Source organism: Eubalaena glacialis, chromosome 13, assembly GCF_028564815.1.
Source record: "Eubalaena glacialis isolate mEubGla1 chromosome 13, mEubGla1.1.hap2.+ XY, whole genome shotgun sequence".
NCBI lineage: Eukaryota > Metazoa > Chordata > Mammalia > Artiodactyla > Balaenidae > Eubalaena > Eubalaena glacialis.
Window position 1 is genome coordinate 5,709,641 of NC_083728.1, and position 141,484 is coordinate 5,851,124.

Below are 141,484 nucleotides of genomic sequence, written 5' to 3' on the forward strand. Positions count from 1 at the left end.
CTCCCCCTGGCGGAGAACCCTGGCATCACCACCATCACTCCTTTCTCCAGCTCCTCCTCTCCCCCTTCCTCACTCCCGTCTCCCAGGGAGCCACGCCCCCTACACACACACACACACACGCGCGCGCACACACACACACACACAGCAGCTCAGGGCTCCCACCCTGAGCTGCAATTCTCTCCCAGGAAGGCAACAAGCTCTGTAGAGCCCACCTTGGGCCTCTGGCTCCAGTCCGCCCTCCTGGGGGGTCGAGAGGAATTTCTCCTCCTGTTTCACAGTCCCAGACCAACCCACAGCGTTGGATCCCAACACTGTGGGATCCAGCAGCGTTGGAAGAGCCCCACGCTGTGGCCTGGGGGTTGGCAAACAAAGCGGGCTCTCTGCGTTAACCGAGATGCCCTCGCAGAGTCTGGGATCAAGGGCAGATGGCCCTGTAACAAGACTCGCCCACCCTGGAACGTGAGGGCGTCCAACTTCTTCACTGGACGCATGGAGCCGCAGGAAGATGCATATCCACAAGGAACCCAGCCTGGACAGAGGACCAAGAAGAGCCCTGGTTTACACCCCCATCCTTCCATTCAGCTGAGAGGCGTGGAGTCTGAGTCCGTACCAGTGTCTGTAGGAGGCGCAGGGGATGCAAAATTAGTCACTTCTCCAAGGTAGGTATGCAAATAGCCAGTGAGCACATGAAAAGATGATCCATGTCATTAGTCATTAGGTTAATGCAAACCAAAACCACAGTGAGACACCACTTTACTCCCACTAGGATGGCTAGAATCAGATAAATGGACAAGAACAAATGTTGGTGAGGATGTGGAGAAATCAGAATTCATATGCTGCACTGGTGGGAATGTAAAATAATTCAACTGGTGTGAAAAACAGGGGTGGCAATTCCGCAAAAAGTGAAACATAGAATTACCACAGGATCCAGTAACTCCACTCCTAAGGGTATACCCAAAAGAACTGAAACAGGGACTCAAATATAATGTGTACAGACGTTCACAACCACATTAGTCACGAGAGCCAAAAGGTGGAAACAACCTAAATGTCCATCGGGAGATGAATAGATAAGCAAAACGTGGTGGATCTATACGGTGGAATATTATTCAGCCTCAAAAAGTTATAAAGTACCGACCCAGGCTGCAACGTGGAAGACCCTCAAACACATTATACCAAGACAAAGAAGCCAGCCACCAAAGACCACATATTGTACGATTCCACTGATGTGAAATGCCCAGAACTGGCAAATCCGTAGTGACAGAAAGTAGGTTGGTGGTCGTCAGGGGCTGGGGGAGGGGGGAGGGAGAAATGGGGAGTGAGTGTCTCATAGGCACGGCTTTCTTTTGGGGGTGATGAAAATGTTTTGGAACATGTTAGAGTTTGTGGTTGTACAACATTGTGAATGTATGAAACGCTGCCGAATTGTAGGATGAAAATGGTTAATTTTATATCATGTGAATTTTGCCTCTGTTTTTAAAAATCAATGAGATAATCCCTGTTCTGAGGAATCCCAGAGGAGGTCGAATATTTGGAAGGCAAGGACACATAAAAGCACATTGTTCTGATTATTTATTATTATTACATTATTCTGATTATGTATTATTATAATTTGAGTAAAAAATTACCCAAAATCCAGCGGCTTAAAACCATTTTACTTTGCTAACAATTTATGGGTCAGAAACTCGGACAGGACACAGCAGGGATTAGTTGTCTCTGCTCCACTATGTCCTGGGACTCAGCTGAGAAGACTCAAATAGCCAGAGCATCTTCTGGAGGCCTCTTTACTCACATGTCCAGGCTGGAGGAATTCGTAGCCTGGGCTCAGAGGGGAGCCAGAGCACCTTCACTGGACCTCTCCACGTGGCTTGGGCTTCCTCAGAGCATGGCAGCCTCAGAGCCCAGGCAAACCAGGCAGAAGCACTATGGACACTTCTAACCCACCATGTAGTCAGATAGCATCACTCCCGCCATACTCTATTGGTTGAGGCAGTCACAAGGCCACCCACCTTCAAGGGAGGGAACATAGACCTTACCTCTCAGTGGGAGGAATGTCAGAGCATTTAGTGATGTGTGTTGAAATCTCCATGCCCATCACTAGAGTGTTAGGTAACTTATGCCCATCTATATAATGGAATACTATGCGCCTGTCAGAAAGGATGAGGCAGCTGTATGATGTACTGATGAGGAAGATCATTCGAGGTGCAGAGTTAAGTGAAAATAAGGAAGGGGTAGAGCAGAGTACCAAGAAAAAAGGGATGTAGTTACAGTAACTGCTGCTACATGCACAGACTGTCTAGGAGGATGCATAGGAAATTAGTAATAGGCTTGCTTCTGGGGAAGGGAAATGGGGGCTAGGGACATTGTCAGGAGATGGAGAGACACATCATTTTCACTTTCTATCATTTTGCACAATTTCTTTTTACTATGTGTCTGTATCACAGGTTCAAGGGAAATATTTATAAAAATTAAAAATAAAGGAATAAGTTAGATAAGCAGTGCCGTGGAAACACGCCAAGACATTGTTTTCAAATTTACTTGTTTTGCTTAATATGCATAGTACAACCACTTTAATAGACAAAACAAAATGATACATATACACACACAATCACCCTCCTGAAGGTCAGGAAAGACACGCACCAAACTGTAAGGAGAGGTATAGGATTGGGTGGGGTAAGACTGCCTCATTTTACTCCTGATGCTTCTGGATTTTTTTTTTATCTTTTATAATAAGAATGTTTGCAAAATACTTATGAAGATGTTTTAGGGAAAGTTTATAACTTTAAACAACAGACATCACCATACAGGGATTTCCCTGGTAGCACAGTGGTTAAGACTGCGTGCTCCCAATGCAGGGGGCCTGGGTTCAGTCCCTGGTCAGGGAACTAGATCCCACATGCATGCCACAACTAAGAGTTCTCATGCTGCAACTAAGGAGCCCACGAGCCGTAGCTAAGGAGCCCACCTGCTGCAACTAAGACCTGGCACAACCAAATAAGTAAATAAATAAATAAGTATCAAAAAAAGAGAGAGAGAGAGAGACATCACCATACGGCATGATGTGTGCTAAAAGGGAACCTGGGGCAGCAGAAGGATAGAGGAGGGCAGCTAAATGGAGCTGGCAGTCAGGGAAGGCTTCCTGGGAAAGGAGGCATCTGAGTTCTCAGAGGCTGTTGTCTCTCCCTGAGTCAATGGAGGAATGGTCCTAGAGGGAGCCCCTCTGCTTGGTCTCACCTGCTTCTCATCCAAGAGGACTAAGTCCCAGTAGGACCTGCCTCTCCTTCCTCCGTCCAATGCCATTGGGATTTGCTGGGCCAAGACTGAATGCCTATAGACATGGGAGCCCCTGCTTCTCTTTCCCCTCTTTTCCCTCCTCTTTATAATAATAATAAACTCAGATTAATTAATAATCACCACTTTGTGCCAGTTGTTGCTGAAACACTTTATTTGTCTTAACTTAAAGAGGAGTACTATTATGATCAGTGTTCCAATTTTAAAGATAGGAAAATGGAGGCACAGAGAGGTTAAGTGACTTGCCAAGGTCACACAGCTGGAAAGTGGCAGAGCTGGGATTTTGAACCCTTGATGTCTGGCTCCTCAATCCAGACCCTTACCCTCTCACTGGGCTGCCTGGCCTTCCGGGTACTCACTCTGTCCCCCAGTGGTCCCCAAATCCCTCTTCCTCCCGTACGTTTCTCCCTCTCTCCTCTCCTCTCTTCCCACCTTTCCTCCCTCACGTCTGCTGCCAGGTTGGCCTTGAGGAAGGTCAGCTTCCTTCCACAGACACAGCGCATTTCAGCCAGCTTGGGTTCCTGAAGGCGACCCTCCTCCCAAACTCTTTAAAGTGTATTTATCTAATTAAAAATCTCTCAGCAGCCCAACGTGCTGGGAGATTTCATATTTAACCAACATACATGGTCAACTCAACCTGTCCGGGCAGGGCAGCCCCATCCCAGGAGCATCAGCCTGCCAGGCCTTGGGAGGCCGGGGATGCCCAGAGCAGCCATCCATCCCGCAGAGTCAGCGCCAGCCAGCTGCGTTTCTGGCCACTGAACCTGCCACTCAAAGCCCCCTTTTTAATTAACTCCAAATCTCAGGGGGCCGGAGCACGTGGGCAAACTTCTGTCTGACTTCACTGCAAAGCCCAAGCACATCCCAGTTTGCTTTCCAAGAATAGAAGTGGGAGATGGGGGAGGGAGGAGGCTGGGATCTAAAAATGAATTTGCAGCCCAGAGCAAAACAACCCAGCCGAGGAGAGGGGAGAGAAAGCAACACACATGCATGCAGCCCAGCCCAGTGGGAGCTGTCTGCTGCCATCCCGGGTGTGAATCGCGGACCTGGCAGTCTGCCCAACTGTCTGGCAGGGACGGTGAGGGGGGGTGGCGTGGCTCATGCCAGGAGCAGGCAGCTGGGGACGCCCATGGGAGTCTGGATGTTTTCTGGGCTCGTTGGTTTTCCCCAGTAGACAGAAGTGACTCACGGGCTTGCAGGCTGGGCTCGGGGGGTTCATGAGTGCCCCCGATGTCAGTCGCACGAGGTTTCAGGCATTCAGGAGCCAAATGCCTGAGGGGCAAGGGACAAGATTCCACCATCAGGGATACACTTACCCCCACCGGACCCCACTTAGGAATTGATAGGGGTGGCATACTTACCTGCAAATTATAACAAAATCAATAACAACAACAATAATAATAATAACAGCTTCTATTTATTGAGATTTCACTCTGCCCATCGCTGCTCCAAATACTTTGCCTGAAACATCTCATTTGAGCCTCATGACAACCATGTGGGGTATGAGCTATTCTTGCCCCCATTCTACTGATGAAGAAACTGAGGCCTGAGAGTTTGTCCCATGCCCAAGGTCACATGCTCAGGAAGGGATACCCTAGGATGGGAACCCAGGTGGGCCTCTTGCACGGCCCGGGCCCTTCACGTCTCAGCGGCAGCATCTCCCTGACAGCCCGCCTGCCTCTGGTCGCCCACGGCCTACGGCAGTGCTGCCTAGGCATGGCCTGCATCCCTCAGGAGGCTCTTAGGGGTCCTCAGACCCAGCATCAATGAACAAACTGCACAGAAAGGGCTCTTGCCTTTCCATTCTCTTTCATCTTTTCCAGTGAGATCTGTCACAGAGAAAGTCTCTGTGGGGTACTAACTTGTGGCTTGTCCTTAACACCCCCTAGCCCTTACTAGGCTCCCTTTGGGGCCAAGAGAGCAGGCTAGCACCACCTAGACGTTTATGACACTGATCTGTTCTCTTTGTGTTTATCTTTCCATCTTTATGGAGAGTGACCCAAATTTTCCTTTTAAGGTTGTGATACAAGAGTTCGCTTTTAAGATAAACTCAGTTTTAAAAGTCGAATGTTTTAGAGACAGGTACTGAAATATTTATGGATGAAATGACATGATGTCTAGGATTTGCTTCAAAATAATCTGGAGTGGGGGCAGACTCTGAGTCAAGGTATAGAAGAAACAAGATGGGCCATGAGCTGAAGTTTTTTGAAGCTAGCTAATGGGTAGTATATTGTAATAAGTATAATTCAAAATATGTTTATATATAATTTTATATAAAATTTATTTAAAATTTTAATATACCATCTAATATAGTATATTTATATCATATATATAAATTATATATAGTATATTTATATTATATAAATATACTATATTATATATTATATTATATATAATATTATATTATTATATATTATATTATATTATATATAGTATGTTTATATTTATAGTATATTTATATTATATATAAATTATATATATTAAAATATTATCAATTATATAATAATTATATAAATATATTCTATATTAATTATACATAATATATTATATTGCAATATAGTTTATATTTTATGTATTACATATTGTGGGTACCTTGTATTATTTTATTTAGGCTACTTTTGTATGTATTTAAAATTTTCCATAAATACAAGTGTTTTTCTAATTCTATATAAAAAATTCTATGAAAAAAAACTTTTAAGTAAGTTGTTTTAAAGAAAAAGGTGAAGTAACAGTGTAAGCGGTACCCAGAGACCACAAAAACTATGACCGGGAAGAGCAAACGAGCAAGGCGTGCAGAACACTGGCACGTGACTTATTTTCAACATTTACAAGTTTATTTTCCTTCCCAGGAAATGGGGAGGGGGGTGTACTCCTCCCCCTCCCCCAGGACTTTCCTCCTCTGGCTGCAGGACGTGGGCCCCTGGTGAGGCCAGTGGTCTGATGTCATCCTTGCAGAGCTTGGGAGAAAGGGCAGGAAGGAAAGCACTGCCTTTTTATCTTTCCCCTTCAACGATATAAAAGTGCAATACTGCTAAAATGATCCCATCTGGAAATCCAAATGCATTAGGAGCAAACAGGCCTGGCTCGTGGAGGGGGGAGTGTTGCAGGGCTCTGTGCTGAGGGCATCCGCAGGCCACACTGCAGGCTCCACCCAGAGGACCTCGGCTCGGAGCCTGGGGGAGACAGGCCATCTGGTCTACCCAGAGCCCCGCCCCACGGAGGCTGCAGCCCCTCGGTGGAGCCGAGCCAGAGCCTGAGCGGCTCTGGGCCCTGGGAGTCGGCCCAAAGGGACCTCACAGAGCAGAGACCATGAGCCCAACAGACAAAGGCAGGAGGGGCCTCAGAGTCCCCACCCAGAGTCCCAGATCTGCACCTTTTCCCCCTCGGGCCCCTCCCCCCAGCAGGGCTTCAACTGTAGCTTCAAACCCCAAACAACTACACAATGCCCCCCTTCTCATGGACATTCATGTATTCATGCATTAGTTTATTCAGTTATTTAACTAACACGTATTAAGCGCCTACCGTCCACGGGGCGGGGGGGCGTGTTCTAGAAGCCGAAAATGCAAGAGGGATATTGACACTTCCCAGGAGTCTTAACACCGCCAAGTCAGGAGAACACTTGCCACATCCATTCTCAGATGGGGCCTCCGGGGCCCACACACAAGGTGCCAGGGCTGCAGACAAGGAAACAAAGAGGTACGAGCAGCAGCCGTGGCTGACGTCCACTGAGCCCGCGCCGGGGCCGCTCCTCCCCACGCAGCGCCGGGAAGTGTGCGGTCAGCAGGTGCGCACCTCACACTGAGCGGAGGGGTGGGAATGAGGCTGGCCCGAGGTCCCCGGCTGCCACGGGGCCAGGCAGTGGTTCCATCGATGGCAGCGGTGGACCCCCGGCCACCGGGCCGCGTGCTCTGCATCGCCAACAGCCCCGCCAGACTCCTGTTGCGGTGACCACTCGGTGACCGAAGGTACCGACGCACAGGAAGAAATGAACCCTGGTCTGAAGTCGATGAGCGCTTGCCTTGTTCCAGGCGCCACGGGGGCCCCTTTGCCTGGATCGCGTGGTCCGATGCTACAAGCCGTGTGAGATTTGAAACGTGGCTGTCCAAAACGAGATGAACCGTCAGTGTAAAATACTTGCTGGGTTTCCACTGGTTGATATGAAAAAGAAGTATAAAATATCTCAATGATAATTCTTTTATTTGCTTACATGTCAGAATGATAAGATTTTGGATATATCAGGTTATACATAATTTTAAGTATATCGTTAAAATTAATGTCACCTGTTTCCTTTTACTTTCCTAATATGATTACTAGTAAATTTTAAATTACATATTTGTCTCAGGCCGTTTTATAGGTGGGGAGACTAAGGACACAGAGCGGGGAGCAGTCAGGGGAAAGAAATCCGCCCAGTCACACAGGCCCCCGGCTGGGAGAGGTTATTGCCACCTTGAAATTCTTAAGAACCTAGGAACGAGGGGTTGGGCGTTTGCATTTTGCACTCGTGCACACACAGAGGAAGGCCAGCTGCCCACACTGACCGCAACGCGAGTGTGCAGCAGAGCCAGCTTCTAATGCAGCGGCCCAGGTGCTAACCCTCAGCACTCCAGTGCCGCCGTCTGGGTTTGGTGGCTGAGTGCAGCCCAATGGATGCAGCTCCATAGTGCATCCATCCGAAAGGATGTGGCCTCTCGGACCCCAGAGCCCACACCCCCGCCCCCTTAACCATATTCTTGGTGTTTCCTTGACCAGATTCCTCTTCCTGAAAATCTCTCCCATGTCAGGTATGAATGTGCATGCATACCTCCCGGCCCTTGCTACTTATTTTTCCCAAATGGGCACACCTCCTCTCTGCCCCAGAAGGCTCCAGAAGGCTCCATCTAGCCCTCCAGCCAACTCCTCACTCATTCCTTGGGTAAAGAGAAGCAAAGAGACCTAATTGGGAGCAGTTTATGATAGGCGGGAATATTATCCAGGCACTTAAGAGGTTATTAACACCTTTTATGAACCTCATTGTTTAAAAGCCTGCCATGCTTAATCATTTTAGCACCATTAAATCAGTATTAACAACAACCCCACGACTTGTACTCCGAAATGTCACCATTTGATAGCACTCATGAAACGCAATGCCTTGGAAAATCTGAGCAGAACAGGTGAATGCTCAGCTTCCCTGCAAACGTGTCCTCAGCTTGGTAGGCCCCAAACTAAAAGGGGGGGGGGCTGCTACCTGGGGTCTCAGGATCTGTCCCCTACCCAGCTGCTTCCCAGTCATTCCTCCTTCACTAGAGCAGGCCTGGGATCCTTCCAGGAGACCTTCCGAAAAAAATCACCCATGAGCCCTACTCAGAAGAACACCCTGGGAGGTAGGAGAGGGCCTGAGATCAAAAGGGTACGTGACTGGAATTGTGTAAACCCTATCACGTTTTTATTTTTTTCATGCTTGCCCAACGATATACACTTTTGTAAAGTAAAAAGTGTTTGCCCTTCTCCCCCGCACTCGAATCCCAGCTCTGCTACTTGAGAGCTGTGTGACCTTGGCCAAGTGACTTCACCTCTCTGTGCCTTCATTTTCTCAACTGTACAAAGGGCATCAGGATAGCACCTACCTCCTGGTCATGTTGTAAAATTAAGTGAGAGACTCTGTGCCTTCAGCACAGTGCTTAGTACCTAGTTAACGCTCAGTAAAGTACACGACCTCTTAAATTCCAGAGGTAACATTGTCAGCAGATTGGGGTGTACCCTTTCAGACTTCTGTGCACCTATAAAGTACATCTGCATGCATATTTCTAGAATTTTTTTGTTTCATTGTTCTTTCACTGTTCTTTACAGAACTGAAATCCTCCTATTTATGCTGTGGTACATCTCCACCCCAATTTAGGTATTTTTCTCATGTGACAGTAAGTCCTGGAGAGCCTTCCACCCTGATGTTTATTGATGTAGCAGTTTTTCTGAAAATGGTCAAATAGTAAATACTGTAGGCTTTGCAGGCCATCTGGTCTCCATGGCAACTACTCAACTCTGCCATTATAGCTTGAAAGTAGCCATAGAAAATATGTAAATAAATGGTGTGTTCCAATAAAACTTTACTTACAAAAACAAGCAGCGCACCATCCCTAGCCCTCAGGCTTCAGTTTGCAGAGCCCGACTCCAGCCCCGCTCTCGTGGATACCTCCCCGGTATCCCCATGCAGTTGTACTGTTATGCACTCAGTTCCCTTTTGTAGGGCATTTAGGTCATTTCCAAGTTTGACTTTTCAAACGATGCTTCCAGGTCTCACACCCAGGTCCCTGGGCGTCTGTGGCAGGAGGATGCATGCCTCCCACTGGGATTGCTGGGTGATGCAGGAGGCGCCCCTTGAACGTTACCAAGGAGTATTTTAAATGCATGAAGCACACCCCTGGGCAAAGTGAAGGCTGAAAGCACATTGAGGGATCAATTGTTTCCACTCTTGTTTTCTGAACAAAAGCAGGGCTATTCTACAAACTTGACCTCTTCAAGGTCACCGACAAGGTGGTGGGGAGTAAGGCGATAGGGACCATATTTCATGAGTGGAAACTCAGCCTGGGCTGCAGGACACAGCCCCCTCCTGGAGCTCTCACTCAGATAACCATGACCGACCTGTAACAATCCTACAAGGTAGGGACCAGTGTCGTCTGCACTGTTAGCTTAGAGGGCAGAGGTTCAGAGAGGGGATGGCAGAATACACTTGGTCTTGCCCCCAAATATATTCGGATCTCTGTATAACTTATTTTAATTTTTTTTTAACTGGTTGCTAAAATGTACATATCAGGACATTTCCCATAAAAATAAGGATTTGGGCTTCTCTCGAGTATTCAGACAGGACTCGTTAAGGGCACAGACTCGGGCAGAGGACCATCTGTGTTGGAAGCCCAGCCCTGTGAACTTGGACAAGCCACTTATCTCCTTGTGCTTTGGTTTCCTCTGAGTTAAAACAGCGATGCGAAGAGCACGTGTTCCCTCCCTCCTCTTGCTCCAGAACATGCCTCTCTAGTTTCTCAAACTCACCAAGGTCTTGTCCTTAACGGGCCGGATTTTTCCTTGCACCCCAGCCTCTCTCCAAAAAGAGCTCCTTCACGTCTGGTCTTTCTGGCCTCAGCACAGAGGTCTCATCCCCAAGGAAGCCCTCCCAGACCTGCAAATCCAAAGCAGGTCGCTCCCCTCCTCCTGCTCCCTTCTCATCTCCCCAGGAGTGCCAGGATCTGCCATCACTTGGTGTCATTTGCTTGTTTGCTCCTTTGCTGTCTGTCTCCTCCCACCTCCATCACCCGCTCGATGAACGCTCATTCAGCCACTCAGCGCTCAGCGCCCGTAAAAAGGCAGAGTCGGAATTTGAACCCAGGCTCCTCTGACCACAGGGGTTCTTCCCTCTAACCCTCGCGTCCCCCTCCAGCATCGTGATAAGAGATCCTCCATGGTGGACATCGAGGCTCCAGAACCACGCCACTGCAGAGTCTGAGTCTCCCTCTCTGTCGTTCATCTTCCTCAGCTGTAAATGGGAACCGGTGCCCAGCTCCCGGGCTCGTCTGGGCATTAGATGTGTCTGTAAGGGTTAGAACAGTGCCCTGTGTGGGGTATACACACAGTGTGAGCCATCACTATGTCATCATGATTCTCCACTTCTCAGCAGGTACCGAGGTCCCCAGAATCCCTTCCCAATAGCAAATCCAAGCTGTCCTGGCTTCCCCGAGGGGCCAGCCAACAGCAGTCCTAAGCACTTTCCAACTCATGGACCCCTCCCAGCAGCTCCAGGAGGTGCATTCAGTTCTAATTCCCATTTTAGAGATGAAGAGACAGAGGCAACGAGAGGTTAAGGAACGTGTCCCAGATAAAATGGTTGGTGAAGGGAAGAGCCCAGATTCGCCCTCATGCCCTTGATTCCAGGACCCACTGTTATAATCGTATACACACGAGGCACCACCTCTTCGGAACACTCTTTCAGGCATCAATTCCACTGATGGGAATTTATCCCAAGGCAAAATCAGACAATTACACAGAGGATGATGTGCAGGGGTGCTCTCTGCAGCATCACGTACACTGTAATGCAAAACCAGAAACAACCTAAATGTCCATCCACTGGGGATTGCTCAAATCACAAATACTACACCCAAACCTGGATGCTCTGCCACCATGAAAGATGATGAGAAATCTATGTTCATTAGCATGGAAAGCTGTGACAGCTAAGTAGAAAAAAGCAAGCCACTCAACAGCACTCGTAGTGCAAGTCTATTTTTGTTTCAATATATATTTAAATATATATATTAAATACATATATATCCCCATGTGTGCAAATATGCATAGAAATGAGATTGGAAGAAAATGCATCAAAATGTTAGAAGTAGTGTTTGTTTCTGGGCAGTAAGATTCTGGATTCTTTCCACTTTCTTTCTCCTTATAATTTTCTGTTTTCTCTATTTTTTGCCATGAGCATGTATTGCTTTTATAATTGGGGGCGGGTGGAGATGCAAAAACCGATTTAGCTCTTTTCATTTTGAAAAATGTACAACTTGCTTTCTGTACTTCAAGATAAATCGTGGGCACCTCTCTAGACCTACAGATAGAAATCAAAGCCTTCTCTATGATTGCTGCCCTTGTTCTAGAGTATGGAGGGATCACACTTACTCAACCATTCCCCCAGTGACAGTCAAGGGTATGGGGTGTCACCCCTGTGATCACCTCACGGCACACGGCAAAGCTGATGGCGTGTCACTCCCACGCTTACATTATGCCGTAAGGACCGTCTTGCTGCCAGACTCCCTCTGGACGCTTGGCTTCCTCACTGTCTTTGAAGAAGCAAATGGCCGTTGAGTCCTACAGCCACAAGGGAATCAATTCCACCAATAGCCTGCGGGAGCGTGGAAGTTGATTCTTTTCCAGCCTCACACCCTGATTTCAGGTGAGACCACAGCCCCAGTTAGTACCTTGATCTCAGCCAGGGGAGATCCTGAAGCAGAGGCCAGCTAAGCCATGCCTGGTGTCCTGACCCACAGCAACTGTGAGATGATGAATGTGGATTGTTTTTTTAAGTATAGTTGATTTACAATATTATATTAGTTTCAGGTATACAGCATTGTGATTCAGTATTTTTACAGGTTATACTCCATTAAAAGTTATTACAAGCTAATGGCTGTCATTCCCTGTACTCTACAATATGTCCTTGTTAGTTATCTATTTTATACATAACAGAGTGAATGTGGATTGTTTTACACTGTGAAGTTTATGGTGATTTGTTATGCAGTAATAGAGAACTAAAACATACTCAGTAATTCATTCACCCAACTCAGCTTTGCTAGATAGGGGTGTCTGATTTAGGAAATAAAATACACGATGCCCAGTCAAGTTTGGATTTCAGTTGAACAATGAAGAATTTTGTAGTATAAGTATGTCCTCTGTAATATTTGGGGCATATTTATACTAATAAATTATTCACTGTTGAACGGAAATGCAAATTTACTGGATGTTCTTTCTTTTATTTGGTGCCCCTACCGCGGACGTCATTGGTAGAGAGCTGGGCATATACCCGTACCTTCTGCTGGGAAGGCCTGCACAGCACACCCAGGGACACCCTGCGAACAACCCTACAAGACCAGATAGGTGAAGGCAAGGACCTAACCCCAAGTTCCTCTTTCGTAACCCCAGATGTTCAGCACCATATCTCTGTCCCTAAATTGAAGCGCCCTGCCCTGCATTTCAGCTCTCCTGGGTCAGAACACACCCAGGACCCACCTCCAGGACTCCTGACCCCAACAGCAAGGGCTGGTCCCTTCACACGTGATGCTCTCCCGTCCAGTGGAGACAGCCCACCCTCCACATAGCGTGGCCCAGGGCCTGCAACTCTTGGCACCAAGCTACAAAGGTAAGTAAGATATAGTCTCATCCTTCATGTGGGTCATGGCCTAAGAGGCAGAGAGAAAGAGAGGAAAAAAAGGAGGGAGGGAGGAGGAAGGGAAGGAGAGAGGGAGGGAGGGAGAGAGGGAGGGAGGGAGGGAGGAAAGAGATTCATACGTGCAAAACTGTCCGTAGATGCGTTATTCATTATGGCCAAATACTGGAAACTGCTCCCGCGTGCCTCCACAGGAGAAGGGATAAACACACATCAGAGGGCTACTCAGCAACAGAAGAACAAACTGCTGACACAAGACAAGGACGACGTTTCAATCATAATGTCGAGTGAAGAAGCCAGATACACAGAAAAGAACATCTTGTATGATCCATTCACATGAAGCTCCAGAACCATCAGCTTAATCTATGTGTTAGAAACAGGCTGGGGGCCCCCTTTGATGGGAGGCTGGGACTCGAACGGGCACGGGGTTTCCGAGCTGCTGCTCTTGTCCTGCTTCTCCATCTGGATGCTAGTTGCAAGGGCATGTCCACCATGAAAATTCACCCATCTGGTCACACAGGGTTTGTGCACTTTTCTGTATGTATATTATATGTCAGTAAATAATCTCATTGTAAAAAAGAGGTAGGTTGATCAGCAGGTGAACGGAGCTGGGGTCCATCCACACGATGGAATACTACGCAAAGATAAAAAGCAATGAACTATTGCTACACACTGCGACATGCCCAAATCTCAGGCTAATTATGTTGAGTGAAAAAAGCCAGACCCAAAAAAGCACATACTGTATGATTCCATTTATATAAAACTCAAAGTAAAAATGCAAAGTAATCTATGGTGATAGAAGCAGATCAGTGGCTGCTTTGTGGGAGGGGGCGAGAGAGATGGCCAGGGGGCACAGGGAAACTTCTGGGAAGTGACAGAGATGTTCGGTATCATGATGGCGAGGATGGTTTCGTGGGTGTGTCCCTAGGTCAAGACTGGTCAACTCGCACATTCCAAATACGTGTAGTTTATTGTTTGTCAACAATGCCTCAATAAAGCTATTGTTTAAAATAGAGGTAAAACCCCAGGATCTGCCAACAGATGGGACATGGGGGGCAAGGGGCAGAAGGGAGGTGCCAGAGGGATCCCAGACTCATGGATCAAGGAATGGGGGAGAGGTGGAGTGCCCCCCAGGACAGAGAGTTTTCTGGCCCCAAAAATGTCAATAGCGACAACACTGAGAAATCCCAGTCTAGAGGTAGACCTCCAGGGGTTGAAATTCTGGATCTGCCACTGTGGGGTGAGAAGAGGCAGCAGAGGGAGACCTAGGCCAGCTCACGCCTCCCTTGGGAAGCTCACAAACGAGGAACAGAGAGCACCAGCCCCCCTCACCCCAAAAGAACAGGCACATTGTCACATGCCCTGAACGCGTGTGTCTGATGGTCGAGTTTGTCAGGAGGGTGTGTAAAATGATACACAGGGGTCTAAAAATAAATAAATAACTGGAGAGGCCCGAATTAGCCGTCTGATGGTTTTAGCATGGAGATTTGGTACAGCTTGCTCCAAGCATCCTGGTTTCCCTGGATACGTTGGCCACGCATTAGCTGTCTCAGGCCAAAAATAAAAGAATTGCAAGAAAGAAGCCACGGGACATTGTTGCTGCCACCGCTGCTGTCAGGATCGCTCGTCATTTTAAAAACCAGACACCCCAGGCTCCTGGGACAGACGAGTGCCGCACTCTCTCTTCATCCTGACGGCAGGACAGTGCAGTGCCTGACGAGGCGGACCCTGGAGCCAGACTGGTCTGAATTCAAATCCTGACCCTAGGACAGCTTGTAAACGTATCATTTGACCTCCCCCAGCCTCTGAGAAGTTGCCTTCTCTGTTCAGCAAAAGGGAAGATGTTCCCACCTCATAAGGCGGTCCGGGGTGTTGGCACAGAGTGAGGCCCTAAATCGAGAAGCCACTTTCATCACTTCCAGAATAGCCGGCACAGGCGGCCAGCATGCAGCACACGGAGAGGGGGCACCATTAGACGTGCTCTTGGCCAGCCAAGGAGACGCATCCCTGAACCGGCATCCCCCCCATGTCCACCCTGGCTGGAGCCCAGGGAGATGGCCCTCAGACAGGCCTGCCCTGCCCCCTGCCCCAGGGCTCAGTCTCTCCCTGGGGAGCTGGCCCTGGTCTTGAGTCGTAATTAACGGCCAGCACCTAAAGCAGTGCTCTCGGCCCTGGCTGCCCATCAGAACCTTCTGGGAGCTCTTAAACATCCCTATGCCCAGGCCACTCCCTGGACCAGTCGGGATCTGAGGCTGGGCCCTGGGCCTCAGCGTTATTAAAGTTGCCCCAGTGTTCAGTGGAAGTTGAGACCCAATGTCTAGACCAGGGGTTGGCAAACTTTTTTCTTAAAGGGCCAGAGAGTAAATGTATTCAGTCGTGCAGGCCCTGAGGTTTGTCGCGACTACTTACTTACCCCTGTCCTTGTAGCAGGAAAGCTGCCACGGATGACTCGTAAACGATGGGCATGTCTGGGTTCCAATAAAACTTTATCGATGGACGCAGAGGCTTGAATTTCATTTTCATGTGTCATAGAATATTTCTCTTTTTGTCTTTTAACCTTTTAAAAATGTAAATGCCACTCTCAGCTCAAATACAGGCGGCAGGCTGGATTTGGCCACGGGCTGTGTAGTTTGCCGCCCCTGGTCTAGAGGAACCACAGTGAATTTTTAACTTATTTCATTGAGCATCTACGCTGCGCCAGGCACTGAGCCAGACTCGGGATACAGCGGGTAACACAACAAAGTCTCTTATTTACAAATCAGGGGCACAGAGGGGACCACATTTTCACCTCTTAACACCCCCAGGAGGGGAGGCCCCGCAGCTGCCAATCGAAGCCTGAGTCTAGACCAGAACTCGGATTCTGTGAATTGACACCAGAAGCTGCCCTCCTCCTCCTCAGTGAGGGGCTCGTGTGCCCCCTGACCCCTGTGCAGGGTGCCAGGAAGGGCCACACAGGAAATGCGGTCCACTCCTTCCCTCCAGGGCAGGGGAACCAGCACTGAATCTCAGCCTCACACCTCTATATCCCAGGGAATCATTTTTATTTTCCCACCCATTTTACAGATGAGCTAACTGAGCCCAGAGAGGTGAAGCAATTTGCCCCAGGACCTTAGCCGGGCGGGTCCAGCTCTCAGGAAACCAGCCCCACAGAGGGGGTTGAGATAAGTGAAGCTGTATCAGATAAGTGAAGTTTCAGATAAGTGAAGCTGTGATGAGACCCAGGCACCCAGCAAGCTGCCCCCACCCTGGGGTTGGACTGACCACTTCAAACCGCACCCCCCCCATGGCTTCCCCAAGCCTGGCATTTCCCCAGAACCCACCATGGTGCTCTAAATAAGAATAAATATTCTTATTTATTTCCAGCACGGGGACATTTCACCCAGTTGTGCACGTGTATCGATATTTTCTTAAGGGTTTTTGTTTGCTTTTTTTTAAAACTGGAAATGTAAGCTCTCTTCTTCCACATTTATCCCCACAGTCTCCACCCCACAGGCGCTCCTTTAGGACAAACATACTTGCTTCTCCCCTCCCTCTGAGTTCCTCTTTGCTGGGTCAATTTCAGCATCTCTAAACCTACCCTCAGGCACTTGGATCCTGAAATTGCACTAGCGTGAAGCCAGGAAATGGGATTTTTCCAAGCTCACCTCATCCCAGCTTCTCCATAACTTGCCAGGGTGGGTCCTTGCAATATCCCGTGTTCCTGATGAGGCCAAGAAAGGTGGGAAAGGTGTTTCTGGGCTAATGGGTGGCAGAGCCGTGTGGGTCCACCCTGACCTGGGTACTTGGGTGGGGTGACCTGGAGAGGTGGGCTCCCCCATGGGCAGAACTCACGGGCTAGTATACTTTTTTAAAGGGCATGTGAGGAGACCACCATAGGTTAGTAAATTTTATTGTTTATTTATTTATTTGGGTGCAGGATCTTAGTTCCCCGACCAGGGATCAAACCCATACCCCTGCAATGGTAGTGCAGAGTCTTAACCATTGGACCGCCAGGGAAGTCCCTGGTTAGTAATTTTTAAATTGCCAACAAAGAACATTTTGCAAGTTACTTTCTGCGATCAACATCATCTCACTGGAGGAAGAACTCATTAATATAAACAAAATGGAAAGCAGACTTATCTCTGCAAAAAGTTCACACATCTCCCTGTTGGTCTCATTTCACAGTGGCCTGATGGAAATGTCATCCCGGACCAGAAGCAGTCCCTAGCCCTGAGAGGGACAGTCACGGGACAAATTCATTTCTCTGAGCCTCAGTTCTCTTGTCTGCAAAATGGAGATAAAAATAACCGCCCAGGGCTGTTCAGCAAACTGGCAGACTTATCTCTAACAGCACCCTGCACCTTGCGCTGTGCTGCCCGCGGGAAACTGCTGGAAGGCTGTAGAAAGGAGCTGCAGGCGGCTCTTCACACAGGGCTCGGCTCAGAGCCAGGCTCGTCAGTGGCCGCTACCCTGGCTGGGGCTGCAGCATCGTGGGTGTCACTATTACTGCTGGAGTTGTTGTTGCTGCCTTCATCAGCCTCCCCCCGAGCCCGGTCTTATCTTCTAATTCCAAATCTGAGTCCTGCCATTAATCAGATCCCGTGTCTGTAAAATGGGGAGCCTACGGAGGCCCACGTCGCAGGATTCTTGTAAGGATCTTGTGAAATAATGCAGGTAGAGACCTGAGAACGGTGCTTAGCACGTCGCAGGAACTCAGACTGAATTCACTATCATTATTGCTGTGGCTGTAAGCCAGCCCGCCCAACTGCAGGCCCCATGCTCTTTCCACGACGCCATCTGCCCTTCTCTCTCCCTCCCTCCCGAGTCCATTTGACTAAAGATGTCAGGACCCACAGGCCAGAGTGCCAGGCTGTCCTTGGCCATGAACCCGGGAGCACTGAGGGGCCCTGCAGGCAGACGCAGTGTGGCTTCTACACTGACCAACTGAGACCTTCCCCAGAAGGAACCAGACCCTCCAGGAAAAGGAAGTCTGGGCCACCTGTCCTTGCAGAACCCAAAAAAGTCCCCCAAATGTCAAACCAAGAAAGCAGTTTGGCTGTTGGTTGGCTCCTGAACTAACAGTTGAGGCTGGTCCCTGCCGGAGGGGCCCATGTGGCCCTGCTGACCTCAGATAGGTGTTTCCCATCCCCCAATCAGGCTGCCTTGGTCGCTTTGAACCCTGATACCTCACAAAAGCAGCCAAAGCAAATGGCACCCTAAACGGGGCACCTGATGACCCACCCCACATGAGAACGCAGCAGGCTCGGACATCTCCAAGGCCAGTTTGCCTCCTGGGGAGAAGGCCCGAGTTCATCTAACACACGTTCATTCAGCAGCTCTGCTGAGCTTTCTCTGTGCCAGGCAGGAAGCTGGGGTCATGCAGCAAACAAGCCAGACAGGCCCCTGTCTTCGCAGCGCTTATAGTTTGTGAGGCAACGACATGAACAGCAAACAAATACACACATTCGTACTCAGGGGTTCTTGCTAGGGGCCCAAGGGAAAGAAACAGGGCGATGGGGTAGGACACAGCAGGAGGCCGGGGGGAGGCTTCCAAGAGGAGGTGACACTTGAGCTGAGCCCTGAACGACAAGATGGAACTGGCCGTGAGAAGACCATTCTCAGCAGAGGGAACAGCAAGAGCAAAGGCCCTGCGCTGGGGTGGGTGGGGAGGTGTCATGTCCAAGGTCATGCAGCTTTGGATACGAGCAAGAAGCAGTGGGAGGAAACCAGGCAGGGCAGGTCACGGGGCAGGTCACGGGCAGCTTGAGTGCCACATGCAGGGATGTGAAAATACAAGAGGACGCGTCCAAAGATTGCAGCTGCCCCTGGCAGGTGGCTCTCCTCAGCCAGAGCTCCTGAAGGCGCTGGCTGACAGGAGGCCTCATCTGTCTCAGAGATTCAACCTGAGGCGGGAGAAATGTGATCTTCTCATCCAGGGGCAACACGTTTGGAATTGGATTGCTCTGTCAGGCTTTGGGTGAGGAGGAAAGGGGTAAGAGTTGAAATCTGGTCCAGAATGGGCATTTGTGGTTTTGCCTGTTTCCCTGACAACATCTGCTCTCAGAGGCATGAGCAGAGTCAGGGCACTCAGGTGTCCTTTCTGATCGCTGGACCACAGGCTGCATGAGGTCAGAGACTGCGCCTGTTCTGCTCCGAACCAAATCAGCAGAGGCCCGGACATGGATGAACAAATGAGAGGAAGGAACAGGGAAATTCTGGTAGCTGTTTTGGCTGCACCTGAGTTCTTCGAAGCAAACTTACAGAGGCTTTCCTAGAGAGCAATCAGCACGCCGTGGATTCGAGAACACCTTTTCCAGGAAAGGGAGCCCTGAATGAAACATGCCTATCCACTGCAACTTATGTTCCGTTTCAGAAACCGAGGACTGGACCTCCTGGAGAACAGGGTGGCACCAGGTTGAATGGCAGCCCCAAAATTCGTGTTCACCTGGAGTCTCAGAATGTGACCATATTTAGAAATAAGGCTGTTTCAGATCTCATTAGCTAAGATGAGGTCCTACTAGATTAGGGTGGGCCCTAAATCCAATGACTGGTGTCCTTATAAGAAGGACAGAAGAGATTGGCGTGGCATCTATAAACCAAGGATGCCAAGGGTTGCCGGCAGCCACCGGAAGCTGGAAGAGAGGCCCCTCAGAGCCCCTAGAAGGAACCAACACTACTGACACCCTGATTTTGGACTTCTGGCCTCCAAAACCATGAGAAGATAAATTTCGGTTGTTTGCAGCCCCCAAAAGACAAGGACCCTTTTGCATCTCCCTTACCGTTGCCCACAGCGGCTGATGACTGGGGAGCCGTGTGGTCCAGACATTGGAAAAACAGCATTCCAGACCTTCCACATTCAGTTCCTGGGGCTGCCCAAACAAATTATCACAAACTTGGTAGCTTCAAACAACAGAAATTCTCACTCTCACAGTTCTGGAGACCAGAAGTCTGCAATCAGTATCACAGGGCCGAAATCAAAGTGTCTCAGGGCCACGCCCCCTCCAGAGCCTCCGGGTGAATGCATTCCTGCCTCTCCCGGCTTCTGGTGGCTGTCGCTGTGCCATGGCTTGTGTCCGAATCACTCCGATCTCTGCCTCTGAGGTCACATGCCTTCTCTGTGTGTATCAACTCTCCCTCTGCCTCTTGTGATACCTGTGATTGCCTTGGGCCCACCTGAATAACCCTGGCTAACTGCCCCATCTCAAGATCCTTAATTTTATCACATCTGCAAAGAGTGGATGGTCAAGTGACATGATTTTCAACAAGGTGCATGGCTGGCTTTCCTAATCAAATGACCGTCCTGGAATCCCCCCCAGTCACATTCTAGAACAGATCTGTGAGAGGCCCTGCCTCAAAGGCCCAGAAAAGAAAGTGATTCCCAGGAGATGGCAAAGGTCCACTCGGAATAAAGGTCACTTCCATTTTCCATCAGTAGACCCGACAGGCAGGCTGTGGTGATGCTCTCAGGCCAGGATGGGAAAGTGGGGAGTGGGGAAAATGAGGCAAGCTAGGCCTGAGGTCCTCACCCCCAGGACACAGCACCTACTCAGCTCTCACCCCGTATGGTCTGATCTTTTGATTTATCAGGAACAGCCAGAAATGCAGATTTGTTAAGGTGAAATTTCCTCATTAAGTAAGCAACTAATTGTAAAAATTTAAAGTGCTCTGTGGATCAAGCAAGACACATCCAGTGGGTGGCCAGTTCCCAATGTCTGCTGTTGACTGGGGTCTATCAGAACCCAGCCAGCGTTTAGGAAGGTCTTCTCTGGAGCAGTATGGGAGGAGGGTCCACAGCTGAGGCTCTGGGGACAGATGGACTCGGGTTCAAATCCATCCTTCACCAGTTGTGGAACCTCAGGCAAGCTACAACTTCCAAGCCTCAGTTTTCCTATCCGTAAAATGGGGTGATAAAATCAACCTGCCCGGGATTGGGATTGACATATACACACTACTATATATAAAATAGATAACTAATAAGGACCTACTGTATAGCACAGGAAACTCTACTCAATACTCTGTAATGGCCTATATGGGGAAAGAATCTAAAAAAAGAGTTGATATATGTTTATGTACAACTGATTCACTTTGCTGTACAGCAGAAACTAACACAACATTGTAAATCAACTATACTCCAATAAAAATTTTTTTAATTTAAAAAATTAAAATTAAAAAAAATAAAATCAACCTCCCTGGGAAGTTCACATTGAGATACTCCAAGCCCCCAGCATAGGGCCTCCCATAGTGAATGTGCTATAAGGGCTGGGCGTTATTATTATTGTTGTGTTTCTGAGATGCATTCTTTTGTGTATTTTAATCATTCATACATTTGGCTGCAACCTACAATCACTGTGTACATTTAACATCTGTTCTGCCCCCTCTTCTCCCTTCCAAAGATGTTCTTAAATAGATTGTGTGACTTTAAAAAGATCGGATACCTTCCTGCTCAAGGTGTGGAAACGAAGTGCACGATGATCACGTCGGAAGAGATCAGTCAAAGACTCGAGACCCAGCTGGGGAGGGAAGTGTCCAGGAGGAAGCCGGGGCTCTGCCTGCACTGCGGTCTGTCCTGTTCAGAGTTTCATCAGTCACTTAGATGAAGTCCATGCTTGTGAAATTTGCAAGTGACCCCAAGGCGGAGGGGGAGCTCCAGGGCTGGTGTGTGAAAGTCCAGGGTACAAGGTCTCGGCAGCGGTCAGGAAGGAACAGCAAGTGTGAGTCGCGGCACTCGGCTTCCTTAGGTCAGTTCCAAAAGTCAAGCGTGACATCACCAGAATAGCTGCAATTAAAACAGTGGCAATGTTGAGTGTCGGTGAGGCTGTGAAAGACCAGCAAGGCTCACGTGACTACTGGCAGGAGTGCACACTGGTACCACCACCTCTGGAGACTTCGGCAATATCCACTAAAGCCAAACACAGGCCGACCTCTGACCCAAAGCCCCACTCCCGGCAGTGACCCCAGGATAATGAGTGCACATGCACGGTGAGCATGCCGAGACAGTTCCAGAATGCCCGCCGCAGCCCTGCCTGCAACGGCCAACAGCTGGAAACAACCAAAATGAACAGGAGGATCCACAGGAGAATCATGGTGCGTCACGACTGCTACAGAGCAACGAAAAGGAACAAACCACGATTATAGTGACGAGGATGAGCTCCCAGAGTTAACAGTGAGTGAAAAGGTCAGACACAAAACAGCACGTACTGTAGGATCCTGTTTATATAATGTTCAAGAACAGGAGAAGCAAATCCGCGGTGAAAGAAGGTAGAATGACGGCTACCTGCAACTGGGTGTGGTGGGTAGTAACCGGGAAGGGGCTGGAGGGAACTTTCTAGACTGGTGGGTGGTGGTTACATAGGTGTATACAACATAAAGCGTCATCCAGCTATAGATTTTGGATCTGTGCACTTTACTCTAGATATATGTTCACAATGACAGACAAAAAGTCGAGTGCGGAGAGCGCCAGCGGCTGTAGGGCAGGCGGCAGGGTAGGATCTGTGAACCAGGACTCCCGAGGAGGTGTAGACCATGCCAGCAGGTGCCTTTCCCTGGGCCCAGCTGGAAACCTCCTCACTCCGTCCTGGTCCAGGCAGACCTCTTCCAGCAACATACGGATCTGGAGGACATTACAGGGCCAAAGACCACCCATGGGAGCAGGGCCCATCCATGGGGTGTGACATGGGCAGTCACATGGGACTCTGCCCTCAGAAGGGGCTCTGAACTCTGCTGTCACCACCTTGACATTCTTACTAATTTTTGAACCAGGAGCCCTACATTTTTAGTTTGCACTGGGCTCCACAAATTATGCAGCCGGTCTTGAATGGGAAGCCGTGATGTGTAGCTGGGTCCTCAATTTCTGAAGGGCTATTCTATGGAAACAGAAGCACATTTTTGGTGGCAAGAGCATGAAGTTATGGAAGTCATAGAGCAACTGGACCTCAGCTTGATGTAAGGAAGAACTTCCTGCCTGTGACAGTGCCTCCCAAAGAAAGACCAGCAGCCCGTTTGATGAGTGCCTGCTGTGTGCCAAGCATCTTCCCTGCATCATCTGACTCTTCGCAATAACCCTGAGAGGAGGGACTATTGTTATCCCCATTCTGCAGAGGAGGAAATGGAAGCAAGTTTTTATGGTCGAGCATCACTCAGCTGGTTAGCAGTGAAGCTGGGATTTGAATCCAGGTTTAAATGAGTCAGAGTTGGCATCCACCACCAGAGTTTTCAGATATTCCAGCGAGGGCTGCACAACATCAGGGGCCAGTGGAGGGGCTTTCAGCTTTGGGAGGTGCAGGACTTCAGGGCTCAAGGTGGAGATTCTGGGATTTTAAACGCAGACAGGAGGCAAGGTAAAGAATGCCAGAGCACTCACCTGGCTGCCAGCCCTGAGGAGGCTGGTCTTCAGGTGCCTGGCCCCACCTGGGGGCTTCCTTCATGGTTAAACTAGGGGACAGAGACACTCAGGTGCTGGCAGGGACACTTGAGTAAAGGTAGGCATGTGTGATACAACAGGGAGGGGGTGGGGACTGTGGCGACTTATGCTAAAAAGTTTAGAAAAATTGTAAACATTAGGCAGGCAAAACCTAAAACACTTCCGCAGGCTGCCCACAGGTCACCAGTTAGTGGTTGCTGGTTTAGGCTGCCAGCCCCATGAGGGCAGGGATGGATCTGTCATGCCCATCAGTGTACCCCTGGCCCAGCCCAGCACAGGGCCTGGCACGCCCCAGTGGCAGCCTCTCTGTTCACCCCTCTTTGACCTCTGCTACCCAGCAGAGCTGGGCAATGTGGTGGGTGGCAGGACCCCAGCTCACCTGGCTGTGCCACACTCACCTGATTCCTCCCTTTTCTCTGGATTCCCAGGAGCACAGGGCTGATTTATGAGAATTTTCTCAGAAAAGAAAAACAAGTACTGGATAAATATTGGGATAAGGCAGTGGTTAAGACCAAGGCCTCTTGAATCTAACCCCACCACCTCCTAGCTACAGGATCTTGTAAAAGTTACCTGGCCTCCCTCCGCCTCGGTTTCCACATCTGTGAAATGGGAATAATAATGGTACTTAACCTGCTTGTTGTAACTCTTAAATTAGGGAAGACTTGAATCTTGTGACTATTAAGTTCGATATGTCATCTTGTGACTATTAAATGAGGTAATACATGGCAAGTGCCCAGAACGCCTTGCACACAATAGGGCGTTTAATCAATACTAGCTATTGTTCTTTATTGCACAAACAGCTACCATTTATCAAACCTACTACCTGGCAAGCCCTTCGCTAAAAATCGGTCTTTGAAATAATTACCTCACAAGTACATGTTCAACACGAACTATGGGGCAGACCCTTCACAAGGCACACGGTATCCCCGTCATTTACTCCCCTGGGAAGCTCACATCTTGGGAGAGGAGCAGAGTTAGTGCTAGAGAGCAGAGTAGGGTGGAGGTAACGGTAAGACACTTGCTGGTCGTTACACACGAGCGTGGATTCTCAGGGTGCCTCTCGTGGGTTCTACCTTATCCCACCAGGCCCTGCTTGGCACACAGTAGAGGCTAGCAAACATCAGTCCGATGAACGAATGCCACTGGATACTCACAACACCCTATACGGTACCTGCTGATACAAACAGGTGCGGTGAGGCTGAGCACCTGCTCCAGGACGCAGGAGGCGTGGAGGATGGCACCCTCGCACACCCTCCAAAGCAGAGGACTCTCTCCCCAAAGGCGCAGCCGCCGCCGCCGCCCCGCCCTTCCGCCACCATGTGGATTTAAAACGCACGCTGCCGCCGGGCTCCTGCCCCTCTTCTGCCATTGGGCGAAGCCGCCCTCACTTGTGTCCAATCGAATGGCTGCTCCCATAATGCAAACTTGGGATTGGCTCATCCGCTGTGTCATTTTGGGCTGCTTCTGACGTCAGTGGTGTCTGGCACCCCCGCCTCTTCCGCGTCTTGACTGGAGTTAAAGGAGCCGCAGGGGGGAAGGCGCGCGAGTTGCTTCAGAGACACCTTTAAGTAGCCTTTCATTTTTGTTTTTTTTTTAATTAACGTTCATTGTAAAAGCTACAACAAACAGTATAAGAGAAATATAAGTTTCATTTAATCCATTACACAAAACTAACCACTGTTAACATTTTGGCAGTTATCATTTCATTTTTTTTCTAATAATATAATTTTATTTGTACAAAATTCGGATCAGTTCTGAAGCCTATTTTAAAATTTACTTCATGAAGGACTTCTCTCTGTATCGTCAAATAATCTTTGAAAACATGTTTTTAAATAGTTGCATCATCTTTGACCTTCTTTATTCAACCAATCCCCTATATTTTTCTTAGTTTCATTGAATTTTGCTTTTCCAAATGAAAATAAATATTCTTGTTCTTAAAAATCAGTTCTCTGATTATTTCCTTAAAATATGTTGTAGAAATGGAACCAGAGGGTGAGGACACTCATCCTTTAAGGCAAATTGCAAAATTGTCTTGCATTCATTCATTCAGCAGGTACATACCGAGCAATTATACCTGCCAGTCGCTGCTAGGAGCTGTGGATACAGCAAAGAATGAGACATGTGTAGCCCCCGCCTCTTTCAGAAATACTGCTCCAGTTTCATCACCTCTGAAGCCAGCTCTGTGTTCCCAAACCCCTTATCTGAGCCCAGGGCTCTCTGTGCAGAGAGGAGGAGGTTGTATCTCCAGCTGCGGCACAGGGAATGCAGACAGAAGGCATAGAGCATATGCTGGGTGCCACACCCCTGGGGGGGACTGTTGGGGTACCATGATGCCCCATTCCTCTGGATTCCAACAGTTCCTGTCTGGCATTCTGGAGGCCCTGGGGACATCTGAGCATCTGTTCCTGGGACCAAACACTGGGGACATGCAGGGCACAGTCCAGCAAGAGACACTGAACAAAGCAACTCACGAATTTATTTAGAAATTACAATTTGGGCTAACTTCTCCAAAGGGAAGGAGGGGATTTCTAGGGTTCACTTGTGTTTTGTATGGAACACGGAGCTCCTGCAGCATAGAACATGCAGTAATAACAATAATGAACTTTTTTCAAGAGCTTCTTCCTAGCCAGCCCCTATGCTACCTGCCTTACAGGAGTTTTCTTATTTAATCCTCCCAATAGCACTCTAAGTTCCTTGATGATCTCCATTTTAAAGATGATGAAACTGAGGCCTGGAGTCATTAAGTAAGTTTCCCAATCAAGGCCATGCAGTTAGAAGTGGTGGCCTATACTTGTGTGAGGTTTTGGCGTGCAGAATTCAGCGTTTGGGAAATGAATCACTGAATGATTGAGCCCCCAGAGGGTAAACTTTACAAAGGCAGAGGCTGGCTTGCCATGGCTGCAGTGTGGAACAGTCTGTGTGTGCCAGGTATGGTGCCCGTCGCTGGCCCAGCCCAGCCAGGTGGACGCAGCCCTCCCTGCACCCTCTGCAACTAGCCTGGCCTGTACCCTCATAGCCACCTCCTTCTCCACCAGCCCCCCTAATCCCAGCAGCAGAGTGCCACTGCCCAGCCTGGCACAAGTGCCTTTTATGCCACCAAGTATCACAGTTTTACATTATTACTCATTCCTGACAACAGTAAAATGTATCGTTCATGAGAACAGAGACACAGAACATTTCTGCCCCAGTATCTCTGGTCCATGAAATCAGCTTGAATGACAAACAGTTCTTTCTGGAAGTGTTTCAGACATGAGCTGAACATCTGGAATCTTCCAAACCCCTCTCAGGCTCAGCCTGTGGCAGGAAAGTCTGTATCCTAAGCTACTTAAGGTAACCAAAGACCCTGCAGGGCCTGCGCCGGGAGTCAGGAGCAGGATGCTGGCTCAGCTTGGCCTTTCTCCAGCAGCTTGACCTTGGCCAAGTCATGTCCCTGCCTGGGCCTCAGTTTACCCATCTGTCAGAAGACAGGATTTAGCTGAAATGCTTCCTTCCGTCCTTTCCTTCGGTCCACCCCTCATCTCCCTGCCTTGGTCTCAAAACCCTGTCTTCTCTGTAGAAACCACTTCCCTGATGGAAATGAGAAGCTACACAGGAGAGAAGGAGGTGACTCCCTGGTGGCATCTGTGACCAGTTTAGCAGGGCTCCTTTGCTTGTTGCTGGAGAGCTCAACCATGTGACATGTGTCCAGGAGCTAAGCTCCTGCGTCAGCACCTAAACACACACAACACAACCAGCAAAACACACAACACACACCCCCCACACCCCCCCACAGCACGAGTGTGTCTCAGGATACAGCCCACACACGTGCAACACATATATGCGCACACACACACACACACACACACACACACACACTCCTCGCATCTTTATGGTTACGACTTCTGGATCTGGTTCTGGTACGAGGCAAGCACTTGTTCTTGGCAGGCACTGCCCAGGTCTCTGGCTTCTGGATGCTTAGAAGCTTGTCATTAGGTGGGCACAAGGAGACCGGAAGTGGAGCAAGTGAGCCAGCCAGGAAGGCAGAACCATCAGCCAGTCAGGAAGGTGGCCCCAAGTGTGACTTATCTGTTTACGTGTGCAAGTGCCACTCATTTACTCCACGGAGGTTTGCCAAGTGCCCGCTGCACGCCAGGCCCTGCTCAGTGCACTCACCAGGGACGCATGGGGGACAAGCCAGACTGTCCTGCCCCGGTGGGGTTACCACTCAAGTGGAGACAGACGGTGAACATGCAAACACGTGTCTGATGCTGCTGGTCACTGTGTCGCGGCCTTGAAACGCTCTCCCCACCCCACCCGATGAAATCCTGTTCCTGCCCCGCTGAGGGGTAGAGGACATGTGGCTTCCGCGAGGTGATGCCGCCTGCCAAGGTCATCTACGGGCAGCAGGCGCCCAGAGGTGCCTCTCCGAGTTTGGGCCTCACCCTCTCCCCTCCCTGCACAGTCTTAGTCTTCGAAGGTGAGGTTTTACAGACAGAAATCACCAAGCAGTGGGGCAAATGGTGGAGCTGGGGAAGCCTCTATGGAGCCGAGGACCAGCGGGAAAGGCAAGGCGGACCCAGGCAGAGGTAGTGAGGATGGTGCAGGGGAGCAGAAACACCATTTGCTGAGGTCAGCCCACGGGCTCGGGGGCTCTGCATTCACATCCTGCACCACCTCGTTCATGGGTTCCGGAGCCTCAGTGTCCCCATCTGTCCAATGGAAACGCTATTAGCTTGTACCTCACAGGGCTGTCGTGGGGATCCAATGAGCTGAGCCCTGGCTCCCTATAGGATCCCAATGCATATTTGTTGAATGATTAAATGTACAAATATGAAGTGGCTAGAACAGGGCCTGGCACACAGGCAGTGTCCAATAAACATTAGCTCTTACTAGTGTTTAAAAAGCAAAACAAGACAAAAATAATAATAAAAACACAAAGTCCAAAGATGCTAACTTGGGAAGATCAACAGGCCCATTAAACCACCAGTAGCACTGCGGGGTGGAGGAGCTGGGGGAAAAAGTGACTCAGCGGAAGGGGTTTCCAAAAGTGGTGAGTCGGGAGAAGAAGTGGTTAAACCACTTCAGGCCACCAGAGACTGTTTCTGAAAAGGCAGCTCTGTCCCGCAGGCCTGGGGATGGCATGAGGTGAGGGGGCAGGGCTGGACCTCAGAGGCCGGGGTCTGCTTTGTCCCCACTGGCCGCTGTCAAAGCAGGCCCCAGCGAGCACAGTCAGGACACGGCCAGCCACCCTCGACCACAACCAAAACCCACGCTGTTTTCCCTGGTCCCTGACTGGCTGCCGACGAGGGCCTGGAACCTGAGCGGGACCATCTGCAGGATTTGCAGGGCCCATTGTTCAAAAATTATTAATTATGAAGAATTTCAAGATGGTGACAATAGAACATCAAACCAAGGAAGGGGCCCTTCGGAGCCTGGGGCCCTGGCGTCTGCCTGGGCTGCACACCCGTGAAGCCGGCCGGCAGTGCAGCCCAGACGGCAGGCCCTGGCAGGAGCAAGGCCTCCTTACAGGGCTGGACCGCAACGTTTCTATCTAAAGATCCCCCTGTGGCAGATCCAACCCCTGCTCAGGGCAGATAGCAGCATGTGCTGTCTGGAGGCCCAGAAAGGCCTGTGCCAGCGGTCGTCTGGGGACACACACCCATTTCACAATCCCACGACCTGTAACCGGGTTGGGAAATGTATTCCAAGTCCCAGATTTCCTTTAGTTCCTCTTCCACCAAGGGCTCTGGCCTGGGCATGTGCTGCCCCCAGCCTGGGGCTCCCTCCCTGCTGTCCCACCTCCCCAGAGAGGCCACCTGACCCCTTGGGCTCCAGCTGCATCCAGGCCGGGTCCCTTTGTTTCTTTCCAACTCTTGTCCCTCTGAAACCATCGCTTGGACTTACATGTTTACACATCTGTTGTCTGTCTCACCCGCAAGAATCCGAGCCCCAGGAGGGCCCTAGGAAGATGCTCAGTAAATATGAGTTGAATGAAACACCACCTCCTCGGAGTGGGCTGCCCTGATCAGCAACCCAACCTCTAGCTCATCATTACCGTGTCTGAAGTAACCCGTAGTTTAGCTACGGGTTTTCGGGCCTGTCTCTAGTCTCTCCTGACCCCCACGATGTCACAGGAGGGTGGGGAGTTTATTTTGGTTGCTGCCCTGTGTCTAGTACCCAGCACAGAGCCTGGCACTGAATAGAGGCACAACATTTACTGAGCAAAGGAAGGAAATGTCTTTCCCTGACTTTCAGTCTCCTTCCCACGGACTCAGGCTGGCCCAGCAGAGGTGGGCCACCTCCCAGTACCCGCGCTGCCAACAGAGTGAACTCTCCCATCTCAGCCCACATCACCTCTTCCCGTGCTCAGCCTGACCACGTGCTCTGTCCCCCCATCACTGCGTTCCCAGCACCACATAGGGTCATGCCTGGCACACAGAGGGCTGCCAGATTTAGCAAATAAAAACACAAGACATCAAGTTAAAATTAAATTTCAGGTAAGCAACACATAAATTTCCAGTATAAGTATGTCTCAAATACTGCACAAGATACACTTATACTAAAAATTGTTCATGGTTTATCTGACATTCACATTTATCTGGCAGCCCTAGGCACACGTGAAGCCTCCCATGAGTGTGGGTAGTCAAGTGTATGCTTCTTTCAAAGCATCTTTGTCCTTTCCTGCTACCCACTCAGCCAGGGGCCCTGTCATTGCGGGAAGGCTTTCCAGTTGTCAATATCCTCGTCTGCAAAAGAGAAAACAACATAACGCCAGAGCCTCCCCGGCCGGGGTTCCATGAGGATTAAATAGCATAACTGCTAATATATATTCAGCCCTCTTCTTATGCACTTCCAAGGCACTGCCCCCCTCACCCCCTCACAATCACCCCAGGCAAAGTCACCTTTAGCATCCCCACTTTGAAGAGGAGGAAACTGAGGTCAGAGAGGTGAAGATACTCAACAAGGTCACATGATTGTGTCCCACTCGTCTTTGGAGGTGCAGTTGCCACCACCATACTGAGACCCTGCATTAGGCCTCCAGGCAGAACTAACTTTGGAGCCAGGACGGAGACCACTAACTAGTCCCAGGTGTTACCATCAAAACAGTGGGGTCACATTGTAGGTGCTCATTAAATGTGACCAGTGCTGTCCTTCCAGACGGATGAACCAGAGGTCAATGTAGTGGGTTTGTTTTTTAATCCACTGAATTAACTGGTTATTTTTGCCTGCTGGCAGTTTAACCTGAATTGTGTAAAATGTTGCCTCGTTTCCAAAACAATCAGCGGTGTGTGATTCTTGCTGCCAGACAGGCCAGATCAGCTGCAAGAGAATTCAGGAGCGCAGGGGCTGCTCCTGGCCTCACTGAATTCCTGGCACTCAGGGCTAGCTAGAGCTCAGTGAAAGTCTGTTGCTTGAATGAATGAAGGAATGGCTGAAATGAGGGGCAAGGCTGGTGGTCTCCTTTGGGACATGAGTGGGATTCAAGGTCATCCCCAGGCCCTGATAACAATTTCAGGGACCCCCAAGGCATGTTCATGACTCTCCAGCTTTTCCTCCAAGCTGCTGAGGTCAAATTGCAGCCAGACCTCCCCTGTTCCTTCCTTGGACCTGCTGGTGAGATCGACCCCTCCTTAAGGTAGGGGCTGAGACTGTCCAGCCCATGGCAGGGGCGCCCTCCACCGTAGGCCCTGAGCGCTTCCCCCCTTCCTGGCCCCTGGGCTTGGCTCCCTCACCAGTCAATCACTCCTGAGCTTGAACCCTCTAGAAAAACTTTCTGGGCCTGCCCTCCTAAGAAAGCAAGAGGCATCACTGTGCCCCGTTGGGGAAGAGACCTCACCGCTTCTTGGGCTGGCTTTCAGTGAGTTCTGCAAGATACAGCTCTGGTTCCAGTCTATAAAAAGGAAATGCCAATAACTTTTAAAACCTACCCCTCCCCAAGGCAAAAGTAGTCTCTGCTCATTAGGAAAACTCCAGGCATTACAAGGATATGTGGATATTTAAAGAACTAAAAATATTTGGGCGGGGGACGGGGTGGGGAGCTGACCTGGGTTCAGCTTAGACTCCTCCATTGTGTGACCCTAAGCAAGTGACCCCTCCCCCGCCATTTTCCGTGTCTGTAAAATGGGGATAATAATATTCCTGCCCCTCAGAGTAGGTGTCAGATTGCGTTCATGTTGGTAAGTTTCTGGCGCACGGTAAATAAGTACTTGTTAAATAAATGGAGATTTCGGGCAGGGTCTAGGAGAGGACACACCGAATTGCTGAGAGGATGTGGAGATGGGCCAGGGAGGGGGCCTCTTACGTAATATTTTAATATCTTTTTAATTCCAGGAGAATGTGTTCTTGCAGCACTTCTGTAATTAAAACTTGAAATAAAAGTACACCCCCGCACTTCCTCCCCCGTCTTTAGAACTCCCGAGCCGTGCCCTTCCCCGCCCCCCCCCCCCCGCCAAGCCGGTGGCCCCTCGGGCAGCAGACGTTGGGTGTGGATTGCCCCGGGCCCCGCCGGCTGGGAAGTTACGAGTCCCGGACACGTATTTACATGACAAGGGCTCCCGGGCGTTTCTCGGAGCTGTCCGGAGCGTGCCTACGCGAGTACCAGTTTTCTCCAGTCTACCTCCTCTCGGTCGGGTTAAAGTGCGCGGGGGGCGCAGTGGGCTTGGGGCCTCCTGGGGCTGCAGATCTGGAGTCGGGGAGCTTACTGCGAAATCAGGTAATGGGTAACCTGGAGGGCTGCCCCCTTCCCTTAATTTCCCCTGCCCCGAGCCCCAGGGACATCGTGCTTCTCTGGGGGGGTGGGGGGCAAGCTTACCCCCCACCAAAGCCTCGGTCGAGGACCCCGGGGGCCGGGTTGGGAGGAACGCACCCGCAATGGCTGGGACCCAATCCCGCTGACCAGGGCCTGGTCTGCGCCGGGCAGACCTTCCTAACTGACCCCCGTAGGGGAGGGGACGCTGCGCCCTTCCTCCGCCGCGCGGGTCCCGGGTCTACGCGGGCCGCCTTGCTCTGGCCCTTTAAGAGCCCGCCCCCTTCCCCGTCACCCCGCCCCGCGGCCCGGGGAAGGGGTGCGGGGGAACCTCGGCGGGGATTGGCGCAGCGCGCGCCCCCTCCCCGGCCCCCGCGCGGTGGGAACCGGCAGCCCCGTCTAGCGCTGACGTCAGACCGTCTGCCTGCCTCCGACCGCGGTCTCGGAGCGAAACCCGATCTCCTTGGACTTGAATGAGGAGGAGGCGGCGGCGGCGGCGGCGGAGGCGCTCGGCTGGGGGAAGCCAGCAGCGGAGGCTCAGCCCCGGCGGCAGCGCGCGCCCCGGCTGCCAGCCCATTTCCCGGACGCCACCCGCGGGCACTGCCGACGCCCCCGGGGCTGCGGAGGGGCAGCCGGGGGGCGCAGGGGAGCGCGGCCCCGAGCACTGAGTCCCGCGGCGCCCCGGGAACTTGGCGGCGCCCCGAGCCCGGCGAGCCGGGGCGCGCCTTCCCCGCCGCGCGCCTCCTGCATGCGGGGCCCGAGCGCCGGGCGCCGGCCGGAGCCCCCCCCGGCCGCCCCCGAGCCCTCTGCGCCCCGCGCCGCGCCGCCGCGCCGTCCATGCACCGCTTGATGGGGGTCAACAGCACCGCCGCCGCCGCCGCCGCCGGGCAGCCCAATGTCTCCTGCACGTGCAACTGCAAACGCTCTTTGTTCCAGAGCATGGAGATCAGTGAGTGACCCCGCGCCCCCCTCCCCGGAGGCCCCGTCAGGCTCGGACTCCGAGTCGAGGCGCAAATGCGGGCGGGGGCCTGGGCCGTGCGCGCCCCCTCGGGCCGTGCGCCCCGCGCCCCGGCTGCGCCCGCCGCGCCCGGGGCGCGCCCTCCCGGCTCGCGGCAGCTGGCGGCCGGCCCGGCTTTGTCCCGCGGCGCTGCGAGCCTGGCACGGCCCCCGCTGCCCGCGCCCCGCCCGCCAGGACTCGGACCCCGGGCCGAGCTGCTCAGAGGGCGGCGGGGCGCCCGGCGCGGGAGGGCTGGGGCGGGTGGATCCGTGAAGTTTCCATTTTATTTCCCTACAGGGCAGTCGCGATGGAGCAATTAGGCCGGCTCTTTATCAACTTTGGCTTGGGGGCAGGGGGGTGTCAGGCGTGTGAGACACTGTCTGGCCTGCGCGGTGCCTGGGGCTCCGGGTGTGTGTCTGGAGTGTGCGTGGCTCTGTGGCTCTCGGTCTGTGTGAGTGGGTTTCCGTACGTCTGTGGAGTGTGCGTGTCTGTGTGTCTCGGTCTAGGTCTCGGCGTCCCTCTCTGTATGTCTGTGTGTCTGGCTCGCGGGCTGCCCCAGGAGTGTGTGCGCCCGAGTCTTCTTGGGTCTCTGGGTCTCTCTGGGTGCCTCTCTTGAGTGTGTGCATCTCTCTGGGGGTCTGGGGACCATGTGTGTCCAGGTGTCTGAATCCAGGGCTCAGCGCTGGCGGGTCTGGCGAACGTGGATCCTGAGTGTGTGTCATTGTGTGATTGTCTGTGTCCCCGACGCACCTATAAATAGCCTCTGTCTGGACAGCTTGGCTCAGTCTGGCTGGGACGGTGGTTACAAATGAGTCAAAGTTTGGGGCTGTCTGTATTTGGGACTGCCTTGCTCTGAAAGGGGGAGGTGGACCAAGGGTGGGGAGGGGAGTGTTTGAAGCTTGGCGCTGACTCGCCCTGTGCTCGGAGAAGTTGAGACAAATAAGCCTGGACGTCCGTCACACGTAGCCCACCCAGGTGGACATTGGGGTGGATGGGCATTTGACTGGCACCCCCCAGGGGACTGCCTTCCAGCCTATACCCCCTCCCCCCGCCCACCCTTTGGAGACCCCTTGTCTCTCTGAGCTTCAGTGTCCCCATGGTCTCCCCTAATCTCCCCAGGCGAGGGTGGCACACAGCCCTTCCCTGCTGGGGCCAGCCTTCTTCCATCTGGGACCAGGAGTCCAGAGGCAGCCGCCACCGAACGAGGGCAGTCACTGGGTGACTCATAAGCCAGTTTCCGCAGGCGGCTGCCACAGTTTTCGACCCCTGAGCCTGTACAGTGAGGCGCAAGAGGTAAAAATAACCCATGACCGGCCCTGCTGGGGCAGGCTGGCTGGCGTTGGTGGTGGGTCCTTCCATCTGCCGGTCCCCACTCCCTCCAGTCCTGGAATTGAAAGCCTTGCTCTCCCTCACCACCCCACCCCCCCGCCCCCAGCTGCCTCTTGCCAGGCCAGCGAGATGCCAGGAGAACCTGCCCAGAGCCAGCGTTTGCGGAATTGAGTTGCATTAAACCAGATTGCTTCCCAAAGGCCCTTTGTGAACTCCGGAGGCTAATGAAATGCAGGAGGATATTATTAAAATATGTTCGCACATGTTTGGAGAGTCTCGCTGGTGCTAAGTGAATTGGTGCTCAAGTACTCTCGGTGCCTTATTCTCCCCCTCCTGTAAAACTGCCTTAGGGAACTCCCCGCACCCCACCCCGGTCCACATTGTCAGGTTGAACTTATCCATTATGAGGGCTGGGCATGGCCGGACATTCTGCTCTTCTTCCTTTGTGTTCAGGACTTTTTAAAAAATTCATTTTTATTTCTGTGCCTTCTTGGGCTAATCAGCCCTGACAATATTTTGACCGACACCAAGAGGCTGTTAAGTCCGATGCCTGTTTTGACCGGTGTGCTTCGGCATCTGAGTGGGACCCTTGAGGTTATTAGTGCCTGGAACCCTGGCCTGCTCCAGCTGGCCCTGAGGTGGCCCATTAGTCATCATGCTCAGTGTATTTTTTACATACGGCCCTCTACTCCCTGGAAGAAAGCCCAGGGCAGGGAGGGAAGCGGTCTTTAAAGCACAGGTATAATATAACAGTTTGTTGCGAGTGCTAATCAGATTTCCCGGAAACAGTCTGATGAGGACGCTTTAAAGGCCGTGAGTTTCTTTATACAAAAATAAGGACGGAAGGAGGGAAGGGAAAATTGAAGGAGGAAAAGAAATGGACAGTGGTCGCTGTGCATTTCTCATGATCTGAGCTGGGGGTTCAAGTAGAACGTTAAAGTTGGATTTGGAGTTGGGCTGCAGGGCAGTGTCCAGGTGGCTCCTCTTTTAGAAAAGAAGAGATTGCCCTTGGTAGGTCCGTTAAGCCCCCTGGGCCTCAATTTCCTCATCTGAAAAACGAGACCATGATGGTTGAAATAAAAAACTCTACCGTCTTTCAAGATGAGACCTCCGCTCTCCAAAGTCTGGCTGGAGGCATCAGTGCCGGAACTGGCTCCCTGCCCCTCGAATAGTGCTGGGTCCTTGGTGTGGTCTTCAGTGGCCCCAAATATCAGACCTGGGTGGACCCTTGGCAACTCGGGGTTCATACCCTCGATTTATAGATGAGGGGAAGTGGCAATGGAAAGCTTTGTCCCAGGTCCCCAAGCAATGCTAGACTCAGACCCAGGGTTATTTCTCATGGAACGCACACACCATCTTGAAAATGGACCAGGGGCCCCAGAGTAGGTCCACCTTGAACTTAGGGGCTGGAGGAAATCAGCAGCATCTCCTTTGCACCCGGAAGAATGGGAACTGGGTTGGCCCTGAGGAAGCCAGATATCTGGAATGGTCTTGACTTTGACGAGACACTGCCAAGACTCTCCAGGGGCTCCCATCTCTCCTGAGGGTCGAGGGGTGTGGGCTGCTGTCTGATGGGACTTTGCTGTCCTCAGAACTCACCCCACGGAAAAATACACCATTCTGGAAAAGAGCCAGAGTTCTTGGAATGGAAAACAACCACTTCAAGTGACAGCCCACCGGAGATGACAGCCAGGGAGTTCGATGTGGCAACTTTTGAGGAAAGGATTCCTCTTGGCACACACATTTGCATTTTTCTTGGCATTCTGTGACCTCTTTTCAGTTCTGCTGCATCTCTTAGAAATTACCCCCTGTCTTTCTCCTCCAGCTTCTGCTTGAGACTTTTGGGGGCAGACAGATGCTAACTGTCTTTTCTGGACAGACCGAATTGTAGGGCCAGACAGCTGTTGGCCCTCGTGGCAGCATTTCTGGAGGGTCCTGGGAGGTGCCCCTGCCCTGGCTGCGCCCTGCACCTCTGCAGACAGTGTCTATGGTGGTGGTGGCTTTGTTTTTTAACACAACCGGAGCCACTGAGCCTCGGATTCCTCTTCTCCGACCTCTCCTCCGATTCCAAACAAATATCCCCAAGCACTAGAGACTCAGAAACTCATAGGAACCCAATTTTCTGGTGGTTTGTCTGGCACATGTGCTGTGCATGTGTAACACTGGAATCCAGGGTATGTCACCCTTGGCGCTAGGACGCCTGGGCCAGATAAGTCCCTGTTGGGAGGGAAGGGAAGGTTGTCTTGTGTGTTGGCTATTTAGCAGCATCCCCGCCTCTACCCTCTAGGTGTCAGGAATAGGGTTGTACTCCCCCCAGCAAGTTGCAGCAACCAAAAATGTCTCCAGACTTTGCCAGATGCCCTCTGAGGGGCACATTGTCCCTGGCTGAGAACCACCGTTTTAATCAGTTACTGGTTTTTCCAAGGGGGCTGGAGGGGGCGGGAGGGCAGATCTCAGCGGAGAGAAGATGATCCTCTGTTCCTTTCCAAAATCAGTCCCTGTAAACGCCCAAGGTGGCACCTGCCACTCATCCACTTAGCCTTTATTGAGCGCCTCTTGTGTGCCACGCGCAGGGAGGATTGGGGCTCCTCCTTGATGAAATTTCCGGTTTTCGCCTTGGATTTGCATTTATTAGGAGGAAAGACTCGGGCACCCTTGAAAGCTGATATTTCAGGTTTCCGGTTAAACTATGGACGTCCAGCCGGCACCAGCTTTTACCCCCGTGGACCCTCTCAGCTGGGACTTTTAACCCACATGTTTTGTGACTGTCCGGGTTTTAGGTTGAGGTGCCGTAGGAGGCTGAGTTTTGACTGGATCTCAGGTCAGGCCGTTGGCCACAGCTTCCCAGGAAGTCTGGGTTAAGCCAGCTACACCGCCCAGCACGTCCTGGGGTCAGGGGTGAGCTTAGTGTTTGTCAAGACACGGAATAACTAATGGCTTTTGTGCACACACGCATACACAGGCACACACATGCGTGTGCACACACACCCATGCCAACACACACGCACACATATGGGCTCACACACTCAGCTGCTACCCCTTTCTGCCTTTCCGGCCAGCTTCTCTCGAGGTTGGGAATGGTTACAGCTTCTTCTGGGCATGTGAGACAAATACAAAGGAAAAAAGTGCACACACACATACTTTCTCCCTTATAAGTTGTGCAAATGTATGCACTCTCCCTTTGAAAGAGAGGAAGGGAGATGGAGCTCTGTGTGAGGCTGCCTGGGAGAGGAGGCCGGCGGGGCGGGATGGCGGGGGCTGCTTACCTTCGGGACAGTGAGATGCACTTGAGCCCCAGTAACCCCAGAGCGGCCAGCTCAGCTGTGCCCAGGTGCCACCTCCACGTACCTTCCCCACCTCGTCTCAGGGTTTTTAAACGTCCATGGTTTGGTCAATTGTTAAAACATAAGAAAGTGTTGGAGAGGAGGGTACGGGTGGGGGGCCCCAAGCCAGAGGGCCCGCGTGGCCTTGTCTCCAGGTGTCATCACCCAGAGAGAAGTTGGCAGGCCGCTTGGCACCTGGGGTCCCGCGCGAAGAGAAAGAGCTCTGACACACTGAGTTTTGGAGACTGTACTCCTGCCAGCCTTGGGCTCTTGTGTGGCGCACGTGCTGAGGAGATCAAGGCCGAGGACACATTCTGTGCTTTTTAAAAGGTGCCGCGTGAATGCCTGCGTGTGTGCGTGTGAGGATGCTTGGTTAGGGGTGGGGCTGGGTGCCGTGAGTGCCACCTGCCCCCTCCTCTCTGTGTGCCTGAGTAGCAGAGAGGATGTACCTCACTGCTCCAGGCCTTCAGAGGCCTGCAGAGCACGGTTCAGGGTGGCAAACTCAGTGTCCTCTGTTTTGGAGGGGGGAGCTGCAGAGAACGGTGGACGGAAGTCCTGCCTAAAGGGACCACTGCCACTGGGCTCACCATTGTCACGTGGGCCCTGTGAGGCCAGATCTCTCAGTTTCAGGGACCTGGACAGCTAGATTTTGTTGTAAAACTCCTGGGTTTTAAGTACTGACGATTCCTTCTTTTCTCACCTGCTCGCAGACCCTCTCTCCCGAGGGCTGAAGTGGGTTGAGAGCGTGACCCAGGGCCAGAGGGATGGAAGCTCTGCCCCGCTCCCAGACTTGCTGGCTGTGTCACCTTTCACTGTCACTTGGCCCATCTGTAGGTCTAGGTGACAGCAGCTCCGGTGTGCTGGGGTGTCGGGAGGATTCAAAGATGATTCTCGAGGAGTGGGGTCATGGGAGCTGGCGGTGACAGTGGGGTGAACTAGGCCCAATAACCCGCTTGTCCTGTCCCCTAGCGGTCACACTCTGGCACTCTGCCTGTTGAGAAGGGCTTCAGAAGAGGGTTCCTCCACCCTGGGGCTGGGGTGCCGGCACTGGTTGCGGATGTTGGAACGAACAGGCCCATGTGGGTACCATGACCTTGAAAGTGGAGGTAATTGAATATTTGTGTGAGTTTCCTTGTCCCTGGCTGGCAAACCTCCAGCATGTCCACCCTTGGCCCAGGAAGGCCCAGACATCTCTTAGGGTCCCCCGCTGGGTCACTGGACTCCAGAGCCTGCTTTGAGGCAGAGACTGGGCTCTGGGGGTGGAGGGTATGCGGCCATGAAGAAGTCAGCACCACCCTGACACCAGATACCCCACTGGGTCCATTCCTAAGACGGTTGGGAGCACACAGCCCAGAAACTCCGAATGGTTTGAGGCTCTCACTTTGAAAATTCATTTCCATTTTTAACAAGTGAGGGTACAGGGGTGGAGAGTGAGCCATCAAAAACAGACCCTGATCTTTTTTTCCCCGGTGGGTTTCACTTCTCCACCTCTGAGCACCTGCGTCTTCGCTCCTGCCCTTCCACCTCCCCAGGTGGGCTGTACCCTCCATGAAGTCACGTCGACTTCACTTTCCTTTGGGTGGCACCACAAAACCAAACCCTGACATTGCGGGGTCTTGCCAGGGCCTTGTCAGGCACTGGTAGAGGTGTCTGTCACCAGGCTGGGAAAGGTCCCAGAATGGCTTGCCGAGAGGAGCAGGGGCTTCAGCACCCTGGGATGGGCTGAGAAAGGTTTAGGGCATCCCCAGGCTTTCCAAGAGCCACAGAACAGCTTCTGTCTTCTGTTTCCAGGGTGACTGATGGGTTTTTGTTTCCACTCCCTTTCCTAGTTGGATATGAAGAGCTTATTATGTGCCAGGTACTAGTGACGCATTTTTCTCAATCTTCAAAACAACTCTGTGAGAGAGCTGTTGCTATCACCAATTTGCAGATGCAAAAACGGGATCAGAGAGGGTAAGACACTTGCTCCGGGTCACACAGCCAGGAACTGATGCTCTGTTGGGATTCAAACCTCAGCTCCCTGACCCCACAGCCCATGCTCCCGTGATTTCTTCCCCACGACACCACACCGACTCCCATTCATCAGGGAAAAGCACTAACACATCTCAGAGCACGCAGTCGGACAGCACACTGGCTGACTTTCATTGGAAAGGTCTCCCCCAAACATGTGTCCCGCATCAGGCTGTCTCTGTCTCCTGCTCCTTCCCGCACCCCCAGACCACCACCATCCGATCTTGTGGCAGGGGCTTGCTAAGTGGCCCAGGGCTGTTCCTGGAAGGACCATAGCTTAGCTTTCCTAGGATTTCCAGGCCGTCCGGGGTCTGAGCACTGCCAAACTTCTGGCCAGGGTGAGATGATGAAGATCTAGACTTTATGGGGGACCTACGTGGGGCAGAGCATCCCATAGGTGCTGAGTAATTCACTTCATCCTGCACCGAGGGTGCTGTTCCAAGTGCTGTTCTGGGCACCGCAGAACATCAGGGGACAACTACACAGATAAACCTACCCTCCGAGGGCCGCCGTTCTAGTCAGGACAGGGACAAGAAAATGAGTTCATTTCGGGGAGGAGGGCTGAGAGGAAACCGAAACAGGGGCAACCTCAAAGCCTCTTTCGGGGAGGGCCCCCGGGCTCCCTGACTGGTCATTGTGTTTGGGCTCCAAGAGCACCCCGTGGGTCTCCTTCCAGACCTGTCACGTGGTATTGAATATTGTGTAATGAGTTGTGTCATCTCTCTTCCTTCTGGTCGCTGAGAGGTTGGGGTCCATTTTGTTCATTATATCCCCGAGCCTGGTTGGTACCTTGTGTATGAGGGGGGAAGGGAGGGGGCAGGGCGGGCCGGCAGGCTCCTAGAAGATTCCAGGCAGGACAGGAGGTGGTCAGGATATAGACTTGGAAAACCATCCTTTTGGGGATCCCTCTTAAGCTTCCCCGCTTGCTCCTCTGCAAAACAGAAGGGAGATTAACACCTGCTTCATAGCTTGTCAAGACAATTGCCCAGCTATGAAAAGCACCTCGGCACAAAACATTTTGAATGCTCCAGTGACGTTTCCACTGTTTGGGGTAGGAAGCTGTGCCTCAGCCTCCTCCCCACCACCTCTCCCTCGGGGGCAGGTACCGAAACCCACACAGAAAGGCCCCTGCCGCTGCCCCCGGAGGTCGGGGTCTCTCAGTGTCACTTTAGTGCCACTAAGAGCTTAGAAATGACAAAGATGCATTGCCGGGCCTGCCCCATGCCCCCGAAAGGGGGATTTCTAGGGCGATTCTTTTCTGCACACAGTTGTTTCAGACTTGGAGTGTTTTTTGATTGCTCTATCCATTTGCTACCCCAGTGGAGCTGGCGTCTGCTTGGATGTGACAGTGAGACCCACAGGTTGCAAGGAGTTAGGCAGCTACTGTGACTCACCTTCCGAGGTAACCAGGTGGTGATCGGATCTTCCTGATGTTCCCGCAAAGTCTGATATGTATTTGTTTTTCACTGGAGTGGGAGGGGGGAGGAAGGGGGTGGTCACTTGGCTTAGAATCGGTGCCTCTGCAATGCACTTGTAGGATGTTGAAAGCATTGGGAAATGTGGAGTCTGATCTTCCTTACCTTCAGATGTATTTTAATTATAGTCATTTAGTATTGTATCCGGTGGGTTTGGGAAGTGGTTCTCCTGGCAGAAAAGAGAGTTTTAATTATTTGGTAACAAGTGTAAAATCCCAGGGGCTCTGGGATCTGAATGTTGGGTAAAGTTTACTTCTGGCCTCCTTGAGCCAGCTCTTAAAGTTACACTGTCCTCTGGAAACGTCTCCTGGTGCCCCATGCGTGGCACCAGCGCTGGGCTCCGCGGGGCTGGACAGATACAACTTAAACCACTGAACAGTCATATGAGTTCAGGACACCAACTTGCCTTTGATGTTTGGAGAAACGGTCCCATATCTTCTATCCCTAATATGGACTTCGGTGGTGATGGGGATGGGGGCAGCTGTGCCAGTTTCTACTTAGGACGCATACAACTTTTGCATGATCTTGGCACAGAGCAGATGTTCAGTAAACAATGAAGCAGTGAGTGAAAGAGTGGATTTATGGTGTTCCTTCATCACCCCCGTGGCTGCTGGGAGCATGCACTGAGGTTTCGTAACTGCTGGCATTTGATCTGTCACCTTCTATCATCGCTGTCACGCTTCAGGGATAGGAGAGTCTCTGTAGGTCCTTAAGGTCTGCAGGAGCTGATGTTTCCATCCCTGGCTTTGCGGTTGCGGGCAAAAGTGACAGATCCAGCTGTGGATCTGTGTGGGTGTCAGTGGTTAAGAATACAGAAATATGTGCTTTAATATATTAAAACCACATATCATTGGGTATAAAAAATACATACATATATAGACTTATATTTATAATATAAAATATGCAGAATATTTTAAGACGTGTGCATTCCACCCAAGGCTAGGAGACTTCTCTGAGGTTCCCCCGTCTGGAGGCCACAGCGGGAACCATATCCCCACCCCCCACCCCCGCAGGTGTGTTTTGCCCTGGGCTCCCCCAGGGAGGTGAAGTCAGGGTTCCCAGGCTCTGTCCTCAGAAGCAATGGAAACGAGCAGCTGAGTCAGTTTTCCTGCACATTTTGGGCAAAGCAAACTGCCCTTTCCCAAAAGAGGTTTTTTCAGCCCCCCTGGTCTTGGGTACCTAGTTGCTGACTGCTCATCTGGAGTAGATTCCGCAAGACGGCCCCGCCACCCCCCTTGCCTTGCTTTGCCCGAGAGGGTCCAGGCGGCTGCTGGTAAGTGGGGCTGCTGCCCGAGAGCATCAGCCAGGCGTGAGCTCAGTTGTGTTCTCGCTTATGTCACTTTGCCCACCAGGGTCAGACATTCCTGACGGGGATGCTTTCAGACTGTGCTAAAGCTGCCCTATAATGTTCAAATGCCTGGCCAACAAGCGTCAACCCAAGCCCTGTGGGGTGATTCGTCCCAGAGGCCACATTTCCACTGGGGAGGCTCAGAATTTGCACGTGGCCATAGCAAGCGCTATTTCTTCATCTGCCTAAGCTTTATAGCAGGTAGAGTAGCTTTGCTCTGATATCCCTCCAGTGGACGTCAGTTGAGAGATGGTGGAAGAGTCTGGCGGTTGTAGGTAATGTATTTCAAAATCCCGATCACAGAAGGGAGAATCTGTATGGTCTATTATGGTTGCTGCACTTCAGGAATAAAAAATAAAAAGTCAAGACCAAGACGTTTAGCAAAACTAAGTGCATACATGCTTACTTCCTTTACATAGCTCATGTGGCTACACAGAAAGACTTCATCAAGGTCTTAAATAACCCTCCAAAAGAAAGTAGAAAGTGAAGGAGGCAAGGAGGGTCCATTCAGCCTGGGGAGCCCTGCAGGAATTTGGTATCTGCCCCTGGCCCACTTTGCAAATTCCCAAGTCTGAGAATTCAGGCTGAGGTGCTGTAGCTGGTCACGGGTCTAATTGCCTTCCTGAAAATAATTTAGTCGGTAATAATTCTGTAAACCTATGAATCAACTTTGCGCAAACACCCTGAGTAATTTCTTTGTTCTTTTCTTTCTACTTTGTAAATTGGTGTCTGTAAAAGCCAAAGGTTTGGTCTTGTGGAAGGCATGATTCATTTATTGGTGTCTGTGCTGCCCCGTTGCTGTCCAGTCATTTCAGAACCCAGTCGCGGTGAGCCAGGAATGATTCATACGGGGCTGAGTTGAGCAGCCGATGGGGGTCACAGCCACAGGGGAAACAATTTTTTCTAGTCTGTTTATGGTATGGGAGAAAGAGGTGGCTGTATCGAGATGATGGAAAGGGTGTCAGTTACATCGTTGAGTATAACCGATGAAATGACACCAGCCAGCCCTTTGAACACCCCTCCATTTGCTGCTGTTGATCGTCCTGATGGACCACAGCTAAATGCACTCCTATCTCGGGTGTATCTCTCCCGTGTTTGTGGATCCCAATCTCTGAGCAGGCTGACATGTAGGGACACCCCCAATCAAACCTAGAGCCAGAGTTTCAACCCCAAAGCCACAAATGCAGAGAACGTTGCCTTTTTAAAAAGTCTATCCACTAGGTTCACCGCGGGATAGTTCAAATATCCAGGCTTAAGGGTCAGGGGCCACTCCCGTCCCCTCTCATTTCTCTAACAAGGACAGTTATTAGATGTTTGCAGTTGTCAAGTCTCTGCATTAATCTGTAGTGTGTGGGGACTTACACGTGGAGCTGCTAATTTTGTCTAATTTTATTAGTTACTTTTGGCCCTAAATAAAATTGTCACCGTCCTCCCATCTAGAGGGTAATTAGAGTCGCCTGCTACATGGCACAGAGGTGTAATTATGAGTCCAACTTCCAATCATCCACATAAGTCTAGGCCCTGCCTGCAAGTACATAATCCAGAAGTTGCTTATGTTTAGTTAAGGAATATTTCTTCCTGTGGCCATTTCTCTTCTGAAGTCTCCTTGTCTGGTTGATTCTCCATCTGTGTGACTTGCTCCACTGTATCCTGTCCTCTGCATCACTGAATAAGGTCCTGGCTCGGGTATCTGTGGATCCCCAGCTCCTATAACTCTTTAGTTAGAGGAGAATTTAGCCGGTACTTATGGAGCCACTTTGTGACTTTCAAAGTGTGAATCAGGGATGAGTGCATGGCATTTGAGCCAGCACTCCCCTTGCTGCCCGTGACAGACATTGCTAATCGATCCCAGCATGGGAGAGTGGCAAGGGCTGCAGAACTCCTGGAAGGGGAGGGACTGCTCCTGCATGCAGCCACCGGGACTCCCCATCTGCTCGTCCTGTCACGTGGAGGCCCTTGGGCTACCTGACAAGTCGGGGACAGTCCCTACTATGAGTTCTAAGGCTGTGCCACCACTTTGATATGAACCAGGCCCCGGCTTCAGCTGTCAGGCCTGGGTCCCTCCCAATCCTCTGGGCTCATTCATGGTGATCTGGAGTAAGCCCCCTACCCATGTTACTCTCAGCCCCCCAATATTACTTCATTTGTCTTTCTTTAAAATCGGGGTCACCAACTCAAATGTCACAGAAGCCTCCATTTTTACCTGGGATGCACGTTGCGGCGTTCTTTTGCATTCTAGTGAGAATGAGCTCTGAACCCTCTCCTGGAATAGACCCAAGTGAGTGGGGGTGGGCTTCAGGAAGAAGAGGAAGAAAGGAGAGAAGCTGGGCAGTCAGTATTCGGGCAGTGAGCCCCCAGTGTCCAGCAAGTTTGTCTGTTTCCTTGATGATTGCCTTAGTCGCATTGTGGCTTTTCGAACCCCAGCCATTCCTGAGCCCCAGCCATTCCTGCCGACAGTCACAGATGCTCACCAAGCACCGTGTACGCCCTCGGGGCAACCCCATTGGCACAGGAGGAAGTGGAGCTAAGGCACATGCCAGGGTGCGGAGATCACCAGCCAGGAGCAGAGCAGGATTTGAACTTGGGCTGCGGGACTCCAAAGTCTGTGCTTTGCCCGCTGTCCCCCCAGCTTCAGAACCGCCTGTCACCCGTGTAAGGCTGTGGCCGACTCCAGGCCTCTCCGCCTTTGCCCTCGGGCTTTTGCAGCTGGGCCTGCGTCCTGTTCATCCCTCCTCCACACGCTCCCCTTCTTGGAATGGTCACCGGCGACAATCCCGGGGCTCCGTGCCAGCGAGAGCAGGAATCTGTCCCGTGTCGGGTTGCAGCTGACGGGAGAAAAGGGTCATGGTGACCTATGGGGCGCTGGGCAGGGCCTGGGCTCCCCAAGAGGGGTGCCTCGGGAGAGGGAGCGAGGAGAGGGTCCAGAGAGCATTAGGACTGAGGTCCCTTTCCAGCCTCCTTCTCAACAGCCTCTCTCCATCCTGCCGGACATGGAAGCCCCGGGGGGTCTGCAACCCTGACCCTCAGGCGCACCCCAAGGCAGGAGTGGAGCTTCTTAAAGCTCCCCGGCTAATTCCAGGGTGTCGCTGGGGTTAAGCCGCGTGGGGCTGGCCCCCACCCCGTGCTTACAGATGGAGAAACTGAGATTCAGTCGAGGGAAGGGAGGAAATCCGGGCCAGCTTTCAGCCTGAAGCCTTTCTGTGGCTAATCAGAGCGCTGCCACCAATAACGTCGTCATCGTAAGGCCAGCAGGCCGGCGGGACTCCGTGCGAGCCAGGCCGGAGCTCACACTTGCACGCGTCGCTGTGCGTTGGGCAGCAGGACCGCGGGGCCCGTGAGCCCTGGCGTCGGCCTCATCTTCCAGCTCCCGTCCTGTCCAGGGCAGGTGCTCGAGCAGCCAAGCGACCCCTGAGGCCTCTGCCAGCTGCAGTGCAGGGGGATGGCCTGGGGTCTGGTGGGTGGAGTGGCGGCCCCGGGGCCTGGAAGTTACCGTCTAGTTCAGGGAATGGTAGGGGCACCCGGTTTCACCAGGATCAGGCTGGGCACCCAGCGCCCTGGCTTCCTCTTCTCCCTGTGGCTGCCGGACACGCCTTAAACCCACCCTTCAGCTTGAGCTGCCCCTGCCTTTGCCTTCTGGGTTCTTGCCTACCAACGTGTGGCTTTCTGCTTCACCAGGGGTGGCACGTCTCTTCTTGCAGGTTATCTTTCCCAGGGGGTGGAAGGGAGAATCACACAGAGGCAGGAACAGGGCACTGGTGGGCTTGCAGTTGAAGGCGGAATGTTCTAGACACAAGATTTTCTCATCACTGAAGCCCCCCGGTGAGCCCTGCTCATACCTCTCCCCCTACCATTTCTTTCCTTCCCCTCCCTTCTTAATTTTGTTCTCTGTAAAACGGGCTTAATTGAACCCTGAGGCTCTTGTGAGAAGGAAGGCACTGCAGAGACCCAGTCAGACCTCACCAGCTGTCCCTTCCCTTCCCTTCAGTTGTTAAACTTCCTCTTGGAACCTGCACTTCCCCTGCTGTGACGTGTCTGTTGAGGTATAATTCATAGACAGAAAGTGCAAGACGTAAGTGTGCACTGTGTTGAGTTTTGGCAAGTGTCTGTGCATGTTAACCAGTGTCCAGATGGAGACGAGGGACCTTCCGTCTCAGCACCAGGCCCCCTGCCCCTCCCAGTCTGTACCTGCCCCACCCTGCCCCTCACCGAGGCAGCCACTGCAGATTCAATCACAGAATCTCGGAGATTTAAATTTAATCTCAGAGATTAAATTTTCTGAGTGGAGAACTTTGCATAAATGCAGTCACACTGTATGTTCACTCTTTTTGTTTGGCTTCTTTCACTCAGCCTCCTGACTTTGAGATCCATCCATGTTGTATGTCTCAGTAGTGATTCCTTTTGATTTCTGAGCAACATTCAATTGTGTGGATGAACCACAGGGCTGCCATTCAAACAGGGAAAAGCCCCGTAAAAGGGGCATGTGGACCCAGAGGAATGACTGACTATCTAAGGGTGGAATTCCAGGCACCTTCGTGGGGAAGAAGTTTTTTTTTTTTTTTTTAAGATTTATTTTATTTATTTATTTATTTATTTATTTTATTGGCTGCGTTGGGTCTTCCTTTGCTGTGCGCTGGCTTTCTCTAGTTGCAGCGAGCGGGGACTACTCTTCGTTGTGGTGCGAGGACTTTTCATTGCAGTGGCTTCTCTTGTTGTGGAGCACAGGCTCTAGGCACGCAGGCTTCAGTAGTTGTGGCACACGGGCTTCAGTAGTTGTGGCTCATGGGCTCAAGAGCGCAGGCTCAGTAGTTGTGGCACACGGGCTTAGTTGCTCTGCGGCATGTGGGATCTTCCCGGACCAGGGCTCGAACCCGTGTCCCCTGCATTGGCAGGTGGATTCTTAACCACTGCGCCACCAGGGAAGCTCGGGAAGAGGTTTTATAACCTGAATCTGAGCCCCATAAACGGGCACTTGGGGCCTGGGCATCTGTCCAGCCCTAGCCAGGGAGACTCAGGGTGGTGGCAGAGGCTTTGGAAACTCAGCAGGCTACACCTCTGCCGCCACCTGGCACGGCCCCGCCAGCCACTGATGCCAGCCCGCCAGCCCGCCTCACCTGGCCCGCATTCCTTTGCAGGGAATGAGGATGTGGGTGACCCCAGACAGGTATGAATCATGTCTGGGGGAGGTGGTTACTCAAGCAGAGAGCACCCAGGCTGAGTTCCTGCCGGCTGACGGACGGCTTGGACCTCGGGATGGAGCTGTATGTCCTGGGGGTTGGGGCATGCCTCACTGGAGAGTGTGGGGCTGGCCGACGGGGTCCCCGACACTGGGACTCGAGCATTCCCTGAAGAAGAAAAGGACACCCGCAGAGTGGCTTCAGAGGCAGAGTGCCAGTTTAGAATCATGGCTACGTCACTTACCAGCTTTGTGGCCCCCAGGCCTCAGTTCTTCGTCTGTAAAATGGGGATGTTAGTAAGTGTTCTGACTTTTTGGGGCTGTATGTGACAACACATAGCTCACTACAGGTATTTAGTGAATGCCAGGCACCATGCTACATGCAGTTTTGCAGGAGCCGCCGTTACTAGATCTGTTTTTCAGACGGGCAGACTGAGGCTCAGAGGACAGAAATCACTTGCCCAAGGGCACACGAAGATAATTGGCCGAGCTGGATCTGGAACCCCTTGACACCACTTGGGTCATAACCACCTGACCTTGTAAGTTCAAAGAAATCGACAGACCCAAAGCAAACTGGCAGCCCATGAGAAAATTTTAGATGGCATGTGGACGGGTATTTCATATTTAATGGTTATATTCTTAGGTTAATGTATGTTAAATGTAAATAAGGAAGAACGGAACAAGCAAAAAAAGCACATCATTGGTTTCATGAGTATTGTTCAAAACAAGGCTAAGTAGTAAAAGTGAGTCGATTGCATATTTATTTTTTTAAAGTATCAAGGAATTTAAATTCCTTTAACGGGGTATTTGGAAATGGCAAAGGTCAGGAAGGCTGGTTTACGTGATGTTTAAGATGCGCGCCCCAAGGAGTCCTCGGGGGTCTTTAATAAGCAATTACAGACTCACGGCACCTCCTGCAGAGTAGAAGCACTTTGCTCTTTGCCCCTCTAAGGTCACCCGGCCGTTTGAAGGTCGGGGTCAACTCAGTTCTAATGAGATCTAGGTCACGGGGTCGCGTCATGGGCGGGAACCCGAGGGGAAGGTTCATGGGTAGAGAGTTATGGATGGAGGGGAAACTCTCATCCTTCCCCCAGACAGACAGCTCTGAGCAGCTTCCGGCAGGTGACGGGCCCCAGCTTTATCCTCAGGAAGGTTCTAGTGGGGAGAAGCAAACCCATTGCCCCACCAGATCTCAGGGCCGCCACGTGGTTTGCAAAGGAGTGCCCTGGGACCGGGGTGTCCGCGACCTGCCCCGCACAGCTGTGTGTCATCCGGATCTCGGTGTGTGTTTGAATCAAGATTTCTATGTTCTTTCTTTGTAATGGGAAAAATCTCCTTAACTTAATTGCCCTACGGTGCCTGAAATGATTTGATGTTTTGCAGAATAGATCTGTGATTTATTACGTAGCCTCCTAATGCACCTTTTTGGCTCTGGGGAGAGTGAGACACAGTGGGAAGAAAGGGAATCACAGGGCCCGGTGGGTTCAGCTCCGGCCGGGGCCTCGCAGGGGGTGTGGGCTCCTGATGGGCACCTGCCATCTGCTGGACACTGCCCTCTGGCTGAGATGCCCCCAACATCACCTGGTCACTGCTGGGACATGTCCCATCGTTGGGGGAAGTTCTGCCACCTGTCTGGCTTGGGGTTTGGCAGAGATGTGCTTATTTCTACTATTTTCCAAACAGTTTGCATGTGGAAATCCCCTAGCAGTCCAGTGGTTAAGACTCCGCGCTTCCACTGCAGGAGGCGTGGGTTCCATCCCTGGTTGGGGAACTAAGATCCCGCCTTGCCACGTGTTGCGGCCAAAAAAATAGAAAAAAATCAATCAATCAATCAGTGTTAAAAATAGAAAAAAAACAGTTTGCATGTGACAGACGGTGGCGGGAGCTGTTTGAAGACCCCACGTGAGACTAGAATTGAGCCTCTTAGTGGTGTCAAGGCTCCCTGGGGGCCCGACCCCGTGAGGTTGCTCTAGCTGGCGTGTGAGCTAGGCTTCTTCCCAAAGAGCCCCTGACTCAGAGACCTTCCCGCACCCGGACCCCAGGTCTCAGATCCTGGGCCTGGGTCTGGTCCTAAAGAACTGAGAGGAAAGGGCAAAGAGGTGGCTCCTTGAACCCACTGACCTTACTCGTGGGGCAGAGGAGAGCACACGGCCCTGGTCCCGGCCCTCCCTGCTCATCTGGGGCCCGCCTCATCCCTGACTACCTGTCTAGGAATTTTTATTGCAGCCCACAGAGGCATTGCAGCTTGGCTGGAATGTGAAAGATCCTGGCGTGCGGCGGGCATCCGTAGGTCCTGGCCCCTGGGCGGGAATGCAGGGGCGGAGGCACCCGGCCTGCTCACAGGTGAGCATGGCCGACGTGGTACCGCTGCTTTGGGCCCCGTCTGGCCTTGTGCTGCCTCTTTGGGCCCTGATTCCCCTCTGGGTAGATTTTGCTTTGACCATTTCCCCTGAGACCTCAAACCACAGCAAGGACTAAATCAACAGTTGATTATGACCAAGCGTGAAAGCTGGGAAACTAGTCCTAAGGGTTACAGCACTTAGGCAGCCCCGCTGTGTCCCCAGGAACGCGGCCCGGGACTCTCCCTGTGATATGGGATCCTCCCGGCGCCCCTGGCAGGCAGGACGACGATCAGTAGTCCCCGTGTACAGACGCACACGTGCTGAGGTTGAGAGGGCGCGGGGCTTCGGGCTTGTGGCTGCTGAGGGGCAGGGCCGGGACCTGAACCCCAGCAGCCGGGCTTCAGCTCCACTTATTTATGTGTGTGGGCTACGGGCTCGGCCAAGGGACAGTTATGGCCCCTTGTGGATCTCATCAGCGTTGCCGGTCAGCACTAGGAAGGAGGGATGGTGGCCTGGGGTTCCCAGAGCTCTGCCTTTTCCCTCCACCCTGGAGAGTGTCCAGGTGAGGCGGCAGTGGACAGAGGGGCCCCAGACTCCAGGCTTCCGCAGGCCACCCTGCCAGTGGGTGCCGAGCTAGCGGTGCCAGCCGGCGTGGGAGCGCCGTCCTGCCTCTTCTCCATCTGGCAGCCTCAGCCCTCGAGGAATTCCTCCTGCGGCCAGGAGTGGCCGTGTCATCCCCTGCCGGCCACAGGACAGGTGGAGACCGGGCTTCTCTGAAGGAGCAGAGGAGGGGGCTTCTGGGGGGCAGGACCAGGCCCTTTCTCCTGGCTGCCCTGTGGTTATCCGCCCCGCCCCCATGATTCCACAGGCACATCTGCCCTGTCCTTGGTGAGGCCAGGCCCAGCGTGCAGGGAGTGAGTGGTCACTGAGGACCCAGACCCCAGGAGCAGCAGGCATGGGTCTGACCGCCGCAGCTTAGGAGAGGGTCCTGGGGGCTGCTCCCGCTCTCGGAGCTTCTGTTTCCTCCTCTGCACAATGGGGGTGGTGAGAGTCACCCACGTTATGGGGTCGTAGTGAGGATTACAGGAGAGAAGACATGCTTAGCTGAGCGATGGGCGCCTCGTAGATGCTTCGGAAATGCAGCCTCTTCTGTGGTTTAAGACGTGGCCAGTATTGAGGGAGAGATGGCTACGCCATCCCCAGGACCTGCCTGTGAGAAGGGAGGGGAGAGTGACGTGGAAGCCCTTGGCTCAGGTGGGTAAAGTTAGACAGAACCTTGAGGCATGAGTAGGAGTTCTACCCAGGGAGAGGTTTCTCCCGTGAGATTACAGGTACCAGCCCCTCCCAGGCACACTCAGGGTTGTGTTCACCCCATTCGCCAGAGGAAGTAGAGGCACAGGTGTCCACGGCCGTGCAGTCGGGGCGGCATTAGAACTGAGGCTGTGGGCACCAGCGAGGTGAGTCTGGGCCCCTGTGTTGTATGTGTGTCAGGGACAAAATCTAGACCAGGAGACGTGGACCTGGCCCCAGCTTGCTCTGCAGCCTCGGGCCGGTTTCTTCCCTGCTCTGGGAGGGTGGAGGGTGTGGGCATCTACCCGTCTCCACTCTGACCTTTTTTTAAAATTTATTTATTTATTTATTTTTGGATGTGTTGGGTCTTAGTTTCTGTGCAAGGGCTTTCTCCAGTTGCGGCGAGCGGGGGCCACTCTTCATCGCGGTGCGGGGGCCTCTCACTGTCGCGGCCTCTCCCGTTGCGGAGCACAGGCTCCAGACGCACAGGCTCAGTAGTTGTGGCTCACGGGCCTAGCCGCTCCGCGGCATGTGGGATCCTCCCGGACCGGGGCACGAACCTGTGTCCCCTGCATTGGCAGGCGGATTTCTAACCACTGCGCCACCAGGGAAGCCCCACTCTGACCTTTTAGTTTTCCACAGCAGAGGAGTGATTTCTTTGTGGGGAAAGTTCGCCCTTCCCCCACCCATGAGGGACCAGGAGAGGAGTTCTGGGGAATGGGAGGAGATGCTGCCTCAAGGGGGCCTCTCCAGACCCTGCCCGTGGGCCTGCCAGCCTGGGCTCCCCCAGCACCTCCTTCGCCTTCGCCTCTACCGACCCAGAGACCCTTGATGACTCAGCCCTGCGGCACCGCTGCAGACCTTGACCCTCCTGAATCCGCCCCTTCCCCTTCAGAGCCTGCCCAGGGCTCCCGACCAGCGCCCCACTCAAGGCATCTGTGGGGCATCCATCTGTGGATGCAAGAGCCCTTGGCCCATCCTAGGGGTGCTGGAAGGCTGGATGGGGTGGGTGTGTCATCTGTAATTTTGTGCTCATTTAGGAACCTTACTGACGGGTCGTTTGCCTGAATATTTCATTCCTTCATTCGTGAATTCATTTGCCACATTTACTGAGCACGTACTATGTGTTGGGCCTAAGGCTCTGGAAGTTCACAGCCATGAAAAAGGCAGACTCACTTGAGCAGGGCAGACAGGAAGTAAGGAAACCAATGCAAGTGTAACAGCTTTTCCAAAGTCTCCCAGGAAAAGGGAGAGGCGGGCCGGGGGGCCGGGACCGTCTTTCTCTGTTTCCTCTGCTTTTCCATCAGCCTTGTAAACTGGGGTTATCCCGTGGGACCAGTACAGCCCGTTTTATCACATGCATTTGTTCCTAACTCAGATATGGAGCTGAAAAATAGGAACTTTGTGACTTTCCCTCTGGGGCACTGATCCAGAAACCTGGGGTGGGCCAGGAATCAGCATTTTTATAAGTTTTCTTGCAGGAGATACAGATTCAAGAACGCAGAGTCCTGGATTCTGATCAGCTGGGGCCCCAGCAATGCTGGCGTCCAGGGCCTATCCCCAGGGGTTCTAGTGGCTCAGGGCTGGCCTTGAAGCCTTTGTCCCCTCTCTGAGGTTTCCTAGAACAGATAGATGCCAGGCAGTGGAGTCACAGGGCTAACCTGTGTGCTTGTTTTTCAAGCTTCTGCTCGTGTTTCCAAAAGGACCCCTCGGAACGCCCAGAGCAATGTGTACCAGCCCTAAAGAGATAATGCTGATTTCACAGTGAAAATAGCCTGGTTCTTCTGATAGGAAAAAGTGATGTGTGCTCCTTATTTAAGAAAAATTCGAAGAATTTGATAAATGACAAAGACAAAAGTCTAAATGCCCGCAGCCCCATCACGTGGAGATGAGTTTACTCTGAAGGTCTGTTTCGAGGCATCTGCACTGCAGGCTGATGAAGGGCAGGTAGCAGTGGTTGGAGGGTTGGGTGCAGCCCCCTCCCCTGCAGCGGTTTTTGCGAGGGGGAGGAAGATGTCCCCTCCAGCTTGCCTATGCCTCGTCTCCTCCCTGAGACATGGGGTCTGAGGCCCGCCTGGGGACCTCCTGCTGATGCTGGCTGCCTGGACAGCAGCCTGCGCCTTCATCTCTGTAAAATGGGCTGATGCCCATTGGAGAGGCCGGGCCAGCGCCCGGTGGACCCCAGCTGCTATGGGAGATGCAGCCTCTCACCTCTGGGGCTCACATCAGCCGAGCAGTGCTGCTTCTGTATCCATTTGATATCGCAAAGCTCCTGAGTCGGACTTTCATTGAATTGAAGGTCCTTGCTGGTAAAACATGGTCTGAAAAACCACAGCTCTTATTCGAGCCTCTTTTTACAGACAGTGTGTCTCAGAGGCCCAGAGAGGGTGAGTAGGAACCTGGAGTCACACAGCCAGTGTTCACCACCCAGGTGTCCAGGAACACGTCCCCTCCCCTACTCGGAGCGAGGCCTTCCAGATGCCGGAAGATGCCAGGGTCCCTGCTGGGGACTCTCCACCCTGGTCCCCTCAGCCCAGAATACACGCGAAGCGTCTAAACTGATCATGATAAACAGCTGACATTTATGGACACGCCTGTATTTAGGCACTGCTCCGAGGCCTTCCTGTGAATTAGCTCCTTGAGTGAATTAATTTTTTAGTGACGGGCTAAGGAATTCCCTGCATTTCGTTTGGAGATGGCGTGTCCAGCCTTGGCAGCCACCCAGGCTGGATCCTCGGGGCTGGGCTCTGGCCACATCTCCGTCCCAGGAGGGACAGGCAGCGAGCGTAGGGGACCCAAGAGGTGTCGGGCCTTCACCACGCCCCTCCCGCCCCCCCCCCCCCCACGCCCCAACCTTTCCGCCTGGGAGGCCAGGCCTCCGTCCTGGTCATACAATGCCCCCTTCTCACATTCAGACTGGCGGTCTAGACGCTCACACTCCCTTTTGTTCTGGAGGGTCAGGGGTTGGGGAGAGGCCCCAGAGAGTGGGATTTGGGCCGAGGCAGGAAGAAATCTTCCCCGAAAGAAGAAGGGGGTGGGGGTGGGTGAAGAGACACCCATTTCAAAGGAGACAGCCCATTGTCTCCCCTGCTCGGCCAGTGACCAGCCTCCCAGCAAAACATGCACCGATTTATAATGATGGGGGCAGCTCCCGGCAGAGACGCGCCGTGAAACCCGATGGAGCTACGCCCACTTGGGCCTGTGCTCCCGGAGCTGCCCAGCGGACGCTGCCTAAATAAAGCCCTGCGGCCCATGCCAGGAGATCTGGGCCAGGCTGCCAGCCAGATTCCAAGGGCAGTGCTTGGCCCGGCCCGAGCCCAAGAAACCCCGTGGGAAGAGACACAGCCATACCACGTTCCCCGGCCTCCAGCCGCCACCTTCTCGGGGTGCTCCCGATGTCTGGGTGCTTCGTCAAGGGTGGGGCCGACCAAAACATCACTAAGATGCGAGCCCAAAGCCACCTTGTCCTGTGGCCTTTGGTGACAGGAAGCTCATTGCCTGGGAGCTGGCACTGCCTGAGGAGAGATGCAGAACCTCCAGTTTGAAGCTCAGGTTCCAGGCCTGGTTCTTGGCTAGCAAAGTCTGTAACCACTTAGAGCCTCGGTCGCCTCATCTGTAAGATGGGGACACACACAAGATTGTCCACATTCCCTGCCTGGCGCCAAGTGAGTGCCATCCCTCTTGCTGTTGGTGATTGTGACATTGTTCAGTCTTGGGATGAGCCCCCTCCCCTGGGGAATTCAGAGGCAGTAGGCAGCCTGGGCAGAGGCCATCGCAGTTAGGAAGAGAAGCATCTTCGAGTGGAGGATGGCACTGGGAGGTAGGGGCAGCCGTGGAGGCCTGGGGCTGGGGTCGGGGGGGACATGCCCAGGATGGGAGTCAGGCCAGTGGTGCTCGGCTCGGCCCAGGGCTTGGTGCTGTGTGATGTAGCCAGTCGCTTGCCCTTTCTGAATGGCGTGTTCTCACCAGGAGGCCCCTCCCAGCTCTGCTGTGCTGGGGAGAAGCCCCCAGGATCGGGGTGCCACGTGGCGCTCATCACCCACTCAGGCCACAGTACCTGTTGGCCCAGCCTTGGGGAAGGAGAAGCAGGATTTCATCTCAGGGATGAAGATTTCCTGCTGAAGCCAGAAAAAGTGCAGTGCCTTTGGGACCTTCAAAGCCACCATGGTGGCTGGAGCTGATGGGTGAAGAGGGGGCCATTAGAGCTGGGAGGATGGGGTCTGATCTCGCCTGGTTTCAGGGGAGTTTGGGTACTGGGGAGCCCTGTAAGGGTTTAGAGCAGGGGAGGGGGGGCGGGTAACAGGGTCCAGTGGACGCCCATCTCCAGCTGCAGAGTGGAGAACGGGCTGGAGGCAGTGGGGGCAGCGAGGGGCGGTCCTGCCGAGGTCCATGATACCAGGGATGACGGTCAGACCGGGTGTAAGGGGAGGGAGGATGGGCTCAAGGTTATGGTGAAGACAGAGGTTACAGAAGGACCTGGACCACTAGGCCGACCTCAAGGTGCTCAGAGCTGAGGGCAAGACAGAGGGACACAGGACCCGGGATGGTCAGGGACAGAGGCTGTCCCTGAGCCTGGTGAGGAAAACTTGGTCTCCGCCCCTGGGCACTTTCCTCCACTGGTGGAGAGAGCTGGTCCAGCCTCTCAGGAGCCTTCTGGGAGGCCCTGGGGGTCTGAGATGAGTTTGGGAAAGCAGGACAGGGTGGAGAGAGGCAGGCAGAGTAGGAGCCCGTGTGGGCAAAGGTGTGGAGAGAGGCTGGACATTTCTGTGGGTGTTTGTGATGACCCCTGGGGCCCAGCCCATCAGTGGTCCTCCCAGCTGCCCTGGACCTTGTCCTGCAGGACTTCCCCTAGTTCCTCCCCGTATTGTATCAGTTCCTTTCAGGTCAAAGATTCGCCACGACTATGTTTGGAAAAGAGTTGGCAGAAAACATTTCACTTACTTCCTGGGACACTGGGGACAGGAGGCTCCCTGAGGCCTGCGCTGGGCTCAGGGAATGTGCAGTCATTGATTAGTAACGTCTGCTGTGGTTGCCAGATGAGAGTGGCAGCAGGTGTGTGTAGGAGGGACTCACCAGTGCAGGAAGTATCTGGGTTCTTTCTAGTCCTGGCTGGGTCACCTGGGCAAGTTGCATCCCCAGTGGCCCTGGCCTTGGGGTCCAGCTGTTAAATGGCAGTGCTGACCCAGCTGGCCTCTGCCATCTTTCCAGAGCTTCAGCCCTGTCCCAGGCACAAGAGACCACGGGCTCCCGTTTCCCGTTGCCTCAGTTGAACCCCTTGACCGAAGACAACACCTTTCTTTTTTTTTTTTTTTAATTTTTATTTATTTATTTATTTATTTTTGGCTGTGTTGGGTCTTCGTTTCTGTGCGAGGGCTTTCTCTAGTTGCGGCAAGTGGGGGCCACTCTTCATCGCGGTGCGCGGGCCTCTCACTGTCGCGGCCTCTCTTGTTGCGGAGCACAGGCTCCAGACGCGCAGGCTCAGTAGTTGTGGCTCACGGGCCCAGTTGCTCCGCGGCATGTGGGATCTTCCCAGACCAGGGCTCGAACCCGCGTCCCCTGCACTGGCAGGCAGATTCTCAACCACTGCGCCACCAGGGAAGCCCGACAACACCTTTCTAAACCCCGGCGTCATATCCCCCGCGGCAGTGGATGCCTTGCAGAACCTCCACATCCGTGTGTCTGGGTGAAACCAGAGGTTCTGCCCACGGACGGCGGAGCCTGTGGGCTGTTCACTGTGGGAGAAGCAGCCTCTGGAAAAGCAGTTATTAAAAATGAGTCTGGAAACCAAAACCAAAAAAGGGAGGAAACACTCCATTCATTAGTCCTCTGACATATAGCCCACAATCAGTCCCCCCTTGATTTGAGTGGATCGGGGTCCCTGCAAGGACCAGCGTGGGAGGCTGCTGAGGCTTTATGTCATCGGCACGCTGACCTCCCCGGTGGACAGTGTAGACAGCTTTCACTGGTGAGCCTCCCAATCCTGGCAGTGTTTTGTTTACGGACCGTGTGCCTTGTGTCCTCACTTTCTCCTCCTCCCGGCGTGTGAAGGAGGCCGGTACCCACTTCACAGATGAGGGCAGCAAGGCCCGGACCTGGGACTGGGCCTGCAGGATGCTGGGCCAGTGGCGGGGGCATTGAATCCTCACGACAGCCCTTCAGGGCAGGTGGCCAGGACCCCGCTGCACAGGTGGGGAAACAGAAGCTCAGAGGGGCAACCTGCTTTGGGCCACGTAGCCTGAAAGCGGTGGAGCTGGGGTTTGCTCTGTGTCCGTCTGGCTCCAGGGTCTGGACTCTGCACGTTTGAGAGAGAAGGGAGGACAGAAACCCAGCACCCTGGCAGAGAAGGCAGTGAGGGTTGATGGAAAGAATGACCCCGCGTTGGGCACCCAGTGGGCACCAGGCCTTCCTCTAGAAGTTGGCAAATCTGAATTGAAGAGACCGGAGACCCCACGTCGGGGACCCGCCCCGTCTGGCCGCCCCAGGTCCTGCACACTCCCTGGGCTGGGGCCCACGAGCTTGGGTGCGGTTTCTCCTCCCTCTGACCTGACCTGGCCGAGTAGAGGCACATCCCTCTGGTTTTGGGGGCGTTTGGGGTACACTGAACGTGTCCAAAGGATGCACCCCTGAGGCCGGCCCACCCCCGACACCGTCCTTGCCTGGGAAGGGAGGACATTTTGCCTGTTTTGCTGCGACTCTACAACAGGGGCAAGGGCCGCTCCTGCAAAACGCACAGTTGGAGGTGACACCGAATTCCTCCTCCCCATTTATTCTCGGTGTTCCCCCCACCAGAGGCAGGTGGAGACAAGTTCTCATCCCACCCACAGCCCCCGCCCATGCTTTTTAATGTAACCCTGCCCAGCCTGGATGTTAGCAACATTTCAGCAGCCGGCTTCTTAGAACAAGAAGAGCGAGAATTATGTGCCGGTGGGCCACGTACAGTCCTCTTCTCCAGGCAACCTGGAGGGCGGCCCAATCAGAGATGATGTGTTTTCTATTTCTCCGGGGGCGGCCCAGGCCCCTCCCCGCCCCGTCCACCCACAGACCCCAAAGCAGACCGTTAACTTAGCATTTTCATTGAAGTCCATCTGACAAATGGTTTCGACGGAGAAAGCAATACTGCATCTTTAAATGGCGACTTTGTCAGCGCGTCTCTGGGCGCCGTAAAAAGTCCTTTGTTATCTGTGTCTAGACAGCACGCCAGCGGGATATTTGGTCTGCGTGAGGGAGAGAGATCTGACAAGGTTGAATTCATTTACCGGCTTATTTAAAGCAGAATTTCCAAACACTTGCTCATAAACTGTTTTCGGCCCAGACTCCCCCGGCCTCCCCCTCGCCCACGCTGGCTTTTCTTGTTTTTATAATTTTTCGCCTGTTTGGGCGGTGAGCGGGTTGCAGCCGGGTGCCCTGGCGAGGAGGAGGTGAGGGGTGACCGGGGGCTTGCGGCTTTTTTCTTTCTTTAATTGTCCTCTTTATGACTGTCTAGACGCCCTGCAGATGTACGTTCGCAGGGAAATGGCTTTTCCCTCTGGCTACGGGACACTGAGTAGGAAGGTTGCAGAGCTCCCCGCCCCCCACCATCTGACTGGCCTCCCCCTGCCCAGAACCTTCTCCCGCCATCTTCCCTCCCTTAACTTAAGGCACTTCGCCTTCTGGCAGCGTCTTTGTGTTTATAACACATTTACTTGACTGTGCTAATTTTATACCATCACCAAAAAAAAAAGAGAGAAAGTGACATCCAGGTTTTCTCCTCTCTGAAGGGTGGGCCGAGACCCCTCCCATCCCTTCCCCCAACTTCCCCCTCTTCTTATCACTCTTTGGCATTCCTTCCTCCCGCCCCTGGGGCATAGACTAATAAAACGAAACATATAGGCGTAGACTAATAAAACGAAACACCAGAAGTTAGCTTTTTAAGGATGAAAATATCAGGGCAACTTGAATGGGGTCCTAGGTTTTAGTTACTCGAAATAGATGCATTCATTAACCTCGTTGCCATAGCGACTAGGTGATTGTTGCCTCAGTGAAGAGGGAGCAGCCTGTGTGGCTGGAGGGTCTCCGGCCCCCAGACACCCATCGCCAGCCCTGCAGGACCTGAACCTGCAAACAGGCGTTGTCCTGCCAGGACGGGAGAGTGGGTGCTCTGGGCAGTTTCCTGACCCTGCAGTGCAAGTTGGGCGTGGAGGCGGGGCGGGGGGGGGGGTCCTTCTCAAACTCCCCTCCCCTTGGGGGCAGCCGCAAGGCCCTGGCGTTAGGAAATCAAGTTGCGTTGCAGTCCAGCTATACGTTAGGCCGGGAGGGAAGCAGACACCAGACCTCCCGTCTGGAGTGAGGGAATGTAGGACGGAGACAGGGCCGCGCTGCCTCCCTGCCTGCTCCCCCAGCTAAACGCCACAACTTGCCCCCCAAAAAACTATTGTCATCGCTGTTGACCTGGCTGCAAAGCCATAAATTTCCACCCTCCGCCCCGCGGTCATCAATCGACCCTCTGGGTTTTACATGGTAGGGGGCACAAAAGGTGGGGAGGGGGTTGGAGGCGTCTGGCTGACCAGATGTCTCCTGGGATCCCTGAACTGCATCTCATTTCTGCCAGGCCAAGCAAATCCAGCATATCAATCTACTTCCTTGAGTGGTGGGGGGATTGGACATTTCATCTGCAGGAGATGGGAGATAAAGTACTCAAAACACTCTGGGCTTCTCGGCCCGATCCTTTCATTTCTTCCCCCAAACAGACAAAACCCACAGGCAGAGGGACCTGTGACACTGCTACTCCCATTGTTCCCCGGCCCTGGTTTATTACCGGCTTTGTGCGGGCAGCTAAACGACGGCCGAAGGAGAACTGGGGCGCTCCAAGCCTGTCCTGGTCATCGTCTTAGCCTGAAAATCTGTAAGTCCAGATCTATCAGTTCTGATTTGTGACTGAATTGTAATATTTTGAGTTCCACAGTCATTGGGGTCTCTCTCCGCTCCCACATTACTATAACGTACGTCTTGATGGAGAAAAATCCAAAATGAAGATCAGGGACCTTTTTTAAAACTAAAAGAGAGAGCCCAAAACAGCATCACCAGGTTTGTACTGCGTGCAGACGCACCGCTGACCCTGCTCCCTCCTCCAAGCTCCCGAGCAGGAATGGTCCTTAAGAAGGATGGGCTATTAAATACCAGATCCTCGGGCTGGCAGACGTGTCTGTGCTGTAATTGGGTCTGTCTTGGAGTAATTAAAGGAAAATGATTATATTAACCCAGTCACCAAGCCATCGTGGCATAGAGAAACGAGTGCCACCAGTATTGATGTTCACTCCAAAAATTGGCCTTTTTCAGCACATCAAAAATGCACTCTTGGCTTGAGTTTGGGGGGACCTGTTTTTTTTTTTGCATTTTTTTTATACTTGATCATATGTCTCCTGGTCTTCTTTTTCCTTTTAAACAGCAGCGGGATCCCCATTCCCTCTAATACAAGCAGCTTCAGTTCACACAGGGAGATGTGAGCTTTGAAAGCCGAGCTTAAGGATGTGCGTGGCACAGATGCCCCAAGAGCCTGCAGCTTGAGAGATGAGATTGAAAAAAGTCTCGTGTCTAAGTCTCAAATCTGGGAGGCCTGGCCTTTTTTTTTTCTTCTTGGGGAAGCTGCAGTTTCAAGACGGCCTTGGTGTGCTGCCTTATTTAGGAGGCGAATTGCTGCTCATTTGTCAGGCAAAACAGATGTGGTAGGGAGACAACATCTATTTTCATAATTCGAAACAAATCTGGTGGCCGCCTTCCTTTTCAGTGGGGCCTGCTCATCTAGAGAGCCCAACTCCCCGGCAGCATTTAGCAGAAATATTTATAGCTCATCAATTGAACCTTTCTTCTTCCAGGAGAAGTTGGTTTCTGCTGGCGACTGGGAACACTGACTCTTGCAGGCAGTGGGTGCTTGGCAGGGATTTGTTTTAATGGAGGATCGTGGGTGCCAGCCAGCCAGAGCAGCTGTGCTTCACCCCATCAGCGGGTCTTCTCAGAGTGGGCTGTTCGCTAAGGAGCCCTGCTTTCCCGTCACTGTTTGCACCTCTTTGTCAGGAGGGGCAGTTGGAGGCTGGTCTTGGGGGACCCCTCTGGGCAGGCAGCTGGCACCCCCGACACTCCAGGAAGACCCAGGACCTGGCCTCTATCAGTGGGGAGTTTGTGCTTAGGTTTGCAGGGTAACTTGGGTGTCATTTCCCCATTTTATCGATGAGAACACTGAGGCTCACAAGAGAGAAACAGCTCGCCCAGGATCATGTGATGCGTTGTTGGTGGAGCTGGTCTCCTGGCTCAGGGGCAGGGTATAGAAATGACCCGGTTTGTTCAGATTCTGCTCAAGCATTCATTCCCAACTGCAGCCTTCCGGATACCATAACCCCCAGCTAAACATAGCCCGGTATCTGCATACATGCAGTTTATGGAGGGAAAGAGGGTGGCCCCAGGGTTTGGGGAATTGGCCGTTGTGTGTTCATCAGCCAGATGGTTGAGCTCCTACTGTGTGCCACTGAGGCAGCTGGTGATGGACAGTGGTGACCGAAAAGGGTCTGTGCCAGTCCTCGCGGAGCTCAGGCGCTCACGGGGAGCAGACAGTACTTTCAGGCGCTGGTAATGCCAGGGTCACGTGACCGTGCCTGGGGGCGTGTGCTGGGCGGGAGCTGAGAGGCCTCTCAGAGGGGCTGACACACATGCTGACATTTGAGGGATGAGACCCAGCCAGCAATGGGAAGATGTGGGGCAGAGAACCTCAGGGAGAGGGGAGATGGTGAGGGCGTGGGGTCTGCTGGCCGTGGCACCTGGTGGAGGGAGAGATGGGGTTCAGTCCCCTCGCCTGAAAAACGAGGGTTGACCAAAAAGTAGGGGAGTTTCTGATTCACCTGGGAGAGCCACAAATGATGCAGTTCTGCAGGATGGTAGCCACTGGGGACACCTGGACGAAGGGTGTAGGGAGATCTCTCTATAGTATGTGAATCTATAGTTATCTCAGAATAAAAATTGTGTTCCAAAAAGCGGAAGATCTGACAGGACCCCTTCCCTTCTCGTTGCTGGGACCACCCTGGTGCGGGTCCCTTAGTATCCTTATCATTGTAGCCCAGGAAGAGAAAACGTGGATAGCTTCTCTCTCGTGTTCACCTGCAAACTGTCGGGTGGAGGACTGGGGGCTCTGGGCAGCTTGCACACTGCCCCTTGTTGCCCTGGCAGGAAGGAGGCCCATGCAAGGGTCAGGGTGACTTCTGGGCCTCACACAGGCAGCTGGTTTGGAGGGCATGGTGGAACCGAGTTTCTCGTAACCACCAGAAGTTGGAAACACACACATCTCTTGTCTGTCCTGCCGGCACCTGGGGCAGACATCACTAATCACTCACAGCACCCTTTGCTGTGGGCCTGGACACAGCCTTACCCCTGTCGGTGGTAGAACCTGGGGTGGATGAATAGGGTCTCGAGGCCCAGGAGGACTGGTCGTGAAGATGGCCATGCAGAGGGCCATCTTCCCAGCCAGTCAGAGGGCCCCGCTTTGCATCTGGAGGCTACCGCCCAGGCCACCCGGGACATTGCAGCTGCCTGTAAAGACTGAATGAAGACACTGTGTTTCTTTGAGGTCCCTGAGCTTATGGTCTTTGTGTTTGGGCAAAAGGTCTCTCAGATAGTGACTGCTGTTTGCACAAAACACAGAAGCCAGAAGTTGTCATAGACCCCAGTTTTCCTGCAGATTGACACCCCGTTCCAGAAATCCCCTTTATCACTGATCTGGGCCCCGCCCATGGTTGGTTCCTTCTCCTTCCTGCAGAGAAGGGCCTGTAAACAACGCTGGGGCTGCTTTCCCTCATTTTCACCTATTTACTCCTTTCACAAGCATTTATGAAGCACCTACTGTGCGCCTGGGACAGGAGATGCATCTGTGATCAGGGAGCTGCTGCAGCTCCAACCTTCAGAAATTTACAATCCAAGTGTTCAGTGAACAAGTGCTTTTCCCTCATTTGTCTGCGTTCACATCAGATGTTTAGACTGGGCTGCTGATACTCTTTAAACCAGCCGTGTGTAGCTTAAGTCCTTGCCGCTGTCTCCGTCCTGAGCCTAATGAGGACTCTCGTGTTGCCTGACTACTGTTTAGGGAGCAGGTTTTATGTACCAGGCACTGTGCTTGAGATATTACCTATCGTCCAGAGTTTCTCGACCGCGGTGCTAGTGGCACTGGAGCAGGATAATCGCTTTCTGTGGGTGCTGTCCTGTGTGCTGTAGGATGTTTAGCAGCATCCCTGGTCCCTTTACCCACTAGATGCTAGCAGGACCCCCTTCCACGTGGGACGACCACAATGTCTGCAGGCATTGCCAGATGTCCCCCGGTGGACAAAATCGTCCCCAGGGAGAACCCGCTACCTATGCCCTCAGGGCCTGCCCTTGAGGTGGCTGTGTGAGTGCGGGCAGGCTGGCAGTCTGTCTCTTCATCTGTCAGATTAGGCGCTGACAGGACATCCTGTCAGTGGCTGGTTGGGAGCCTTGAACGATAGAATGCACTTAAAGCTTGTAGCACAGCCCAGCCAAGCCATCGTAACTGGTGTGTCTGATGGGCAGAAGTCATGCCTCCCGTTCACTCATCCAACCAGACTCCCTGGGGCTTTCGGTGACCCTGAGGCAGTCTCCACGCCACCTGGAAAAGACAGGCAGGGTCATGGTACGTCGTGCTGACCCCCACCAGGTAATGCCGGTGTGGGCGGCTGGTATCCAAGGGACTGGGAGGCTGGCGCCGGCCCCTCCGGCCTTGCCCAGGTAGCTCTGTGACTCTGAGCAACTCTCTTCCCCTCTCTGGTCCATCCTTTTTGTTTCTGACCCATGTTGGGGGTTTCCAAGCTGCTGCCTTCCCCAGAGGCCCAGCATCTCACAGGCTTGTTTTCTGCCCAGCCTCGTTCCTGACCCCAGTCACTTCAGGGTTCTCTGAACCACTCAAGGTCCCAGGTGTCCACTCCTTCCTCTCCCTTTCACCTTAATTAGTTTAAATATTAGGCTCCGGCATTTGCTTTTACATCCGGGACTTGAGTGTAAGAGTTTATTTGAACAAGCGGATCCTCCACTAAAGGAGTGAAAAGCCTGATAGAAATCGACTAATCCACAGCAGGGTGATTGTAAAACACACCAAATCCTGCAGGTCCCTGAACGCAGCACCGGGAGATGTCGACTCAGTCGTGGACGTGGGGGCCGTGTGCTGCGTTTAAGGAGCTTCCACGGCGATTCTGATGTGTGGCCGTGTTCGGAAAATCACGCTGGAAAGTGGATCGTTTCGAAACTCACACTTTCTGTGCTGCTTCTGCTTGCACGCACACACCCAGGCACCCCAGGGAGTCTCGTGTACTTTGCCAGGCCCCAGAGCAGCTCACTCCACTTCATGCCCTCACTCCGTGGCCCAGAGGCATCAGTCTTCTTTCTTCCCCTTGAATGTGGCAGACGTTCCTGCCTCAGGGCATTTGCACTGGACATTCATTCAGCCAGGAGTGTTCTTCCCCCAGCTCTCCTCATCTTTCAGGTCTTGGCTTGAAGGCCACCTCCTCAGAGATGGGTCCCTGACTCCCCATCCAAGGAGCCCCCCCTCCCGGGCGCTCCCCCCATCACCGTCTTGTGTTGTCTTCCTAAACACCCTTAGCTGTTGGTGCTTATTTGCATATCTATAGCTCAGCTTTGGCCCCTCCCCAGTTGACTTGAGCCCCGTGGGAGCAGGCGTGGGAGCAGGCGTTGCTTCTCCTGAGCTAGCACAGGGCTGGCCTGGACCCCCAGATGCGGAGGGACCAGCGCTCATCACAGGTCAATTCCGGTTCCGGTCAGGTTTCCTGAGTAGACAGGTGAGCAGTATTTGAGAGGACACTCAGGTGTCTCCCAAGACGCCCATGTTGTTTGAAGATCCCTGCAGCTCCTGACTCTTCTGTGCCCGAGATGGCGACTGGCAGCAGTTTGCAGTCACTTCGTCATCGGCGACACGTTGATACTTAACAATGATGCTTTACCCTGGGGATACCTGATGCTTTGACCTGTCGTATTGGGGTTATTGGGTTGTATTGGGGATGTGGTGGTACTTTGGGGAACCCAAGCTGCTCTCTCTCCCTTTGGGACAGAAGTGGGAGGTGCTTTGCTCTCTGCTGGGGAGTGGGGGGAGACAATGCTTAGAGGTTAGTTAAAATCGTCTTTCTTCATTTCTAAATTTTAAACGGCATGTTTAGAATTTAATCTTCAAACCTGGGAGCCAGACCTGCAAGTTGAGAGATGACAGCCGAGAGATGGTTTCGTTTGGCTGGCTGCAGCAGCCAGATGGCAGATGCTGTGAGCGGGAGACGGAGTGAGGCCGGGGCAGGGGGGCGGGGGGGCTTCTGTTTCAGCTCTTACCCTCCCCCCGAAGTAAGCCATCCTCCCAGCACCAGACCTGGGCCGTGCGTGCCCCAGGGATCGCTTGAAGCAGCTGGCATTGCCCTCTGCCAGGGTGATGTAGGGCCCCAAGAGACAGGGCCCCCCATACTCCTCACTTTTCTTTTTAAACTTTTTATTTTGAGATAATCGTAGATTCGCATGCAGTTGTAAGAAATGATACAGGGAGAGCTCTTATACACGTCCCCCGGCTTCCCCCAGTGCTAACATCTTCTATGGAGATGGCCCAGTATCCCATCCAGGAATCGGCATTCAGTGCCATCCATTGACCTTGCTCGCATTTTCCGCATTCTCATGCACTCATTTGAGTGTGTTTGTGTGCACCTGTGTGCATGCTTAGTTCTACGCAATTTTATCAGATGAACCGCTGGCAACCAGTAATCTGTTCATCTCTATAATTTTGTCATTTTGAGACTGTAATATAAATGGAATCATACAGTATGTAACCTTTTGAGATTGGCTTTTTTTCACTTGGCATGACTCTGAAGAGCCACCCAGGTCATTTTGTGTATCAGTAGTTCATTCCTTTCCATTGTTTCCGTGCCACGGGGGTACCCCGGTTAGTTTGACCACTCACCTGCTGAAGAGCATCTGGGCTGCTTCCAGTTTGGGGCTGTTACGAATAAAGCCCCTGTGAACATTCACGCACAGGTTTTTGTGTGAACATAAGTTTTCGTTTCTCTGGGCTAAAAGCCCAGGAGCGTAATTGCTGGGTCGTATGGTAGTTGCGTATTTCGTTTTGTGAAAGACCCTCCACTTTTCAGCAACACGCATCCATCCTCTGGCCTCTGGGGAGAGATGTGAGTCCCAGCGAGTGGACCTTGGACATGAATTCCTTCCTCCTTCAAATATTAATTGAGGGCAGCGTATGGTGCCAAGCATGCTGTTACCCTCCAGGGATTCAGTGAGAGCAAGGTAAAGAAGGGCCTTTGCGTGGAGCTTTCTTGCTGCTGAGGTGAAATCTGCAATAAACAGCTATCAAATCAATAAAGAAGATAGTTACTCTTACACGGTGCTATGCTATATGCCAGGCACTCTCCAGGTACATTACAATCCTCAAGCAGGCCAGTGAGCGGGGGCTATCCTTTGCAACGCCCCTCACTGCAGATGCAGATAAAGAAGCAGAGCCACAGAGAGCCATGGGACAGAGCGGGTAATCCAGGCTCCTAACTGTGCACTATGTTGCCCCTCATGGCCAAGACAGGCCATCAGGAGATGCAGAGTGTGGTGGGAGGTGAGTGCATTTGGGATAGGATGACCGGGAGGCCTCCCTGAGGTGGGAACATGAAACATCCCAGGACAGAATTGCACGTGCAAAGGTCCTGAGGTGAGAACAGGAAAAAGGCCAGCATGGCTGGAGTGCGGTGAGCACGGGAAGGAGACCAGAGGTACAGAAATGAGGTTGAGTGGGCGTTGCAGGGCTTTAATCTGAGCTTGAGTCAGGGATTCAATTGGTGTTTTTTAAAGATTGCTCTGGCTGCTGGGCACAGAGTAGACTAGGGAGGGGTGTCAGCGTGCAGTGGAGGAAGCAGGGAGATGAGAGAGAACACGTAGGCAAACCTTTTGCTTTTGAGGGAGGACCCCTAAGTCTCCTCCAACCTCAGCCTGGGAAGACCCCCGCAGGCTCCCCGTGAGGGTGGTGGGCTCCCTCTGGAGCACAGCATAGGGCAGAGTCTCCCCATGGCTGGATCTGCATCTGATGAGCCGTGAGGGCAGGAAGAGGACCCCCGCCGGCCACCCCCTCGAGCATCTGGACCTGGACCTTGGACTCCCCTGTGGGTCTGTCTCCTGGTGACTTTCCTGGTTTCTCTGTCCCTCTTGCCCTTTTCTCTCCTCTCTCTGTCCACGCCAGTTGTTATCCCACAAATTGAACTTGCCTGCTCAGCATCAGTCACTCCGGATCGCTGACGAACATGTGCGGACGCTCTCGTGTCCCTCACACCTGGTCAGGTGGGGCTGCCTGCTTTTTAATCTAATGACGGCCACCATTTATTATGCACTTGCTGTGTACCAGTTAGTGTTGGGAGAGCTAGTACACGTCTACTAGCTCAGTTAATCCTCAGCAATCCTGGGAGGTGATACTGTTACTGATCCATGCTTTACGATGGGGAAACAGAGCAAAGGGGGCCAAGTAGCCGCCCAGGGTCACACATACAGGAAGTGGTAGCTCCTGGACTCAAATCCAGAGCTGGGCCGCTTGTCTCCCACGGCTTTGCTGCGTCCCCATCTCAGTCCCCATCATGAGCTCTGCTTCCCTCAGAGAACAGTTGTTCGGAACCTTGGTCTTTCCATTGTTTGGGATTTTCTGCTGCTGGAAGATGTTCAAAAGGAAATGATACCAAGTGCTGGAATAGCCTCGCCCGTGGGGTGGGGACCGGGAGAGGCAGCTGGCGTCTGGGAGGCTTGTAACTGCCCTCTGGGAATTTGTTTTGCTTGTCGCCTGAAAAGGAGAGAGGAAGGGACTCATAAGAGTCGCAGGGAAAGACTGGACAGATTTAGACCCCAGACAGTCACACACACACACACACACACACACACACACACACACACGGGAGACACCCAGAAAGACAAACAGCCCGAGAGAAGGCCATACTAACGCAGACAGTCAACGATGCGAGACAGACACACAGACGCCCTCAGACAGACCCAGACTCGCAGGCCCTCGGAGAGAGGCAGAGACAGACGCTGGGGCTCCCACCTGCTGGGGGAAGGGCGGTCCTGCCGTGGTGACGTCACGTCCCCCACCCGAGCTCTTCCTGGCCGTGGGCCCTGCCCAGCCAGGGAATCCGTGCAGTGGCCGACTGTCAGTGTGTCCAGCCTTGTTTCCTAGAGCCCACGCCCCCGCCCCCTGAAACCTGTAAATAAACTCCTGGGCCAGGGCTCTTCCTCGGGACCCGAGGCCCACATCGAGCTGATGCACCACCTGTGTCCCCAGGCCAGCACGTTGGCACGCGTGTCACCTTGCAGCCCAGTCTGGCTCCTGACGGACTCGGCCTTTGCCGGCTGCCGCTCTTTCTACGAGACGAGAGGAGGTGAGAGAGAGTGAGGGACCACTTCAGCCTGGGGCTGCCGGGAGGCGGCGGTTTGTGGTGTGGCTTTGAGTTTCTTGTCGGGAGAGGGTGGCGGTTAGGACACCCGGCCCCGCATGGAAACCTGTGTGAGTGTGGGCGTGTCCCTCCCTGAGCCTCAGGGGGCCCATAAGACTAAGCCCCCCGCCCAGCCCTGGAGCTGCTGGGAAAGCTCCATGAGAGGAAAACTCGGACCCGGGAAGCACGGGGAGTGGGGGCCACAGCTGTTGTATGCGTGTGTTGTTAGAACGGCCTTGGGAGAGTCCAGACCATTGATTGTCTGTCCCAGAAATAAATCCACCCAGGTTTCTGAGGGCACGGGTTCGAATCCTTTCGCCACAGAGAGCAGGATTTATTTACCGCCCTGGAAATCCTCAGCTCCCGGGGCCTGGCTCTGAATCCCCGGGGCCTGGCTCATAGTAGGTGCACAGTGAACGCGCGCCCCTGGAATGAACGAGTGGGACTGAAAAGTCCCTGAGGTTGGATGTAGATGACAGAAGAGAACGTTCCTCCTGGAAAATAAAATCACATGCGCCCTGGGAGATTGCGGGCAGGCTGCTGGCTGTGTTTCTGTCCCCGTGGGTGCACTTGTGTCTCCATAGGCCCATCCCCACCTCCCCACCCAGGGCAGGTTTCCTGCCTCCATGGCTTGTAGTTGATTTCCCTACATCAGCTCCTACTATTCAAGGTGCCAGTAAATTGGGTTCTGGTGAGGGCTTCCTTCCTTGCTGGTAGACGGGCCACCTTCTTGCTGTGTCCTCACATGGCCTTTCCTTGGTGTGTGTGTGCGGAGAGAGAAGGTGAGCTCTCTGGTGTCTCTTTTTTTTTGGCCACACCGCACGGCTTGCAGGATCCTAGTTCCCCGGCCAGGGATTGAACCCGGGCCCCGGCAGTGAAAGCTCCGAGTCCTAACCACTGGACCACCAGGGAATCCCCACTGGTGTGTCTTATAAGAACACTAATCCTATAGGACCAGGGCCCCACCCTTATGACCCCATTTATCCTTAATTGCTTTCTCGGAGGCCCCATCCCCAAATATAGCCACACTTGGGGGGTTAGGACTTCAACATACTATTTTTGGGGGAACACACGTTCAGTCCATAACACAAGGTACCCTTCTACTCCAAGCAGAGGATTTGGGAAGGCAGGTGAGAACTGCCACTCCTTGTAAGTTGATCTATTAGCACCAGCCCCCATAGTAGCTATCACTTTAGGGTTTGCTATGAGCCTGGCACATCCAGGTCTACACCTCAAGCCTCTGCACTGCTCTGGAGGTTCCAGGCTCCTTGCTTTTTGGCTGACTGTGTATTGACCAATACAAGTTTCTTTGCTGCCTGAGCACCGTGGTGGACCAGACACCAGCGAGAGACCAGAAAAGGGGATTCCCTCTTCATTGGAGCTGGGAATCCCACATGGCAATGGCCTGGGCTTGGCACCATAATAGGATGTAAAAGTTGCTCTGGGACAACCACAGGTGGGCTTTGAGGGTTGAAGAGGAGTGCGCCCTCCCCAAAGACTGGGCAGAAAGGCTCCTGCTTGCCAGTCTTATGCTGGCTGTGAGGAAGCTGCAGGACAAGGAGACAGCATCCTGATGGTGTGGACAGACTGACAGTGGCAATAAGACACAGACCAAGGGAAGCCTAAGTCATGACACATACATTTTCTTGGCAGTCATAGCAGATATCCTGGTTGGTATTTACAAAATTAACCACCAGTGATATGGGAGAGCTTAAAACTGCCAGAGAAAGCCAGAGAAGGAAGTGACCGCGGGGGCTGGGGCAGTGGGAACTGGGGTCAGAAGCCAGAACAGGAGGAGGAGGAGGAGAGGGGGCATCCCAGGAAGGTGGACCACCCTGGGCAAAGGCCCAGCAGAAGGGAAGAGGAGATTCTGCTCATAGGGCAGCAGGGATGCTGTTGGCTGAGAGGATCGTGTAGCAATCAGGAGGCAATTAGCAATGAAAGTAGGAGACCGGGGGCTCTGAGCCGAACAAGTAGCCCTCGTGAACGGCAGCTGATGTTTATGGGCCACTTAACGTGCTCCGGGCACTTGATACGGATTCAGCCACCCCATTCATCTGCATGACTTAAGCTGGCTGCTCCTGGTGCCCCGCTCCTCCAGATGAGGAAACTGAGGCGCAGAAGATGAAATAACGTCCTCAGGTCACATGTTTGGCCATAGGTAGAGCTGGGGTTTGGATCTAGACAGGCCAGCTCCAGGGCTCCAGCTGACGCCGCTCTAGGTGTTTGCTGAATCAAATTCAGTTCCTGGGAGCCCGAGGGTGCAGGGGAGCCTGTTCTGCTCTTATAGCTTCTCCAGCCTCTCCTGACGTCTGACCTTGGCCATCACTGCATCTCCTGCCGCTGCCCTGGGTGAGACCCAGAATGGCTGGGCCCTTCATGGTCCTAAAGGAAGGGGCACCTGCGGCCAGCGCTGAGATCCCTCCTGACGGAGCGGGTCTCGCCGACCCCGAAGCCTCCAGCACGCGGCCGGGTTGATGGAGGAGCTATTGAGAAGCGTCTCAATACCGGCCGCATTGTGGGCCAATTCAGAGCTGAGCTCTTTGTCCGAGAGGCTTGGAAACGGAGCTGCATTCACTTCCCCTCTCCTGGCGCTGCCCTCCAAGCCCCTCGGAGCTCATGTTGGGAAACACCAGGCTCTTGAAAATTGGTAATTGAGAGAAACATCTGCTGGTTTCCAAGGAGCACACGGTGACTCCTGAGTGGTGAGGGCAAGCGTGAGTCGCGTTGTCACCGCGTGCTGAAACTCACACACACACACACACACACACACACACACACACACACAGGCACACATGCGCCTGAGTCTCTTTGGTATGTTAATTAAGATGGATTAAATTAAAGTTGTCAATGCTTGTTATAAAGATACAAGCAATATAGGCATACAAAAAGTAAAAAGGATAGACTCCCTCTTTCAGAAGTAGCCATCACCAACAATTTGATTTTCATCCTCATTTTTGCTATAAAAATGGGTCCATATTATATATACTGTTCCAGTTTCATTATTTCTGCTCAGCAGTAATTGCAAACAGCCAGCCATCATCCGACCTATAGATCAGCCGTTCTCAGCCAGGGGTGATTCTGCCCCCCAGGGGACATTGGGTGATGTCTGCAGACGTTTTTGGTTGTCACAACTTGGCAGTTTTGGTGCTACTGGTATCTAGTGGGTAGAGGCCAGGGGTGTGGCTAAATATCCTACAATGCACAGACCACACCACAGAGAATTATCCAGCTCAAAACGTCAGTAGTATCAAGGTTGGGAAACCCCACTATAGATTTATGTATCTTTCCAGTGGCCCCATTGTATTCGATAGTGAGATATATATCTATATCTATATCTATATATCTATATATATCTATCTATCTATATATACACCAGGGTTTGTCTAGTGGGATTTGGATGGTCTCTGGTTGTTCACGTTTACCAAAAACCCTGCAGAGGTGTCCTTATACGTATATGCTCTCAGGTCCTTCTGCGAATTTTTCTGTTGGATACAATCCTGGAAGTTAACATTGCTGGGTGGAAAGGTAGTGTGCATTTCAGATTTTGGTAGGTACTGCCATGGTGTCCTCCGAAGTGATTATGGCCATTGACACTGCCACCTCACTCACCCATGCCTCCTCTCCTCAATTAACGAAACGCATTTCATTTATTTTAAATAACTTTCCATTGCACCTCCTTGTCCATTGACAGAAACGGCTCTCTCACCGCAAATTCACTCCATCTTGCCAATAACTCTCGAACGGTGATTGCTATTTTGCTGACAGTGGGTGTTTAAAGACGCTCGATATCAGTGACAATAGAAAAAAGAAAGTCCCATTAGTTCTTTCCATTTGGATAATAGCAAGAAAGATAAAAGGCACCGCTTTGTCTTTTCTTATTGAAGGAGCATTTAATCGTGAGGTTCTAAAATGATTATACAGACCTTCTGCTCTCCCTGGAGTTGATTTCACCACCCCGTTCCCACACGCACTTTGAGACCCGGGGCTCACCCATCGCCCAGCTGCAGCCCCTTCCCAGGCCACCTCCCAAAAGGTGACTTCGGGATGTGTGGGGTGAAGCCCCAGAAATGAGTGAGGCTCCGCACACTTCCGCCACTGGGGTACAAGAAGGCAGTTCGCCTGTAACCAGGACAAGGTATCTTACTAGTTAAAAGGAGACGCACACATAAGCAGGATATGTGGGGCTAATGATTTACCATCAACACCCTTTAAACCTGGCCCTGTATTTATTGTCTAATTAATGAACCTTGACTGTAGGGTCCCCTGGGCTTCCGGATGCTTCCACCACCACTGGGACAGACTAGAGTGGACCTTCTCTGTTAGGCTGCAGCTGTGGGGGGCTGTAGAGCTGCGTCCGGTGCTCCCATCCCGTGATGCTCTAGACTAGAGTAGATGAGTATAAGAGTTAAGAGACTGATGCCTACATGCTTGGGAGCTCGGGGGGGCGTGGGGAGCAAGCCCAGCAGGGAAGTGCGTGCGCGTGTGTGTGTGTGCGTGTTCATGCATGCACGTGTGCGCGGGTGCAATCCAGGGGGGGAGAGGGGGTCAGCCGGGCAAGGAAAGGCTGGAAGTGGTCGGGCAGAGGGTGTGGCTCAGGTGTGAGCGTGGACCGTCCCCTGTTGTCCCATTCGCTCTACAGCACCACACACTTTCATCCCTGGAGAGGCCGTCAGTCCAGCCAGTGTTGGGGAGAGACAGGGAGCCACAGTCTCACAGGGCAAGCTGCGCATTCATCCACACACATCTCCCCTCTCCAGGCGAGGGGAGGCCAGGCCCGGGGACTAGATGACCACCTGACACCTGGGTATCACCTTGGGCTCCTCAGCCGGGGCCACCTGGAGGGGCCATCAGGCCCTTCCCTGCCCCACCAAGGGCAATCTCAGTGCAGCACCTAATCTCCCAGGGCCAGTCAGAGGCTACCCGATGCCTGGGCTCCAGTGCCCTCAATCTCAGGCTGAGAGGCTTGACCCAGACCTGCTGCCAGACCCAGGATGACAGCACCTCTGCCAGGAGACACCTGGGAAGCCCCATTACGGGGAGCGGCTGCCTGTTTGGATACTGACAGATGCTTCTTACATCTTTGTTTTTCTCTTTTATTATGAACGTAATTACACATGCTGAGCATGCAGGAGTGTGTGTTACAAGGAAGGGGCCGTCCCCTCTTGGCACCCACCAGGGTAACCACACCTGTCCCCTGGTCTGTGTAGACGCATGTAGTCACGGGCATATGTATTTGTCGCAAGATTCGCTTTTGTTTTAAAATACACACGTCTGTGCTTTTCTAAACAAAGATGGGCTCGTCCTATCTGGTGGCTTCTCCTCTTTCTCATGGGGCATCTTTTCGTGTCAGTGCCCACAGATCTGCTGGCCGTGCCTTCCTGGTTGCGTCGGCCCCTTGGAGGGACGTTTAAGTGGTTCCCAGTGATTCTCCCTTTTCGTGCAAACCTGCAGCGGGCCTTCCTGACCCTCCTCTGTTTACCTGAGAGCACTGCGATCCTTTATTCCACACATTCATTGTGCGTTTGCTTTGGGAAAGGTGCTGTGGACACAGAATGCTCACAGAGTCACTGGACGCTGGCATTCGAGGAGGGAGAGGCAGGAAATAAGCGGTTAGACAGGCCGCATGTGGCCTCTGATTAGAGCTGCAGAGGAGAGTGAAGCCGGCACGGGACACGGGGTCCTGGGGACTGGGGCAGACACTGGTTCAGACAGGATGCTCAGGGATGCTTCCTGAGGAAGTGACATTGGAACAGAGACCAGAAGGTAAGGAGGGAGCAAGCACATGGATGTGGGGAAAGATCATTCCAGGCAGAGGGAGAGGCACATGCAAAGGCCCTGAGGTGGGCTGTGTTGGGACCTTTTAGAGAACACAGAACAGAACTCTTATTAGAGCAGTGAGAGCTAAAGGGAGAGAGTCCCAGGAGAAATGCACGTGGAGATAAATACCCAGGAAGAGATTTGCCTGGTCAAAGGTTCTCTCTTGGAAGTTCTGAGAGATTGTTATTTTGCTCTGCGGAGATGCCCCCAGCTTGCACCGTCCATCAGCTACCGCACTGGCAGAGGGGCCCGCTTTGATGGGCCTTCTCCAGCTACTGTGGATTCCACAGCTCAGGTCTGCGTAGGGGCAGGGGATAGGTGTGGCCCAGGGCCTGGAGTTCTTGGTTCCCCGTAATGAGGCTTCCCAGGTGGTCTCCCGGCAGAGGTGCTGTCATCCTGTGTCTGTGGCTCCAATGAACTCATGTAGTTCTCACCACAGCCATGTGAAGTGGGGACTGGGTGATCCCTCTTTCTTTCCCCCCCCAGATGAGGACACTAGTGATATACTGAAGGTCACAGTTTAAGTGGTAAAGTTGGGATGCGAACCCAGGAATCTTGGGGGCAGACCTCGTGTTCTGAGTCTGTACCCTAAATTCTTCCATGAGCAGCAATGCGGGAAGCCCCAGGCGCCTGTGCAAGGCCGGGTCCCCCCGCCCCAGCCAGCCTAGAACTTGTTTGCCCCTAACCCCCAACACCAGACAACAGTGGATAGTATCTCACGGTTATGTGTTCCGGTATCAGGTGCCCGGAGCCCAGCCGTGTGCTTGGCACAGAGTAGGTGCTGGGTAAGCGGTGCGGTCTGTCTTTAAAAAAGAGAAAACTGGCCTAGATTTGCTGCCCACCTCCCAAACCTTAAGAGAAAGATCCATTTTTTACTTACAAATGGTCTTACCCTAAGAAATAAATGTGCGTCAGGGGTGTTTGAAATGGCACCAGGAGCGATCAGAAAGTTATTCCTTTGACGTCTGGTTCAATTTTATTTGAAATTCCAGGGGGGGAAGGAGCTGGGTTCTTATTCAAATGCAGTGGTGGAGGAGGGGCAGCAAATGAAGTGGCAGGAACCCCAGGCAGGCTAGGGCTCCACTGAATGACAATGAGGCCTGCCCCGGCCCGTCGCATCCAGGCAGGCCTAACGAGATTAGATTTTCATAAATTTCAGACAGTGCCAATTCCTAATTCCTCGGTGTACGGCCGGGAGGCCAGACAGGGCTGCCTGCACGGGCTGCTTGTTAACCAGGAAGCACGCTGGCTGCCCCGCCGCCCGGAGCAGACGCGATGGGGGCAGGCGGCGGGGGAGGGGGGAGAGTCGTCTGGTCTGGAGACCTCCCGTGGGCTGGCAGGAGCTGGGTGGACTCTGGCCCAGCTCTCCAGCCAAGGAAGGAGAAAAGAGCTCCAGCACCGGGCTGCCACTCCGATTATTAACTGAGAACCCAGTGACAGTCGTGCCCACACATCGCATGGTGAATTCTACACCAGCCCCATTTACAGCTGGGAAGTGGCCGGACAGGGGTTTGAACCAAGGCTCCTGCATTTGGTTCAGGTCGTGGCTCCATCACCAAGAACAGGGGACCATAAGCTTGGATGCAAAAGAATTGCATCTTTACCTTAACCAGCCCGAACAGGAACATGGACACCAAACCACAGGGCATCACAGCACCTGCGATGTGGTCGCCAGCGGAAACCACAGGCTGCCTATCGCATCGAAACCTGCCGGGTTATATTTAATGTGATAGTATCCCCGGGTCACACGTGTGATCCTGTATATTCTTCCTATGTCGCAAGTCTGGTTGAGAGTTTGAGAACTATTTTGATACAGTTGGCTTCCTTTCAAAGCCTGACTTGAATTTTTATTCAGTTTAATTTTAGTTTAAAAAATCTCATTGTGAGAGCACGTCCTGGCTCCCCCAGGTGCCGGAGGAGGAAGCCTCGGAGTCAGGACTGTTCTCTGACTCCTGGTCTGACGGACGATGCTGCCCCTCGGGGGTTTGTGGGAATTAAGAGGGAAGGTCCTGCTCTAGGCGGGTGCTTGGCACTCAGGTAGCAGCAGAGGAGAACGCAGCTGTGAGTATCTTCATACAGTTTCGTGGGAGGTGCCCAGAGCTGCCCTGAGTGCCTGGCACGAGGTCCTTCTCCCCATCCTGTGACTTTCCTCCATGCTGGTGGGGAGGCGGTGACTGACTGCTGGCCACGATACTGGCTTCGAGGACCACATGACAAGTGATGCTGCAGCCAGTCCTGATGCGGCCTGGCGACCAGCCCCACTCCACACAAGTGCCTGGCTTGAACCCACACCGTTCCTGACATTCTGGGGCCACAGCACTCAGGACCGTTGGGTGTGGGGCATCAGCCTAACCTGGCACTGAAAGTATGGGCTTGGGGGTCTGGGCTCTCTTGGGCTGTGTGGCCTTTGGCCAGTCACCTCCCCTCTCCCAGCCTCAGTTTCCCCATCTGTAAAGTTGGCGGTGGGGGTCATGTTAGTATCTACTTCACAGAACGCTGGTGAGGGTTCAATAAGATGATGCCCGTAGGGATTCGGGCTGTGCCTGGCCTTGAGGGAGGGGGCTCTCGGCGACGCTGCCTCTCTCACTAGTGTCAGAGGGGCTGGGAGAGGATCAGAGATGCCCGTGCACACGTCTCGATGTGACTGCGTCTGTCTCTGGAGGAGAAGACAAAAGGAGGGTCAGGCCGCTCCAATGAGGCGGACGAACCTGTTAATTTGAAATTATTCACGAGGAAAGAAGACACTCAAATTAGAATGACCTTACTTTGCATGTGGAAGATGGGCTTGGCCACCCCCAAGAGCCTGCCGCATCCATCACCCACCCCAAGGGGGAGATTATGAAGAAAAATGGCAGGATGTCTCCCCCACCCCCACCCCCCAACAGCGAGCGGACTTGACGCCCAAAACACAATGAGGGAAATGTGATGTTTCCTCCCCAAAGGCTCCTGTCCTCGGCACAGGTCCTTGGCGCAGAGACCAGTGCCCAGAAGTCCAGCCGCCACCCTGGGTGACCTTTCTGGACTGACCCTGGGGCAGAGGCCCGTGAGGCATGCTCAGCGTTTCCAGGGCATCGGCCTGGGTGAGGGGTGCCTGTTGTCCCCAAAGGCATGTTGGGAATTGTGACAGGATCACGTGCTGTTTCCTGCCCCGTCCTGAGCTCTTGACGTCTATTATTTCATCCCCCCGGGAGCTCACAGGGGTGCATACACCCAGGGTCACACAGCTAGTAGCTGACAGATGCAGGAAGACAGGACTGGGCATCCTCAGAGGTATTCCCAGCCTGGGAAGGGGAAACTAACAGGTACTTTGGGAACGCTGGGAGAATTGAGCAGAGTTTCCCCTTCTCGCTCCCTGAGGGAGGCTCTGGGTTCGGGACCGGCCCCGCCCTTTGATCTAGAGCCATTTCTCCCTATGCCTCGGTTTGCCCATCTGCACAATGGCAGTGGTGATGGCTGGCACCTCACAGACTTGGGGGAGGCGGGCTCAAAGCAGGGCCGTGCGTGTGTCGTACATGTTAGCATGCTGACTGTTGTCCCAGTGAGTGGTCACCACGACAACGTGGAGCTTGGGCTGTGGACCAGCCCGCCATCTCCTCTTGCTCTAGTCTCCCTTTGTCTGTGACCAGGCTTTGCTGTGAGTCCCATGGTCACAGGACACTTGAGCTGAGTGGGGAGCAGTGGTTGGACCCACGCCTTCCACCTCTGTGCTGGGTGCTTGGCCCCATGTCCAGCAGGATCAATGTGGCTCCACATCTTGGGGGCTCCTCCCTTGGCTGGAACTCCCGAAGCCACCCGTCCTGTAGGCTTTGGCCTGCTCGGTGCTTTCAAAACTCTTGAATGTGTTGCCGGCGTTAAGGGCCAGGCAGTTTCTAGGTTCTGGGGAGATGGGGAGGTGTGGCCACACTGGGCCAGCCTGCCTGGGGGCTGTCCTGTTTGGCCCGCTGGGCTTTCAACTAGCAGTGCCTGTCCAGAGTGCCCTGTGGACCTGGTGAGGAGGAGCTCCTGCTCGATTAGTGATGCCTACTGTGGGAGCAGGATTGAGGAGTTGGGCATGAATGCTGAAACCCAGGCTGCCCACAGGGGCCAGGCAGATGATGTCAAGCAGAATGGGGGCCCAGGTGGAGCTTGGGGCCAAGTGGACAGCACAGCCTGTGTAGTGAGGGTGGCTGCCTGCAGCTCTGTTCCTTTGAGTGGGGGCAGGGGACTGTGCATGCAAGTGCCCTCAGGTCCCCAGTTTGCCACCGTTCCCAGCAGTTCCTTTCCGATGCACTTCCCGGAGAGGTGGGTTTCTGTCGCCCGAGGCAGTGTCTCCTGGAAGGAGCACCCTGAGAGTGAAAGTTCACTGTGGTGCTGTCGGCGGAACCAGAGCCCCCTCACCCTGTGGCCAAGGTCAAAACACCCAGCCCAGGGTGTTCTCTGCCTCATGGGTTGGGGTGAATCACCTGCCGGCCAGGGGGGCCTCTCCTGCACCCCTCAGTGCCCCACCCCGCCCAGCCCGTGTCTCTGCACGGCCCGGAATACCCAGCTCGGTCCTTCCCGACCCTGTCTATTCAGGCTCATGGGTTCGGGCCATCCTTGCTTTGCCGTGGCTGGAGTGCTGCAGAGCCCCCCACTAACCGTGCTCGCCTTGAGGGGGTGCTCCCCGCGTGCTGGGCACGTCACCCTCGCACCACCTCCTCCTTCCACACAGGGAAGCTGGGATGGATTCAGCGAGTCAGGGTCCCAGAGCCAGCCTGGGGGTCCCCTTGGGGACCTGCCGAAGGGTCTCGGGAACCCGCAGGAGTCTCCCTCCTCCTCTGGCCAAGACCCCAGGCCTTTGGCTTCCAGAATAGAGCCTAGAGATGATTTGTGGTTTCTCTTTTTCTGAGCGTTTTCCCCTCTCTTCTCCCACGTGGATGTGCACAGGGCTGTGGCCCAGGGACCAGGGTGGTCACATTGGCGCTTTCGGCACCCGTGGCTCCTTTCTGGGGGTGACGCTTCACTCTGGGCCCCGGCCCCCAGAAATCAGGTCCTCCTGCTCTTTTGGGGTCGGGAGAGCTGTGGGGTTTGTTCACACCCACTCAGCCTGCTGGGGCCTCATCCACTGCTCTCTTTCAGGCCCTACCAGCCCTGTTGCCTCAGCCGCTGGACGACACCGGGAGGAGGGCAGAGGCCTGGCCAGGGGCCCGCAGGCCGCCGGGGCCGGGGACAGAGACAGAGGCAGCGCACACCTCCTTTCCTGCAGGCCCGGGCGGGCAGGGCGCCTGGAGATGGCAGGGGGAGGGGCAGAGAGGTGCCCACCCCCAGGTCCCCGGCGGGGTGAAGAGTGCACGGCCTGGGGGGAGCGGGCGCAGGCCTCTCCGAGGCGGGCCGTGGGTGTTGCACAAAGCCAGCCTCTGTGTCTCCTGAATGGGCAGCTTTATCCCGGGCCCTAGCGGACAGGCCCTGGACCAGCCTGTCTGGGGAGGCGAGAGGTGTGGCCGCGGTGAATGGGGCTGAGGCCAGAGACCTGGCCTTTGCCCAACCCAGGCCCTGCCGTCCTCCTGGCGGGAAAGCGAAGGAGCCCCTCAGAGGGTTTGGGGCTTGTCCGATTCCTCGCTAGGCGGGGCACGGCCTTCTGGGGCTCGGGGAGGTCTCACCAAAGTCCCTGGCTACTTCCTCCTCCTTCCTGGGCCCCCCAAGGCGAGGGAGGGATGCAGCTCCGCACAGGCCGGAGCCAGGGCCCAGGCTCCAGATAGAATTCCCGGGTGCAGAGGCGGACGTCCAGTGGGTGGTCGAGCAGGGAGAGCCACCAGCGCTGGGCCCTGGGGCTACACGAGTCTGTCACTAGGCCTGAACCTGGGGCTCCTCACCTGTGAGACGGGATGATAAAAAGTACCCGTGTGTACGCTCAGCCCTGAACGGAGGTCCTCAGCCCCAGCACACTCTTTGTCGCGGGGTGCCCTGTGCCCTGTAGGATATTAAGCAGCACCCTGGCCCCGCCCTCTAGGTTCCAGGAGCGCCCCCAGTTGTGACAAGCCACTAGTGTCCCCAGACATTGCCACGTGTCCCCTGGGGGTTAGACTAACCCGACTCACTGACGGCCCCAGGCAGACATTGGCACAGCTGGACAAAGGCTTGACGTGGTGGAGGAAGGTGGGCGTCCTGCAGAGCCCGGGGTGGGGCGGAAGAAGGGGTGGCCGGGGCTTCGGAGAGGACGTGCGGGCGGGCTGCGTGTGGAGGAGCTTCCGCGGCTGTACCAGCAGGGACGGCCACCGGGACGCATCGATCTCCCCCGGGACACCGAGGCTGGCGGCAGGAGGGCTTGTCCTCGCCGGGTTTGGCGGGGCCCCGCTTGAGCGACTCGGCCCGCCGCGCTCCGCCCGCTTTCCAGGCCCCACCTGCGGCCTTCCCCCGCTCCCCCAGCTTCCTTGCGTCTCTCTGGGGGGAGGAAAAGCTGAGTCAGTGGCCCTGAGCTTGAACCTGTGCCCCTGGGGAGCCCTCCGCTAATTGCTTGTTAGCGGGGGAGGGGGGCCTTCCTGCCTGCCCTCTGGGATGGTCCGTGGGCGGCCTCAGGCTGGGGGAGGCCGGCTGCGCCCCCTCTGCCGTCCTGTCCCTGCCCAGGTCCCCGGCGTCTCGCCCGCCGCTGCTGGGGACTCTGCTGGCACCGGGCACGGCCAGCTGCCGCGCCGCCCGACACGGACCCGCTCGAGTCAGCAGAAACCGCCCCGACTCCGGCAGGATCAAAATAACCTCCTTCCTTTTCCAGCACTTGAGGGTTTTTCCGCCTTCTGGGGGAAAAACAAAACAAACCCGAAAAAAAGAAATGAGACTTGCAGTGTTTGCAGCCGCCCGGAATGTGGTTTTTCTGAGGCCTCTTCCCAGCGGTGGCCTGCACACACTCTGTCCCGTGGAGGGTGGTGTGTCTTCGTGCGTCTCGTGTGTGTGACAGATGTGTCTGGACATGGGTGTGTCATCTGTGTTCATTTGTGTTGGTGTGTGTGGGGGTGTGTAGGGGTGCTGGGCTTTTTGTGTATTAGGTGGGCATGTGTGTTGGGATGTGTGGATGCTCAGATGCCCTGAGCCTCCGCCTGCACCGGGGTGCCCGAGGTCTCACGTGTCCCCTTGGTCTTGCAGCGGAGCTGGAGTTCGTTGAGATCACCATCATCGTGGTGGTGGTTATGGTGATGGTGGTGGTGATCACGTGTCTGCTGAGCCATTACAAACTGTCCGCTCGCTCCTTCATTGGCCGGCACAGCCAGGGCAGGAGGAGGGAAGACGCCCTGTCCTCGGTGAGTGCCTGCCCTCCCTGAGCTTCCAGGGGGCCTGTGGACGCCCCTGATCAAGTGCCCACGGTGTCAGGGTCGGGTGCTCACAGGAACTGACAGCAGGGAGACAGTCTGGGGTGGGAGGGTGTGAAGGGGAGGACTTCTAGGTATAGGCAGTGACCCAGATGGAAGGGAGTCCGTGGACCAGTCCATTACGTGGGGCTTCGGTCCCCAGACCCATCCATCCATCCATCCACTGGACAGACATCTACTGGGCACCCTCTGTGTGTCTAGAACCCTCCCAGGCATTGGGGGGAGATAGCTTCGAGCAAGTCGCAGGGGGTTGCTACCTGATGGGCTGGATGTAGACAGACAGGAGCACCGGATGCTCTGAAGGAAGCTGAAAGGAATCACCGGGAATCCCAGAGTGGCTGCTTTACCCGGGACAGTCGAGGTGAGCCCCTGAGGCCGAGCTCTGAAGGAAGAAACAAGGGTGGGGTGCAGAGGGGGTGAGTGCAGGAAGGGTGAGAAGGACAAATGCGGCACGGTCCTTGCTGTCCCTACAAAACTGCAGTTTGATACGTTACTAGAATTGTGTGCCCTGTTGGGCATTCTGGAAACCCAGGAATATCCCCACAGAACTCCACAAACTGGGGCAGATGCAGCAGCTCCCAGCGGTTTGGGAACTCGCCCTCCTCCGGATCTGAGCACCCACGCTCCCCTCATTCACCTGCACCTTCGGTGCCACCCCTGCCCGCTGCTCCGTGTTCCTCAGCAGATGGACCAGGGGGCGGTGCAGAGTCCATCACTAAACAGTTTCCATCTCCACGCCTGTGAGGTGTAATTTAACAACCTGGACAGGAGTAGCTGTCTGAGGGACGGGCTGCAGATCACAGGGAGAAGGGGGCCCGGGGGCGGCCCTGGGGCTGTGCAGGGAGCACATATCTGAGCCCGTGTTCACCGGGCGCTGGGGGGAAGCGGCAGCGGGCATGGCCTCCCGGCTCTGGGGGATGCCTGGGGCCGGTGCTGGTGCTCAGAGTCTGTGGGACTGAGCCGAGTCAGGCTGGCAGGCCTGTCCCCAGCAAATTTGGGCATCTCAGCTTGCGTCAGGCCTCAGTATGTCACCAGCTTGCCAGGGCAAGGAGCATCCGCTCTGGTCCCTCTGACGGGAACACTGGGTGCCCCAAACCCAAGGCCTGGTGTGTCCGGAGGGCACTTGGCAGCTTCCTGCAGGGCTTACCTGCGTGTTTATTTGCTGTCGCTGTTGCCTGAGTGACGGTGCCACCAGCTGCACTGCCACGTCCGCGCTCAGTAATCCCTCCCACATTTTACAGAGGAGAAACTGGGGCTCAGAGAGGTGGGAACATTTGCCTAGGGCCGCACAGCTTCTAAGCGACAGCTTGAAGAGCCCATGACCCGTTTTGTCCCACCTCGGATGCTGGGGCAAGCTTTGGACAAATAAGAAGACATCAGCCTGGTAGCCGTGCTCCAGGGTGGGGCATCCTACCCCCTCTGAGCCTCAGTGTGTGCGTCTGTAAAATGGGTGGAGCGAGCCTTTCTCCTTCCTACCCTGCATGGTCACAGGGAGGGTGAAGTTAGCCGAGGGAGCTGGGGAGATGGCAGAGGTTCTGGCGTGAAGGACCCTTGCCACCGTAGGGGGGACAGCCCTGTGGGCAGCATTGGGACTTCGTGCCCAGATGGAGGTCAGGATTCGGTTTCTGGTTCCTGAACATCTGAGGTTAAAAGAAAGTCCCCCCTGCCCCCCCTGCCCCCCCTGCCCCCGCCCCCGGCCGACTTCTAGCAGCCACCTGCACGGGCCCCCAGGGATGCCCAGCTGGGTAAACATGGAGGCTTGTTAGACCTGAAGTACGTGTGGCGACTCCCCTGGGGCCCCTGCCAGACAGGGCGCGTCTGAGGAGTCTAGGGGGCCCATGACCTCCCAGAGAGACCCAAACGCAGCCACCGTGTGCTTGGGGCTGGGCCCACCCCTGGCCATGGCTGTGCTGCCGTGGCCCCTTTTCAGGGTGAACCTCTGGGAGTTCATGTCCTCATCTGTCAGAAGGTGGGGATCAGGTGCAGGTAAAGCCCTGTGGCCCTGGGACCTCACTTCCCTGCCTGATGCTGCTCCCAGAGAAGCTAGAAAATACTGCAGGGGTACAGACTGTGGCTCGGCGTCTGCAGCTGAAGGCAGGTCGGGAGTCATCCAGGTCTAGATAGACCAGGGCCGGGTGCCCACTTTGTGAATCAGGTTTTCTGGGCTCATTCCCATGGTCTCTTCTGTGGCTGCAGTTGCCCTGCAGCAGCCTTCTTGGTGGTGTGACAGACCGTCTGGCCCTTTATGGAGCCAGTTTGCGGACCCCTGGTCTAGATGGGGAAGCCATGGGCAGCTGGACGAACTCTCCTAGGAAGCTTTTAGAAAGAGAAGGAGGTGTTGGGGAGTGGAGTGGGGGTGAGAGAAGGAGCTGCCAGGAACAGCCCTGTGGGCACTGGCACCTGGAAAGGCGTCAGGGCCATTCACTGAATTAGAGAACAAGGTGAGTTAAGACACGGCCTGTGGGCAGGTGCAGTGCAGCCAGCTGGATTCCGGGTTCCTCACAGCAGGGCCAGGCTGATCCAGGAGCTGAGATGCTGTGGGAGCCTGGGGAGGGGCATCTGGCAGGTGGGAGGTTCCTGGAGGCCTCCCTGGAGGAGGAGGTGACCTCCAGGTGCACAAGTTGGGAGTAGTCAGGTGACAAGGATGGCAGTGATTCTGGGGTCTACGGTGGGGCCTCCCAAGCAGTGACTGGTATTTTCCTAAGCACTGTGGGTGGAGACTCCCCGGGCTAGGGCTTGACGGCGGGCTGGGGGTGGGCAGTGGTGGGAAGACATTGTGGGGACCTCGAACAGAGGGCCTCCTATGGGACTTTTAGGCAGGGGCCCGTCTGGGTCACATTTATCCAAGCTGACCTTGGCTGCTTGCACCCCTCCCCAGGACTCCCGACTTGAATGGGGAGCGGGTGGATGTCCCCCCATCTACTTCCTGGTGCTCATATGGACTGTGCCAGGGGCCCGACTGGGGGCCACAGAGCCTGCCGGGGTCGGCTTGAGCCCGAATGATTCTGGAGACGGTGGGCGAGGTTTGGATCCCAGCACCGCCCCCTACCAGCTGGACCAGCTTGGCTTAGCCACCTGACCTCAGCCTTGCAGGTTTTGTCGGGAGTTGAGTTAGTGCTTTAAAGAGCGTAGCACAGTGCCTGGCACCAAGGCATTCCTAATATCAGGAACAGAATGGCCCTTGATGACCATATTAACAGTAATAGTGTATGTCTGCCCTCTGTATCCCCACGCCTGGAATAAACTGGACCCCAGTGAGTCTTTGTGGGGTAAGTGCTTTCCTGATGGAACAGTTTTGAGAGACACAGAGCTCCCCTAGTGGCCATATAGGAAATTGCAGCCCTCCAGGCAATTCCTCCCCAGACTGCAGGTGAGAATCGTCTTACAAGGGAACCCTCAAGAAAACATGTCCCCAAAAAAACTTTGGGGTGATAGATATGTTCATTATCTTGATTGTGGTGATGGGCTCCTGGTATATACCTATGCCAGAACTTAACCAAATTGTATGCTTTGAATATGTGCAGTTGGTTATATGTCAGTTACATCTCAATAAAACTATAAAGTTAAAGGAAGAAAGGCATCCCTCCGCATAGGCCCGGGCCTATCCATGCGTATCACCGGAACAGAAGTGTTGCTGCATGATTGCATGATTAACTCTCCTGTATTTCTTCATCTATAAACTGGGCTCACAATAACAAGGGGCAAGACAGACTATAGTAAGTGCTAAATAAATACACGGACAAGGTGATTACAGATATGACAGATGCTTTGAAGGAAATAAGCAGATGACGGGAAGTTTAATGGGAGAAGGCCCTTTAGATAATGGTGCTAGAGAAAGCCTGCAGTGGGCACTGGAATTGAAAGGCGAGAAGGAGCCAGCTGTGCAGTGGGGCAGCCAGTGCAAAGGCCCTGTGGTGCACACTTAGCACTTCCATGCACTAAATAGCGTGTCAGCGTGACAGGAGGGAGAGTGGTGGTGGCAGCCAGCACTGTCATAGGCTCACTGAGGGTCGCGTGCACCCCAGGGGCTTTGCATGTTCGCCTCCTTCAGTTCTTCGACAGATACTGCAGTTATGCACGTTTTCAGATGCAGTAACTTGCCCGAGGTCGCACAGCAAGTACCTAGGCTTTCTTAGGAGCCGGTTCACCAGTTCATTTGGATGTGTTCTAAGGCCCACGGAAGCTGCTGGAGGGTTTTGAGAAGGAGGGACCCACGAATCAGATGTATGTTTTGGAAAGTGTGAGTTCGGAGGATGCATTTTCGGGGGGCAGCCTTGGGAGCCGGGAGATCAGTGACAAGGCGATTGTGTCATGTCCGAGAGAAACGTCCAGGCCCGGGCTGGGGTCACTGCAGTGGGGCTGGAGAGGGAGATGGGTGCAGCATCCCATGCCGAGTGGAGGCTCTCAGAGTCCACGCCAGGCCGCCCCTTTGCTCTCCCAGCTCTCCCCGTCCCGCTGACCCTGTCCTCTTCCTCCCCATACAGGAAGGATGCCTCTGGCCCTCGGAGAGCACGGTGTCAGGCAGTGGAATCCCGGAGGTGAGACCCAGCGCCGCCTCCCCTCCACCACTACCCCCCCCCACGCCCACCCGCCCCCCCCCCCAAGGCTGCTGTAGTGGACGCCGAAGGCCCCCTGCCCAGTAGCTCCCCTAATCCGGACTGGAGGCACCTCCCCTGCTAGTAGAGTGGCTACAGGAGGCCCACACCTGCCCTTCTCTGAAGAATCCCCTTTGGCTGCTGGGATCGTCCCTACTGGGACATCATACGCTCCCCACCCCCAGGGAGCAGCCCTCAGTATCTGCGACACCGAAGGACAAAGGCTGCCCTCTTCCAACTGTGTGACGATGCTCACACCCCAGGGCTCGCCAGTCATCAGGGGGCTGGACCCGGGGCTTGGCTCCTTCCCCCCGCCACCCGGCGGCCATCTCTCCCTTTCCCCAGAGAGCGGAGTCACAGGGGCCCTGCTGCTGGGGGACCCTCACTCTGCTCTTCCCCTCCAGCCGCAGGTCTACGCCGCGCCCCGGCCCACCGACCGCCTGGCCGTGCCCGCCTTCGCCCAGCGGGACCGCTTCCACCGCTTCCAGCCCACCTACCCGTACCTGCAGCACGAGATCGACCTGCCGCCCACCATCTCGCTGTCGGACGGGGAGGAGCCCCCGCCCTACCAGGGCCCCTGCACGCTCCAGCTGCGGGACCCCGAGCAGCAACTGGAACTGAACCGGGAGTCGGTGCGCGCGCCCCCAAACAGAACCATCTTCCACAGCGACCTGATGGGCAGCGCCGCGCTGGGCGGCCCCTGCCCTCCCAGCAGTAACTCGGGCATCAGCGCCACGTGCTACGGGGGCGGCGGGCGCATGGAGGGGCCGCCCCCCACCTACAGCGAGGTCATCGGCCACTACCCCGGGGCCTCCACCTTCCAGCACCAGCAGAGCAGCGGGCCGGCCTCCTTGCTGGAGGGGACCCGGCTGCACCCCGCACACATCGCCCCCCTGGAGAGCACAGCGGCCTGGAGCAAAGAGAAGGATAAACAGAAGGGACACCCCCTCTAGGAGTCCCGGGGGGGCCAGGGCCGGGGCCGCAGTAGGTAAAACAGCAAAACACTCCGCACTTCTTGAAAGAAAAGAGAGAGGAGGACGGGGCGACACACAGGAGACGGCGCCGCATGAGCATCCTCTCCCCACCTCTCTGTGTATAAATATTTACATGTTCTGTCTGGTCTGAATGCACAAGCTAAGAAAGCTTGCAAAAAAAAAAAAAAACCATGTTTCTTTGTTGAGCTGTGTCTTGAAGGCAAAAGAGGAAAAAAAAATTCTACACTAGTCTTTTCTGTTTCTAGTTGAGCTGCGTGCGTGAATGCTTACTTTCTTTTGTTTGTTTATGATGATTTCACTTAACTTTAAAGACATATTTGCACAAAACCTTTGTTTAAAGATCTGCAATATTATATAAATATAAATATATATAAAATAAGAGAAACTGTATGTGCGAGGGCAGGAGTATTTTTGTATTAGAAGAGAGGCCTATTACAAAAAAAAAAAAGTTGTTTTCTGAACTAGAAGAGAAAAAAAAAAAATGGCCATTTTTGAGTGCCAACTCAGAAAGTGTGTATTACCTTGTAAAGAAAAAAAACTACAAAGCAGGGGTTTAGAGTTATTTATATAAATGTTGAGCTTTTGCACTATTTTTTAATATAAATATGTCAGTGCTTGTTTGATGGAAACTTCTATCAACGTCTGTCGAGACTTTTAAGGGAGAAATGTTGGAATTTCACGGTGGATGTCAGGCAGAGGGTGGGCTCCACGCTGAGTCTGGAGAGAGGCTCCCAGAGGGGCTGATTTCCTGCAGAGTGGAAGCTTCTGTCTAGTGATAGGTTATTACCTCGTTATACATTCCCTCCCGAAGGAGACGCATTTTTTCCCCTCTGGGCCAGGACAGCCTTTGGATCGCAAAGAAAATAGGAAAGTTACTCGAGGCCCCAACTTCCAGGAGGTGGGCTTTGCTCTTCCCAAAATGAAGATAAACTGTTACTGAAGGAATCTTAGTTTTTTCTCCTCTTTTCTGAACCACAAAGGTCCCTGTAGGAAGGGGCTCGCTAAGGTGCTCCCTGCCCCCTGCCTGCCTTGCCAGGGCCACGCCAGAGGCGGTTAGGTGGCTCGTGCGTGCAGGATGCTTTGGAGATTCAGCTGGCTCCAGATTTTACCGGCTGAGGTGGGTGCAGCCCACTGGCGTATAGGAAAGGCCCAAAGGACTAGCAATGTGACCTCATCCCTGTTTTTATGTATTGATTCTCACGTAACAGGCCCATAACCAGAAGACCAGAGATGAAAAAGTGACATGCCCAGGTTTCTCCCAGGACACTGCAAAAGGGTTAAAACGAGAAAGACAGTCAAACCAACGCAAACTCACTCGAGCTTTAGGATGTAGAAGCAGAATTCTTTCCCTTCTCCTCTCTTTCGCATTTCATTCCCTTCCCCGTGGAAACCATCGTTTTTGATGTGTTTATGTATCTGTGTTTTCATAAGCGTCTTCATCAGACACAACTCTTGTTTACCAGGGTTTTACGGAGTAGATGTCGGCGGGACCCCCTTGCTGGTGGCGTGCGTGTGTGCAAGTAGAGAAGGCGGGGAGAGAGTGGAGTCGGGGTCCTCCCTCCCACCAAGGGTGGGCTAATACTCCATGGGGTGACGCCCTTAGCAGAAGAGCAGGCCACCCTGCCCCCTGCCCCCTGCATCCCACGGAGGTGTCTTTTCATCTTCGGCAGAATGCCAACTGGCTGGTTAACATAAGAGAAAGGTCTAAGAGGCAATAAGCATCGATTTTAAACAACTTTTTTATTACTTGAAAAACAAAAACTCGAGAACAGTTTCGAAGTTCTGACCATTTGAACTCTATTTCTATACGTACCTTTTAAGACCATGGTGACCAATAATAGATGACCGAGGTGTCTGAGTGCCCGCTCACCAGCCTGGCAGAAAGTTCTGGTACCTTGACAATAAAACCTGCTTCTCCGTGGGGTCTTCAGCCTAACCTTTGCCTAACCTTTGCTTCTCTCTCGAAGATTCTTTGAAAAGGTCATTCATGCAGAGACATCCATAGAGTTTGTCCTGAAAGGTACAGGGACACATTTATAGATAAAGTTTTTTTAAAAAAAAACAAACGTATCGTTCCTTTATGTGAAGCGTCTCCCTAGTGCCTTACTGAGAAAGCGGTTGACCCCTTTTGTCCCCCGGCAGCGGCGTTCCTGGACAGCGCCCTGCTCACCCGGGCCCGGCCTTCCCGCTCGTGGTGGACAGAGGGCTACTGCTTCTTTAAAAACATCCCCATGGCCTTGTGCTGTGTCCCGCCCACCCGCCCTCCACCCTGGATGTGCCTCCCTTGGGTCAGGCCACCCCCCCTGCCCCTCCAGCCTCTCGTCAGTACTCGTTTAACTCCCACCCGGGTCAAAAACCTAGACGTGGACCTTGTTTGTGTGAGTAGCGTAGCAGCAGACGAAAGCCAGGCCGAAGTGTTCCCGAGGTCCTCGAACCAAACCTTGAATCTCGTTGCTGGGTGGTGCGGTCTGCCATTGCCGTATGAGCAGCGAGGTAGAAGAAGGAAGCAGGGGAGGGGGTTACTGACCTCAGCTGGCTTGAGGGCAGAGCACCCTCCCCACGTCCCCGTTACGCCCCAGGATGGCAGTCCAGGCCTCAAGGCCGCCGCATTGTCCCTGGGCTCTGTGCCTAGCGGGTGACAGTTGGAGAAGTTCATGGTGGAGCAGCTTGTCAAGGCCAGGGCACCTCCCAGGAAAGCCACGGGGTGTGTTTCTGCAAAGCTCTTGGTTCCTCTGCTGGACCCAGAGCCCTGAGGGTACACTCCTTCCTCTAGGTGTTGGCTGTCGTGTCCTTACCTTCGAAAAGCCTTTGAGCATCCCTCGGGAGGCCCCCTTTTTTCAGTAGAAAGTTGGTGGGGGAGCAGCCCTTGGCAGTGGCTGGTTGCAGGGGGACCAGGCTGGGCTCAGAGAAGGTGGCAGAGCTTGGCTTTCTCTAAGTCTCTCATTGTTTCCCTGCTTGTCAATCATCACATTTCCTCCGGAGGAAAACTCTTTCCCCCGCCAAGCCCAGGTCTACACGGACGGACTTAGCAAAGTGCCCTAAGAGCCGTCCACGTCCCCGTGTTTTTGCCGGGAGCTGGGAGCGACACCTCCCCACGGCTAGCAAACCCCGGGCCAGGGCAAGGACCGAACCATCCCCAGTCCTTGGCTGTCTGCTCTGTGAATTGTATTTTTCAGAGAATTTTCTTTTCTACATGCAACACCAAGCTTCCAGATCCATAAAACATCCTGATGACAAAGGAGAGGAAATGTTTCGTTTTGTTTGGTTTTCCGGAAACTGCGCTTCAAATTCCGCTGTACTATAGAGCTCAGAAGGACCTGCTGCGTTCTCGTTTGCCTGCCTGTTTCCATGGTGGTTGTGCTGATGGTGACGCTTTCACGTTGCTCCCTTGGCGTTGGAACCGCTCTCTTTCGCAGCCCTGTTTCCCAAGTTTTGTTCAAGTTACACGTATGTAAACTCTCCGTGGCACGCTGGGTGCGGCGCCCGCGTTGCTGCTGCGTAAGACTCTGTATTTGGATGCCAATCCACAGGCCTGATGAAATCGCTTGTTGTGTATCAATAATCATTAGTGGCAATGATGACATTCTGAAAAGCTGCAATACTTATACAATAAATTTTACAATTCTTTGGAACGAGGCTCCTTCGCTTTCCTGGGCTGCATTGCTTTCCCCCTACCACCACATCTCCCTCAGCACCAGCACTTGGATGGTTAGTGGGAAGGAAGCAAATCCCTCGGAGCTGCTTTGTGGCCTTGAGCAATTCCATCAACCTCTCTGTTTAAATTCAGGCAGCATTCAGGGAGCCCAGTGAAAACACTTGCACAGGCAGGGGGTGCATTGGGTGACATTGGGGTAAGAGAGTTTGCAAAATGCTGCGTACTTTTCCCCCCTCTTGGGATATCATCCACCGTGGCATGATGAAAGCTCTGGTAAGGGCTGCAAGAAAGAAACTGTCTTCAATGGGGCTCTTCCAGAGACGTGGACTTGTGTGAAGGGATGTATCAAAGTTCTGCTCCCAGGGGAGACAGTGAAGGGAGCTGGGAAAAGGACAGAGGGAGGAGAAGTGCGAGGGGGGACTGTTTTAGGCCAAGTCCCAGCCTCAGGCTGACCCGCAGGGAGTCTGTGGGAAGCTCTGGGATGCAGATTGCACCCAGGAGAGGCAGGCTCTCAGATGCTCCTGGCTCTTCCTGCCTGAGAGTGGGGCAGAGAGGGGTTCCCCCAGGCCCCAGGGTGGCCCTCTGAAAACATCCCCAGATGCCATCCCTTAGCAGCGACCCACATGGAAGCAGAGAACGGGATCCCGAGGGTCTGGGTGGGACACTCACAGTGCCCACTACAGAAATTCTTGTTTATTTCTCTAAATTGAACCATTTTTCATGTCTGGTCAAGGATTTTTTTTTTTTTTTTTTTTTTTTCAGATCAGCCAAAACAGAGCTGATCCCCAGGGATCAACACTGTTTGGCCTCATTCCCGGGTCTTGTAAGCTTCTGGGCCGTAGAGCCCTGTGATCGGGGCAGAACCCGACACACGTCTGCCTTACCTGTTCCCCCCTCTGGTGAAAAGATTACAGAGAATTGGGGAGACACCAAAAGAGCTCATTGCTCTTGGGTGGTGAGAGTAGGGACCGTGGTGCTCTGCCCTGGCCTGGCTCCAGAACCCGAGTGCCTCTTACTGGCGGTCACTCCCCTTGCTGACCCTCAGTCACCTGGTCTGTAGAATGGGTTGACAGCAGTGCCTGTGAGGTGGTGTCTGATTCAATAATGCCAAAGGGTGCCTGGCAGACACAAATATTAGCCACTCTCATTAATAACAGGCTCCCTGGGACAGTTTCCATATAATTGAATGTCCCTCGAAGATTCTGGATGAGTTTGCAGGTCTTGGGCTGAGCACACAGACAACACCACCTCCCCAGGTGGTGGGGTCGGTCGGAACAGAGCTTTTCCCCGCTGGAGAGGGGAGTCGTGGGTTCTAACCAAAAAGATGACACCCCTGCCCCACTTTGAGTTTAGCTCAAGCAGATATCGCCATATGGGTCCAGAATAACAACTGAAATCGCTACAGCTGATACTTATTGAGCATCTACTAGGTTCCAAGCACAATGCTAAGTTCTGAGTGAAGGTGGCAGCTCCTTTCGGGAAGCCTCGCTTTGCACTCACTCACCCCACGTTTTCTGAGCCCTGCTGGGGGATGCTGGTGCATCAGACCCAACCCTGACCTCAAAGAACTCACCTTCTGGTTCTAGAGACAGACTTGCAGCCTGGGACCACAGCCCAGTATGGTGAGGGCAAGGAGAGTGTGCTGTCAGAAGCTAGGAGAGGTTTGTGAAGGCTGGATTTGGAGCTCAAGGATGTGAGGAAGGAAGACGAGGACAGCAGAGACCGAACCAGGCGCTTGAGTGAGCAGAGGCCGCGAGGGCACTCGGCAGTGCACCTGCGCAGCCTGGCAAAGCCATGCCCTGGAGGGGAGGCTGAGCCCCTGGCAGGGTGGGAGTGGAGACACAGAGAAGCCCAGCGCGGTTAGGAACACCAGGAAGATAATCATGTGACCAAGAGAAGGGCGTAAGTTTCCTTTAGAGCCGATCTGATAAGCGGGTATTTCACATCCTCTGTACGCCCGTGCCAGGGACACAGGATGACAGGAAAGACCCCGTCCTCCCTCCGCAGCCTCCAGGCTGGTGTGTGCTGCAGGTGATGGGAAGAGCCCCTAACTGGCCTCCGGCAGGTCTGACGTTGAGATGGAGTAGTGGGGGACAGCCTTAGGTAGCTCTTTGTGAGCCCAGGGCCTCAGCAGTTACCTAAAAATCAACAGGCCAACTGGTCTCCCCCATCACCCACCATCCCCATCACCCAGAGCCAGTGCCTTCTCTACTCTCCTATGACCCATGGACCAAATCCCCAGCTGTCTGGTTTTGTAAATAAAGTTTTATTGGCACAGAGCCCCACCAGCTTAGTTACACATCATCTATGGCTGCTTTTGTGCAATAACGATAAAGTTGAGCAGTTGCGACAGAGACCAAATGGTCCACAAAGCCTAAAATATTTGCTATTTGGCCCATTACAGAAAAGTTTTCTGATCTCTGCTTTAGAACCCCATGTGGCTGCAAGATGGCTGCTGCAGCTCCAGGCATCACACTCAAAGATAAAAAAGAATCCCATTCTTTGTATCTTTTTTTAAAAAAAATAAACCTTAAAAAATAAGCTTTATTTTTAGAGCACTTTTATGTTTTCGGAAAAATTGAGAAAATAGTGGGCTTTCCATACACCCAGTTTCACCCATTATTAACATCTTATACCAGTGTGGTATATTTGTTACAATTAATTAATCAATGTTGATATATTATCATTCACTAAAGTCTAAACTTTATTCAGATTTCCTTAGCTTTTCCCTAACATCCTTTTCCTGGTCCAGGACCCCACCCAGGACACCACATGACATTTAGTCATCACAACTCCTGAGGCTTCTCTGGGCTCTGACAGTTCCTCAGACTTTCCTTGTTTTTGATGACCTTGACAGTTGGGAGTCCTGGTCAGGTATTTATTTTGTAGGATGTCCCTGTATTGGAATTTGTCTGAGGTTTTTCTCATAGTTTAGACTGGGGTGATGGGTTTTGGGGAGGAAGAACCCAGAGGTAAAGTGTCCTTCTCGTCACATCATATCAAGGGTCATACATTTCCAAAGATACTTAGGTCAGCACCCTTTCCCCCAACCCCTTTCCCTGAGGCGGTGACACACGTTTGTAAGACAGTTACAGTGTCTTGTCACGTTCTGCCTTCCATCCTGGGATCCTCTGACCTCCTAAATGTTTTTTAATTTACATACACCAAGGTTCATCCTTTGTGTTGTAAAGTTTTGACAAATGCATAGTGTCGTGTATCCACCATTACTGTATCATACACAAGAGATTCACTGTCCTGAAAAACTCCCCTGGGCTTCACCTGTTCCACCTCCCCTCCCTCCAAGGTCCTGCAAACATGGATTATTTTACCAACCTGAGTCCTGGTTTCTTCCGGGAAACAGGCCTGGGAGGTGAGTCCTGCCCCATGGTTCTTGCTGAGAGCCCCACTGAGATCCGCAGGACGCTGTCCCTTATAGTCTGTAACAGGCAAGGATGTGGTTGTTTTTTCATTGTTTTTTTTATTGTGTATATTTTACATTCTTATCAAAGTAAAACAGCAGGTCCAAACAAACAGCCCCCTGCCCCATCTTTTCCAAACCCACAACCCAGTCCTTGGAGGCAACAACGGTTCTTATACCTCTTCCTTCTGAGAATGACCACTTCATCTCCAAAACAATAATCTTCTACCTCTAGCCTGCGGTTTCCCAAAGTCGAGACGTTACCTACTGACTTCCTGCTTTGACAGACAAGGATTTAGCACATTGACACGCCTCCCTACTTCCCAATAAAGAAATGTTCTTACTTGGGTTCCTTTTATGATTGTCTTTATGACTTCAAGTACTGTTATCTACACCTCTGTTTTGTGTTCCCTCAATGGGGACAGTGTTTCTGGACTCCCCACCTGGCAAGTTGAGGAGACTGTACCGCTGGCCTGGCTGGTCTTCAGCTCACCCCGTCTTCCCAACCTCCTTTCACTTCCTTTCTACCTGTGTTCTCTCCATTTTTACTTCCAACTTATCAAGATGAGTGACATTTCTATTCTGCCTGTAGCATAAGTCAGTCCTCTGTGCTTTATCTGAGAGTTGATCCTAAAACTGAAATTCAGTAAATGCTGTTTACATTGTTGTGACTATGTGGATATTGTTCATTGCATGCAAAGTCCCATTCAATATAAAGAACTGAGTTTTGTTATTATTTTTTATTACACTGTGCTATGGACTGAATTGTGTCCCCCAAATTCATATGTTGAATCTCTAACCCCCAATGTGTTGGTATTTGGAGATGGGGCCTTTGAGAGGTAATTAGGTTTAGGTGAGATCATGAGAGTGGGGCCCCCATGATGGGATTAGTGCCCTTAGAAGAAGAGATACCAGAGAACTCTCTCAACCCCCCACCCCATGCTCTCTCTCCCTCTTTCTCTCTCTCTCTCTCTCAACCATCAGACGACACAGTTGGAAATCAGCCATGTGTAAGTCAAGAAGAGAGTTCCCACCAGAACCCAACCAGGTTGGTATACTGATCTCAGACCTCCAGCCTCCAGAACTGTGACAAAATTAGTTTCTGTTCTTTAAGCCCCCAGCCCCCTGTCTTCTGTGGTATTTTTTTTATGGCAGCCCCAGCAGACAAGATACACAGGTAATCCACATTTATTGTAGAAAATTATAGAATACAAATTATACAAATTATATGGTAGAAAATATAGAATACAAATTATACAAATTATATTGTAGAAAATATAGAATACAAATCACCTATGTATTGCTAAGAGATAATCCATACTCTCTCTAGGCATTTTTCTATGTTATAGGTAATCACATATGTTTAAAAATGGAATCATCCTCTAGCTTTATAAACATCTTTCCTTAATACACTATAAACACTTTTCTTTATCCATAAATACAGTTCTATATGGCATTTTTTTCATAGCTTCAGAGAATTCTATTGTACAGATTTCCTAATTTACTTAACTGGTCCCCTTTGGTTGGACATCTAGGTTGTTTATAATTCCTTCACCTTTATAAACTATCTTGTGATGAACAGCTCAGGCATACGTCTCAGTACACAGGTGATATTATTTCATCAGGATAAAAGAAAGAAACTCCTAATATTAATGTTTTTACAGAACACAGTGGTTCAAACTGAGGGTGAAAAAGCCGAGCCACATGCCAAGCACATGGCAAAAGGAATCTCTCCCTCTCTATCCTCCCTCAAAAATGCTTTCCATTCCTAGATGTCCACCAAGTAGCCTTGAATCAGTTCATCCAGTATTTTAGTCTTCTGTCTGATAAAAGTGTATGTTCTTGTTAATTCTTTATATAATAAATGACCCAAACCAACTGAGACTGGCTTCAGCAGAAGAGGGAATCATTGACTCTTGTAACTGGTTGGGAGCTGGGCTAGATCACATGCCCTCCAGGTCCAGGTGTGCACACCATGATGTTAGGAAGGTGTCTGTCTCCATCAAACTGCTCATCTCTACTGACTTCCCTTTCAAGCAGATTCTCCTCTCCCGCCACCTTTTCTCCAGGTTCATTTCCTGACAGCTCTAAGTCAAGTGGGAAGAAATTAGCTCTCAATCTTCTATCACAAGTCCCAGAATAGAATCCCATTGGCTGGCTCAGGTCATGTGCCCATCCCTGAGCCAATCACTACAGCCAAAAGAAGAGAGTGCTCTGAGTGGCCTGGTTTGAGTCTCATGCCCTGCTCTGGACCTAGAGGTGGGGTCAGCTTCCTCCCATCCATGTGGATTGAGAAGGGGGTGAGGTGGCTCACCAAAGGAAAACTGGAGTGATAGTGCCAGAAGAAGGTGGCTGGGTGCTGGACAGCCAAAACCAGCGGTGCCATTACACTGGACTAGTAAAGGCATTAATAATGAAAACAGAAAGCTTTTTATAAACACGGCAACACTTTTGCCATGTGTAGTCCGCGCTGCCTCCTTTGCACCGAGCTGGGGAAGGCCGCAGTGCCTGAACCAGCCCTGCCATTTTGACTACTTCAAGTTGGTTTAAAGTTGATATTTGTTGAAATTATTTCAGCATGTGTGTCTGGCTTCCTGTCTCAGTCGCGGGCATAGATGGAACGTTCAGAGTGAGGAAGGATGTGTGAGCCAAACGGGGGAGACAGAACACACAGGAAGTCTGTGCCAAATCAGCATCGCATTTTCTTTAACACGTTGTACAGTTGTCTCGAAGTAAAAGAACTGTTTCCAAAAATAAAACAAAATATTATAAAAGCTTCACAATCAAACGATTTGGAACAAATGATGGGTTTAAATGTGCAAATAAAAGTTTAAAATAAATATCCACCCGTGCATGTGTGTGTGTGAGTATGTGTGTGTTCACGCCCGTGTGTGTGGGCTGGCATGATTTGCCCCTCCCCCTGCCCCACGTTTCCCCCCCCCCCACTCTTCCCTCCCCTTTGTGGCCCCTCCTTGCCATGACTGATAACCCTGAAAGCAAAACACTGAAACCATGATGTTCAGCTTATTAAAAGGCTTTTATTGAGCTCAAAATAATTAAATTTGCCTTTAAAAGCATCTAACTTGATTGAGTGAGCAAATGTAAAAATGAATTTTTAAAATTCATGGAGTTAGACTCCTGCCTGCTCTTTACAGGTGTGGGCAAGTGCAGGGGAAGCTGCAAAGGATGGACTCAGGGCCCGGCTCTGTGATCATTTGATCTGGATTCAAATCCACCCCTTGTGCCTCTCCAGCTAGTTAACCCCTGGGGCCTCAGTCCCAAGAAGAGTTACTTGTGCAAAGAACTGTAGCAAATGCCATCGGTATCCCCATCATATCTCCTTGGCCTTTTCCATTTCTTTCATGTGGGTCCAACTGCACACCATGCTGCAGGCCAGACAGGCTGGGGGATTGACACGGTCGGGAGCAGCCTCCTTCAGTGATGGGAGAGGAGGGTAAGCACCCCAGCTCCCTCGACCTCGGTGGGGAGCCCTGAGAAGATGTTCCCCATGCTCCAGCATTCCTAGCGCTCCCTGCGGCACTGAACCCCAGGTGCCCCCAGGGGGCTTGCTTGATGGCAAAGCCCTCCATTAGCTCATCATTCCCCTGTCACAAGTCCCCACCACCCTCCCAGGGTTTCCTAGCATCACCTCCCAAATAACTACTTGCACTCAACTCTGTGCCTCAGAGTGTGATTCTGGGGCACCCAGCCTCAGACAACAAACTCTAAAGTGGTGGTGGGTGAAGTGAGAGATCAGAGCATCTTGGAGAGAAGAGCTCCCTGTGAGGAAGGGACGGAGGGGCTCCTGTGTGTCTGCTCAGGTGTGGACATACAGTCACCAAGTCTTGTTTTTAACCCAATATAGCCAAAATATCATTTCAATCAATCAATATAAAAATTGTTAATGAGAACAAAAATCTTAAATATTGGACTCTTTTCTACTAACTTAGGTTTCTGTGTCTCGGAGGACTTAGGACAGGGCTCTGCTCATATGGACACTGTCAGGAACTGAATATTTGGGTCCCCCCCACCAGCAAATTCAGTGTTGAAACCCTACCCCACAACGAGACGGTGTTAGGAGGTGGGGCCTTTGGGAGGTGATTAGGATCAAATGAGGTCGTGAGGGTGGAGCCCCCGTGATGGGATTAGTGCCCTTATAAGAGTCATGAGAGAGCTCGCTCCCCCTCACCCCCACCATCTGAGGACACAGAGAGAAGACAGGCATCTAAGAACCAGGAGGTGGATCTCACCAGACACCAAATCTTCCAATGACCTTGCACTCCCAGCCTCCAGAACTGAGAGATACATATTTGTTGTTTAAGCCACTTGGTCCATGGTATTTTGTTACAGCAGCTAAGCTGACTAACACAGGCACACTCAGTCAAAGAAACTTTAGAAAAAAGAATAAAATATCAACTTTTTTCCTGCTAGATCCGATAAGTCACACCAGGCAGCACTAAGTTGTCCAGCATAGAAAGCGCTGCTCCTTATCTTGTGGCAGGATGACAACGTACCTGTTCATAACAATAGAAATAATTGCTAAGAGCTTGGCTTCTAGAGCCTGATAGCCTGGGTTTCAACTCCATCGATTTCACCCACTGGCTCCATGATCTTGCCCAGGTTACTTAGTAATCTTTCTGCACCTCAGTCTTCTTATCTGTAAAATGCAGATTTAATATTACTTGTCGGATTGCTGGAAGAATTGAATAAAATAATGTAAAGCACTGGAAATAGGGTCCATAGTAAGCTCTAAATAAATCAGTTGCTATCCAGTTGATAAGTCTTTTAAGAAACATCTTCGGGTCAAATTTTAGAGTACGTTACCCATTTAAAATTAAAAGAAGTTACGAATTAATACATAAAAGTATTCTGTTGGTGCCCATCTTCTATCCCATACTCGACAACACCCTGGCCACAACTCACCTTGGGCCACGATCCCCAAAAGACCGGGAATCCTGGCCCTCGCGATCTGTCTCTCTGCCTTTCCCCATTTTATCTTCTAGGTGTAGAAGTCTTAGCACCTCAGGCCTACAGATGCTTCAAGAGCTTTTGAAAATGTTTGAACTCCAAAATATGGGGGAAAAACCTTGCAAAATCAGAATCAATAAATGTTTAATTAAACATCTAGAAGACATAACATTATGTCAAGTTCATTAACTGTTCCATTTAGTCATCAAAAATTTTTCGTTATACTTCATTATATTTGAAACAAATTTATAGGTGAGATCTCTTCACTGTGCAAGAATTCCCAAGAATACTGGACCCTCGGTAGAGGAATTGTGGCCAATTGTAATTAAATGAATTCCTTGTAGGCAAAGAATTTTGGAAGCAGCATTATCAAAAAATCTTTTGATTATAAAAATAAAAGTTAGTTGTGAATTCATTTCAATCTATTTTGGGGGATGTGAGGAAGGACTTCTAAAAAGAGTTAGTGGGGGAAGGAAGGGTGTGAAAGCAGCCTGATGCTGGCCCCAGGTCCCTCCCCTGGACTCCACACAGCCTCCTTGTGGCCACAGCCCCTCTCCCCCGTCAACCTCCTGCCAAAGCTCTCTGGCACCCCTGGTGGCCTCTCCCAATCCCCAACGCACCTTGGGTGAAAATCTTCCAGGAACTCTTCCTTTGCCCCGAGGGAAGATCACAAGTTTCAATCACGGCCTTCGATGCCCTGGCCCCTGCCCAACTCCCTGACTCATGTGACCCCTGCCCATCTCTCTTTTACCAGCCAGCACTGCTGGGAGTTGGGGGAGGGGACCCAGGACTTGGCCTGAGTCACCCGTCAATCCCTCGCTTGGGTAGTGTGGCCTTTTCTGCAGCCGACATGGGAAGTAGAGCCAGGAACTAGCAGGGGGTCGGGGCTTTCTCCCCGCCGCGCCCTCACCCCCCCCCCCGCCCCCCTCCACTGGCTCCAGCACTTAGCCTGGGCACAAGGAATGAGTTGGTGCAAGACCAGATGAGTAAATGGGACTGCTTGTCACTCAGAGAGGGGTAGGTGCGTCATACCATGAAGATATGATAGCTCCTGTTTATTGAGCACGTGCTACGTGCACGGTGCTCTGCTGGGACCTTCCGGAGCAAGATCTCGGGTTAGCTTTGCCACAAGCCCAGGGTAGAGCTGCTGTGATCCCCTTTTACAAAAGGAGAAACGGAGGCTCAGAAAGAGTAGTGACCGGCTCGAGGCACAGAGGTACGAGATCGGGGCCCGGGGATCAGAACCCCAGGTCTATCCGACATGATGACCCAAGGAGGCTCACTGAGCTCTGCCTTGAAGGTCAGTGAACGGAGCCCGGGCAGATGCCTTTGGGGGCTGCACTGAGAACCCGCTGCCCCCTGCAGCCCCTGGTTGGGTCTTTGCCCCTCACCCTCCGCTGGTAGCTCTTGTGATCTTGTGCAGTCCCTGTCTCTGGCCACCTCTGGTTCTCTGCCCTTTGCCCCTGGCCAAAGACACATTATTGTCCCCATTTGGTGCCTTCAGACCTTTCCACTCCCTCCCCCCGAGGTGAATTCACAGAGGAACCGTGATCATAACATCCAGGCTGCCGGGTAGAAAGGAGACTGGGTTTTGCCAACACAATGTGCAGTAAAAATATCTCTCTTTCAAAAGAGAGAGAGAGAGAAATTTAAAGACTAGAGATCACTAACGTGTAATTATCATCTGGTTTGGGCGGAGAGTTCTAATAGTTTCCAGAAAAACACAAGCCATGAAAAAGGAGTGTGCTTTCCAAGGCAAAAAGGGATCTGGGCCCCAGCAGGCAGTAGCGCCATCTTGGAACTCCTGTGGGCTTTGAGGTCCTTCCCAGGCAGAGTCGGGGGTCACCAGTGTCCCTGTCTCCCTTCCTCTCCCCTTTTGTCTTCCATGCTGGACGGGAGTCTCTGAAAGTGTGGGAACTACCTTTGAACTCAGCCTCGGACCTGCTCAATACATAAGCTCCGGCGAACAGATATCCTTCAAGGCATAGAAGAGGTTTCCTCGTTCCTTTCTTGGGGGGAAAACAGAACCTCGTAATGGCAGGGACAGCTAAGTATCCTCTGATATCTGTTGTCCCCTATTTGGAAGTTAATCGATCTCCTAATTTTAGCTAGGTGCATGGCGGCCCAGAATAAAGATCTTTCCTAGCCTCCCTTGCTGGGCCATGGGACTGATGGATGTCAGGGGAATGTCTGTGCAACTTGTGAGTATTCTTAAAGGAGAGGTACTTACTCTTCTTCCCTTGCCTCCTTCCTGCTGTAAGGAATGCAGTTGTGATGGCTGGAGCTTGAGCAGCCATCTTAGAACGTAAGGCCACAAATGGCAGAGCAACAAGATAGAAGGGGCCTGGATCTCAACACGATGGTGTGCCACACCACACCTGGACTGCCTACCAGACTGTTTTAGGAGAGAGACACAAGTTTCTGTATCGTTTAAGCCACTGATATTGCAGTTAAAGCAATATCATGGTCAAAATTACCTTGAAAGTCTCTTAAATTGAGAAGAGGAAATACAAGCTAATTAAAACTTTAAAAGTGAGAATCCCACTCAGTGTGGTGAGATTCTCACAGCAGGTTCATGGCTTCCATGAATTCCAAATGTGCCACGGAATGCTATGGAAGATGGAGCCCACCCACATTAAATTGTTTTTTCTTTCTCTTTCTCTCTTGCTTTTTTTTTTTCCCCCCTAATGTCTAAAAGTTATATTATGGAGTTTTGGAGACCCATCATATCACATTTTCTAAATGATGCAAATTTTGTGAACACCAACTAAAGGTCAGATAAACATGCTTTTTCTTATCTATTATCTTTGTTTTATAATTAAAGAAACCAAGGTTCAGGGAGGTAGTGACACACAGCTAGGGAGGGGATGATGGGGACACAGGGGCACCGGAAAGGGCCATCCAAACATGTCCAGACAGACACGGGCCAGAAGCAAAGTTGACCCTCAGATCAAGCTTGAGTTCCTCAGCCAGACCTGCAAGCCCACCAGGCAGCCAAGTCAAGGCCTAGGTCGGGGTGTCCATACTAAGAGGTCAGCAGCACGCAGGGAAGGAGCCAAGGAGCCTGTGTAGTAGAGGCATGGGGAATGGGGAGAAGCTGGGGTACAGCCAGATGGAGTTGGGGTTTTTCTAGGGTGGGGGACGGGTGAGAGGCCCCCTAAATCAGAGGGACCGGACAAGGGAAGCAGGGACGCAGGCTGGTGAGCGGGCGCCACCTAGTGGCTAGTCCAGGCACGGCGCCTCCCAGCCTCCCGCAGGGGCTCAGCAAGAGCCCGGAGGGCGCCCCACAATCTCCCTCAACACTCCCAATTACTTCGCATTTAAAATTAAGACTGTCAATTTACATAGAGGTGCACGTTTTTTTGGTTTTACATTAAAAAAGGAACAAAAGCATCATCGTGGCTTCCTGTTTTTATCGAGTTGTCCAACACTCCACCTTTTTTTTTTTTTTAATTTTTATTTATTTATTTATTTATGGCTGTGTTGGGTCTTCGTTCCTGTGCGAGGGCTCTCTCTAGTTGCGGCAAGCGGGGGCCACTCTTCATCGCGGTGCGCGGGCCTCTCACTATCACGGCCTCTCTTGTTGCGGAGCACAGGCTCCAGACGCGCAGGCTCAGTAATTGTGGCTCACGGGCCTAGTTGCTCCGCGGCATGTGGGATCTTCCCAGAACAGGGCTCGAACCCGTGTCTCCTGCATTGGCAGGCAGACTCTCAACCACTGCGCCACCAGGGAAGCCCAACACTCCACCTTTGGTTGGAATGAAATCACCTGGGACTCTCGGCCCTGCCTCCCGAGATTGGGATTTAAGTGGTCTGCGTGTGGACGGGGCATCAGGATTTTTCCTGCTTGCTCTGAAAGGACAGCTTTGAGTCAAGTCTCCAGGGCCCTTTCCATGGCTATACTTGTTCCTGAGCTCCTCCCTTTGCAGAAATGCTAGGGATGGGGTCCCCCTGGGAGCCTCGGCCTGGCACCCCCTCCCCAGCTTCTGCAGCTGGGACCCCAGGGCCAGGGGTTTCCAGGGCTGAGTTCTTGACCCTCTGGGCTGCCTCACACAAAGCCGTTCACCTCTGTAGGCCTCAGTTTCCCGTTCTGTTACCTGGACCAGAACAGTGGCTCTGAACTGCTTGGGGCAGGGGGGGTGTCAATGGCCCCTTTGAGAATTTACAAAAGCGATACATCCTTCTTCCAGAAATAGGTAAGTGAGTGTCCAGCTGTGTTCATGACTGTAGAAGGCATGAATTAACCCTTTTAGTCCTCACCACCACCTCCTGAGGTTGCTACTTTATTAGCCCATTTCATAGACAAGAAAACTGAGGCATAAATAGGTTAAATAACTTGCTCAAGGCGCCACAGACGGTAAATGGTGGGGCCGAGTTAGAACCCAAGCATCTCTGTGGCCTTGGACAAGTGGCCTCACTGACCCAAGCTTCAGTTTCCTAAGAAAAGAGGCCAGTACTGGCCCCTACCCTGTAGATGATTCAGGGGCACACGAGATTGGAAAACACATAGCAAGTGCTCATTAAAGAGGGTTGTTGTTTTGATATGCACAAACGCAGGCACCCACCCATCCACCCACCCAGGTGTCTTGGCCTGAGTGTGGGGCTCAGGGTGGGCAGCGGTGGGAAGTCCCCTGGCCCCAGAGGAAGCTCTGGTCTTGCCCAGCTTAGCTGCTCCTTACTAACATCTAGTTGGAGGCCTAACCGTGTCTTGCTTATCAACTCCGTTTTCGATTTCGTTTCCTTCAAAAGCCACACACAGAAGTTTCATTTTCTTTTTCTCCAGAATCTGATCAGCTTGGGCTGACTAGACATCTGTTTCCGGGTTGTGTGTGCACAGCTGACAGCTGGCTGGGTGAAGCTGGAATCTCTCCACAGCTGCCAGAAGCACCGCCAGGACCACAAAAGCATACCCAGCCTCAACCGGGCCCACCTTCTCCAGGCCACGGGGTCGGGGAGCCTGCCGCTGCCCTCAAGTCACCTGGGCTCCCAGCAGCTGCTGCCAGCATGGCTGAGGCCCCTGCCAACCCAGGAGACGCAGGTACGTTCTTCCTTCTAAGGAACAGTGGGAGTGCCCGGGTGGGACTTGCACCGTTTTTCTGGTTCCTTTTCTTGGTCCAGATTACAGCCACGAGAGGACAGTATCTGAAAGCACAACAGTAGTAAGAAAGAGGGAGAGAGGGCATCGCATCAGGTTCAGAGCCTTGCTCTGCCCAGGCATCTTGCAACACGCTTCGTGTGCATTTTGCAATAACCCGCCGGGGCAAGCCCGATGAGGTTTCCATCTTATGTGTGAGATCACTGAGGCTCGCAGGTGAAATGACTCAGGGGACCACGGCTGAGCCTGGGGCCTTAACACCCATCTTCACGCTCATTTTGAGGAAGAACAGAAGTTGTCTGCTAAGAGGGGCAAGTGCATGTATGTGGTTTTCCTCCTGCTGCATTCTTTTCTCAGATAGCACTTTATTCCTGGAAGCACTTGATGCAAGTTAACTGTTATTGAGAAGTGCTCTTTTCTAGGGCCCCCACTGAAAGCATGAGGGTTGTGATCTGGGGCACTTTTTGTTTGTCTTTGTTTTGTGATTGTTAGCTATTTAATCCTCACCACAATCTCTGAAGTAGCTGCTATTATCACCATTTCACAGATGGATAAACTGAGGCCCAGGGAGGTCACATAGCTAGTAGGCGGCAGAGCTGGGGCTCAAAACCAGGAAAATAGGGTGTGCTGGGGAGGGGTGCCGACTGGGTGTGACCCAGGACCCCAGGCTGGTTCCCAAGCTCCTGTTGTACTTCCCCAAGGAGACATGTCTGGGGCACTCGGTAACTGCATTTAACTTGCCCCCCAGCAGATTTTCCTTTTAACCGACGTGTCACACCTCATCCATTTCACAACTTCCAGTTCACCAGCCTGAAGACTCAGCAGGTGACGCCAGCCCCGCCTTCACTGCACGGACCCCATTTCCCCTTTGGGGTCAGGGCACTGGAGGAGGAGGAAGAGGCTCACCCAGGGGCAGGTTTTTTAAGAATCAAAACTCTTTTTAAAACTAGGCAAAGCCGCAGTGGGTTGGACGGGTATCCCGGTTGAGGGGTAGTTTGGTGGGTGAAGGGGTGGGTGACCCCACGTGTTCTAATTGCACATCACCTGCGCCCAGAAGGATGCAAACATTCCAACCACAAGGGCAAGGCCACAGTGCCCAGCGCAGAGTTGGCAAATGGGTTGTCCCTTCCCCCACTAGGAATCCAGGAAAAACCCAGAAGGTAAAGGATTGGGTTGCTGCCCTGGAAGGGGACCTAGGTCTTCCCAAGAAGGGCCCTGCTTTGCATTTCCCTCAGGGTTCTCGGGGCAGACATTTCCTCTCCCCAGCTCCTGGCGCTGCAGGCCCTGTGTCTGACCAGTTCTCTCACTCCCCGCAGGGCAGCTGGCTTGGGTTTATGGGAGCCTGTCTGGGAGGAGTAGGGGCCGTTTGAAAAGTTCCTTGTTGAGCCTCGAGGCATCCTGCTTAGGACCATTAACTCAGGTGGGGAAACAGAGGCCCCGCAGGAGCTACTCATCCCTTGCCCAGGTCATCTGGGCAAACACCTACCCAGTAGGGTACACTCACTTTTTCACTCAGTCATTCCTTCATTCAAATGCTATTTCCTGAGGCCCTACTGTGTGCCCGGCCCCATGCTAGACACTGAACCACTACAGTGAACCTGGCAATCACAGCAGGGGATCCTTGGGGACACTCTGCAGGGGACCCACACACAACCAGCACCCCACCCGCTCAGGGCATCCAGGACAGCCTCCCAACGATGGAGTCTGAACAAAACCTGAGGTGGAGTATCTGTTGGACGGGTGGAGGGAGGGAATAGTGCTCCTAACAGAGGGAAGAGCATGTGCAAAGGCCCAGGGGTGAGTGCGTCTGAAGGGAATGCAGACAGGTTGGCCCTTGAAGGGAAGTTGAGGGTGGGTGAAGACGAGGCTGGCAGAACCAGGAGTTGGTGGCGTTGCTGTCATCCGGGAGATGGTGGTGACAAGGAGTAGGAGGTAGAGGCAGCGAAAGGAGAAGAGAGGATTCGAGACAGCCAGGGACCGTGTTGCTAGGACTCCGGGATTGGGCATCAGGGTGAAAGATCCGTTTCTGAACGGCTGTTGGGTTTCTGGTGGGGATGAATAGTGACATCGCCCAAGTGGATTGTGAGCCCAAGAGGAGGGGCAGATGCCACCGGGAGGAGGAGGATGGGGGACGGAGAACACCGGGGTGGGCCTCCCCCCTCCCCCCTCCCCTCCCTCCTTGCTCTGCCCCCCCCTCCAGCACCCTGCCGCCTCCACTCCCCTCTCTCCGAGGACGCCTGAGAGCTGAGTGCTCCCACCTGCCCTCCGGCGCTCACTCGGGGGGGGGGACGCTCAGAAGGCCTGGCGCCGCCTCTGGCCGCCAGGCTGTCCAGCCAAGGTCATTTCTGAGCAGCCCACGTGCCCCTCCCTGAACAGAGATGCTGGTGGATGTCTGCTCAGACCTCTGTCCCTGCCTCTGCCCTGGATCCCTCTCCCGGGGGGCCGCCAGCCCAGGCTGGGTAGTTGGGGGACTCAGTTCTGTCTCTGCCCCTGTCTCCCTCCCCCAGACCTTGAGCAGAGGATTTTGGAGGTGCTGAGGGACTCGGGCTCCCCTGTGAAGACGGCCCAGCTGGTGAAGAAATGCCAGGTGCCCAAGAAGAAGCTCAGCCAGGTCCTCCACAAGGTGAAGAAGGAGTCAAAGGGAGTCCTGCTCGTAGGCCCCGCGACGTGGTGCTTGGCCGATGGTGGAGCCAAAGAAGCGGTTCCCTCAGAGCTGGGTAAGCTGCCATCCCGGGACAGGGGCAGTTGGAGGGGGTGGGTGTTGGACCCAGCACGAGCAGTCCTGGCAACAGCCTAGCCCAGATTTGGGCCTGGGTTCAAATACAGGCTCTGCCCTCGGGGACACATGATGTACCCTCACTGTATCTTGATTTCTTTTTCTGGCCAATGGAGGTCACAGTAGGGCTGCTTTGTAGGGTTGCGAGAGGATTTGATGCAGAGGGCTGAGCCTAGTGCCAGTACGTAGTAGGTGCTCAGCAAAACATTAATAATGATGGTGATGGCAGTAACGATATGATAATAAAAGAAGAGCTGTAGCATCGCACGAGATCCGCTTTTCTAGTTCTGGTGCGGTGCCCGGGGGTCCCCTAGCCCGCACACAACCCCGGAGGGAGTAGATGGTCTTCCCCCCAACCCCAAGCCACACAGCTGGAAGGGGGCGGGGCGGGCTTTGAAGCTAAGTTCCTTTAACTGTAGAATCCGAGTTTGGAGCGTCCATGCGCTAGGGCCTTCTACGGAGCAGCCCACCTCTGTCTGGTAGGGTCCCCATCCCCACTCCCGCTCCGCTGACCCCTGACCGTCTTTCTTCCCAGCAGAGAGGCCCCAGAAAGATGCAGTTGCAATTCCCCGGAAGCCTGGCCCTGAGCTCAGTCAGCGGCGTAAGCATCTCGTTTCCTTTCAGCCCCTGTTCCCTCTGACCCCAAACTCTCCTTGGCCACTCGAGAAGTTACAAGTGTTCAGGGGCCATGCCCCACCCACTAACAGGTCCCCACAAAGTGTTCGGAGTCAAGACTCTGTCTTTCGGTGAAAGAAGCTAAATGGCTGAGAAACCATTTGATGGGTAGTTGGCAATTACTGTGCACCTAGCATGTGCCAGACACTGTTCAGAGCCCTTGACGAACATCCCCAACCCCCAGAACAACCTCTGTGGTCCATTATAATTATGCCCATTTTACAGATGAGGAAAATGGGCACAGAGGCTGCGTCTGTCCCAGGTCACACAGCTGGTAAGCAGGGGAGCAGATTCAGCCTCCGGGGTCCTCCTTAACCACTTGCTGTCCTGCCTCCCAGAGGAAGAGATCTTCCGGTTTCTGGAAGCCCATGGACCCCATAGAGCTCTGATCATTGCCCAGGCCCTGGGAATGAAGACAGCGAAGGAAGTCAACCCAGACTTGTACGCAATGAGGAACAAGCACCTCCTGGACTTAGACCAGAAATCAAACTCTTGGGCTATTTATCAACCAGGTAGGCCCTTTACCTGCTGCCCACACCTGGACGGGGCAGAGGGCAGAGCTGTGAAGAAAAAGAATAACACCCAACACCTGGTCCTTGCTGGGCTCCCGCTAAGCTCTTTGCCTGCCCCACCTCGTCGGAAGCTTGCTGTGGTCTTGCTGCCCCGTCCCTGGAAGAGGGTTCCAGGAGGGAGGGGCATGCTGGCAGGAGTAACCAGGGAGGGCTTCCTAGAGGTGTGGCCCACCCCTGACTGTATCAGTCCTGGGGCGCAGGTCTCAGCCTGAGTTTGCTAACGGTCTTCTGTAAGCACTTTGCCCAACTTGGAGTTTTAAGGCTGCTGAAAGAGTAGGCCAGGCTGGGCTCAGATACCCACAGGGTAGAGTTCCAGAACTGACTTATCCATTACATGCAGCAGGTACCGGGCCTAGAGCCCACGGTGCTTTTAGGGGGTCACAAAAATGCTCTAGTTTCTCTTAAAATCAGAAGAAAAAATGAGTATTATACTAACAATGAATAACTAATAATGACTCTAGCCGAGATTATATTTGTCTTTATCCCAACGCAGTCATAAAATGTAATTTTAAATATTTTTTATGGATGTAGGGGCTCACAAAGGCACAAGAGCCAAGGGCTCACGAAGGTGGGAATGTGGCCCCGTGTGTGGAGCCCACGTGGGGCTGACACCCCTGCTTATGGTACCCAAGGTGGGTCTCAGCATCCTAGGCTGGATGTTAAACACTGGTGACAAATCCAAATTCTTAAAAATGCCTTGTGAGTCAAGCAAAGCTTATCCCATGGCCAGAAACAGCCTATGGACGGCCGCCTTGCATCCTTCCCTAAAGGAAGAGAGGACCCTGGAAGCAATGGTTAGGGCTGTGGGTTCCTCGCAGTGAGAGATAAAGAGGGTGGGCGAGCAGCAAGGCACCTGCCATCCTCCCAGGTGGCAGAGGACACAGGGGTAGGGTGGCCTGCGGGACAAAGTCCAAGCAAGGCTCGTCTGTGATACCTGCAGTGTTTGGTAAACACTCCACTTCCTGGGGCCCACCTTGGACCTACTGACTCGGAACCCCAGGGTGGGCCCCTGGGAATCTGTGTTTTAACCAGCTCCCCAGGAGATTTTGATGCTGCCAACTAGTATTTGGAACTTCTGACTCCTAGAGGGATACAAAGGGATTGAGTGGAATGTTATTTTGCAGAAGGTTCTAGAAATCAGTCCACCCCAGTTATTTACCAGCAAAATCCAATCAACATGATCAGTCAGAATGGACCAAGCAGCCACATTTCCATTGCGAACTCCAAATGCATCCAGATTGGACACGAGAATGTCATAGTGAGAAAAATGGCCTCTGGGGAAAATGGTGAGTCCTCTGAAACGTCCAGGAGAAGGGACCTGTCGGGACATCTGCTCCATGTGGGTGGGGGCAGGGAGTGGGGGGCATTCAACCTCCCAGGGAGAAAGGGCAGCTTTCAGACCTCCAAGGTCCTTTCTGGCTTTCTCAAGAATAAGGATGTCCCTCCTTGTGCCTGGATCAAACCTCTCCTGCTTTCCGTTCCTGCCGACATCTTTTGCCTCATTTTCATTGGGACCCAATATTTTCCCACAAGAAACAACTCAATTCACTCTTCCTCACTAGGATGTCACAAGGGGTCGTTGTAGCATTCTGTTTGTCCCGAGACACTATTTTTCTCCATGAGTTAACATCTCAGAAACTGGGATGCATCGTATGGGTGCATCCGAGCTTTGGTGAAATACAGGAAGCAAATGGGTGCCTGCTCCGTGGTGGGCACTGCGGGGAGAGGAGACAGGGCCACCCATCAGTCCAGCCATGGGACATGAGCGAGAGCACTGGCCCCAAAGGGGGAACGCTACCAGTGACCTCGAGAGAGAGCCCTTCCCTGCTCCAGGCCTCAGTTTCCCCAAATGTGAAATGAGGAACTTTATTCTAGAATCTAGATCAACCTTTCCCCAGCTTTGGTCCTCTGAGCTCCACCTCCCCAATTTTGGCCACGCCCATGGCTGATTATTTACTCCATGTTGTTAAATGGTTTACTTTTTATTCTACTCAAATTAATTTTAAAGTAAACTTTTACAACATTACCTTGAAAACTACGAAGGTTACCATAAAAATAAATGCTGAGAAAATAAAACAATGTCAGAAGCTCTGAGGGCTCCATGTCAACAGCAAGTTAACCCCAAAGGAGACTTTCTGCTGATGGGCCCAGAGGATTGAGAACAGCTAGGAAGCAGAGGATGTGCTCATTGTCTGGGTTTTCAATGCCCCAGTGACACCTCAGGCACCAGTGGTAAAAACCCCGGAACCCCACGCTAACTGTTCTGCCGGCCCACCTGCTCTCCAATCCAGACCCTGAAGTAATCACTCCCCGTCTGATGGTGTCCAGAAAGAATCCAGAAGCCTGTCTCCTCTGTCCGGCCATGACTTAATGCGTGTGTGGGGTGGGGAGTGGGGGGTCAGAGGGTGGGGGTCAAGGGTCACGTTTCTGTGTCCCCTGCCAGGCTCCACGGCTCCCCTCTACCTCCCTCCAATGGCGCCCACTGATCCCTCAACTCAGCGTCCCCTGGCTGGATCCTGGGGGCCCCAGGACATCCGGATGGAGAAGTCTGTGCCCAGACATGTACAGATGGGACATGGCAACGAGATGAGTCTTCACGGCAGCCCAGCCAAGGGCCCTGCCGACAGCGCCTGTGGCAGCCCCCCAGGTAACTGGAGAACAGGCTGCCATCCCACCCCCACCCCACTGCATTCAGCTCCTCGCTAGATGGAACTTGAGCCAGTCCTTGTGGGGAGAGAGGCATGATGGGAAATTCTTTCCCTTCCACCAGGAGGCTGTAGAGCAGGGGGCTCTTTTAGAGTTAGCACGTGGGTTCCCATTCCCTACTACTCCGCTCAGGAAACCTCAGTTTCCTCATCTGTACAATGGGCAGGGATCATTTCCTGGGCCAGCTGAAGCGGGAACAAAGGAGATGGCTGGGCTGGAACTGGACAGGCATCTAGGGAGCCACCTAGGCGCTGTCACCAGTGACCAGAGCGCCCAGGCCGCGTCCTCCCTGGCACCGGTCATCGAGAGACAGGCTGGGGGGTGGGAGCACAGCAGAGAGGCCTGAGAGAGAGGAGGAGAACCAGGGACGCCAGGGGACGGGTTTCCAGAAGAGGCGAGGCCGGTGAGATCAAGGGAGGGCTGCAGGGTCCAGCAACAAGGGGTCAGTGGTGACTTGAGGGGACAGAAGTGGAAGGAGGGGAGGCGGACCGTGGACAGCTCTTTTCTGACGTTTGGCTGGGAGAGGCAGGAGCGAGACAGCTGGGGCTGGGGACCGGGCTGGGGGCCACGTGAAGATTCTAACCAAAGATGGAGAGGGTACTCCAGAGCTGCCAGGAAACAGACAGCAGAGAGACGGGGAGCAGGAGATAGCGGGGGGGGGGGCGGGGTTGAGTCCCAGGGGAGGCACAGAGGACCAGGTCAGCTGGGCTGGGCTGCAGGAGGAGGGGGACCCAAGCTGGCAGAGCCGGGGGCCGAGGGAGCCGGCGGCCCCAGCAGGTGAAAGGCATGTGAGAGATGCCGCCTGAGGCCACGTGTCCGCCGGCGACAGAGCACAGCGTGGGCCACTGAGGGGAGGTTCCAGAAGGACAGTCAGCCATGGAGGACCTGAGAACCAGGCTGGGGGTCAGGCCCACCGTCCAGCTGCTCTCACCGTCCACCTCCCCCCCCCGCCCCCCCCGGCATCTCTCTCTTTGGCTGACCTGCAGTCTCTGTCCTGGGTACCGGCCCGGAAGCTTCCATCGAAATTCAAATCCCCGAACCAGGACCTCACTCCGAAGGGGGCATGGCCCAGAGAGTCCACATTCGCTCGTGCTTCCTGGAGGACACCACCGTAGGCAACAACAACAAGATGACTGTCAACCCAGGGGCGGCTGATCCCGGAGGAGTCGCGAGGGCTAGCGAGCCAGGAGGGAGCGCAGGTGAGCCTGGGACACCCCTGTGTGTCCTCTTTCCCTCTCTCATTCATTCATTTATTCAACAGTCATGAGCCTCCCATTTCTGGAGTCTGGGAGACAGGAGAGGGTCGTAGCAGGAGCAGGGGCTCTAGGGTAGAACGTGTGGGGTCCACCTAACCCATCACTCAGCTTGGAGCCTCTGTTTCCCCGTCTGTAAAATGAGGATGATTAGACTAGCCTGTGGCTCCCGAGTTGTGGTGAGGACTGGATGCGCTCCCCTCACTGCTGGGACACCTGGACCGGACCGGTGACGTGACTTGTGGTGCCCAGTGCAACCAGAAAAAGCAAGGCTCCTTGTTCGAAACTTAGTAAGAATTTCAAGACAAAGACAGCAGAGCAGTAAACTGAGCACAGGCCCCTCTGAACGCGCCTGTGTGACTGCCCAGGCCACATGCCCGTGAAGCTGGGCCTCCTTGGAAACTTCTGGAACATGATCCCTCCTCGATTCTTAGTCACCCACTTCACTGATTCTTCCCCCCAAATAATGCTGTAGCCACCTTACGCTTCTTCGCCGTTTCAATTATTAGGGAGAAGTCGTTCATTCATTCATGCACCCACTCAGGCCCCACTCCCACCCTCAAACGCTCCCTCCCCCGGAGATACAGCTAAGAGCACAGACAGACAAATACTCCCCGCTCACAGGGGCCAGAGTCCAGTAGGCACTAGAGACAGTCACAAACCAAGCCTTTCGAGGCTTTTAAGACCAACACTATAAAAAACTATAAAACCTGGGACGGTGGGTGGGCAATGCCGTGACGGGGAGGAGCTGCCTTAGCCAGGCCGTCAGAGAAGCTCCAGGAGGAGGTGACATCTAAGCCCAGGCCTGTGGGGGAGGAGGAGCCGGCCAAGCACAGATGTGGGAACAGCATTGCCAGTGGAGGGAACAGCAAGTGCAAAGGCCCCGCGGTGGGAAGAAGGGTGACGTCCAGAATCACGCATACGAGCCCAGGGAGCGGAAGGGAATAGATCCAGTGGGCAAGGCCGGGTCTCTCTGTGCCGGGAAGCCCAGAAGAAAGGTCCAGATCTTATCTGAAGTGACCTGGCGAGGCCTGGAGGGTTCAAGCAGGGGCAACTTGATGTGGGGCACGATTTAAAAGCCTGGCTGAAGACAGTCGGGGGAAAGCAAAGGGGGCTGAGGAAGCGGGAGCAACGGTCCAGGGGAGAAAGGACGGGGCCTCGGAGATGGGGACACAAGGTCACCCACTGGGGAAGCCTGTGTCCGGGGCAGCAGCCTCAGTCCCGGTGAAGCAAATCGCCTTGGCTATTCGGTAATTCGAGGGGAGGCGGCTCACGTGTTCCTGGGGCCCCATCTCTTCCCTAGACCCTCCCTCCGGAGCTGCACGATCCAGAAGCGAGGTCCCTCCCGGCGGCAGTCAGGCTGCCCCCGTCAACGCTGAGACGCTCATCTCAGAAGAGCTAGCGGCTATGACGCTCAAAAAGCCGGGGTCCCAGAAGCGCGGAAGACACCTGCTGAGGGACAGAGCCGCAGAGGCAGTGTCCCCAGAGGGTGGGACTCACAGCGATCAGCCTGCAGGCGGACTCACGCAGGGAGGGCCTGGGAGCCAGTGAGCTCTCTGCTGCCTTCAGTGTCGTTTTTGACCTTCTCGCCTCCTGACACGTGGCCAGCGTGCATCCGCATTTGGGCTGGGCCCGGCGTGGGGCAAAGGCAGGGCTGCTGGTGGTAGGAGCAGCCTGCCAGGGGGTCACCCTCCCGGGCCCGCCGTCCATCAGGGCCACCCATTCTCTGCCCTTCACTCAAGACCTGACTTCCTCAAGGCCCATCTTGGCCACCTGACCACTTTACCACCTGACCTTTCTAGAACCTTCCTACCTCGGCCTTGAGGGCTAGGGTTGGGTCATTCTCTAAAGTTGCCAGAAAAGGGATGCCACCAGACAGGTAAGAACCTCAGAAGTCGGCTGTATCTCCCCAAGCACTGGCCAGTGAATTCACTAGGCACAGAGGCCCTGTCTTTTCACTCTTGAACCTCCAGTGTACGCTGGACCGGCTCCTCCACTGACCACCTCCTGAGTACCATGCCCTCGGGCTACAGAGAGAGGAAGACTAAGCCCTGCCCTCGGGGAGCAGTTCACAGTCAGCGGGAGAGGCGGCCTGGGACATGGGCAGTGAGTCCTGAGCAGGAGCGATCACGGGGAATTGAAGGAGTGCAGAACAGCAACGCAGACACTGTCCGGAGGGCCCAGGAGGCTCCCCGGGGAAGGAGAAAGCTCTAGAGCTCATTCTTCAACATCTGGCAGAGGGAAGAGGTTGGACTGGGAATGGTGTTCTAGGCAGGGGCTCGGCCTGGCCAAAGGCATGATGGTCAGAACAAGAGGACTTATAGCAGCACAGCAGTTTGGGTGTTGCTAGAAAGCCCAATGCAAAGAAAATGCAAGTGGGAGTTTGGCTGGAGAGGAGTTTGGACTTGATGCTGAGCTCTGGACAAGCACGGCTCCACCTGCGCAAATATTCCAGGAGGCACTGGGCAAGTCCATGCAACAAGGAAGTTGGGTTCATTACAGGGAAGGAAGGGTTTTGTCCAATGGGCTGGAATTGCCCAGCCTACAGGGGGCAAAGTTATCTCGGCCACCACTGTGACCTGGGGCCCCCAAATCCCTCCTGCCTGGGATATCCAGTTCGCAGACATGCCACACGGTGTAAGGGGCTTGAAATCAGGTTTGAGTCCTTGCTTCTGGCATTGCCCTCTGGGGTGAGCTGAAAACTAACTGCTTGCCTCAAAGTTTGCCCGAGGTCTGTGGTTAACCAGGCCCGTATCAGTGGGCCATCAAAATGCATCTCAGAACTCAGCCTCAGCTCCCACCTGCAGCCCAAGCCAGAACACTCAATTTTCCTGCGAGATTTCCCCTCTCTGTATAATTAATTTGTCATAAACACTCTGACAAAGCATTGCTGGCAGTTAATAGGGGCTGGAGGTGAAGGTCAAAGCTGGTCTCTTCAGGAAGGAAATTAACTAGCTACCATTAAAAGCAAAGAATGATTAGGTCCATCCACCCCCCAATATTTTGCTCTCACTAGCTCATCCACCGTCCCCCCTTCCTGCAATGATACCTGTGCACACAGAACTTGCCATCCCTGGAGTTGGATGGGGTCGGGGTGGGGATGGGGGAGGAGGAATTTGCTACATGAGTTGGAAGTGATTTTCCAAAGCCACCATGACCTGCTCACAAATGCAATTCTATTTTCTTTTTCTTTTTTAAAAAATTTTTATTGGAGTATAGTTGATTTACAATGTTGTGTTAGTTTCAGGTATACAGCAAAATGAATCAGTTTATATATATACATATATATACCTCCACTCTTTTTTAGATTCTTTTCCCATATAGGCCATTAAAGAATATTGAGTAGATTGCCCTGTGCTGTACAGTAGGTCCTTATTAGTTATGTATTTTATACATAGTAGTGTGTATATGTCAATCTCAATCTCCCAATTTATCCATTCCCCTCTCTTACCCCCTGGAAATCACAAGTTTGTTTTCTACATCTGTAACTCTATTTCTGTTTTGTAGATAAGTTCATTTGTACCCTTTTTTTAGATTCCACATATAAGCAATATCATATGATATTTGTCTTTCTCTGTCTGACTTACTTCACTCTATGACAATCTCTAGATCCATCCATGTTGCTGTAAATGGCGTTATTTCAGTTTTTTTTTAAATGGCCGAGTGATATTCCATTGTATACATGTACCACATCTTCTTTATCCATTCATCTGTCGATGGGCATTTAGGTTGCTTCCATGACCTGGCTATTGTAAATAGTGCTGCATTGAACATTGGGGTGCATGTATCTTTTTGAATTATGGTTTTCTCCAGGTATATACCCAGGAGTGGGTTTGCTGGATCATATGGTAGCTCTATTTTTAGTTTCTTAAGGAACCTCCATACTGTTCTCCATAGTGGCTGTACCAATTTACATTCCCACCAACAGTGCAAGAGGGTTCCCTTTTCTCCACACCCTGCAATTCTATTTTCTTATCCCAGCTTCTCTACTTCTCTCAGAGTAAGCTTAGACAGGACTCCTCACCTGTGGGGCTTTAGCAGACAGCCAAGATCAGAGGCTTAGAGCAAGAAAAAGGGTCTAGGGAGAAATCCAGGAGCATTTGGGCTGCAAATGACAGAAACCTGAAAGGGGAATCTATTTACTCATGCAACTGGGAAATCAAGAGATAACTAGCTTCAGGAATGGCTGGATCCAGGGGCTCAAGCATTATTTTCAGGCCTTTTCTCTCCACCTCTCTGAGAGACTCTCTCCAGATGGCTGCCAATCACCCAAGACTTAGAGCCCGTCAGCTTAGCAACCCCAGCAGAAAGAGAATTCTTCAAGCCAAACACAAGAGGTAGAATGTCCCAGGGAGGATTCTGATTAGTTGAGCATGGATCACATGCTGATCCTTGAACCAATCAGGGAGAATGGAGTGCTCCGATTGGCTAATGTGGAGTCAAATGTGCTCACCTCCATGGTGGGGGAGGTGAAGGCATCCTGGCTCTCACTGCCTGGCCCACGTTTTTTGACCCACTCGCACATTCTCTTTCCCACCCCATCCTGAGACCCTATGGCCTTTGCCTCCTTCAGCTGAGTCTCCACCAGCTGCTGGAGAAGCGGCCCAGCTGGGAAAAGGCCACAAAGCCCAGAGATCAGGGGTGTCAGACAGTGGGCGTGAGGGCCGGGCTGCCCCTTACCTGGGCGGCAGAGCCCCCGAAAGGCCTGGCATGGCCTCAGGGCGGCAGACCCAGCTCCGCCCACTGGTGGGAGGCATGAGGGTGCAGGGATGCAGAGTCTGGGACGGAGGCTGCGAGATTCTAGAAGGGAATCCATTTCACTCTCCTATCTGTGTGACCCCCATCCCTCACTGCCCATTTAAAGGCTCTGAGCCTCAGCCTTTTCATCTGCAGAATGGGCCAGGGAGGCGATTAAGGGCACACAGCTCAGGTGTGCAAGAGTGCTAGACGGTATGGGGGCCTCCGAAGGCTGGACCACACGTGGGAAGAACTCAGTAAAGAATAAGTAGTTCAGTGGTTCCCCACTGGGGCCCATTCTACCCACATCCTCCCATCCTGGGGACAAGTGGCATGTCTGGAGACTTGGTTGTCATGGGGCAGGGGGAGTAGTCTCCTGTTGCTGCTGTAACAAATTGCTGCCCATGAGTGGTTTAAAACAACATAAACTTAGCATCTTCCAGTCCTGGAGGTCGGAAGTCCCACACGGCCTCAACAGGCTAAAATCAAGGTGTGGGCAGAGCTGGTCCCATCCTGCCTGGCCCCAGACTGGGACCCTGGAAGTTCCGGAGGTTCAGCCGAGAATTGCTCCCTTGCCTTTTCCAGCTTCCAGAGGCGCCTGATTTCCCAGCTCGTGGCCCCTTCCTCTGTCCCCAGATTGAGCAGCATCACATCTTCCAATCTCCCCTCCACCCCCTCCTCTTTCCTCCCTCTTCTAAGAACCCTTGTGATGACTCTCCGCCTACCCCGCCAATCTAGGATAATCTCCCCTCAAATCCGTAATCACATCCACAAAGCCTGGTTCACTATGTAAGGTGACATACTCATAGCTTCTGGGGATTAGGGCTTGGACATCATTGTGGGGTGGGGGTGGGACTGTATTCCGCCTCCCCCTCCGCTAGGCAGCACCGCCCCACAGCAAAGAATTGTCAGGACCCCAATGTCAGCAGTGCCAGGTTGAGAAAGCCTGCATCAGTGATGTTATTATTATTAATATCCTGCAGATAAAAGAATGAGTGGGACTTAGCATTGCAGCCCTAGGCGTAACCTGAGCGTAACCTCAGGTAAGTCCCATCACCCCTGGGCCTCAGTTTCCTCCTCTGTGAGATGGGCAGAGATAAGGACAGCACCCTCCCCATGGAGTTCCTCGGGAGGATGAAAGGGTATCTCGCACAGTGATTCTCAGCCCTCAGAGCGTCTAACAAATGCTGAGTCCCGGTCCAGCCCAGATCGACTGATGACAGTCTCTGGGAGAGGGGCCTGGGCAGCGGTATTTTTTAAAGCTCCTCCATGATCCCAAGGAGCCCCTTGGGGGCTGAGATGTCCCTGCCTGGCTCCAGGTGGACACACCCAGGACACCAATGGACCACAGCCGTAGCTGGGACCCCAGAAACCCCCCACCCAGCACCACTTTCTGGCTGGTCTCTGTGACAGGAGAGCGTCTGTGGGGAGAGGAGCCTCAAGCCAGGTCCCAGCCAGGTCCCAGGTCCCACGTCCCAGCCAACCTCAGCCTGAGAGCCTGCAGTGGAGGATTCGGGGCTCAGCCTGTCACGGCTTTGGTCCGAGCGCCACCTGCTGGCTGGATATAGCCCCTCACCAGGCAGGGCTTGTGAACTTCCAGGGTCCCAGTCTGGGGCCAGGCAGGGCTTGTGAACTTCCAGGGTCCCAGTCTGGGGCCAGGCAGGATGGGACCATTCCCTCCCAGCAAAGTGGCCAGACCTACGGCATTTCCCCTAGGGTTCTGGGGCTCTGAACTGCACCCTAAGCCTGTCCACAGGCCCCAGGTCAAGTCCCTGTACTGCCTTCCCTTCCCAAGGATGCCAGCACCCCAAAGTCAGAAACCCAGTGCCCAGAAGAGCTGATTTTCTTCCCTCAAGAGGAACACCCCTGTAAGCTGGGACCCGCCCCCGGAAGACCCCAGACCAGCTCCTGGAGGAGTCCCAGGGACCTTGCCTGCAGCATTGCAGCCCTGAGCCCTGAGCCCTGATGTTTATGGAACTCCCACTTGTACTAAGTCACTTCATCCTTCCATCCAGCCTGTGAAGAAAGGGATTCTCAACCCATTTCACATGGTGAAAATACTGAGGCACAGAGAGGTTAAGCTACTTGCCTAAGGTCACACAGCCAGGGTTGAATCCAGGGGACAAAGTGGGATAAGATAACCCCTTTGGATGTAAAAGAAAACCTTCGTGCGTGGAAGGCCCACATCATGTTTGGGCAATGCCTTGGTCTGGGAGGTCATATGGGGTTGGGGGCCCCCGTTGGTGAGTGGAACAGGACCCCATCTGAGCGCAGTCAGGCCCCCTGTCCTCACGCAGGCCCGCCACGCAGGTGGATGCCCCCGGGTCTCTGCGACAGTGTAGGGCTGAAGAGAACAAGCTCAGGGCCACCCCAGTTCGAAGTTCAGTCCCACCATTTCCTGCTGTGTGACCTTGGGCAGATACCTAGTCTGCCTATGCCTCAGTTTCCACACGTGTAAAATGGGATAATCATAGTTCCTCCCTCTCAAGATGGTTTGCAGGATGAAATCAGTGTCTGGCTCATAGGAACCAGGAGTCCCTGTGTCAGTGCTGTTGGTAACTGTGCCCGTCGCCACACGGCCTCCCGAGCTGCCCACATCTCAAAGGCCGCCCCCCTGCCATGTTGCCCCCCCCCAGACCCCATCTTCCCCCTCTGACTCCCTAGTTTTAATCTGACCTCAGTTTGGATAGGATGGTCAGAAGCTGAACCACCCCTAGTGAGCCCTGCTCACGCCCAGCAGGCAGCGGCTTCACCGTCTGGGCTGTGACCTCAGCAGCCTGACCCCGCAGTGCACACACAGCTCAGTGCCCAGGGCAGAGGGGGGACCTCCTGACAGGGCAGCCCCCTCCCACCATCACACACACACACACTCACACCACACACACACATACACATCACACATCACACACACACGTCACACAGACACACAGATACATCACACACACACATCACACACACACACATCACTCACACACACGTCACACACACACACACACACACACACACACACAACACACCTCGGGGCCACTGGGCAGCATCACCTCCTCCTGCCCAGCGAGGGGCAGCCAGGCCTGGGCCCCGTCAGGGCTCAGACTCTTACCAGAGGCTGGGCCCTGGAACTGTTGTGCAGTCTCCCTGAGCCTCGGTTCCCCATCTGCAAAGCGGGGCGTTAACAGAGAATCCGTGGCAGCGCCTAGCACGCAGTGAGCATTCCGTGGACATCCGTGGAAGCGGCTGCTGCCATCCCCGTGCTCATGGTTCCCCACAAGGCCACGGCCACAGTGGCAGCAAACAGTGGGTCTAACCTACTGTGACTTAATGACATCTGTCACTCAGGCCCCTCCTAGGAGGTATCCGACCCCTCTGCAGCGGAAGAGAACAGGCCGGGCCGTTCCAGCGTTTGCCCGACCCACAGCCCGTGAATCTACAGTTGAACACAGGCCTAGGAACTGTTCCTCCACACAGACGAAGGCTGTTTAACCCTCACAACAGCTCTATGAAATGGACAAACTGGGATTTTGCCCATTGCACAGATGAGGAAACTGAGGCCCAGGAAAGCAAGATCAAATCCAGGTCTGACCGGCCCAGACCAGTCCCATTGTGCGTCAGGACCCTCCAACTCTGCGAGGAGCCTGGGGTGGGTCATGAGGTAACTCGGAGCGCCGCTGGGAGGCTGGGTGGGCCTGGACCCCACAGCCATGAGGTTTGTATCTGAATGTGGATTTGTCAAAACCCCCTTCTCATCACAGAGCCGAGGGCTTTGAAGTTTCAATCTTCCTCAAGGGAAGCAACGACAAAACCAAAAAACTCTGGAAAACTCACTTTGCTCCAGTGAATCCAACCTACAGTGCTCAGCCAGCCTGAGTCACCCCCTGGCCACACCCAGAGGGCATGTGCAGCTGCTCAAATTATGTTGTGAAAGAACTTTCAGTGACACGGAAAGAGATCCAGCATCTAGCGGTGCATAGGGACAATCCCAGCAGGTCCCAGAGCTCTGTGTGGGGTGTGATGCACTTTTTGGGTTAAAAAATGTCTGGATGCATGGAAAAGAGATTGAAGGAAGTCAGTGTACATGTGAAGAAAGGCTGTCTCTGGCTGAAATCCCAGGTGGTCAGTTTCTTTTGACTTTGTCTGGGTCTTCGACTTTATCTGCAGGGCACGTGCATTAATTGCGTAACTATAAACATCTGTCATAGAGACTCCTGGGGTCCCGGACACTGTGGGCCCTGACGCGGGCCATGGCCACGGCTCTGGCCACCAGGTGGCACCCCCGATCTTTTTTCTGCAAAATGAGCCCAAGTTTGGAATTAACTGGGCAGTGAGACAGGGGGTCATGGGATCCACTTCCCTGCCTCAACTAAGCCGGGACGCCTAGGGTGAGGACTGGTTCCTGAGGTCCAGAGCTCAGACTCTAAGATCCCCACCTCATCTCTGTGGACCCGCCACCCCCAAGTTGGGCAGCTCTTCTGCAGAGCAAGGGTGACAACCCTGCACATCTATCCCGTCTGCCCAGAGGTGTGTGTCCTCAAAGTGATCTTCGGGTGTCTTTGTGTTCAGTTCCTGCAGGGGCCCCATCTGCTCTGGCCCCTTCCCAGCCCTCTCTGACCCCCTCATTCTTGTAGGTATCATATCCTATGCACGCCTAGAGCCCTAAGAGCTCTTGTCTCTCTCTGCCCGTCTCTCTCTGCATCCTTCTGTCTGATTTCCTCTCTCTGTCTCTGTGTCTCTGTCTGTCTCCCGCTCACCATCCCCTCCTACCACATGACATCTTATGGTCCAGCAAAGTCCATGTGTCTGCGCAGGTAGCCTCCCAGCCCCCCACCTATGCGAATTCCGGCCAGCAGGTCTGGGTGGGGCCCCGGAATCTGCATTTCATGTAAATCTCATCAGACTCTTCTCTGCTGAAAACCCTCTGTGGTGAGCTCACTGCTCAGAATCCCTCCCAACCTGGGGTGGAGGACAGACCTGGCCCTGCCCGCCCCTTGGCTTCATCTCCTGACGTCCTCCTGTCTCCCTCCCTAGCCCCAACCTCACCAGCCTCGAATTTACTGCAATCCTCCTGCCTCAGGGACTTTGCACACACACTCCCTCTGGCTTCCTTTCTCTGTCTCTTCTGGCTGGCTCATCTTCCAGGTCTTAGAGGGTCCCCTCTTCAGAGAGGCCCCCTCCCTGTCACCCAGGCCCTCTCTGTCACACCCACTGAGCAATTTCCATTTAAGCACCCAGAGTAATCGGCCATCATTCTACTTCCCTGTTCCTTTCATTTCAGTCTCTCTCCCTGGACAACACTTTCACCCCACCAGGGCAAAGATCTCGTCTGTCAGTTTGTCCGCTGTCCTCTCAGTTTCAAGAACTATGTCTGGCTTTCGAGTAGGGACACAATGTGTATGTATTTCATAAATGAATGAATGAACTCCCGCAGGTGACTGATGTCCAGTGCGGCTGGAAACCTGGACGATTAGCCTGCCCTTCAGGGCCTTTCAAGATATGGCCTCACCACTAGGCTTCACTCCCTACACCATCTCCCTCATGTGCTCCCCAGACCTGATTACTCCAGTGTAGGGTCACCCTTTCCAGCCGCCAAGGCTTTGCCTGGGCAGCGCCCTCCACCTGGATGCCCTCCTTCAACGCTGCCCACTAAACTCAACTGTTAAGGTCCCACCCAACCTCTAACTCCACCAGGAAGCCTTCCTGGGTTGTTCCCTGAGTCAATATTTATTTCTCTGTCCTATAAACTCCACCCCACACTTTATGGGTTTCTAGGGGTTCCGCCCAAGGCATTTGCTGTTTTCTCCAGGGGCAGCCCCACCCGGGGCCCGGCCTGTATCTACCATCCTCAGACCCCAGTGTGGACTCCATAGAAGTGCTGGCTCCGGAGCTCCCAACCAAGAGGTGTAGGGTGAGTGTGGCCCCGGGAATCAGCATTCAGCAGCCTCCTCCCTGGGAGCTGACGCGAGCTGTGGTTGGCTGGACTCGGTGACTCACGTCTTACTAAGCCAGGGGCCCAGAACCCAGAATAAACATCTCCTGCCCTCTGCCCTCTGCCCTCTGCCTTCTGCAGGACCCAGGGCAGCAGAGTAAATTGAGGCCTCCTTCTCCACCTTGACCCAAGGGCAGGGGCTTTGCCCCGGAGCTGCCTCGGCAGTTCAAACCCTCTCCCAGGCTGGGCAGCTGTGGGCAAGCGCACAGCCTCTCTGTGCCTGGTTTCCCACCTGCACCAACCTCGCAGGCTGCTGTGTGGGTCCAGGGATCCCAGACACCTGATGTGCCCGAACAGGCCTGACACAGAGAAGTGAGAGCTGTTTGTTTATTGAAGAAGGAAAAGTCAGTCCAGAAGCAGAGGGTGGGCTCCTCCTCGAGGCCCCGTATGACGCGTAAGGCAGAGGGGCGAGCGTGCTGGTGACCCTCCGAGGCGCTTCCCTCGCCTATAGCAGGGCCCCTCATCCTTCCGACCTCCCCCTGGAGGGAAGAGAGGGACTCAGCTCAGCACCTGTTCCCTCCACTGAACAGTGAGCTCCTAAAGACCACGGCCCCGTCACTGTGCGTGGTCCCAGACGGTCCTGCCCCCTCGCCCCTGTGAAGAGAGTCTGTGACCCCCCGATGAGGCCATCACAGCGGGGCTGCACCTCGGATTCCTTGGGGGCCCCGGTCAGGCTCCAGGAAGATCGGGTGCCCTGGGAACCCCGCAGTCTCTGCACCCACTTCCCTTCGGGCTCCGGCTGCCAAGCGCCCACACGCAGGGTCAGGCGTGTGGGGCTGAATCTCATGGCGGGCTGGGACTTTGGGCTGGGACTTCGCTCCAGGCTGGGGTAGTTACAGAGCCCCAGGGCTCACTCCCAGCGCTGACATCGTGGCCGATGTCCCCGTCGGAGTCCCCGGCTTAGGCATTGATGTTTCTGGCTGATTCTGGCTTTAGACGGGGGACATCTAAGGGAACTGCCAGGGGCTGGACATGGTGAAAACGGTCCAGAGATTTTCCACCTGAGGCGGGGGCCACCCCTCCCACTCCTAACCCAGCCTCTCCTTTGCTGACATTCAAGGCCCAGACCAACCCCCTCCTCTCTGCCCTCGGCCCCAAACCGCCATCCCAGCCCCCCACCTGCACCGCGAGTGTGCCTCCACTCCTCTGCCCAACTGTATCCCCCCTCCAGCCTGCCCTCCCCCTGTGAGGGATGGGGAAGGGTGGGGCTGAGCCACGCCTTCCTGGCCCTTCCGGCAGCTCTGAGGTGGTTCCACCTCCTCCTGGGTGAGACAGAAGTCCTCGGAGGGAAAGGACCCGGCACCCTGGGTCTCGGCCCTCCCAGCACCCCAGGAGCAGGGAAAGGCCTGGCCAGGGGGCTCTGGGCGTCCCCAACCCTGCACATCACATCCCCCCCAGGATCCCGCAGATCTTCTCTCTTGAGAAGTCTCCCCGGGGAGGGTCCTGACAACACTCACTCGTTAGAGCCCTCAAACCCACCAGAATCCCCACTTCCAAAGCCACTCTGGCTAGGACCGTCTTTCTATGGACGCTGCAGGAGCCTCCGCACTGACCTCCCCTCTCACCCCTCCGCCCATTCTCCACGCAGCGTCCAGGAGACTTGGAAAATGCCACTCCGGTTCTGCTGCCCCCCTGCTGCAACCTTCAATGGCTCCCCATTGCCCCCTTGAACTTGGCCCTTGGGGCTCTTCTCCCTGCTCCCCGCCCCTCCCCCAGCTCAGCCCACCACCCGCAGCTGCTGCGCCTGGTTCCCCACACGTGTCGGCCTCACCCTGGCCTCCGAGCCTCCGCACAAGGCCATTCCCTCTCATGCGACGCCCTTCCTCCTTCTTCACGTGGCTCAACTTAGGCATCCCTCTTCCAGGCAGGAGGTTCCTGCCACTGTCGCCACAGAGGTGCCGTCTTGGTGCCGCGGGTGGCCCTGGGATTGGCACTCAGCCGCGGGTCTCCATTGGAGACAGCTGCGTTGGGCCGACGTGGGCCTGGGGTGACAGAGGCTGTGGGTGTTCCCAGACACAGCAGAGTGGGGAGGGAGGTCCAGCTCCCTGCCCGGCCCGCGTGGGGCACATTCCACCTGCTGCTCAGGTCCCCTCCCAGCGGAGCCCCTCACTCTTCCTCCAGCTGATGTTAGCGGGTCTCGGTCCTGCCCTCAGGATCTGTGTGAGTCCCCAGCTGCGCCTCCCACCAGACCACCTCACGGGGAACTGGCCACTGGCCTGGGGTCCCCCAGGGGGAAGTATCTCTCTCCATCTCCATCCCAGGCCTGTCCACACCTGGCTCACAGGTGGCCAAGGGGCTCAGAGCTCACCTGCTCTACCGTTTCCCACGTGGGACCCTGGGTAGGGGGCTGACCCTGCTGAGCCTCAGTGGCGCCCCCCTTCCCCCGTGTGGAGCTAAGGATAATTTCCCCACCCAGCGGGGCCGGTGTGAGTCAGGGAGATGTTGAGCGCCCAGAGCCATGCCTGATGTGTAGTAAAAGCTCAGTAAATGTGAGTGTTTCCTTTTCAATCGCATCATCCTTTTACCAAGATTTTATTTTCATATTCATGTCCGCATCTGGAGTCTCACACCATCAGGTGCTCCGTCGGTGTTTAGTGAATAAACAGTGGTCCCCAGGGCTCCAAGAAGACCCCGCCCCTCTTTATAGGCTGTGGCGGGAAGGGGGCGTCTCTGGGGCTGCCCAGCTCCTGTGCACCAGCCCCCGTTTCTCATCTGATCTCATCCCACCGCATCTTGGCTCTGGAAGGAGCGTGAGGTAGTGTGACCCCAGCCACGGAAGCTCAGGCCTTCCCCACAGACCCCAAACCTCCGCCTTTCTCAGGTGCTCACAAAACACCCCACTGGAATGATCGTGGCCGGGCATGCTGCTGGGGCCTGTAAAATCCATCCAGGCGGGCTCTCTGATGGACAGGGGATGCTTCACAGGGCCGGCTCGGGCCGGATCTCTGGCTGGAAACTTCTGAGCTCTCAGAGACATTGGCTTGGGTTCACCGCCCCCACTGCTCAGGACTTTGGTAACGAAAAGCCAGGCCCTGCCAAGCCCTGTCCTAGCAGGGCAGGGGGCAGTGCAGGGGACACCGGCTGGACTTCCCCCCACCTGCCAGGAAAGCAGAACTCCCCAGAGCTGGTGGCATCCAAGGGGGGAGGAGGGGGACTGGTGACCTCAAGTGCACGATGCAGCTCTGTCCTGGTTTGCTTCTTGACTGGTTTTGAACTTGGAGGCATTCCTGGGGAGGGGGCTGCTCACTCGCAGGCTGGAGTCCAGGCCCCCGCAGGCCGGCGGGCCGGGGACTCATGCAGGGCAGCTCCCCCAGCTCAGCCCTCTGCCCTGGGCAGCCCTCCTCTGAGCTGCAGCTCTCGCCCCAGGGCCACAGCCCCAGCCCAGAACGCAGCCGTGCAGGGTCGGGATGGGCCAGGCCTGTTGTGTGCCAAGCTGGGCAAGGAGCGGTGTGAGAGTTGCCCCAATTCCTCCTTCCAACAGCCCCAGGGGTAGGACAGGGCGGTGGGGAGGCGCCAGGGCAGACTGGGAGCCTCACTGGCTGGGCTCAACCCCAGCTGTGCCATGGTTTTGTTCTCTGCAAAATGGGCACAGTAATCCAACTCAGAGAGCCGAGCTCAGAGTGGGTAGGCCACTGACCACGGGTCACACAGCTGGAGAGCAGCCTTGCAGGATTTGAGTCCATGACTCCCCCGGCCACCACCGGCAGCCCTGCCCCTCCTGCAGATGCTGCCTGCACTACAGCCACCTCCAGGCATGTCACAGGGTGTCAGTGTAAAGGGTGCTGACTTAGGGTGGAGCCAGCCTTTGCTGCCCATGAGGAGGAAGCAATAGGGGAGTACTGTGTGGTTGTTAATTACTGGAGCTCTGCTCTTTGAGAGACTTGAGTTCAAATCCTGCCTCCCTGTGTGGCCTCAGGCAGGTCTAGTCTCCCCGGTCATAGTGTCCCCATCCGTAATGAGGACAATGATAGCCCCTCTTAATGGGGGGTGCTCAGAAAGCACCTCTGGGGCCAGCCCCCAGAATCATCCTCATTTTCATCATTCATGTCCTTGACCTGATTCCTTGAAATGTCTGGGTTAGGGTCCAGGGTTAATACCCAGGGTTCAGCCCAGGGCTCGGGAGGATTGATCATAAATCACTTATGCTTTCTGGCCTCAGTGTCCTCATCTGTTAAATGGGACTAATAGCAGTCTGCACTTCTCAAGCACTTAGAAGGTACCAGGCCCCGTGAGTGCAGGTGTGGGGAGGGTGGCCCACACCTCCCCAGGCTGCTAAGAAGAGCACATGGGTTAGTCCTTCTAAGAGGCTGGAACACTCCTGGCACACAGGGAGTGCCGAGCATGGGCGGCTTTGTCACTATTCCCAAGGTGGAACCATATGCTTCGCTTAACTGCTCCCCAACCCCGGCACCCCCCAGGATGTGCCAGCATCCGTAGAGCCAGCCCAAGGGTCCAAGCCCACCGGGGTAGGTGCCCTTCTCTCCTTCTTGCTTCTTCTTACTCCCTGCGGATGTGGAGTGACACCAGGGGTGCTGCAGGCTAAACCCCAGAAGCTTCCTTGGAAGACCAGGTCTGTTTCAGGCACCAGGTTAGGTAAGCAAGGGCGGAGCCACCCACATCAGTATAGCAGGATATAAGGAGGAACATCTGGGCTCATTAAGAGTTGTTTTTAATCACTGGAGTGTTTTCTGGGACGTAGACTCGAAGCCCTTGAGGACCCAGAGGGGGCTCGTGGCTGCTGGCACTGTTGGGCATAGCTATTCTGCAGCTGCTTGGGAGAGAGGAGGGAGTTCCCCATCCCGGGAAGAAACCAAGCTGGGATGTGCATCCCGTTGTCCGTGGTCCTGAGGTGGCTTGCCTGGGTGGGATGGTGAACTGGACAGTTCCCTAAGGCAGCAGTTTGACAATGAGGGCGGGTGGGTAAATGAGTTAAGACCTGGTCAAGCATTTAGCACAGTGTCTGGCTCACAGCGCCCTCCATGTGCTGGTTATTCGTTAAAGGTCCCTTCCTGTCCTAAATTGCATGAGTCTGTGGCTTTGTGTATATGCCCCAGTGCATAGCATGAAGAAGGGACACCAGGCGAGAAAATGCTGCAGGATTAAGGATGAAGTTAGAAACCAATTAAGGAGTGAGCGAGTCTAGAAGCATCTCTGAGCCCCGGCTGCCTGAGTGCTAGAACATCCGTGGAAACGTGACCAATTGGAGAAATTCGTATTTATTAGAGCCCCTCTCAGAGAGAGCTCTGAGTGTTTGTGATTGCAAGAAATCTCAGGACAGACTAACTGGTCTGGGGATGAAACCTCTTTTCCAAAGATGTGCTTGGACCATAGAAGCGCCCCTACAGCTCCTTCTAAGGAGGTGCAGCCGTGCTCCAAAGGCCTCGTGTTCAGCGGAGCATATTGGGGCTGGAGCAGAAGTGCTCGGGCCAAAAATGGAGGCTAAATCCTGACTGTCACCTTCTACACTCTGAACCCAGGACACAGGCACGAGGACATGCAAGGGGGAGGTGTTCTGGGGGCCTTCTGTCCTCTGTCTGTCCAAGAGTCAGTCCCAAATTGAGAAGCCTCTTTCTGGCTGGAGAAAGATGGGAGACAAACAGGTTCCTTATGGCAGCAAGAAGGTGTGTCTCCTCCTTCCAGAAGAAACCACAAGGTGGACCGTTCAGTCCCCTTTGCTTGAGATGCACCCCAGCGGCCCTAGAGGACAGAAGAGGCCCCTGATGCGCCCTCAACCTGCTCCCAGGGAGTCATTTCTCAACGATGACCTTGTACGATGACCCCTGGGCCGCCCCACCAGAGCATGTGCTCCATGGGGACAGGGCCACATCTGTCTGGTTCTCCATTGTGTCTTCACATGTGCAAAGTTCCTGCACATGGTGGGTGCTCAATTAATATGTGTTGGATCAGATTACATACAATCAAAGCCTCTTCCAGAGATAAGCATCTGTTTTCATTCTCTACTTGCCATTCCGGAGCTCCTACGTTCAGTGAACCCATATGTCCCTCCCCAGCCTGACAGGCTTCTCCCCGGCCCATCCCCGGGGAATCTTCTCCTGAGCTCAGGGAGCCGGCTGGCCAGCTGGTCCCCAAACACGGTCCTTCCCACCTCTGCTCCTTCCTCTGCCATCGGTCTGTGCTCACAGCTCTGAACTTCATTCCAGATTTCTGTTAAGTCCTAAAACGCGTTCCTTTCTCCCCACCTCTCCATCCTGCACGAGCATCCTTGGGCCATATCAAACATTGTTTCCCTGAGCATCCGAATACCACGTGCAAACAATGGAATTATTTTTCAATTCTTTTTAAAAGTGATCATCTGGTTTTTAAGTTGGTTCTGGTGTGGGGATAGCTCTGTTCTCCGATGTGGAAATTCACAGTGAGCCCACTGGTGTCCCAGCCAAAGCCCCCTTCGTACCTTAGTACTGCCAGGGTGTGGCCGTCCTTGGAGGGCTCCATGTTTGGCTGGACAACCATTCTTTTAAAGCTTTGAATGCAATTGTGGAACACAGCTATTGATTTTTTCTTTCCTGCGTGGGGCACAGCCAGGTTCACCCCCGGTGTTCTCCACCCTAGCACCTATACCCACTCCCTAGCTGAAGCCAGAAACCTAAGGGGCATCCTTGGATCTTCTTGCCCGCGCCCCCCACCAGCCCATCCATCTCCAGGTCTGTGGCTCAACCCTAAATGTAGCCTGACTCTGACACGTTCTTTCCACCCTCCTCTCCCCCCTGAAGACTCTCCTCCCTAGGATGGAAACGCCTCTGCTGCTTCCCACCTTTCTCCCACATGGCAGCCAGAGGAAACTTTTCAAACTGTATGTCAGGTCACATCTACACCACTGTCTACGCTGGTGGTTCTCCAACGTGAGTGAGTGTGGGCCAGAGTCTCCTGGGGGGAGATCCTGGGCCCACCCCGAGTTTCTGATTCAGCAGATCAGGAGCGGGGCTCCCAAGTCAGCCTCGGTAATGAGTTCCCGAGGGCCACTGCTGCTGCTGCGGGCGCTGTGAGACCCCAGGAGGAGAACGGTGGTCGGCTCGGGGCCTTATCCTGCCTTCAAACCAAAATCAGAACCACACGTCAACTACGCCACAGGGCAGGGTGTTAACACACAGACTGTCTGGTTTCAAGTCCTGGCTCTGCCGCTTCCTGTGTGTCCTTGATCAAACGACTTAACTTCTCTGTGCTTCGGTTCAGTTTTCTTCTCTGCAAAATGGGAGCAATAACAGTATCTTCTTTCCAGGGTTGTTGTGAGGATTGAACGAGCTAATACTGTGTCTGGGTCGGGTTCTCCCAGGGGCAGACTGGAGACAAGGATGAGAGTGATCCCGGAAGCCCTGAGGCAGGGGTGGGGAAGGGACACCGGAAGCGGGAGGCAGGCAGTGTAGGGGCCTGGACAGGGTGCATTATCCCCGTGGGCAGCTTGGACCCGGCCCTACAGGGGAGCGCTGGGAGCCAGTGCAGGACACGCCACTGGTAACCTTGAGGTAACCTTGAGGTCGAGGCTGTTCCCTCCGGGAGGTGAGGGAGATGGGGCGTTTATCCAACAACGGGAGCAGCCGCGAGTTGACAGCTGCCCCCAGTGTGGGTGTGAGGCAGTGTGGGTAGCCTGCCCCGCAGCTGGAAGCGCAACTCCAGTGGTCCCAGAAAGCCCCCCGCCCAGTGAGTCATGGTCACCACTGGGAGAGAACCAGGGGCATGTGGGGACCTCCCGAAAATACCAGCAAGGCAGGCGGAGCACCGGGGAAGAGCTGGTGTGGTGGAGTTCCAGCTCCTTTCCTAACTCCCCCCGTGACCGGAGCCCCATCCGAATCGCCTTCAAGGCTGGCTGGCCCATGCCAGCCCCCCGGCCGGCTTCCTGCTCCCCTGACACGCCCAGTCCGAGAGCCCGTGCGCTGGGTATGCCCTCTGCCCAGAGCATCGTTCCCAGCTCTCACAGGCCTCTCTTCCCGCTTCCTCGTGTGTCAACACCATCCCTGCTCAGGGAGCTCTTTCCTATCTCTCCTGTAAAGCCAGCCCCCCGGGTCCCTCTCAATTCCTCCTCCCCTTTCGCTCCCAGCCAAGCACACCTACTCCAGAATCTCCTCGTCCAGTTCCCTGCTCACTGGTTCACAATCCGTCTCCCCCAGCTAGTCTATTTCACCCTGGATTCCAGAAGCAGTAGTGTTTAGCATCCTGTTCCCAGACTCTAGCAAACACAGAATGGCCTTCACTGAACAAGTGAATGAATAAATGAATGACTAGAAGTACTTGGCTGAGAGTCAGAGAACCAGCAATGTCATCTAAGGAACATGGGTTCCTGAGCTGCCACTGCAAGGCTTGAATCCCAGCGCATTTCTCACTCCTGCATCTTCCCTCTGACCCTCCGTGCTTCACTCCTCCTGTGGGGCCACTAACACCCCTCTCACCTTGGCAGCTGGGAGCACTGACCTAGACAGTGTAGGTGGGACTCCTTCTAGCTGAAGGGACCCATGAGCCCCATAGATCTGAGAATAACCTGGACAACCCAGACAGAATGAACAACATCTGCTTCCTCCTCCATCCCAGGCACTCCCAAAAGCCCAGAGCGTGGGTTAGGATTCAGTGTGGTACATAGAACAAAGAAACCAAGGTAAGAGTAACTTAAATGCAACAGATTATTTACCCTCATGTTGAAGAAGCTCAGAGGAAGAACGTCTGGAGTGGGTAAGGTACCTTGCAGAAGTCAACAAAGCCCAGGTCCTTTCTGCCTTGTTGCCCCTCCATCCTCAACACAGGGCTTCTACTTCATAGTCCAAGATGGCCGCTTGTGCTCCAGCCATCATGTCTGCATTCTAGCCATCAGTTAAAAGAAAGAGGTGAGGAAGATCTTGCTCGCTCCTAATACAGACACCTCCCAGAATGCCACACATAAGACTTCCACTTATAACTCATTGGCCAGCACTTGGTTGCACAAGCAAGTGCCCAGCTGTTCTGCCATTCTGTTGTTCTTTGATTCATCTAGTATGTGTTGATGAAACAGCAGGGGACAACATGAAGAAAGCCCTGCTTGCTGACTGATGGGACCCACATTCCAGAGCAGGGGGACAGAAGAGAATCAGGTCAACACACACATGAACTGGTGGCTATGAGCAAAGCCCGATGAAGAGAATGGGGAATGGAGAGAGAGGAGGTGAAAGAAGAAGAGCAGTGGGGAGAGAGGGAGTGAAAACCTGCCCGAGCCAAGGGACACAGAGTGAGCCTTTCTGGGGAGGAGATATGTGGATGGAGCTACTGACCATTCCAAGAAGCAGGAGATGGCTTACATGCCTCCGCTCGGCCCCGTGCCCGCTGTGTACCCCTGGGCAAGTCCCAGTACCTCTCTGAGCCCGTTTTCTCTCCTCTGCAAAGTGAACAGTAGCCACTCCCTCACTGGTTTGTGGGGTGGAATCTTGCTCACACAATGGGGGTCTCCATGAGGAAATGGAGGCTTACAGAGACTGAAGAACCTGGCTCTAGACCAGTAGTTCTCAGCTGGGTGCGAGGGTGGATTTTGCACCCCAGAGGACATGTGTCAATGTCTGGAGACGTTTCTGATGGTCACAACGGGGGAGGGGGCTGCTGCGAGTGGCATCCAGTGGATGGAGGCCAGGGATGCTGCCAGAAACATCCTGCAATGCCCAGAACAGTCCGCAGGATAGAGAATCATCGACCCTAAAAGTCAACAGTGCCGAGCCTGAGAAACCCCGCCCTCTGCAGTCGCCCAGCCGGAAGGAGCAGAGTCAGGGTCTAAACGCAGGGTCGGGGCTTCCCTGGTGGCGCAGTCGTTGGGAGTCTGCCTGCCAATGCAGGGGACGCGGGTTCGAGCCCTGGTCTGGGAGGATCCCACATGCCGCGGAGCAGCTGGGCCCGTGAGCCACAATTACTGAGCCTGCGCGTCTGGAGCCTGTGCCCGGCAACGAGAGGCCGCGATAGTGAGAGGCCCGCGCACCGCGATGAAGAGTGGCCCCCGCTCGCCGCAGCTAGAGAAAGCCCTCGCACGGAAGCGAAGACCCAACACAGCCATACATACATACATAAATAAAAAAAAAGAATGTAAGCAGATAAGAATATCATTAAAAAAAAAATCTTTAAACGCAGGGTCACTTCACCCAAAGCCCACTCTCTGTCTTCTCCAAATGCGTTTCAGAATCCCCACCCCAGACCCCTTCCGTGTCACCCAGACAACGGGGTTCAGACGTCTGCTTTCTTACAAACGCCCACAATGACTCCGATATTCACGGAAGTTTAAGGAGAGCTCTACTTCGTGCTTATAAAGTGCCAGGCACGTAGTCGCCACCCCCATACACACCAAAATCCATTACAAGTTTAAAGTACAGCTATTATTTTTACAGCATTGCTTAGAAATGGCTTGCAATCTCTAATTTGCTAAATTGATGTGTATATTGACTAAATAAATATTCGGCACGAAGCCCGAGTCCCCCTCCACACTTATTAATCCTCAGGAAATGGAAACACAAGACACGAAATGAGCTTTTGCTCAGAGCTGCCGACAGGAACGACAGGAATACATTATGTTGTTTTTCAAGCGTTTGGGGACTTGACGCGCTGCAGCAGGGGCGGCCGAATCGGCAGCCTCCAAGTTTTCCATGACGCACATGTCTGCCAGCAGACATGACTGTGCTGCTGAGGCTCCTTCCCGGACTTAGAGAGCCTAGGACAAGAAACCTTTATCTCCATGGGGGAAATCTGGGGTGACTGCCTTTTGGGGGAGTTGATTTGAGGGGTTGATGGATGGCACCGATAACGGTAAATAGAAATCACAGCTGCTGCAGGATCCTCGAGAGATAACCTGGGGACAGTTTCCTTCCTTCCTTTTTTTTTTTTTTTTTTTTTTTTTTGGTGTTTGTTTATTTGTTTTGGCCACACCGCGAAACGTGCGGAACTTCCCCAACCAGGGATGGAACCCATGCCCTCTGCATTGGAAGCGCGCAGTCTTAACCACGGGACCGCCGGGGATGTCCCAGTTCCCTTTCTTTAAGGACTAGGGCTGTTAGCGCTCTCAGCTCTGGGGAGACAAGACAGAGCTAACTGGGGCGGGGCAGTTTCCGTGGACAAAGCTTGCTTTGAGTTTCCCCACTCCTGGAGGCTCTCATCCGGGGTGTTGATGAGTCCTGGGAGCTGGCCTTATACCGGGGTGACCAGGGGGGCCCCAGACACGTGGGGGTGAGCCTGGGTGTGGAGGAGGTCTTTCAGGCATTAACAGGTAAAGGTTCCCAATCCATGGAACATTCACCTATGGTGCTGGCTGATACCAGTGAAGCAATAGAGCCCAGAGTTAAGAGAGAAGTTCATTTCATGAGAATTGGGAGGTGGAGAAATGTCCTCCAGAGAGAAAAGGCGAGAGCTTTCCTTTTGCCCTACTGGGAGGCCGTGAATCCCAAGGGGGAGGCATTTCATCAAGTCTAGTCTCTGCCCAAAGCCAGCCCAGACTGCTCAGGTCTCCTCCCCAAGGAAAGCCAGATTCCATGGGCTAGAGACAGAGGGGGGCATGGGCACCATGGAGACCTCAGTTTCCTGGTCTGTCAGATGGGGTTGTTCATGATGGGACCACCCGCAGTGGCCTCGCCCGCAGCAAGCAAGCTCCTCGCTGCAGAAGGCAGGGGCGACTTCTCCCTGGACACATGTTTACTGACAGATGGGGCTGGCGGATGGGAGGGCAGCAGGGGCCTCTCTGCAGCCTCTGCGCCCTCAGGGCTGCCCCCCATCCCCGCCCCGAGTGAGCCTGTGGGACCCCAGGATGGGGCAGCTACAGAGGACGCAGGGGTGAGAGAGGAGAAAACACAGACGTCTCCAAGGGAGGCCCCTCATCCCTACCATTCTCCAGGTGGAAGGAGCAGCCAGTGAAAAGGCCCTGGGGTGGGACTGGACCTGCTTAACAGGTGGGACAGTGGCCTGAGATGCTGCCCTCCTGTAGGACCAGCAGAGACTTTGTGGATTAAACAAAGGGGAGTCCCACGCCAGATGCCACCACACATCTAGGGGAGGTGATAGAAACGGCAGACCACACCGAGTGCTGGCCAGGGTGCCGAGGCAGCGCTCGGGCCGCTCGTCCACTTGGAAGTCTGCTTGATGGTTCCTTAAAAAGTTAACTGTGCATCCGCTCTACCCAAGAGAAAGTGCCCAGAAAGACCAGGTCAGACGTTCACAGCAGCCTTACCCTAAACAGGCAGAACCAGAAACAGACCAGGCAGCCACGCCGAGGGGAATGGCTCAACCAGCTGTGGTCATCTGAGCAGAAGAGTGGGTTGCTGGTAGTGAAGCCCCTTGAGGATGCTGGGCGAAACAGGCAGAACACAAAACGACACACAGGGGATGAACCCAGGTCCGCCCCGGTCTCTGTCTACCACGGATAAGGCGAACCCTGTCTCTAGTGATAGAAGGATCAGTGGTTCCCTGGGGCTTGGGGAGGTGGGGATTAATAGGAAAGGGCACTAGGGAACTTTTGGGGGTGAAGATGGAATGTTCTAGATCTTGATCCGGGTGGTGGTTACACCCAGGGGTCCAAACTCATCCCGCTTCCCACTTAGGACTGTGCGTTTTGCTGCATGTAAAACATGCTTGAGTGAAAAATATCCATGGAACGGGGTCTGCAGTTGGGTTTGGGGTCCATGACCCCCCTCCTCTCTCTTTCAAGCTGCCCAAGTTTCCCAGACAGAAGCAGAAGTTCTGTGCAGGTGGAAAGTGCCTCATTCCGGCGCCGAGGGCTCCTGAGGCCACCGCGCCTGCCTTCCTGCTTCCATCGTGTTATTGCCAGAGCCTGAGAATTGCTCCCGAGGCGGAATCTTGAATATTCATCTGATTTACGGCCCGCTGCCGCCGACAGCTTTATGAATCCGCCCACCAGTACCTGCAGCCGGTCATCAATCTTCCCCAAAGATTGTGCTTCTGCCAGTAACTCATGAATTAAAGAGGCCCCCGGCGGCCCTCACGCCTCCCTCCCCTTGCGTGGCGCATCGTGATGGGAGAGGGACCTGACCAGAAGTCAAAACACTGCTGCCGTCTTGCTGCGGCGGCTCGGCGACCTTGGATGACTCTCTCAGCCTGTCTGCAGCGAGAAAGGGAAACTCGGGGGCCCTCACATCAGCCCCATCCCAGCTCCCAGCCTCAGTTTCCCCACCTGCAGAGACGGACGGGGGCTGGGTATCACCTCTGTCTGCTCACCTGGGTGGGGGCAGACAGGCTGAGGCAGGTGGGTGAGTGAGCTCAAGGGAATGCAAGATGCTTGCTATTATTTGACTTGGAGATGCTCACAGAACGGGAGAGGTGGTGGTCCTCACGGCAAACTCCCCTCGGTTTTCTCATAAACAGAGTGGGAATCAAGGTGTTTCCCTCCAGGACTTTCGGGGGACTCCAGGTGGGACACCCGGCCCCTGTCCATAGGGAGTAGATGTGATGATTTTTATCCAGGAAGGAGCAAAGGTCACAGGCTTAGCTCTGGTTCAGGAAGCAGCCCCCAAGTGTTTGCAGAGCTGACTCCTGGGTGGGACCCCTGGCCATGAAGCTGCTACCCAATGCCTTAGCCAGTCTGGCTTGCCCGGGACCCCCAGCACCTGCCATGGGGATAACACTCGGCAGATGTTCCCGGGGTTGAGCGAACCTTCGCCAACCAGTAAGACATTAGTAATATCTGCAAAAGCATTGGAAGAAACCCGTGCCTGGCTCCATCCTGGTCCTCAGATGGCTGCGAGGCAGAGTGGTGGACGCAGCCCCCGGACCCAGACACATCAGGGTTCAAAGCCGCTCTGCCCCTCAGCATCCGGTGTCCTTGGTAAGTTGCTTGGCACCAGCCCCCCAGCCCCGAAAGCTGGACGTTGGGGTCACGGTTCCCTCAGAGGGTTGGCTAGGGGCTCGGAGAAGCCACCTGTGGCCAGTGCATCCACTGAACCGCGTGAGCCCGCGGGAGTGTCATCTCACTGTCCTCCCAACACCTGGCAGTGTGCTGGGCACCGAGGTGGGTGCCCTGCCCCTCAGTGGGTCACTCAACAAATACTCGTTTCCCTTCGGATCACAAAAAGCTCGTGATATCTGTGCCCGAGGACACACTGCGGGGCGCCCCTCCCCAGGCGCCAGCTCCCAGCAGTCTCTGCGATGAGGCCACCTCGCTGGGGGCTGTGACCCGCTGCCAGGCAGAGGACCGCCAGCCCTTCCAGTGTCCTGCTGGGGCCTCTCCAAGGCTTGGGTTCTCCGGGCTTCTGTCTAGTCCCACATCGAGGTGTCGGTGGGTTAACTAAGAGGCACCGGGAGCCCCCAGCACAGTGCTGGGTTGGGGGACCGCTTGACAAGCGTGCCCTCCCCCCCCCCTTCCTCTGCTCTGGACCAGAACCCCCCTCCCCGTGTGTCAGGAGTCAGGCGGTCGAGGAGTCCACCAACCACCAAACTGGTTCTGGGGACGGAGTACCTTGGAAGGAAGGAAGGAGGGAAAAGGGGAGGCAGAGGCCAAAGTTGAGGGTACCAGTTTGCCTACTGGGCATTCCCTGAAAGGGGGCAGAGCTCACTGGGGGAAAGGTCTCAGCTTCTGGGAACACTTCCCAGGGGGCTTGGCCTCAGCTGCTAAGTTTTCTGACCCCTGGACTTTTCACCTTGGCACCAGCTGCCTGACCACGCTGGCAGTATTGACCCTGCAGGAAGGGAAATGGCCAGAAATGGGGGGCAAGTGTGTGTATGCCCACCCCCCGGGCAAGAGGTCAGAGCCAGGACAGTTGGACCCGGAACCCTGAGAGCCTCTGGCCCCTGAAGCTTTGGATGTAGGTTTTCTCCTGATGCCTTCATCCTCTGTGTGCCCATCCTCCTTCAAGTCTTGCTCTTAGGGCTGAAACACTGGTGGACGGATGATGCCAAACCCACAGCCCCCCTCTCTGGGGATTTGCTCCCAGGGTGGAGAGAAGAGTTAAAATCCAACTCCCACCCTTGCTAGCCATAAGAACTCTTCTAGTGCCTCATTTATAGAATGGGGATAATGATAACTCCCAAGCCTAGCATTGAGCGGAAGAACTAAAGGGAGAATGCCTGGCAAGTGCCCGGCACGCTGTAAGCGCTTAGTAGGGAGAAGCTATTGTTATTGGACCACGAGTGCTCAGTAAATGTTTACTAACTAGATGGGTGGGTGGGTGAGAGGATGAATGGATGGATGGGTGAGATGCATGGATGGATGGGTGAATGTATAATTATGCAAGTGGATCCCTAGACAGGTAAATGGAGGTAGATGGATAGGAGAGTGGACATGCACTCATTCACTGTCCAGCCTTGCATCCATCCATCCATCCATCCATCCATCCATCCATATATCCATGCATTTATCCATCCAACTCTGTGTGTGTGTGTGTGTGTGTGTGTGTGTGTGTGTGTGTGTGGTGGTGAGGGAGGCCTAGGTGAACAGAAAGTGGATGGACAGGTAGACAGATAGATGGTTGGGTAGATGAATAAATACACGGGTGGATGGCTGGCTTGATGGGTGGATGGATGTTCCGTTGGACAATTAGATGAATGAACAGATGGAGAGAGAGATGAATGGGCAGATGAATTGCTGGATGGCTGGGACCACAAACGAAAACCTAAATTGCCTCCCTGCGGAAGGTGGAGATAACAATTACTTCAGCTCCTGCCTGGCACCACATACATGGACACAGCCACAGGGGCCGGAACACTGCAGCCTTCACAATCTACTCATTAACTGACTCATGAAGCTTTTCACCTATTCGATGCCAACAGGGGAGCAGCGTGACATTTCAGATTTCCTTTCAGCAATCGCTTGCTTGGCCTTTCACAGAACACGGCACGCAGCTGTTCGCTGGCTCTCATTCTCTTCCAGAGGTGTCTTCAAGCCCCCAAAGCTGGTAATGGGTCCAGCTTCCCCAGGGCTAAAGGGGGGGTGCCCTAAAATGTTGGGGGCCCCTTCTCCCCAGCTGCCTTGCCATATCCTCTGTCTGCAGCAGTACCACCGATCACCTTAATTACCCTTCATTTAGGGGCTTTAATTTATAACGTGGTGGCGAGGAAGTATTGGAGAAAGAGTTTCCCTGGCAACCAAATTTTTAAACTCAAGATCCTCCGGGTTTTAAAAGCCCTTTCGCATCTAATTCCCCCCCTTGAAAATTAGCTTGGAACTTTTCAGATGCTGAAATTTTTAGCATAACAGCAGGCTAGCACTTGTGTTGGAAACCATAAAAGATGTAGATTCCTCCCCTGCCAGAGGCAAGACACTGGAGCGTTGCTCGGTTTCTTCTACCACTTTCTTCTTGGTGGAAAAGCAGGGACTGCAAAGGCCATTACGAAATGCCCACAGAGGTGTCATTTTCGGAGCTTCAGGCAGCCAAGCTCCTGACGGCAGCCTGTTTTCTGGCTCAGGTTGTTCCAAATCCCTGTTGAGTTCTGCCATGAGCGCTGGATGGAGAGGCCCCCGCCCCGGGGAACGGCCGGGTGGCCTGGGGCTGCACTCACTGACAACCTGGGCCCATCTCCCCAGGTTGAGAAGAACAGTGCCCAGCAGCACCTCCAAAGGGGACGGTGCACGATTCCAGAGTCTACCCTTGGTCCAGGTTTCTCTCACTGGATGCTCCCCATCATCAGCAGGCTTCCCTGTGCCAACAAACTGAACCCCAGCTGGTGCCATGGCCTGGATTTCTGTAGCGTGCACCGGCATGGGGGCCCGCTCTTCCTTTCCCACTCTCCACTATCCACACCCTTCGCTTTGCCCAAAGCCGCACTCCATCCATCCAACCTCCAGCCACCTACACAGCATCCCCCCTCTCTTCACCCTCCACCCGTCCGCAAGCACACTCCACGCTCCATCCGCCCTGATCCTGGCTCACGTCCCTTGCTCCACCTGGAATTCCTTTCCTTTGCCCTGTAGATCTTGGCTTTCCAAGTCTGACAGCAGTTTATGGACACTGTTCAAAGGCTGCTCCCTCTAAACAGCCTTCCTGGCCCCCCTCCCCTTTTTTCTGAACCTTTGTAGCAACAGGTCTCCACCTCGGAGAGCATGCAGCTCTTCCTCTCTGTCCAGCTGAGCAGTTATTGTGTCCTGAAGGCACCTCTTACAGGGAAAAATCAGGCCGAGCTGCTTCAGATTCTGGCTCTCCCAGCTTGGTAGCTGAGAAGACAGAAGGGTGGCTTGGGGTTGAATGCAGAATTTACGGCTGATTGACCCCGTGGAGGTTAGATGAGCACCTGAGTGAATGGTCCATTGGATGGGTGTGTGGATGGAAGATGTGTGGAGACAGAGATGGAGGATACAGGAGTGGATAATTCAATGGAAGGTAGGGCTGGATCAATGGAAGGAAGGAAGGAAGGGAGAGAGGGAGGGAGGGAGGGAGGTGCATCCAGCTGTCCAGGCAGAATTACAAATTCTGGGAGATGGACCAGGAGGCTGACCACCCGGAAATTCTACATGGGAGCAGAAAGTGAGCCTGTAAATTCTTTTCCACAGAAAATAATGCTCCTGATAACTTGAGGCTTGAAGTTTTTCAGCGACCCTGGGAGAAGGACAAGGCCCCCTGCGGGACGAATTCATTAGGAAGGACAGTCCTGGTCAGCTCATCTAAGCGCGTGGGCCGACTCTAAGTGCCAGGCAGTCAGAGGGCGTTCAATAACTATTCATTGGAAGGTGACGGATTGATCTTGGAGACCTGCCATTCGAGGGAGGCACGGCTGGCTGGGGACAGCACCGGCGTTTCACCCGTCAGCGCCCGTTCCCTCGCTCTCAGCAGCAGGAAAAGTTGGTCCTGTTGCAACCAGCCCAGACCCCAGGGTTCAGGCGTTGCCCCCGCGTTTGTGCAGTGACTGTAACCCACACGTCAGAGGGGCCCTGGGGCACATGCCTCCCG

The 141,484-nt window shown here is 53.7% G+C and overlaps 2 protein-coding genes and 1 long non-coding RNA gene across 5 annotated transcripts; all 3 read left to right on the top strand.

Moving 5' to 3' along the window:
* Positions 1-32,042: 32,042 nt before the first annotated feature.
* PMEPA1 (prostate transmembrane protein, androgen induced 1) lies at positions 32,043-91,444 on the top strand. 3 transcript variants are annotated; one of them, XM_061207955.1, is made up of 5 exons: positions 33,133-33,259; positions 68,933-69,029; positions 81,999-82,153; positions 86,707-86,760; positions 87,222-91,444. In XM_061207955.1, exons 1-5 carry the CDS (start codon positions 33,206-33,208, stop codon positions 87,768-87,770), a joined length of 909 nt encoding a protein of 302 aa, XP_061063938.1. In that variant the 5' UTR covers positions 33,133-33,205; the 3' UTR covers positions 87,771-91,444. The 3 variants fall into 3 exon arrangements, with proteins under 3 accessions (XP_061063940.1, XP_061063939.1, XP_061063938.1); XM_061207957.1 differs by lacking the exons at positions 33,133-33,259; positions 68,933-69,029 and adding an exon at positions 32,043-32,277; XM_061207956.1 differs by lacking the exon at positions 68,933-69,029 and having other exon boundaries at positions 33,102-33,259.
* Positions 33,659-34,870, top strand: LOC133102866 (uncharacterized). Its single transcript, XR_009703119.1, has 3 exons — positions 33,659-33,715; positions 34,427-34,600; positions 34,743-34,870. It is a non-coding gene; the product is annotated as an uncharacterized LOC133102866 (long non-coding RNA).
* A 13,253-nt stretch (positions 91,445-104,697) lies between the features above and the next one.
* ZBP1 (Z-DNA binding protein 1) lies at positions 104,698-114,470 on the top strand. Its single transcript, XM_061208210.1, is given in 9 exon segments — positions 104,698-104,891; positions 107,456-107,665; positions 108,263-108,325; positions 108,738-108,911; positions 110,096-110,257; positions 111,415-111,618; positions 112,664-112,876; positions 114,234-114,367; positions 114,369-114,470. Coding segments are annotated over 9 exon segments (1,212 nt in total). The 5' UTR covers positions 104,698-104,857; the 3' UTR covers positions 114,387-114,470.
* Positions 114,471-141,484: the final 27,014 nt, after the last annotated feature.

Bases quoted from the DNA above. Each gene is read 5' to 3' on its own strand.
- PMEPA1 (XM_061207955.1), top strand. From the start codon at position 33,206: ATGTCTCCTGCACGTGCAACTGCAAACGCTCTTTGTTCCAGAGCATGG. The intron at 33,260-68,932 runs GTGAGTGACCCC...CTGTGTCCCCAG, and splicing joins GTTCCAGAGCATGGAGATCA to GCCAGCACGTTGGCACGCGT. The intron at 86,761-87,221 runs GTGAGACCCAGC...CTTCCCCTCCAG, and splicing joins CAGGCAGTGGAATCCCGGAG to CCGCAGGTCTACGCCGCGCC.